The sequence below is a fragment of the Ruditapes philippinarum genome, unplaced genomic scaffold, assembly GCF_026571515.1.
Source record: "Ruditapes philippinarum isolate M1 unplaced genomic scaffold, ASM2657151v2 ctg5455_1_1_1_1, whole genome shotgun sequence".
Lineage (NCBI taxonomy): Eukaryota > Metazoa > Mollusca > Bivalvia > Venerida > Veneridae > Ruditapes > Ruditapes philippinarum.
The window spans coordinates 30127-153493 of record NW_026866065.1 but is presented as its reverse complement, the minus strand read 5'-3'; the positions used below and the strand labels follow the sequence as shown (position 1 = coordinate 153493).

At 33.5% G+C, this 123367-nt stretch overlaps 4 protein-coding genes and 1 long non-coding RNA gene across 8 annotated transcripts; 3 read left to right on the top strand and 2 right to left on the bottom strand.

The window, feature by feature from the left end:
- Window positions 1–1704: 1704 nt before the first annotated feature.
- Window positions 1705–4487, top strand: LOC132731150 (uncharacterized; the record flags this gene model as incomplete). Its single annotated transcript, XM_060717277.1, is given in 1 exon segment — window positions 1705–4487. A coding segment is annotated over 1 exon segment (792 nt), but the record flags the coding sequence as incomplete, so codon positions are not given.
- Window positions 4488–11387: 6900 nt separating this feature from the next.
- Window positions 11388–21245, top strand: LOC132731144 (uncharacterized). Its single transcript, XR_009625840.1, has 3 exons — window positions 11388–11597; window positions 15179–15330; window positions 21169–21245. It is a non-coding gene; the product is annotated as an uncharacterized LOC132731144 (long non-coding RNA).
- A 1778-nt stretch (window positions 21246–23023) lies between these two features.
- Window positions 23024–67379, top strand: LOC132731149 (fibrocystin-L-like). 3 transcript variants are annotated; one of them, XM_060717275.1, is made up of 55 exons: window positions 23024–23126; window positions 24334–24391; window positions 25207–25300; window positions 28045–28092; window positions 28853–28926; window positions 29106–29148; window positions 29756–29826; window positions 30226–30342; window positions 30683–31029; window positions 31239–31306; window positions 31851–32010; window positions 32481–32589; window positions 33061–33204; window positions 33508–33656; window positions 34059–34283; window positions 34453–34586; window positions 34961–35133; window positions 35816–35970; window positions 36557–36707; window positions 37225–37379; window positions 38007–38235; window positions 38561–38836; window positions 39434–39558; window positions 40011–40140; window positions 40696–40876; window positions 41049–41296; window positions 41478–41663; window positions 42097–42270; window positions 43110–44576; window positions 44781–44921; window positions 45184–45346; window positions 45834–45990; window positions 46403–46568; window positions 47077–47286; window positions 47452–47820; window positions 48104–49602; window positions 49851–50019; window positions 50363–50644; window positions 51035–51295; window positions 51876–52124; window positions 52561–52731; window positions 52943–53176; window positions 53810–54692; window positions 55226–55458; window positions 55825–56073; window positions 56622–56828; window positions 57057–57383; window positions 57718–57995; window positions 58304–58681; window positions 58944–59204; window positions 59370–59502; window positions 59913–60094; window positions 60429–60561; window positions 61145–61189; window positions 66914–67379. In XM_060717275.1, the coding sequence occupies exons 2-55, from the start codon at window positions 24367–24369 to the stop codon at window positions 67345–67347; spliced, it is 13272 nt and encodes a 4423-aa protein (XP_060573258.1). In that variant the 5' UTR covers window positions 23024–23126; window positions 24334–24366; the 3' UTR covers window positions 67348–67379. The 3 variants fall into 3 exon arrangements, with proteins under 3 accessions (XP_060573258.1, XP_060573256.1, XP_060573259.1); XM_060717273.1 differs by lacking the exon at window positions 66914–67379 and adding an exon at window positions 62046–62710; XM_060717276.1 differs by lacking the exon at window positions 61145–61189.
- A 1640-nt stretch (window positions 67380–69019) lies between these two features.
- LOC132731148 (uncharacterized) lies at window positions 69020–74495 on the bottom strand. 2 transcript variants are annotated; one of them, XM_060717272.1, is made up of 7 exons: window positions 74382–74495; window positions 72972–73124; window positions 71985–72064; window positions 71607–71681; window positions 70895–71041; window positions 70813–70864; window positions 69020–69590 (listed from the first exon to the last, which is right to left on the bottom strand). In XM_060717272.1, exons 1-7 carry the CDS (start codon window positions 74401–74403, stop codon window positions 69052–69054), a joined length of 1068 nt encoding a protein of 355 aa, XP_060573255.1. In that variant the 5' UTR covers window positions 74404–74495; the 3' UTR covers window positions 69020–69051. The 2 variants fall into 2 exon arrangements, with proteins under 2 accessions (XP_060573255.1, XP_060573254.1); XM_060717271.1 differs by having other exon boundaries at window positions 70813–71041.
- Window positions 74496–78585: 4090 nt separating this feature from the next.
- LOC132731145 (sodium- and chloride-dependent taurine transporter-like) lies at window positions 78586–117738 on the bottom strand. Its single transcript, XM_060717270.1, has 15 exons — window positions 117511–117738; window positions 112527–112718; window positions 96415–96549; window positions 96073–96217; window positions 95329–95448; window positions 94647–94779; window positions 93385–93519; window positions 92794–92897; window positions 92479–92603; window positions 91459–91571; window positions 87037–87177; window positions 82318–82420; window positions 81514–81614; window positions 80692–80862; window positions 78586–79085 (listed from the first exon to the last, which is right to left on the bottom strand). The coding sequence occupies exons 1-15, from the start codon at window positions 117524–117526 to the stop codon at window positions 78999–79001; spliced, it is 1821 nt and encodes a 606-aa protein (XP_060573253.1). The 5' UTR covers window positions 117527–117738; the 3' UTR covers window positions 78586–78998.
- Between the last annotated feature and the right edge of the window lie 5629 nt (window positions 117739–123367).

Here is a 123367-nt window from a genome sequence, read left to right as displayed (position 1 = left end):
TTTAATACTGGTAGTTTTTTTTAAAGGGAAAATACACAAAACGTACATCTGAAAATATATTTTCACACATTTAAAATGGGGCTCAATGGCTCAATATGGCACCAAAAGTTATCAAGCAAATTAGTGACAGAACAGGATATTTTTCGCAGCATCTTTTAATATAAGGAATACATTAACAATTTATGTACTAGAGTACTTTGTTTAATTGCACAATTTTCAAATATTTCAAGTGTTTAAATTAATGAAACTTTTATCACTTAAGCATCAAACAAAGTATCAACCGTCATCTTGAACTCCACCTCAAATATTTCATTGTCGCAGATAAGTCAGTATTCGGTATTCAAACAGAACTTAGTTGACACCTTCAGAACTCTGGTACCCAAAGTGCGTTGATATGTAGCTAGCATATTAACGTACTTTGGGGACAATTTCTCGATGTTGACACAAAAATGTGCTGGACACGAAAGTGCGATGCGAAGTGCAACGCACTTTGGGATAGGACCTCAAAGTGCGCTGTATCAGTGCTAAAATGTTCTGACGGCGAATACTTAATAAATCAATTAAGCTTTTTTACAAAATATTTCAGTCATTAATTATTCTGCCAGGGGAACACATACGTATGATAACATCTTTTTAAACATAGGATATAACCATAAGTTATTCTGTTCCGCCGGCGATACATTTACTTTTTACAATATATCACAATTCTTAACACCCTTGCAAAATTTTGTCAAATGCATTTCAATAACATCAGTATCATCAAATAATAATACTCATTTTAATTGTTCCGCCAGCGGTACAGAAGTATGATTCCATCTAATGATTAAAATAAGATAAAAACATAAATAATCCTGTTCCGCCGGCGGATCATTTACTTATTACAAGATATCACAATTCTTGCAAGGTTTAATAATAAATAATTCTGAAAGTAACATCATTAATAATAAAATTCATTTAAGATTGTTGCGCCAGCGCTACAGAAAAATGAGTTTATTTAATTTAGATATTATCATAAATGATTCTGTTCCGCTGGGGGAACACTTACTTTTTGCAAAATATAACAAATCTTAACAACCTTTTAAGAGTCTATCCAAAAATAAAATATCTGAAAGTAACATAATAGAATTCACTTGATATTGTCTGTCAGTGGTACAAAAATAACGGTATGATTCCAACAAATGAAAAACAGATAAAATCATGAATGATACTGTTCCATTTTTGGATTCTTGCTTCTATTGTAAAGAACTGTTTAATGTTCCGCCGGCGGAACAAATCATGATTCATTTATAATACATGTAGTATTCGAATGTTTTATCACAAATTGAATATATTTGTGTGTTCGATATATTTTCAGTTGTACTTTTGGTGTACTAGTATTTTCCCTTAAAATACTAAAATAGCTGATAATTGCCTTTTTCATCTGTGGATATTCCTTTATTAAAATGGATGGAGTTTAGGGTTCAATATCGCACTACCATAGTTTGATCACATAAGGACGTAGTTTTAATATCCTATTTGCCCAAGTTAGATCTAAACTAGCTGCTATCAGAAGGGTTTCACCATCCACGTTTTCTACAAAATTAGTGTTTGTTTTCGTTATAATTATTATAGAAGAAATATTCCAAAAGTCTTTATGAATATTTAATAAGAATAAACATTTATTTTGTAAACATTTACATATTATTGGGCACTTTTTCAGGGTTTGTGTCCGGCACCTTCCAAGAAAATGGCAAATCGTTGGAAAACTTTTTATTCCGTGAAGACACTGACCAACGTTTTAGTACGGGGAAGACTCCAGTACTCACTACTCAAGACGACAGGTCCAAGAGCAGTTTGTCTGGGTTTTCATTAAGGTTAGATTCTCCAGAGCCAACCATTATGCCGAGAGACGAGCCTGTTATATTTTCAAGGCAAGAACCTACCGTTTTTCCACGCTCTGAGCCAATGTTCAAGCCCGCACAGGTACCCGTCATCAAAACAAGTCATGAGCCAGTCCAGACGATAAATGAGCCCGTATCAGAATATGTAACAAAGCTTGAACCAGTCAGTGTTTCGAAGCTCCTGAAACAGTATCCTAAAAGTAGTGCGAGACAGTCGCAACCTGTGTACAACGAACAAAGCACGACAGTACCGAATGGGCATGGCAGGTTTCCAAGAAGTTCAAGCTCGAGTTCCTTTACTGAGAACAGGTCTGGTCAGATGGAGAATGACCGATGTCCAAGAAGTCTCAGCTCAAGCTCTTTCAGTGCGACAAGATCTGTTTCGAGTGAAAGGATCCGATCAACCAGTAACCTGAGTGCCTTCAGAGATAGGATGTCTGGTCAGGGAGAGCGTTCCCAGATGACAAGAAACTGGAGCTCGAGTTCTTTGAATAGCGTACAGAATGGTTCAAGGCCTCACTCTGCAGTCTCCGACCGTGAAAGTCCAATGCCGCCTGTAAATCAAAGTCTTCAAAACAGCGATTACCTTGAAATTCCGAAAAAGACGTTCGAATAGTCGAATAATCAGATTTGAAAAGAACATTATAATGCAAATGACTAAACAAAACTGAAATATAAAACGAGAACAACTTGATAAACATACAAAATATTATGAATTTAAAAAGTGTCAAAATGGACTATAAAAGGATAAAAAAGAAACATATACTTAATTATGGATTTAAAATAAATATGTGCAAACAAATATTTCAACAATATGTGATGAAACATGTAGATCGGAAGTAAATACATTTAAATCGGTAGTCAATAGATGTAAAAAAGATTAAAAAAATATAAATAAAGAGTTTTTTAAACGATGATGATTACAATAGAAACACCCTTATGTTACTCTGTTTTATATGTAACATGTATATAGTTATGTATGTTACGAGTGTATTATCTTACTTAATTGCACATTTTTCCTTTTATTATTTAACAAAGAAAGTTACTTATATAATCTGTGAATTATTTCTAACGCACTGGTATAAAATCGAAATATATATCTTTTGTCACGCACACATTAATTATGAACATGTAAATATATATTTGTAATATGTAATACAAATAGTATGCAACGTGTCGATTCGTTATCGATAAGATTTCTTTTTATTTTAAGCACTTGTGATAATGTAAAACTTATACGTGTGTTTTGTTCCTTTCTTTTAGACGAATTATAATGCGTGCTTCTAATAATAGTAACCATCTAGTATCTCCTCGTATTAATAAACCCATCATCAAGACTAATACATGTACGATTTATATCACTTCATTTATATTTTTTCTGCATTTAAGGCAAGCAATTGTTTCTTTTAACTTACTACTGACTCAAATATAATTCTGTTTACATTGTTATTAAAAATCAGATCATTTAGTTATGTTCTAAAACCTAAGATTTACTTACTTTTTGTTCCAAATCATCAAGAATATCTGCATCTAACTTATGACAATACTTTCTTAACATCTTCGGATGTCTCAGATTCGAACCGCCCGCCCTCCCTCTGATTTTATATCATTTATGTCATGAAATTTTGTCTGATTGCCGTTACTCAAGAACAGTAAAAGTATTTTTAATCAGTAAAAAATGTCGTCAACATATAGGTTTGAACCAGTTAACATATTGTACAGAAACTTTACACTGGAAAAGCTTAGGCTGTCGAGTCTTGGTCGCCCGAAGGTATTTTCTTAACGACTCTTTTTATTCTGAACCCGTTCAATGACATTTCAATGTTTATAACTTTTTTTCGGAGCATATTTTTCCATAATACTTTATTACAAATAAATAATAGAAAATGAGCAAAGTAAGATGTTCTGTGTTCAGCAATTGAAAAGAATGTATTTTGCTCCTGAAAAATACATCATAATTCTAAGTCTGATGGGGGCGTTTGGAACGTACAGGTGGATGTAGAGGACTTCTGTGATGTCTATATTTCTTTCATAAAAGATACAAAGCTTAGGTTGGATCATCTGTTTTCTCATTAAACGGGGACAGCATGAATTATCTTATATTGTTTAAATGGTCTATTTGATGTTATGACAAATTAAACTACGGTAACATTTGAGCCGCGCCATGACAAAACCAACATAATGGGTTTGCGACCAGCATGGATCAAGACCAGCCTGCGCATCCGGCAGTCTGATCAGGATCCATGCTGTTCGTTATCAGTTTCTCTACTTGTAATAGAGTTGGTTAGCGAACAGCATGGATTCTGATCAAACTGCGCGATGCGCAGGCTGGTCTGGATCCATGCTGGTCGCAAACGCATTACGTTGGTTTTGTCGTGACGCGGCTCATTTGTATGTTCGGAACTATGAAAATAAACATAAATTTATCGGTTTGTTGCACGTTGTTTTTGATGTTCTGCACATTTTTGTTGGTAAACATGTGATAATTTTGACATTACTTTAAGTAAGGAAGTCAGTAGTTACATCATTCAGATTCTGTTAGATGTATGTATGTATGAACAGTTTGTAACGTTGTTAACTAATATACATGTATTATCACTATTAAAAAGTTACTTACACATCTATATTGTTTTTAATTCTTTTTTGGACCCAAAGGTGATACAGAAATACAGTCAACTTTTGATCTGTCAGTGCCGTTTACATGTATATTATTAGTTAATTTAAAGATTTTTTGACACGTCATACGACCCTGTATAAAAGACTGTTTGCGTATACAACCCTAGCCGTATTATAAACATGAATTGTAAGATATAATATGACAGAGTAAAAATGATATAAATGTTATAAAACGGAAAATCACTTTTTAGCAAAGAAAATAGTTGCCGCCCATGGGCGGGTACCGGAGGGACGGATACTGATTTTAATCGCAAACACATGTCCTGGTTTATTGTACCATATTTATACCCCCACCATAGTTTGGGGGATATCATAATTGCTAGCAAATGACTGATAGGCTAACCCTTAGCTTGCTGGCGACAACTGATGTCCGCTCGTGCAAACCAAGATCAACTGGTATATAAATGAGCCACGTCACGACAAAACCAACAAAATGCGTTTGCAACCAGCATGTGTCCAGACCAGCCTGCGCATCGGCGCAGTCTGATCACGATCCATGCTGTTCGCTTACCAACTCTATAAGTAGAGAAACTGATGGCAAACAGCATGGATCCTGATCAGACTGCCTAGATTCGCAGGCTGGTCTGGATCCATACTGGTCGCAAACGCATTATGTTGGTTTTGTCATGACACGGCTCAAATACTAGTAGCGGCTGATCAAATGGTATGCAATGTTCGCTATTCTGTCAGTATATATTTTTGCAATTTCCTCTACAAATGATGAATGGTTTTGTCAAAATTGAAAGATGAACATGTCCAATTAATAAATTCAATGTTGAAAGGGTAAAACAAATTGTAACGAATATTTGTCAAACTGCAATGAAGTAAAAATGAAGACGACAGTCTGATTTTAGTTCTCATCCAATGTACCACTACTTGGAGGGAAGTAAAATATAGGACACAGACCGAATTCTATGCTACTTTAATTCCACAAATAAGTTTACTTTGTTCGTAGTTTCATAATAATTTATTTGCAAAAAAAAATTTAAGGTCAATGCGAGGCCGATGAGGTGAAACGGTGTGATCAAATATTAATAAAACTTTAACATCAAATCGCTATATATTCGTTTTAAAAGAATAACAGTGTTTTGACAAGATCATATTTTAATGTGAATGGGCATAACAAAGAAGGATTTAAATTTTTTAATTTAACTGTATAGCATATTGAGAATTATGTTATTCGCACCAGTTCACCTTATTTAATTGGCGTTGGTACTGTTAAAAGTATTTTTGTACTAAGTAAATGCTTCTTCGGTGAGTGGTTTTAACAAGTAATTATAAAGTCTCAGTATTAAATGTAAGACGTACTCCTTAAAATAAACACGGCCAGGAAAATTTAAAAAATCTTCTTTAGCTTGCTCGTTGATTGTGCTGACCCGGTTTTGATAGGGTGTATTTAGGTACTTATGGCGGCTCGAAGCTTGGGGAAAAGCTGACTTTGAAACCAATTCAGAGACAGTCTCCGGATGGAAATGTTTCACCTTCAGTTGCTTATAGCATGTGGTACATCGGCAAACAACTTACAACATTTATATAGAAAGGTTCAGTTGTTACAAATCAAATGAGAAACTGAGAAATTATCATGGTTACAGCTGAGAGTGAGATAGTATCGAAACACAAAACATCTTAATGATCTAAATGACCTATGGCTTTAAGATGATTCATTGAAAGTTCCTTCGTGCAGATCCGAGAAGTTATCACTCAAGCATTTCTAGACAGACAAGTTGAATGGCGCTGCAGTGAAACCGGAACAATGTCGGAAAGGAATTGTCATTTTTTGTCATTTATGAATATCTTAATAAATTAGTACATCACTTTACTAACTTACCGCCATCACTCACAATCCCTATTTGTCTTCCATTAATGTCAAACCCCCCGCGGGGAACGTAATATGATCTGACTTAGGAAGCTATAAAATACAAAAAACCCCCAAAATTTTTTAAAATTTACCCCCTGGTTTTGCCCTGTACGAATGATATGAAGGCCCCCAAGGTAAAAGGAAAACGAAGGTCCCCGAAAAAACCCCAAAGGGTGTTCCCATGCAGGATCGGGCCCCCGGACCTCAGGGGTGCCGTCGTGGTCTCTACTGAGCTCCCCACTTTTGGTGCCCCTTTTTGCCCTGTTGTTCCAAACAAATTGAAATCTTGTTTTTTAAGCAAAAAATAAAAATTTAAAATTACTCTAGCGGTTTTAAAAAAGTTTAATAAAAAGCTTATTTTTTTTAAATTTTATATTGAATGAGAGATGGCAAATTTTTTTAATTTTTTGTTATATAACCTATGAAAATCGGTCAACTAGCACATTAGTTTGATATCTGATTGATATGTCTTGAAATTCGTCTAGCCTGATTCATAACTTATTCGAAATACGTGGAGATTTACTACAGTTAAAGATTCTGTAACTCAAATTTTTCTTTGGTTTTAATTCATAAATATGATGCTCAAATGAATATTTATCAATAGTGTAAGTTCCAAAAAGCATTATTGGTAAAGGGATGTAATTTGAAACAAATTTTCAATAAAAAAAAATGAATGCATATATTTAAATGATTACTTACTCGCCGACTAAGTTGAACTAATTTAATATTGTATCAGTTATCTGTATGATTGTCAACGACAAACCGATTGGACAAGGCATGTTTTTCAAATCCCTTTTTTTCATTAATATTTATTTTCATATTTATTTATTTATCTATTTTATTTATTTGTTTATTTATTTTATCTTTGCATGGCTTAACACGTGACTGAAATTACCTTATATCTACATGGGTATCGTCCTTTACAACTGTTTCAACGCAAAATTGTACTCATTTATAAGTTTGTTTTCCACGCTACACACAACTTTCCTAAATAAATTAACCATGAGTGACACAAACATGCATAAATTTGAACATCATTGTATCTCATACAACAATAGGTGAACATGTTGTGCAAGTTACATTTATGACGCTTTATGCAAATTGAAATAAACTCTTGAAAATTTAAAATACAACGAAACTATTAAAATGAAAATTATAACCCCAAGATCATTTGTAGATGTCAAGCATTTGCTTTGGTAGTCGATTTTTATCACAAAACCATGGAAGCTGATTTACTCGCCTTGTGTCGATTTTCGCTGTTTCGCCACAAAAAAAGGGCAAAACAAAGATATATCTCTGTTCTAAAGATGTTTCTTGTTATGAAGAAATTATGCTCAAGAGATTATCAGAAATGATTGGTTAAAGACTAAAGTATTTGTATAATTTCATTTTACGGTCTAAAAGAAGCTATTACCATTGAAATTGCAGTAGGGTGAAACATTATTTTTAAAGATCAACAATATATTAAACTTTTGAAGAATTTCTGAGGTCTTTGTTATCATTTTTCGTGTTCTTTGCAGTATGTGTATTGGCCTTTATCGGTCCTGTGGCAGTATTAATTGGTTCTTATGTCATCTTCTGCAGTTATTAATTGGGGTCCTTTGTCGGTCTTTGTATAGTATTAATTGATCTTGTCGATCTTTGTATTTGAACAGACCTGTGTTTGATGCGCTTGGTCATTTTCAACTACATATTTACTGTCTTGGGAAATGGCCTTGTTAACAAATGCTTTCGTTGACGCATTAAAATATAGTATGTTTAAACAGTTTTAATTTGCCTCAGCACACTGAATTTTTAAAGATTGTAAAATACACGGCTGGAATTATGACGTCAATTATGCACACGATGACCTTTATGTTTAATTTTTCATCAGATTATTATTAAAGTAGACGAAACATTTAATCTAAATGTTCCCTAAAACCATAATTTAAACATTATACATTTCATATTTGCCCCTTTTAAAGAAGTAAAAAATGTTTATGAGGCATAATGTGCCTTTAAACAAATAAAAATTCATTTTTTTAACTGCGAAATAGAATGGTTAAAAAACTGCAAACGGTAATTTGATAAATCGTATCTTCTCAGCCCTTTCCATATTATTATTATTATTATTATTATTATTATTATTATTATTATTATTATTGCATGTTTTATTATTATTGTTAATAGCCGCGATGTTCCGTTCAACCAGTCTTGATCCAGTCCATCAAGATAAAGGTAATAAAGTGCGACTTTTGTTCTGTAAAATGACTAATATGTGTACTTTTTATGGTTTAAAGTTTTAATTTTTTAATATTTTATTATAATTTAAGAGAATTGGGGTAAATTGGGGGGACACAGGGTGAAAAAGTAAAACAAATTTTTAAAATTTTTAACAACAGACCGATTTTTTTATTTGAAATAAAAATAAACCGTTTTTTAAAAGAAAACGTTTGCTGTTGACTTATGAAAAAGAAGGGGCTTAAATACTAAATAAATTTATTTAGAATGGTATATATTCAATATAAAATGTACCCAATTCACCTAGTTTGTTTAACATTGTTGTTGTATACCAGGAATGACAGTAAGTATTAAATGCTTTCCCTCGGTAAGAGAAAAGACTGGTGTAATTTGCTGAAACACGAATCTTAAAATAAATCGCGGGGGTCAGAGAGTATCTCACACCCATTCCGCAAAAGTCTTCAGTTGTAAATTGCCATAAGACATTCAGGCGCGATCATATTTTTACAGGGGGAGTTCAATATTTAACAAGGGGTAATACATTGACATTCTAGTTCCAAGATTTTGCGTGGTTTAACCCTACGGGCATTCCCGTCTGCGGTGACATTCTTCCCCCCAGCTGTTTCCACCCCAAAGATAAAAAAAATTTAGCCCCCCCCCCTCCCGCCTTCCCACACGCACACGCTCACACAACCCCCTTGGAATCAGTGTACGAATGCATGAAACAATCATTCTTGTTAATTGTTCTATATGGGATATTTATCGACTCAATATATTTCCTTCGCAATTTACAACACAATGGTGACAATTTTAATTACCTTAAAAGAGCTCCAGTTAGGTTAAAATCCTAAAAACATAAAGTTTGAATTCTTACATAGATCAAGTAGAAAAAAAAAAACTGCAAAAGATAATTAAAGAAAAATGTAATCAGAATTATAAATCCAAATATCGAATCCTAGCCCGATAACATTTACTAACAATAGTGGGAAAAAACGTAACAAACGTTTTTCATTTTTGGCGGCATTTTGCATAAAAAAATGTTATTTTGGGGCAAGTAGAGATTTAAAAATTGTATTTTAAAAAAAATAAATACTTTTTATGCTTAACTATTTTATCCGTTAAATAAAAATCCCACTAAACAGCTTATATTCTTCAAGGTAAAAAATTTAAAATTCAGATAAAGGTTAAATATTTTGTACAGTAGTTCATATACCGGTTAAAAAAGGTTTAACCAGTAAATTTATTTGATTAAAATTTCCAGAAAATGTTTCACTTGAAATACAGTAAATTTAAAAAAACTTTTAAAACATTTTCATTTAACTTTAGACGAAAGCAGGGGTGTACTTTAAACCTACCCTGTACGCTCCCCCCTTTAAACTCGCCAGTACTTGATCGGAGGGTTATAAAAATGCTATTTTCAAAACTAGACCTCAGATATTTATTGGTCATAAATCTGGCGTAGAATGCGTACCGAGTTCAATGTAAATACCTAAATCCAAACGGATCTAAGAATGAAAAAAATATTCATAATTTTAAGTCCTGTCCTAAAGGTTGTAAAAAAGAAATTCTGATTTTTCTTCCAATTTTTTGGGGAAGATTTTGGCAGACACAATTCCAGAGATTCGAGTTTGAAGACAAGAAGGAAAACTTATTATAATTATAGATCCAAGAGTTAAATCTGACAATAAAGATATCCGTTCAATACAGTTTAATACTGCATATCTGTAACGTCTCATTTCATGGGATTATCGTGACATTTATACAGATATAAAGGTATATATACGCGGCTGATTTCCCCCCTTTTTCTCAAAAAAGCCTACTGTATTATAAATCCGTTATAAAGATTCTTACATCCTAGCGGTTCGGATGATATATGCAAATGACCGTTTTAAATACGGTCATATAACCTGTCAAAAACTGTATAACTTATAATTTAAGTTCATATAAGAGCAAGAACATGTCACTTTTTATTCACATATAACCATCTTTATTCACATAATTTGATTTAAATCTATTAAATTTACTTCATACTAGACAGTCTCTGCACGTGACTGCAATTATTAAGACATATTTGTTCATTACATCTGTTTCCCCACATACTTTACTGAATATATTTTCTTTTTTTCTCGTAAAATATAAAAAGGCACAGCTCTGACAATATTTCCTAATAAATTCATATAGAGTGACACATAAATTCGAACTCCATTTGTATCTTTTACAATAATAGGTAATTAATTGCTGCGCGATAGCTCTATACATTTGTAAATTTGCAAGAGAGAAGATAAACACTGACAACTACGAGTATTTGCTTGAAAATTTAGCATAAAACGAAACTAACAGATAACTTTATATATTATACGGGAACGTTAATGTGGTATTTTTTATATTTTTTTTTATCATGCAACTGCCATGGCAACGGCCCGATAGCACTTGCCTGATATTTATTTTTGATATCGGCCCATTTCATTGGACTTTTTTCTATAGCTTATATATTCTCAGTTGTATCAGTCTTAGAGTAATAAATACTTAGGCCCCCTTACTATTGTTTCATTTTCAAGTACGACGAAATTAGATAGCTTATAGTTAAGCAGAACGTCCTTGGCTATTAATCTATTATTCATATCTTATCCGAAGACTGACGGAAAGGGCCGAACAGTTGAGACTGTACCATATTAATAAGTGACGTCATAATTTGTTTCGCAAATGACATCATCGATGCCCACGTCATTTCATAAACATAATAAACAGGCTAGACGATTTCTTTCTTTTTTCTTTTTATTTTTTTTATTTAGTCTATTTTATTATATTTATTTAGTTTGAGAATGTGTAGGCCTTAATGTTTACATTGTTTGCTGATTTGACTATTCTATGTTTGAAACTGAAATTATGCCTTTATGGTGAACTTTTGAGTGAAAAGAAAGAGTAGACTATCTTCAGAGTTATTCATATCGATGTTAAGGAAGGTAAGAATCTTATTTTATTATATTCTGTGGTATCTAATGAAATAATCCAGTAGGGAGAAAAAATTGCCACCATTTACAAGAAGTGATTCGAACTTTCAAGGGCGGGGAAATTATTTCTTTAAAGAATGCCTCTGTATATAGAGTCACAGTACCTGTGCTCGACCAGCCCAGTGCTCGACCAATACTTCTATTTGTGTATAGTGGAGCCCCATTGTATCGTGCTATTCATTGTATCGATCTATTTACAAATCTTTCGATTTTTTTGCAAAATGCAGTAGCTACTGATTGCTAACAGTTACAAAAGTGTCACGAAAATCTTTCGCATTTGTTTTGTGCCATAAAAACGGTCAAAAACAGGTTTCCAGTACCGTCAGACTTTGTGCATAATAAATGGACTTATAAATAGTGTGTTCTTATTAAAAAACACATTTACTGTCTGTTGAAAGTTCCTAACTTTATGCTGACATTTTAAAACAGACATCTTTGATTCTAATTGACTGAAAAATATAGCATAAAGATGCGTCAGCCTTCCAAAACTTAGATTAACTGAGCGATTCTCACAATGCATCGATATAATGGCGTGACCTAATTCTTCAACCTGTTTGACATGTCTGTAAATAACTGTTTATTTCAAAGCTAAAAACTATATATCAGTGGTGTTTGCCATGTAATATTTTTGACAAAAGAATCAAAATAAATGATACAAAATAAAGATTCAGGGAAATTTAATGTTTTTTAACTGCAGTTGTGATTTATAGGTTAATAGATCGATACAACGGGGTTCCAGGCAACGATTTATGCATAAAAGTGAAAAAACCCTGGGAATTTGATTGTGCTTTTTGTACCTGACCTGTAACCTTTACACCATGTACAAGTACTCCAACTTTGGTAGAAGATTGGCCATTTTGCAGACAATATTTAACAGTACAAAAATACATTTCTATAATAAAAGTAGCAGTAAAACTATTTAAAACACTGAAATAATGGTAATTTAGGGCAAATGTGGAAAATACTTTGTTTAATTGCCTTTACTCTTATGATTCCAATTGATTTCCATAGGAAAGGTGTTCAAAAATTATCAAAACCCTGCTTTCCATAAAAGGCAGTGGCTATGAACATGTAAACAAATATGGCAGCTGTACGGAAACAAATCGGGAACACACCACTAAAAGCATAGACCATTGTATTTTACAACACTTATTACACTTAACTATGTTTGCAGAGTGATTTTAGTAAAAGAAATATGAGAATTAGTAATTTCAAACACCCCAGTTTATGTAAATTCCAAAACTCTTATAAACACTTTATTTCCTTTGTATCATATTTGCTCTCATATTTTCATCTATAGACACTAAAACATAAATGTTTCAAAATATTTTTGAAATAGAATTGTTGAACATAAAAAGTCATATCTGTTTTTAAAAAATAAAAGTTCTGATAGAGATAAAACCACCTGGTCGAGCACTGGTTTGGTTGTCTTAAAAAATATAGTGGTTTTTTACCCTATATACAACTCCGTGGTAAATTGTATCCTAATCTGTGTTATTAAAACGATTTAGCTTATTGTGAGTTTGAAAGGTCCAGCTTTGTAACAAAAATAAGTTTCCCAGCAAACGTTTTGTTCTGAAAGAGTTTTAATGTGATTTTGTGAAAAACTGGTTGACCACTGTATCGGACTAATGTTCAAAATTAAGCAAAACGATACTTGCTTTGTAACAAATAATTTTGTTTGATTTTTATATCTTTAGTGATTATGCAGAGTTTAAATTAATTTTGTTCAACAAAAATTTCGCTATGCATTAACAGTAAACCTGGTCCAATATTTTTATGAAAGGGGATTAGTTTGAAGAAAAGTTCTATCATTTCAAATAAATGAGCCGTGCCATGACAAAACCAACATAATGGGTTTGCGACCAGCATACATCCCTGCTCATCCGCGCAGTCTGATCAGGCTTACAAACCATATAACAAGTAGAGAAACTGATAGCGAACAGCTGCGCGGATGCGCAGGCTGGTCTGGATCCATGCTGGTCGCAAACCCATTATGTTGGTTTTGTCATGGCACGGCTAAAATAGTTTTGGAATTAAATCTGTAATACGAGTTTCAGCAAAAGTGGAAATATGAGAGGAAATACAGTATCAAAAACGGATTTAAAAATCATCCACACTTTTGAGTTATGAGCTCTTGGAAAGGACCTATAAGAGTAGATAATTTACTTTCATGGATAATTTAGTTAATACATTATAAGAAGGAATGAGATCCCTATTTTTATTGTGCAATTATAATTTTCTTTACTCATACAATGGTAAAGAAAATTATGTAAATTGTGTTTACTAGTTTCTTTTCCCTTCTTTGCCTAATTATTAAAATGAAATGTCTTTAAGGAGTGCAAATTACCTTTAATTTCTTTCTCGTATACTTAATTAGGATATCGAATAAATAGATATGGTTTGAATGGTCCAATATGGTTATATAAGTATTCTAGCTGTTTCATTCCCGAAATGTACAGTTCATGTTAAATATTATATGTATATAGATTATAGATATTATAAACAATACCGTGGACATGTAGGCACATCATTTCAGACTTCAAGAGTTTCTTGATGCTTGTTAAGTATACAATAACAACATCATATAACATCTTTCAAATTATAAACAATACAGTAAAACGTTAAAAAAAATAAATTAAGACATAAGAAATATGATTATAAAAATTGTTTCCCTATATTTGTAAATGTCTTATGATTGTAAAAATTAAATGTTGCATTTAATTTTGTCTATATAGGTGCGTATCAGAATAATTATTATAGAATTATAAAAAATTACAACAATGAAGGGTTGTAAACGTGAAGATAAACAAGAAAATTTAATTGCACACTGAAAACTTAATATTTAATTAATTAAATGTCACTAAACATTATTCATCTGTGTGGTAGTGAAATAATGTGGTAAGGTCGTTGCGTGCGCATCTTTTTAAGCGTTTCAACTTCCGAAATTCAACCTGTTTAGGACAAGTGCTTTTATTTGTTTCCATATATCGTCAGCAATGTTCATGGAATTGTTTTAATCTGCCATATTGCATAATTCATTATACAGGAATCGCCTGAACTTTGTGCTAGTTGTGTTATAATAAGATAATTAGTGCCACGTGAGCTTACAACTTATAAAGCTTATAAGTTATAAACATAATTCTATTTTTTAATAAGAATGAGTTGAACCATATAGTTGCTCATAAAATGTAAAAAAAAACACCATATTCTAAATCAAATGAATTAATTAATTTGCGGCCGTTAAACAGATTTTAATATGTCTATCATCCTTGTTTTAATGAAGGTTTTATTAGGCCAGAGTCAATAAACCAAAGTGCATTTGCATTTAAAGTGAATTAAAAAAAAACGACTTTACATTGTAATATCTACATGCGTCATAATATTATAATCCCATTATTAACCGTGAAAATATTGTTAAAAATGGATACATATAAACTTCTGTTGACATCGATTACAAGAAATTGATTTAAAATTGATCACTGTTTTTCTCTGGTCACATGTTATGAAACGTTATTGGTCTTACCAAACAGTGGACAATTGAATGAACTTATAAAATGCTAGTCAACCTGGGACAATGCTTCATTTATTGACTGGACAGCAATGAAATTTCGGACGAAGGAACTATACAGACGATTTTCGGAATATGTCGTCTGCTTCTTTGTTATCACACATGGCATTGGAGGTAAGAATTTATATTAATATCATATTTGTAAAGATCACCATTGTTGTTGTTGTTTAAGTTGTTGTTTTATTTTGTCATTTAAGTTATTTGTCTTCACATTTTTCTTCTTGTACTTCTTTTTCTTTCACTTCTTTTTCTTCTTCTTCTTCTTCTTAATATTATTATTTTTTTTTTATTATTATTATTATTATTATTATTATTATTATTATTATTATTATTATTATAGTATTATTGTTACCATCATAATCATCATCATCATTGTTATTTTTATTAATATTATTATATATAATATTACTATTATTTTCATCATCTTTATTTATTACTATCTTAATTCATGTAACATTTTGTCTACAAATTTTTGTTGCATATGCTTGTATTTCATTATTAACTTCTTTAGTTTTCTCTAAAATCAGTTGTTAAGTTTTCATCATTTCCTATATTTTGCAGATATGACAAAAATACGTGCAGTTGAGACTGTACATGTTAAATATAAATATATGAAAAAATAATCATTTAACATGAAGTCCTAAAATAAGAATGACAGATGTATGCACTTAAAGTTACGACTAAAAATTCAAAGTCTCAAAAGGCAAAATTATAAAATATCTCAATTCAACAGATAACGTTGTTCATTGACATTCAAAATAATGCAAATTTTACACAAATAAAAACAAACAAAAAACAACTGTACACCTAAATAACAGACAAAACAAAACACATTGTTGTGTATACATACTTTTTACGTATAAAATCAGATTGTTTTCAATTTTAAGCCGCTACAAAAAATATAAGTAATCTTCTTAAAATTTGAACAAAGGTTTTAGTTTGTCTATGCATTAAGAAAAGAAATTGAGCCGCGTCACGACAAAACCAACATAATGCGTTTGCGATCAGCATGGATCCAGACCAGCCTGCGCATCCGCGCAGTCTGATCAGGATCCATGCTGTTCGCTTACAAACCCTAGAACAAGAAGAGAAACTGATAGCGAACAGCATGGATCCTGATCAGACTGCGCGGATTCGCAAGCTGGTCTGGATCCATGCTGGTCGCAAACCCATTATGTTCGTTTTGTCGTGACGCGGCTCAAATGTTTCATATAACCATATAAACACCATATTGCTTTTTAATTTAAGCGTTTTTGTGCATCGAAAATAAATTGATATTGAATAAATTTTGATAACGTTGTCATACATAAATTTGTCAACAACAAATACTTGTCAAATTTTACAAGCTATCACGTAATATAACAAAACGGTCGTTGTGTCAAACGGACTTACATTATTTTAATCGTTATCAGACATAAACAAATGTACACCTTTATTGCCTACGAAATTAAGCATTAAAGAAAGCAATACGTCATATTTTGTACAAAAGAAAAGAAAAGAAGAAAAAAAACAAGATATGGCTCAAAATAACATATTGAGCAACAAACAGACGAGACACTTGCAAAATTACGGGTTGTTCATTTAACGCCATCACATATAACGTTTGAATTACACAATGAAGTAAAAAAAACTTACTGGCATGTATGAAATGCAAACCTTAAATGTTAAGGTATTCATACGAAAGCATACGATAGTTCTTCGAGCATTTGAATGACATTTTCAATACTGTTATAAATTGTTAAATGCGAAATCGAAATCTTTACAAATAACAAATGTGAATATTTGTTGAAATAACAGTATTTTTTTAGTTTCTAAAAAAAAATCTAAGGGAGGTATCTTATATAATCAAGATGCCGACGCATATACTACATGTATATTAAAATGCAAAAATAATGTTATCACTACAATTTTGTTCCATTATATTACGTAAAATCGAATTTGGAAAGCAAAAAGCACAGTCGAAAAGGAGAATGTAATAAAACTGTCTAGCATACAATGTATATACGAAATTTTAATTCAAAATTAAAACCTTTTTTTATAGAATAATGACTGTATTTTTAGGTTTGTATGAATCATTTGCGATACTTGCATGTTTACGCTTCTAGTTGGTGAGAAGGAAACTATATCTTATTATCATTCTATACACGTAAGTTTAGATTTAATTTTTTTGTCACAACTTCTCTGTAACGGTCATAGGACGATTTCCTTGAATCATTTCGAGAACGAAAGGGCACCTGAGGAATCACCACCAAACTTATGTTAGCTATAGCCAGCCTAAAGTAAATAAACGGCAACTCCAAGTGCTCACAGCGCTGAGGGGCCAGTGGCTTGCAATCAGATACATTCACTACTCCGCCATGGAGGCCCCTCCCCTACGTTATAATTATAAAGTATATATGTAATATATAATTCGTTTATCCGGTGATGGCTCTAATCAAAATGTTTTATAGAATTCTGTTGTGTTTTTGTTGTTGCTTTTTTTTTGGGGGGGGGGGGGGTCTGAGAAATACCCAGATCTATTAGTACATGTATAAACTGAATATTTAATATTCATCTAAAATTAGATTAGCTTTATATAAATGTGCGATATTCTGACATTTTACTTACTTACACGAAAGAAAGAAAAACTAAAGAAAGGATGATTCTTACCAAAAATATAAGAAGTCAAATTTCACAATGTGTGAATTTGTTTTAATGAGTTTTAATTTGTCAAAGAAAACTGTTCAGACAGATTGCCCTTCTGACTTGTCTACTGTATAGTACTTGTATTGGACGACATCAAGGCCGGTTTAAACAAGAAAAGAAAAAATTAGAAAATATATGAAAAATAAAATTTCGATTTAAATATAGTCAGAATATAATGATACACATTTTATCAAAACAAACATTTTTTTTTCCAATTTCATCATATTTCTGTCAAATTATAGCATCACAAAGTATTCTCTGTCCTTACTGAAATTTACTGAAAATTAAGCAATTTCTCAATAAAAGATAAAGAAACCTATGAACAAACTTTCAAATCTAAAGATGCATATTTATGAATTTAAAAAAATCGCAATTAATAAACACACGCACGTAACATTGGATAATTTAACTAGTGTTTTCAGTTGCAAAAAATAACGTTCTTTTCACATATGTTTCTATGCACATTTGTACTTAACAACTGAACAACTTGAACAACTTGAAAATGTCAACCAGAAATATATTTTCTGGAACACGTAATAACCGTTTTATCTATAAACTAATTGCAGAGAAAACCGTTTTAAGTAAAAAATTGCGAGATATAGGTTGCACATATTTTATTTTTGACTCAACTATCTTTTATCAAATTTAAAGAGTTATGTTCAGTGCATATATCTGGTATTTTATGATTTTAAAAACAAAATATACAATTTATTTGCTGAAACTTCATCCCTCTGTTTATTTACCTGTACTTGCAGTACGTATTTTATGCAAATGTTATTGTTTATAAGAAGTTGTTTAAAATCCAGGAGACCAAATTCCCATGTGAACTTATCATATATAGACCTTTTTTCAATACGATATTTCCATAGAAACGGAAGTAGTATTTTGCACATGCGCAAGGAAAAATGCAATTTTTCAGTATTCAACAACTTCATTAACAATTTAATGGCATCTAAATCATTAACCAATATTTAAGAATAGTTTGTTTTGATAATAATTGGTGCAATGGTGAATTTTAGTAATTCAAATTACGCTTACAGGGTCTTTCAGATATGTACATCCACACTAACATCAAGTCACATGGCACGATAAAAAATTGTATTTGTATTGAATATAAAGCTTAAATCTGAACGTGGGATTTTTTATTGAAATTTCTACCTTTAAAATTACGTAGGCATGTAAAATCAAGTCAAATAATTCTAAAAACTCGACTTTTGTTCAGTATCAATGAGCTTTTATTTAGTAATTTACAAAGATCGTCGTAAGATTTCAAGATAACCAGAGATTTTTTGCAGATAAAGAGATCTATTTCAATTTGTTTGTAATAGAGATTTATTAAATCCTTTAATTTAAACGTTTAAAACTTAAATATTGCCTTAGCAGTTTCATTGTACAGAATGACTCTATCTGAATTAGTTTAAACTTGATAGTTTGCAAGAAAAGAGTAATAAGTAAATGATCAAAGATTTAAATTTGATTTGATATAGGAAATGAATTTTTAAGAATAAAAAAACATTCTAAAACGCCTAAAATTCGCTTTGTTCCTGTTATTTTACTGTTGCTTTCCGTGATTATTTGAAGTTTTTAATTCCAAAAGTTAAAATCATCTTTCCTGTTTGTTCTAAAGCACTTTCTGTTCTGCGAGCAGAAAATTGTATCAATCTTTGTTATGCTAACATTGTTTCTTTCTAACCATTGTAATTCATACTATTAAAAATCATTTGGCGCTGGAAACAAAATACAATGTTTTACAAACGAATGCTACTGTCATGGATGCATATTTTAACCCCGAATGCTGGTAAAAATGGGACCACTGCGCTAATTGCCTCAAATCCATGCCATACGAACCTATTGTAGTGTTAATTATTCGCTCTTTTCAGTACACTTATATATATACTTATTCAAACAACATTCAAGCTAAAAACTATATTTGATTAAACTCACTCACAATGAAACTTTTTATACCATTGTAAAAATGGTATTTTAAATGTATTCTTTAACCGTTTTAATTTTTTTTCAAAAGGTTGACATGTATCTTAAACAAATGACAAATTACAAAACTGATCTTTAATCTTTTTCAAACAGCTGCTTAAATGTTAAAAATATCTTTCTTGACCCCAGCATAAGTTTGAAACTCTTATCTAATCAAACTATTTTGTTTACCATTACTTTCAAATTATTTACTTAAGATATAATTCTTTAAGTTCAACAGAAGAATAATGTTTGTTTATGTATTTTCAAAACAAAAATCATTTTAAGGCGATTATACCTTACATGTTATAAAAACGTTTCTGTGTATCAGCGTTTTGTCTTTGATCTTGACGTAAGCATTCGGTAAATATTGGGGTTCTTTTAAAGTGTACATTTTAATTCTTTTATGAAAATATTTATACTTGTAATTCATGCTTAAGAAAGTTTACTAATATTATTATCAGAAAGCTGCCAAAAGCATATACAATATATCTAAAATTACAGAATATAAATGATAAAGATTTTTTAAATTTTGTACTTGAATATCACATATTTGGCGCCATTTTTATTCTCTGTATAGTCATTACGCATGCGTTGAAAGTTTGAAAGGAATTGCACACCTGAAGTGCATGGGCTACTTGAAAGGTTTAACAAAAGTAATATCAGTGACGGTAGTTTTATCAGATTAGAACACAATCTCACTTAAGACTTGCCAATCGTAAGAGGATTATTAAAGGTTACAAATGCATAAGATGATAATGCATGCATTGTATTTATTATACCTAAATTATGAATGAAATGATTCGGATTTATTTTTTTTAATATATATATAATAAAGATAATAAAATATATTATATAGCCCCATTGGTCGGTTACTTTTTAAATACATTAAAGGCCATTCACCATTCGGGCCCTGAAAAGATGATATTAATATAAATTAGTACAGCATGTATATACAAATTTTCCTTTATACAAAAATTATTATAATATTTAAAGAAATGCATGAATTCTCAATGATACTAAATAAAGTAATACTCAAGATAGGTAAAAGTCCTCCTTCATACCAAATTAACTATAACTAAATACAAGCATAGACATCTGTTTTACCAAATACACTGTGAATGATTGTTTATTTGTTTTTCTGATTTTACGCCGATTTTAATATATTGTTTTGGTCACATCCATCTTGCAGGCTTCCCTGCATTCCCGAAAAATCAGTTGCAGTTTACAAAAAGAAAAGCCAGGGGAATACGAGAATATTACAATAAAATCACTATCATATACTTTTATTTGCAGGTGCACGCGTGACTGATTTAGAGCCCAAATATGGCAGTTTGGCGGGTGAAACGAGGCTGACAATTTTGGGTTCTGGTGAGTAAATAATGCATTAAATGACTATTTTAGCGTACATGTGCGATGATTAATTGACCCTTTCTTTAAAGTTTATTTCAAACAGTGTCTCTCAAATAATTGAAAGAGTCTTGTTTAAATTAAACTATCCATTTGTATTCAGAATGTCAAAACTATTTAAATTAGTTTCAGTCCAATTATATACAAAATAGCAGCGGACATATTGATTTCATTAAAAGTCATTTAAAGGACAGTTGGAAATTTGAATGGTCATATTGGCTTATTTTATTGGACTTATTTGTATTAATTAATCATAGAATGAACCGGTTTTTATTTGAAAAAAAAAACAACAAGCAACTTCAAAGTTAATATAGTACGAGTGAATTGCAACGCATAGGCTTTCATACCCGACGGCGTAGTAGAAATGATTTTATATCCGGTCTGTCCGCGCACTGCAAATATCGTAGATTCGGGGATATGTTCAATTGAAGAGTCCATGTACATTTAGCGAAAATTGTAGTATTGCCACTTGGCTGTCTAGTAGGGTTTGGATTCCGGTATAACAGGGGATTGAAAAACCCGAAGGTCAAATGTCGTAGGTGGGTTAGTCTTACAACTGGTACATAAGTCATTTGCATACTTAATATATCTGACAGATACATGTGACGTTAACAAAATAGAATAGAGTATAAATATCACAATGTATAACAAAAGTGCAATTTTGTATAGATAATTCAAATAAAAAAATTGTAAGATATGTAATTCTATGTTGTTTTTTTTTTTAGGGTTCTTGCGGCCATTTAGTCAATGACGATCCCCAAAGTCGGGAACAAAGTTTCTTGTTTTGTGAATCTTTTGCGGATACTCGTGGGAGTTTAAGGATTTTTCACAGAAACCAAATCAGTTTACACCCCAAAATGTTTTGTTTTATATAATATGCCTGTTGTCGCTCATACAAATTCTTATTATTTATATATATAAGGCATAACGCCATAAAACCGACCCTTTCGAAAAGCATTTCTCTCCATATCCGTTCCGATTGAATGTTCAAATAAAAAAACACCAGGATTCAAGGTTATAAAAAATTGACTCAGTGAAAAGTCAGATCTGAGGTATTTCATTGGTTAGAAATTAATGCATATTGTATACTGACTACTGAAAATCAAATCCTGAACATAAACTCAATAAAAGAAGTATTTAATCAGAAATGCAAGTTTCCATCCAATGATTTCTTTTAGAGATTGATTGCTTATAAAATATTTTTAAAAAAGAAACGTTCGCATAATAGTTATGTTGCCGTTGCGCAACAAGCAATTGTTTAATGCATCACATGTTCACGATTGATGCAGATTAAATGCAATTATGTTGCTTTGGTCCTGAAATTCCCGACTCTAGTTAGTTCTTGACATGGATAAAATAATCCACGGCTTTAATTTTAAATAAAACAGTGAAAAGCCAACAATATTGAAGTCAGGTTTCCTTTTTTAAATCTAACTTTCGAAGAAATGTTCCAGATACCACTAATCTTACGACTTGTTCAAGAGTATAAATGATTTGCATAAGCATTTAAAAAGCATTGTGTTGTTTCTGTTTCGAAGTCTACAATGAGATTGATTGTCTGGTATTTTAATTTCTTAGTAACTTAAAACAAGCATGGTAGCTTTCTAGTCCAGATAATACAGGGTGAATTGAAGAAACAACGGTCTTCCTGATACAAAGAATCATGTTTATAACTGAAATAGAAATGTTCTTTTTACGTATATTTACTCATTGTTTTTATATTTTAAATTAACAGAGGTATGTTGGAAGAGGATCACTATGTGAAAGTTAAAGTTGATGGTATAGTGGTTGAAGATGCCGATCTCTGTAACGGTAACCCAAAAGGATCTAAATGCACATACAAGGTATAGTACCATATGTATGTTTTGGTGTAAAAATATCTAATTTTATAATAGCAGCTTTTCCATATAAAACATGAAAAATATAGGATAAAAATAAGTATTTAGATTCATTTGTTAAAAGTCAATTGAACCCATTTTTTATCACATGCTTTTGATTTCTTGGTGTCTTGTTATAGGTTCTTAAAAATTACTTTTTATTTAGAACAGCTACAAAGATCTTTCTGCAACGTGGTCGTTTGTCTTGCAAAATCGGTCGAATGAAGTATTCTATCGCGCATGCCCAAACTGCATAGAGCAAAAGATCATTGTCTTACATAGATATGTAATAGTGTTCTTAGACAATTCCTTGTAGTGTGACCGTGCAAGAGATTAATTATAATATTTAAATACCGTCCATATATAAAAATGTGAGGGACGCCATTTTTGTGTTGTGGCCAAGGCCCTTTTTGTATCATCTAAAAATGGCAACGAGAAATTTGAATTAAATAATAATTAGTTAATTGTGACAAAAATATAGGTCTGAGAGAAGGCTTACGACTCATTTGGACTCATTTTGTTTGAAATCTTCTATCGGCGTTGTTTAATTCTCATTTCAATATTGAGTTAAAATTTAAATGATGTAAAACAAGGTAACACTTCGGCCGTCCTTTTATTTTCCCATTTCATATAATATCGGTGATCGTTTGTACCTTTTATTATACAGAATTCTAGGTTATATAAATGTGTTACGATCAGCACCTATATTGGACAGATTCCAGGTCCTATAACTTTATATAAATACAGTACGGACAGAACAAAAGAATAGAAAGATAGTTGAAACTTCAGAATCCATATTGCTTTTACTTTTAATTAGAAAACAAATAAATCAAGAGTAATGATTACAGACACAGCACTTAAAGGTAGCGAGAAAAGGGGGCTAAATCAATTTTGAACTATGGAAATATTATTAATAAGGTTATATTTTTGTCAACGAGTGCAGTAAATCAGTTTAACTGATGGTTCAATGTTGATGATATCATTAACCCTATTCTGAAGCAAAATTTACTGATTAGCAACTATTCTCAAGAAAAAATATTAATCATATTTAAATGGTATTAAGCTATATCTTATGAAATATTTTAAGACCCGTAAACTCATACAAAGTATATTATCTGCATTTTGTACGATTTAAGTCATTATAATGTATTGCTATTTTATTTTGTATTTTTAGCCAAGGGCCAGAAACACGCCTACCATTGAAGAAATGTCGACACAATCTGGAAAACCTGGTATGAACTATCTTATTTTTCCTAAAATGATTGTAAAAAAAAACAAACAAAAAACAAGAGAAAAAAAACCTGCAAATGAGAGCATACACTTTGATAAGTAAGATGAACATTTCGTTTGGAACGATATTGTGAGAGTCTCAACTTAATGAAATTTTGAGGGACAATATTACCTTGTTTGATGCCTGAAACACATGTAAACTTGTAAAGTATTAATCTTTGGTTGGCTTCTCATGACATGACGTTAAACTACATTTGAGCCGCGTCACGACAAAACCAACATAATGGGTTTGCGACCAGCATGGATCCAGACCAGCCTGCGCATCCGCGCAGTCTGATCAGGATCCATGCTGTTCGCTATCAGTTTTTCTACTTGTTATAGAGTATGTAAGCGAACAGCATGGTTCCTGATCAGACTGCGCGGATGCGCAGGCTGGTCTGGATCCATGCTGGTCGCAAACCCATTATGTTGGTTTTGTCGTGACACTGCTCATATGGCATACATAAGAATTAAATTGTCTTGACCTTCGTTTTAGTGAATACTCATCCACATAGATAAAGACGCGAAAGAAGCCTCATGGCATGATCCCACGACAAAAACAAACACATTTGAAATCGACTTACTGCAATTCGTAATTAAGCTAATGAAGAGTTTTTAGAGAACAAGAATAATTAAAACCTGAAATGATAAAGAAATCAAAACAGAACAATTTTGAACATTTAAAATTTCATTTACCAAAATTTCTTTTGAAACGTGAAAGTGAGTTCTTTTTTGGCTTTGGTTAAACCTCTTTCATTGTTTTTTTTATCTCGTCAAGGTACATTTGTGACGCTGACTGGAAATATTATCAGTGACAGATATGGCAGTAACATGGTCGCTGCAACGAACGGGAAAACAGAGAAACTACTGAGGTATGCTAAAGATGTTCTGTACCTTTATGGTCAGAAACTAAGTACATTTTACATATACAAACAGCTATAGAATATGACCTGGTGCCCCGTGAAGTAATTAAACACTAAATCTGGTTTTGTAACCAAATTATCCCGGACAGATTAAAACCTATTTTTAAATGTATTAAGAGCATTAACTTTACTGTCTACTTATGTCTCAAATCTAGTTAGTGTTTTTGCCAAAATTTATAAAAGGAGTGACGCAAAAGAGTCTAATCCAAAGATTTTTCGCCAATTTGATTTTCCTATATATACTAATCATAAATGACAAAGCTTTTCTTGGCGTATTTGATAGTGGTCAGTACCATTCCTTGAATTGAACATAGATAAGTTAACTTCCAACTTTACGAATATTGCATAAACCAAGTTTCGCTGATTTTGTTTAATCAAGTAATACTGACGGAATGTTAGGCTGTTCCATTAAATTATCTAAGATATTTTTGCCTGTGTCTTCCGTTATGGTTTATCTTGTATCTTATACAATTTTTCATGTAATATTGTTGTTTTACTGCGAATGCTTCCTAGTAATTACAATGTATCCCTTTTTCATATTTTAGTTGATCTTAATATACATGAGTTTGACCTTTACTTTCCTGCAACTGATAGTGTTTAATCTTGACCAACAGTAGAGCCAGGCCATCCTGCACTATCAGTGCTATTTGACCAGGCTATGAACCACTGGTAACCCATTTTGACTACAACGATAACTGTTAGTTGACTGTTCCAAATCAACAACTGGGCAACATACCAAATATGCAACTAGTTGACACAAACAATATACAAAAATGTATAATTTGTTCAGCAGTTATATCTGACACTTTGTTGGTTCTTCTAAACACGCCACTGTCATCATAAGAATGTTTTTCATTTGCCGCATGCATCAATGTATGTTTGGTTAAAGATTTGCTTATATTAGATCTAGTAGATTGTAAAATTAGTGAAATTGTCTTGTGGTTCAGTGTTGGAACTGTCTTTTTTAACAGGATAATTATGATTTCTTCATTATAAGAGTTATTAGTTTATGGGCATGTGTTTGGTACTAGATACTTGTATACATTCAATATATGTTGATAGTTTTAAGATAATCATTTCACGAATACCATAACCTTCATAAAGTAACAGTTAACAAAATATTGTATTGCAAAATTATTGTTAGATACATTGAAACCGTGGTTTTTAAAGATCCTGTAACACAATTTTTTTTTGGTTTTGCATCATAAATATGATGCTCAAATTAATTTTTTTTCAATTTTGTAAGTTCCAAAAAGCATTAATTATAAAGATATTACCGAATTCAACATTTCATGTAAATAAAGGGAGGTAATAAAATTTTATTTTCAATAAAGTCCAAGTCAAATTTTTCAATAAGAAATGAATGCATATATCTTAATGATTACATACAATATGTACAAATATTTGCAGTACATATTTTACATATTCTCCGATGTTTGAAAATTGCTTTATAAGCATAATTATATACATATACATAATTTCACTAAAGTGTGGTATACAACCTCAATTACAACATACAGGATCTTTAAACGAGATATATCATTGCATCTGACCGTATATATATTTAATAATCGGATAGAAGCCTTAAATGCGCATTATCAATACATATGGACTTGAAATATGAGCAAACTATGAAAATAACTTTGATATATCGATATAAAACCAGTAAAATTAAAATGATGACAAAATTTGTTAAAAAAAATCATTTCAATGGTATAAAATTCGACTGAAAATATTTTTTCTATTCACGAAACGATAAATCACGCAAGTGTTACTAACAATTTCACAAATTATAAAATAACAAAATAATACATGAACCATTTCCAATTCGGTCATTGACAGTGTGTCCAATTGCGTTTGTTATTCATGTTTTAGTAACTTCGTTTATGCCTCCAAAAACTGATAACTTAGTCTCTTCAAAGATATCTACTGTAATTTGCAAATGAGCCGCGTCATGACAAAACCAACATAATGGGTTTTCGACCAGCATGGATCTAGACCAGCCTGCACCTCCGCGCAGTCTGATCAGGATCCATGATGTTCGCTTAAAAAAAACCCTATAACAAGTAGAGAAACTGATAGCGAACAGCATGGATCCTGATCAGACTGCGCGGAGGCGCAGACTGGTCTGGATCCATACTGGTCGCAAACGCACTATGTTGGTTTTGTCGTGAAGCGGCTCAATTATTCTTTTTGATGGGTCCGAGCTGAAGTAAAAAGATTATGCTGCGACACTCCAGCTTTACGAGTGGATAAATATTCTATGTCCCAATTTTTGTATTAATTCAAAATCGAACCCAAAGCAGCGAAGGGCTGGTGATTAGTATTAAAATGTCCATAGCCACTTAGCAATACAAGTCATAAACGTAATAACTTGAAAGACGTTTGGTATGGAAAAAGAAAGGATGAAATCATTTTTAATCCAACCATATTCATGAAAAGGAAAGCCTGGAACTTTGATATTTTAATGTTGTCGAATTTCATAATAACTTCACAATTGTAACTTATTAATTTCATAATAACTTCACAATTGTAACTTATTACTAGATTTTTATGTCCTGTCCGCGTTTATTGGGCACTGAAAATTAATATTGTTTAGCGTTGGTTCATCGTGTATTCTGTACCTGATTTACTGCTTTGAAGATATGATTATATTTTTATTCATTTAGAAGAACAAAATCTCTTTCTTTCAGATTGTATGCTGGACCTCAAGACTGTGGCTTGAAAGAAAACGACAAGTTGTAAGTTTATGATAATATTTCTCACATGTACTGTGTACCTGTGTTAAGTTTCATTACATATTTGTTTAGTCTTTTGTGTGAATGTATATGTGTTGGTGTGGGGGTCGTATGGTGATATTTCCTGGAGTGCTGATTTGATCGGGCGTAGTCGTTAGAGGATGATACTATTTCCCGAGGCGTGTGCTTCATTGGAACACTGTTTTTTCTGGTCCTCCGGGATCATTGAATCCAGCATTTTTAAGTGTTAAGAATTGAGTACCGCTCAAGCCGGTGCTAGGGTGCGTAAGGGATGTTGTAATTTATCATTAGTCCTCATGAACATACTAAAGAACTGTTACCTATGTAACAGTTACTGTACAAAATTGTTAGTCACATGGTACATTTGAATTAACAGTAAGAATAGCTCCCATTGACCTATGGGAAATAAACATTTGAAAATAGTGAGTTGTAATATAAGAAAATAAATATCTGATTGTTCCTGTTGACAGTTGGTCTCTGTATAATGTGAATTAAATTATATTTTGATTTCTCATTTGATCTTTAATGATAGATTGTTGTTACACAGCTCATGACCATATTGAAATGGATCGGATGCTATATACAATCTTTTCTCAAAGATGTTATTTAAATATCTATATCCTTTTCTATCCGGTGTTAATATACTGTACACTTTATATATATACGAAAGGTTTGTCTCATATATAATCTGCCAGTCCCGTGAATAAAACTATTTTTAAAGTTCCTAATATATATTTTTCAGTTTCGGCCTCGCACTTGATAATGAAGAAACTGATCACGGTTCGATGACGTGCAAAACGAAGGGAACATCTGTTGGTAAGTTATTACCGTATTAATATCCACGTGAATGTCGTGCATATCTTAATAGTTTCCTTTGCCAAATATTGTTGTTTATTTGCACATAAGATTTTTTTTTAATGACGTGCTGTAAAGAATTATTAAAATAAAGTATGTTATATATTTCCCTAAGTGACAATTTCATTTCTTTGTTTCAGGATTCTTCAATGCAAGTTTCATCCTTGAATCTCCATACGGACGGTGAGCATATTTCTTAAGTCTCAAACTTTTGTATGTATTTGCTTTAATCATCTAGACTTAAATACTATGCAATATATATGGTGGCTGATTTGATTTGGTGGCGTTGCGTTGTCGACAGCGACCTATATGATAATGCGCAAGTATCTATAATAAAGCAAAGCTTTTTTGTCCGGTACAAAAATATTTGTTTCCTTTATTAAGAAAATGAATGGTAATTGTACTGGTACAAGTTAAGTTTTATTTTCATATGGTACGTATAGCGATGTGGCCGAAAGGTTAACGTATCGGACTAGTAATCTAAGGATTGCTGGCCCCGTGGGTTTAATCCCCGTCAGGGGCAAGCCGTTGTTTACGTGAGCAAAATCTTTACACTTATTGCTTACTACTAGTTTGTTCCAAGAACGTATTCGAGTGTATCAATAAGCTAAATTAGTATTATTTAAACTATTTCCATATGATTTCACAATTATTAACGAACTTACTTAATAAATCAACAAATCTTAATTACATTATATAAAGTAATATTATATACTTATGACCGTGTATTATGTTTCTATGATTTATTACTTGTTGATATGAAGTACATATATTTCATATTATTTTACAGATCAAATCCAGATCCTGAACTCTACCGTGTGTCATACAATGATAATATACACATGTTTCAAACATACACAGGTACATGCATAACAATTTATCTTTATTTTTAACTAATAGAAGATAATATTTATTCAAAAGCGCTCCAGATCATATTTAATCAGGTCACTTGATTCCGAATATTAAACGCCTTTGAAAGTAATACTGTACAATAAATATGTATAGTTAATTTCACCTAAATAATACCGCTAACTTTTTAATTATGTAGAATTAGGGCATACTCCGTACCATTTCATCAACGGACCTTTCTTTCGCCTCTTAGCAAGCCATTTCTATATGCTTTATTTACACGTCGAGCCCTTTGGTACTGACGATCATTCCCACCTTTGATATAATTAAAGAAAAATGGCTACCGAGTCAAAAGATACATAATGTTCAAAAAGAACAAACGACTTTAAATCTCCAAATAAATTATTTCAGATATTACCAGAATCAGTCAAGCTGAGGGCAGCTTGGAGGGAGGTTTGATCCTCACAATCTACGGCAATTACTTTGATGACAGAAAACCTTATACACCACCTAAGGCTTTCATTGGAGGTAACTACCGGATGTTTATTGTTGTTGTTGTTTTTGTTGTTGTTGTTGTTGTTTTGTTTTTGTTTTGGGGTGGTTGGAGTGTTATTGTCATTGTCGTACTTGTTTTCCCTATTGAGACCATTTGCACAAGAATAAGATAATTTTGTGTCTATTGAAACTTATACACATTGAAAAATAGTACTTAATTAAATGATGAATAATGCACGGTCATTTTAAGCAACATGCAATAAGTTCTTTTCGTATTGTATACGGATATTGCAGTTATCTTGTTTGGGGTTTTTTCTGGCTGGTTTTGAAACAATTTAAGTGTTTTATGTAACTTCACTTTACTATGTTATAGATGAGGAATGTAAGGTAAAAGAGGTTATGGTAGACGAGTATGTGTCTTGTGAGGTGGCTGCAGACCCTGGCACAAGCGGTTCGAGTTTCCCTGGTAACCGAGGAGTCAGCTATGAGTACTGGACATCAACCAGCAAGGACATGAGTAGTCTGGACAGCATCCTTTCACTGACCAGTTCATCAGCTGGCTATAACGCCGATGTCCTGGACGAGACATATTTCTATGACGTCAACAATACAATGGACGGCTACGTCAGTAAAATGACGACATATTTTACTCCTCCTCATACCGGAGTGTACGAGTTTCATTTGTTAGCAGACGATGGCGCCAAATTGTTTGTTGACGGAGTAAGTATGTCAAAGTATTTATTTGAAGTCCTTTGAAATTGTGAACAAAGATGTCTCTGAAGAGAGTAATATTGATTCAACGTACATTTGGTCATTACTTATTTAAATTCCTGAAAAGAAAAGATTAAATTATTGAAAGAAGTAAATTTTAGATATATTCTTCGTAGCTATTTTACATAATTTCAAATTTCTAACTGCTTAATTTGCAGACAGGGGTAGTATCATCAGAGAGAGCTTGGGCGACATCGGACAGAATGAACCTTGACAGTAACAAAAGGTAAACATATCGTTATTATAATGAAGTCATTGTGAACTGGGTTATTTCAGTTTTCATTGCAAGCACACAAAACAACATTGTATCAGTTACAATATGTATAATACATATTTTCATATCTAGTGCTTAGATGGGTTTTTGAAAGTAATGTATGATTATTCAACAGTTGTTTGTGTCATCTTATATTAAATTTGCTTAAACCCCATTAGTATGTATCGACACAGAGAAAGAATTAAAGCACTAGTTGTCCCTTTGTAATAAAATTAGATGGTATTTCAAATACAATAAGTGAATCAATCAATGGAGTTTGCACTTTGTCAGATATAACACAATATATGTAATGGTATTGCATTCAGTAATTGCTTTTTTAATTTCGGTAACTTCGTATCTATCCATTCTTAAAAGCCGAAACATAACAATCAGTCGCTTACTTAAAGTCATGGCAACGATTATCAAATATAAAAAAACGCCAAGGACACTGACGAAATTTACCGATCTTTCACGAGGTTATGACAAATGCAATAACCATACCATTACAATGTTTCAGGTACCTTATCCAGGTAGTGCATTATGAAAACTACGGGGACTCATTCGCCCACCTGAAGGCGAAATTTTTCAACACCACTTTCACCAGTGCCTATACTGGTAACGCTAAACAGGAACAGCAGATTATCACCATTTCATCTGACGTGAAATTTGATATACAGGTTGGTAGTTCGTGCTTAGTTACGTCTTTTACCCCCTGTCTGGTGCTTGCAGTTATATGTGATTGCTCTAAAGTCTAAAATGTATAGGCTCATATCATATAGAATTTGATACATTTACTATTCTTTCTGCAACTGTAGGTGCTTCTTTATTTCTTTATTTCAATTTGGAATACAACAAATGTATTGGTTAGTTTACCTTTATACTGTCCCCATCAAAGATGTGAACTGAACAAACTTTTAAAGTTAGGTTTTCTTTTTAAAATAGAAATCTTATGTTACTTGTGTGTTGTAATTTAAAAACCTTGAGATCATTCTTAATTACATATTATATCAGTTATCAAAATAAGGTTAATATCGCCGAAAAGTACGGAATCATGTTGTCGATATGAATTGAATATCTTCAAAATCGATATTGCTAGGCAAATGAAAAATCATAAACCCTTACCCTAGAGTTCTTGTTTCCATTGTAGCAAATCGAGTTTGAAGATTTTTCGCTTAAAGCTGCCGGTTTTGAGAGTCAAACTCTGGTAGTCAGCACAGGCGGAGAGTTCAGGCTCGGGTTATACGGAGTTTATACAGGTGAAAATATACCGTTTATTTTATTTAATTAATTGATATGATTAAACAAAAAAAATAGTAATATCTTCTTAAAATGAATTGTTCTTATCGTTTTGTGGCAGAGAATGGATATTAGCATCTTTTTGGTGATTAACGTATTTCTTATGTATTAACTGCAACAGTTATGCTTATTGCATGTGACACCAGTACTTGCAGGAATCGAAAGTTGTTCAAAAGCGTTTTAAGCTCTCCTTTCAGTCTGGGATAAAAAGATTCATTGAAATCTATTGCTATTCGTCGTTTTGTTTATTCATTCTATACAGTCATGTTCATTATTGTTTCATAAACCATAACTTGTATATATGTAAATAGGAAACAAATTGCTTGTCAAAAGTGCTAAAGGCAATGATCAATTTACATGTTACATGATATCCTAAATTCAACATATTTATAACAATGATTTTAAAGATAATTTTATTTCTTTACAAACAGAACCTCTGACCACCAACATGGCCGAGACTGATATAAAGGATGCTATTAACAGTCTGCCAATATTTGGAAGTGAAGAATCAGTCACCGTTGTCCGACAAGCAGTTGCCACGCCAACTTATAAGATTACATTTGATTCAAAACGAGGTTATTATTTTGTATTATTTTTTTAGCATATGTGTCTTACGGTGTTATTATTTTGATATTTACACATCACATTTCTAAATAGTTTCAATCGCTTTATTTACCTTTTAAACAGCAGACAAACATGTTCGATTGCATTTATCAAAAGAATCAAATTGTTTGTTAATTTGTAATTTTCATTTTTTGCAATATTTACACAGTTTAATTTTTGGGTACTTATTTATACCATTTAAACAGGAAATGTACACTGATATATTATTTTTAAAGCAATATTGACAGATATTTTTGAATTTAATTCGTTTTCAGGTGACTTTCCACGTTTTACTGTTGAACCAGAGTCCGCAGGAAAAGTGTCCGAAGATACCGCCGGCGCGCCTGATCATGACACAGTGTCACTGTCACTAGCTGGCTTAGTCTCAGAACCATTCTCTTTATCAACTCTAACAGCCGCTAGTGTAAGTCTTCTTCTATCTCGTTTTAATTTAATCGTTACCAAGCAGTTAACTAATGCATTTATGCTATTTTGTGCTACATTTTTATTTGTTAAGCTGTTTATGATTTACTGGTTTGATTTGTTAGTAGTGTAAAGTAATAATTAGATTGTTACGACTAGACTGGTATTTATACTTGTGATCATGTCATGTTTGGCAGCAAACAATGACTGTAGTTAATACATTTCTTAATAATTAATCAGTTTTAAAGTAGAACTTTAAATAATGGAAACCAAACAGGTTTTAACTTAATAAAACTGACAGAGGACATGATATGAGGGAGGTACTAAGTCAAACAATACACTTGATATTTTAAATCATATCTAAACAAATCTGTTATAGAAAGGTCTTTATGAAATATTGCAGCTTGAGAAAGCTATAGACGGCATGTTTGAAGCAAAATGTCCGGAGGTATTTTCACCAAGGACTGCCAAGTACTACCAAAGTTTTGAAGTCGGATCAGATGAGTTTACAGGCACGATGGTTAAAGACACAGAACCTTTCTGTGGAAGATACGCTTTGAAGGATCCATTCCGTATTTTCAAGAAAAAGGAAAAAGACCTCGGGATAATGCTATCCCAGTTCAGCATGGTAATTCTTTTAAAGTTATTGCATTCATCTGGTTAATTACTGTTCAGAATTTGTTCTTATACTTATAAAAACATTTTTAGTGAAGTACTCTGTAACATACGCTGTTAATTCCCATTATCAGATTTTTTTGTGTTTGTCACCTGACAGTTAAATCTTTTTTATGTTTCAGTTGTGTTTCGCTTACAAAGGATTTATTCGTGAATATATTGGCCTTAGCTTCTCATTCAAATCAGCAACAACTGGCGCCAGAGAATCTAAGTGGCATTTCTTCCGACACGATTTCAAAACAGATTCCGACACCGAGTAAGTTATCAACAATATAATCGCCCAATATGAACGCAGTGACCTGCCCTTTGATTTTTTGATTTCTGAAAACCCATTTTTATCTGACGGCCTTTCATAATTTCCAACATTTACCCATTGGCCATATAGCGCTGAACCTTCTTTTGCTATTTTGTATTTTTACATTAAGAAGATATATTTATAGTACATTTACAGTTTTCTACTTTTATCACACTCAGCGATACTTTCTGCAGGTAATATTTATCTAACATGCTATAAGTCCATTGATAAATTAAAACGTTAGAACATATTAAAACATAAGTTTTCACTTTCTAAAGAATCATTTTTATCATTTTCTGACTTTAACTTACTCATCATTTTATCAATATCTTCAGGTCTGAAACATGGTTCTATACGTGTATTAACATCTATGACGAGGTCAAGAAGATTACGTCTACTGATACAGAGCATAGAATAGATGAAATTAGAGTGTTCAGTCTTAATGGAGACCAGTCGGGATATGTTGACTCTGTAGTGATTGGCCAGAAAATAACTACCGAAGATAATGGTAAGTTCTACGTTGAAAATATTAAATTTTGTTAAAACTCTATAAAAGGAAAAATTCCAAAAGCGCGACGAAGACAAGAAAAGAATCAAGGTTTAAAATTAATTGAAGCTGTTCATGAGAGAAAATGAAAGTGTTACATCTGATCTCACGTACTCTAGCACCGGTTTAAGTCGTATTTAATTCTCAACAAAGTTTTACAGTCCCACTTTGATATTTGTGTAGTGCTACTGATATGGCAAAAGTGGTTAATCATATCGTTTGAGTATAATAAAATTGTCTTTAAATGTTACATCTTAGAGTATCAAACAAAAGAATAAAAGGATATTAACTGAAATTGACAATGTATTATGAATTTTATAGCAAGATATTGTTTTTGCTTGATTAATTTGTTGAACCATCATGTGATGGAAATGTCCTGAAGTCTGCTTTAGTGTGCGATGACTCAAATGCCCTAAGTACGACCAATTTTAACTGGGCATTCAAATTAGTATAATGATTTGTTGCTGATAGAGTCCCTTAACTACAACGGCTTTGTCGTTTAAGACAAATTTTGTTTTAACAACGTTCTGTTCTCGCAATTTTATAAACTTAGTCTCTGTTTATTTGAATGCTGATCATATTGTCTGTTTATAACTGCAGGATTGAAATATAAAGTTATGCAATTATGTGTTTTCTTCCGCAGAGGTTAACCTAAGGCGTAGACGCCCCACTCTTCCTAACGATGCCTTGATCAATGAAGTGTCAGTCAGAAGTATTTCTGGTGCAGTGTATGAAGTAACGTTGAAACCGTTTGACTGTGGGAATAAATTCCCGCTTTTTGAATTAGCAAACGGAAGGGTAAATTTGTTTTTGTTACACTTAAAATTTAAGTTTTCACGTTGTCGCCGTATATAAAATTTCCTGCGGACGAGAACATGAAGTAAAATATAAAGATATAATTGGTAATTGTTTAAACTATTATAGGTTTAGTAAACACTGAAGCACAAACTTAAACATTAAATAATATATGTTTTATTTTTGCCGTTTATTTTGTTGTTGTTTGAGGAAATATTGTTTTTCTGTTATTTGGAAAGCTTCCTCACGGGAAAAAATCAGAAATCTCTGTCGGGATCCGAACGCACAGCCGCGAAAAAACGGTAGTTCCAAATATCAGAGAAATCTTTCACATACGTGTGGATTATTGCATTAGAGAAATCAACTTGTTATTCGAACCTGTAACAGATTGTTGGAACTCTGTTTGGTTTCCTCTGTGTTATTACAACCGAACATTTTCAATCTTAACATTCGAAATGCTAAGGAAAGTTGGGATAACATGTTTCGACCTTGAATAAATGTATTTAAATTACTACGGTGTTTGTAATACTTTTATCAAAATTGTAAGTTCTTCCATACTATCTTTTAATCTTTGAAAAATAAATTGTAGGTGACATCGGGACAGGCCTCTTCCCCAAGTCGCTCATTAACCTCCACACTGTATAATGGGAAAGGAAACATTGAAGTCACGAGATCGGAAGAAGCGTCACCGCCTGTTACTGGAATGCTGGACGTAAAGTTCAACGGCAAAACTAAAACTGGTAATTTAACATTTCATTCTTCTTTTAATTTTGTACACATTTTTGTACATTTATATTTTTTTCTTTATTTGCATCTCAATAAAAATATCACAATCATTGTGTTTTTTTATGCCATTTACATTGTATTTTCATCTTTTTTATCGTAAATTCCTTAGATCATTGGATATAAGTTTTAAACACGAATTCAATTATTTATGTGAAAATTGCTTACGTTTGTTTAAAGTTTCGCATTTACTTATGTTGGTATCGAACTCGAATTAGGCATAATTTTCTTGTGATTGTAACAATGAGCATTTATTTAAAATTGTTATGGAAGCGAATACGTTAAGCGTCTGTTATATGTTCTTGTTGTTGTTGTTTTTTTTTCTTGTTTTTTGCGGGTCTTTTTTTGGTAGAGCTAATTTATATACATATAGCATTCTCTCTTATATCTGTTAATGAAAGTATATATTTCATGTTAACATAACAATTATTCGGAGCTGAATTAGATTAAGACTTTGTAAATTTACATTTTAAGGACTTAACGTGTCCCTGGAGGCCAAAGACTTCAACAAGGTACTTTCAACCTTGAACAGTATAGGATCCTTGTCTGTTGAAAAGGAAGGGAACTGTGCTAATTTTGACATGAAAGTTACTTTCCTCACACTCCCTGGAGATCAACCAGAAATGGAAGTGAGTATTGTTCTTTTCTTATTGTTATTAGAGGATAAAGTGTAACATAAATATTTGGTTAGTTGTTATGATATTCTAATACATTTAAAACGTGCAAAGGAACGCAATATTGAAAATAACCTAACAAAACAGAAGGATTATTTCTTCTATTTCAATCAGTCACAGTGCTAAATTCCTTGTCATCGCGAAACCGTCTTGTCAATCAAATACCGTCAAAAACGCGTCTTTGGTTGACATTGGGTTGTCATCGATACACCGTCTACCATTGTTTTTGAGACTTCGTCTACGCTTATCATTATCACCATGTACAAATGGCTAAGGTTTTTGAACGAGATATCATACACGGTTGACATTGAGATACCGACTAGGATTGTCATCGAGACATCGTACCGTCTACTGTGATGATTGCGATACCAAGATTGTCATTGCTACACCGTGTACAATTGTAATCGAGACACTGTTTACCAATTGATGTCAGTGATCTGTCTCTGGGTCTAAATAGACAGCGATAAAATCTTTGAATACCATGCCATACCATACTTATTTCTTGTAAATCTTAGAATATTAATTATGATTTTTTAATAGTAATCTTTAAAACAATCCTCATTGCACTTATTTTCATTCTAGGTAACTGGCTCACAATTGGATGGCATTAACCCTTCAGCCAGTATTTCAACCTCTGTAGATGGCGGTTTATTCTATTCACCTTTGACTGGTGATATGACTACCACTGTACACAACAAACCTCAAACTCGATTGTACATCAATGATGTGCCAACAGCTTGTTCTGGAGACTGCTCCTTTGAATGGAAGTCCTCTGTTACACCTACTGTCACTGCAGTGTCGCCATCTACAGGTACTTGCGTAATGCTATAGATAATTTTATTTTCGTATTAATAAAGCACACTCTCTTTAGGCTTTGGTTTAAAGTTATACTTGGTTGTACCTTTCGTTACAAGGTAACTATTTGAGATAAATAACGATGTCCATGAAAAATGCATTATCGTGAGGTATTGTAAGGTTAAGCAAGTCGATCCGGGTCAAGACGTTTTTTTTTTGCTACAGTCACTAAATTGTTAATTATTCATATGACATATAAGGAAAGACCCTTATAAAATATAACAGGAATTGTATAGAAATGAATTTCAAATGTTGACAACTGAATTTTCTCTTTTCAACAGGAACATCTGCGTTGAGTACATCCATCGATATAACTGGAACTGGCTTTAGCACAGACAAAACCATGAATAATGTAACCATCGGAGGCGTCGCTTGTACAGTTACCGACTCAACAGCAACAAGTATCACATGTGACGTTGGGAATGGTCCAGTAGGTCAAGCTAAAGTTATTGTCACTGTTAATGGGAAAGGTAATGCCAAACACACCAATGGAGATGTAATGTTTGAATACACCGCTGATATTTCTGGTATTTCACCATCAACAGGCAGTCTTGGAGGTATGTATGTTTAAAGGGTTATCATGTGATATCTTATGAAATATTTCTATAAAATTTATAAACAATAAAATTTTATTGACTCCATAATCTCATGGTCGATTCTCGGAATAGTTTTTATTTACACACTTGAATATTGTACAGAAGCATGCATACAGAATAAAATGTTAACGGAAGAAAATATCATACTGATATTTTAAATAAATAAGGTTTTATCCGTTTAGCAATGATTCTGTCCTTCGCTTGCAAGGCAATTAGTTACCTAATTTATTTCATACAAGCATTTTGGAAATATTCTTTTTTCATAATATAATTCAAACAATGTTTTTTGTTGAAAACATATGACTTTTTACACTTTAATTCAGACAATGTTTTATACAGATAAGTTTTTCTTACTGTGTTATGTTTTTATGTAGGGATTAGGTAAGGAGTGGCCTTCCGGAACTTGATATTGTTATACCAGATACCGTTATGCCTTTTTATTCTTTCTTATTCCTTGTTCTTATTCAATTTCCTATAAGATGTCCATCTGGTATATTCATTTTTACCGGGGCTTTTTGCTGCTTATTAGATATCAATAATTGACCATCACTTTTCCAGGAGGAGTTACCTTGACAATATCCGGCTATGGTTTTAAAACTGGTGCTTTAGTTACTATCAACTCAGCACCATGTAAAGTAATAAAAATACAACCAGATCAGATTCAGTGTACTGTTCCTCCGATGGTAAGAATTCTTATTCTCTATTTAATAAAATGTAAGTAAGTCTTTACCGTCATGGTATATGTGCGACATTGTTGATTTAAGTATAAAGATTTAACTTTTTGCAGTCATTGAATAGTCATTATGGTAACTGGGTTTTTAAGAATATTGTACACTGTAGTATGTGTCCGATTTTTGACAATTTATTAGTATAAACCTATGGAAGCCTTCCTGTCTAGTTCTGATATCGATAAGTGCAAACTGAAACACAAATGGCAAGAATATACTGTATTGCCTTAATGTCATGTTCCTTTTAATAAACAATGTGAATTTTATAATTAAAAGTGTATTTTATACAATATGTATTTGTCATACAATAAAGATAAAAAAAATTGCCATGTAACATCTTTCTGGCTTGTTTTGCATGATTTAGGAATTCGGCACCGTCTAGTTTTACAATTCAAATTCTTATTCAGAAAACTGATGGGACACATAATGTTGTTGTTGAACAAGGGACTACAACATTGACATTTTCCTCTTATACGTACGATTCCTCCCTGACTGCAACTGTTACTAGCGTTACTCCATCTACTCTAGGAGTGCTTGGTAAGACTTCATTATTTGTGACTGCTGTTTTGAATGTTACCATCCATACAAACCTTGTTCTATCATCTGTTAAAAAAGTATTTAAAATTCAACATTATTTGGAAAAGCTTTTGTTAAACCTGAAAAAGGAAGGCAATACATTTACTATTCAAAAGAAAAGTTTAAAAATGAACAGATGAAATTTTATCATGACTTCTGTATGGAAGTAACAATTAATTGGTTAGTTTACAGCATAATGCTTCTAGGGTGGCATGTGTTATTCAATTGCATATTGAATACTTATTTAAACTTATAGGAATTAAAGGACAGTGATTGATTATTTATAACTTTTATTTATTTATAAGTTTTTCTACTCCTTACTGCCACATGTTGTCTTTTCAAACTAGTCGTAGTGGTTTTCTAAGTAATTTGTCCAATTTCTGATGTGTAACCCGTTGCTGATAATCCTATGAAACTTGATATAGAAATGCAGTGTCATTTATTACAATACTGATCTTCCTTTATAATTCTGTATCTCACATTTCAAGGCTAATCCTTCTCCCTATTTCATGTTAGGAGGGCGACTCACCATCGCAGGTTCATCGTTCACTTCAACACAAGGCAACGTGTATTTAGGCAAAGTAGTAGGAACTGTAGCTTCATGGACAGATTCCCAGATTGAAGTTGACGTAACAGATGTTCCTGCTGGTACACATGAACTTAAAGTAGAGACCAGTAACGGAGTCGCAACCGATGGGTTTGTGTTGTTTTTTAGAATCAAATATAGCTATTGGTTGAACATAAATGCGTCTATAATAACAAACATTTCTCCTTTTTTCGTTCAAATTAGTGATTCTGTATTATGTCAGTAAGACTAATATTCATAATATTCAAGTCTACATATCTTAATAAATATGATTGTTTTCTAGGTCTGGAGATATACCAACGGTCACTGTCGACCTCAGTATTACAAACGTGTTTCCTCTGCAAGGCTCTTTATTGGGTGGAACGAAATTGACTATTACTGGAACAGGATTTGGTAACAACGAAACTCTAATTGATGTAAAAATAGGTGAAGTTAATTGCTTGACTGAGACTGTTACAGATACACAGATAGTGTGTGAAATTACTGATGCGGCTAAGACACATCATGTTACCAACAAGGGAACATCTCAAGGTAATTTGAAATAAAATGCTTTAATCATATGTGAGCTTAGATTACATGTATTTGGATATTTTATATTTGTGTCTAACATCGTCATAGTTATATATATATATATATATATATAAAACCATTTCCATTGATTTAAATTGTTTGACGTCAAGACAGATCATACTTAGCAATTATTGTTTTGCAGAATTTGGTCTGTATTATGCTTTCGATAAGCCTTACATCAAAATCAACGCTGGTGATTCATTGACATGGACATGGGAAACTCCTGATTTTGTAAAAGAAGTTGCTCATGCTATTATCGAGATTGATAGCCCAAGTGCAACTTCAGCTAAGATAGGAGGGTTCAACAGTGGAACACCTACTAAAAATGGTATGCTTTTTTGTTGGAATATCAAACGAACAGCTTGTAAATTTATTAAAAATATGAAATGTATTAAACAATTCGAGTTCAGTCGTCTGAAGAAAGGATACTCTATAACTTAATATATAATATTCAACACAAGAGAACTTACTCGATAAGATTGACAAAGAATTAATAAACACTACAAAATAACTCTGGACAACAATTTTCCTTGTTGTAAAAAGATATGACAATAGTTTACAAGGTCAAACTCTAATTACCTAGGTTTCAAGCCATTTACAGACCTCAGGCATGGCATGGACAGATATGTGTTACGAATATATATCCTAATTTGATTGAAACATTTAGTTTGCTAGCTTCTTTAAATATTGAACATTCCTTCTTCTTTTTGTCATATCAAAGCAGAAACCTATACTCTTATATTCATTTTTATCTACATCAGGTCAATATACTAAGCGGTTTACAGACACTGGCGTGTACTATATATGGAGTGGCTTCGTAGATCCTTTCAATATCAAACAGTATGCTGGTACTGTCGAAGTAGGAAATGCAGAATCAAGACTGGAAGAAATTATGGTTAAAGTTGGTGATATTGAAGCCCTACATAGTGTTGGAGGTACGAATATCTGTTTAAAGTCAAATGTTCATTTCAATGCTTAAACTCTCGGTAAAATATTATTTAATCGATTCCCTTGCTTCTTCAAATGGACTCATAACTTCAATATGAGCAAAACTGTACAAAGGTAGTAAGTATTTTAACAAACCGGTGCAATATACTCAATTTAATTAAAAGTTTTCACACATCTTCCCTGCCGTGTGGCGGCTGTAAAAAGTCTCCCCGTACATTTAATCAATGGTGTTATATTTTCGATCCTTGAAGATCGTTCAGCACGAAATTATTGTTGTGCTTGTGTTATTTCTAGTTTCAACTTTTCGGCATTTTCTAGTTGGGTGGTTCCTATATTCCTACTTGAATAATGTTGAATCACCCTTAGGATATGTTGCCTGCTTTTTAAATTTGTCTTTTGACGTCTTATCTGTGATACGCAGGCTTCATAACCTCTGATCCCCTTTCAAAATTCCATTTTATTTAGTTCCGCCCATTGTTTTCTCGTTTAGGGCACACGCTTTTTATTACTTGGGGACCATACGCCGCTTTTCATGGAATGGCACGGAAGTGCCACATTGAAGGTTCCATGATAACCGCCGTATGAACACATCTGCGGGTGTTTCTAAATTCAAAATTTTACTCTTTCACGTTTAAATGTTGAATTCTGCTTAAGCCGGTGCTAGGGGGCGTGGACGGTAACTTGCACTTTCCAATATCGTCCATGAACAGGCTCAATCAAACCGAGCCTGCAACATTTTCAATTTTGCCGTGTTGGGCTTTCTTTAGGGATTCTGTATTTATCTACTTCATGTTATTTTCAACCCTTATTATCATTTCTTTCTTAGGTGCGAATAATCCTGTTGATGCATCTAACTGTAAATCGGTAATAACAGCGAAAGATCTTTGTTCTGACAGTCAACCAAGTGGTGGTGATCAAAATAAATTTAACTTTGCCTTCTGGACATGCAGCACGCCTATAGTCACATCCATTGACGTCAATAATGGTACAGTTCAAACGACGGTAACAATATCTGGCGAAGGATTGTCAGGGAAAGATTGTCAAAATGAAGTAAAATTTGGTGACTATGACTGTGAGGTAACATCATCAAGTGATACAGAAGTTCAATGTAAATTTGCAAAATCTGATGAGCCAGAGCTTGGAGTTTTGTATCCGTTGAATATGAGAGTTGGTAATCGTGGTCACGCACTTATTTCTATAGCATCTGAAGAAGACACAGGATTTGGTCTAATTCCAAATATCGAATCAATAACACCAACATCTGGTTCTCTAGCTGGTGGTGCACGTGTAACAATAACTGGTTTTGGTTTTGGCGATTCTCCACTTGTATACATTGGTACATCAACATGTGACATTGTTGAGAGCTCATACTCTGAAATCATCTGTGAGAGTCCAGCATCCTCACAGGGCGAGAATGACATTGAAGTGCATGCATACATAAATGGAAATCCCTTACCTGCAGAATGCCAGACGTCAACCATGACATGCCGATTTTCTTATGCTTCCCTGTGGACACCATCAGTGACTGCAATAAATCCGGACAGTATGTCAAGCTCTACTACAGTAACTATAACAGGAACATCGCTTGGAACTGATAAAACAGAATTAGAGGTCATAATTGGTGGATCCTCAGCAACAGTTCTAACAGCCAATGATACCACTCTCACAGCTCGTATTGATAACATACCAGCAGGTGATAATGACGTGATTGTGAAAGTAAAAGACTATGGTAAAGCATCAGGTAGTCTAAAGATTTACGGAACTCCTACCATCTCTGCAATTGTACCTTCATCGGGAAGTATTCATGGTGAAACAGTTGTAACAGTTCAAGGAAATGGTTTTGTTGATAATGATACTACAGTTTCTATCGATGGTGCAACGTGTGAGATCAGTTCAACTACACTTGCAGAGGTGACTTGTAAGACACAGCCCCATGCAGCTGGTTCAGTAACAGTTGCAGTTTCTTCTAACGGAGTTTCCTACACTTCTTCGTCGTACAGTTATAGTGCTGGATCAACACCAACCGTTACATCCATTAATCCAGTATCAGGATTGTCAGGTCAAACATTAACTATCTCCGGATCAAACCTAGATGGTGGTGCTGTAAACGTTACCTTAGATGATGTTGAATGTTCGGTCATCTCAAGTTCAAGCAATCAAATTCAGTGTACCCTTGGAAATCATGCTACCGGCTCTGTTCCGGTGTCTGTTCTTGTGGAAGGGAAAGGGCGTTCAAATACTGACCAGCAGTTTGAATATCAGTTATCGATCAGTAGTGTTTCTCCAGTTGAAGGTTAGTGTATTGTTTATAGTTAAGTGTGTAAAAACGTTCTGATTGATTTAGTATATATTGTCACCGTACCCATTGATCAAATTAACTGAGGAAACAAAACTGATTTATTAAAATGTTAATATCATTATTGAATGGTGCATTTTCAGTTCTAAATTTTCCTTTTGAAATATAGATAGTAATGTTATTTCGATTCAATATCAACAGGCGGTACTGCCGGAGGACAAACAGTTGTGGTGTCTGGAACAGGGTTTGATGACACGGCAACTGTAACAGTATGTGGCCAACCATGTGTCCAGGTCGGATCTACATCAACTGCGTATACATGTAAAACTCCCGCAAATGCTGGTTAGTAAATGCAATAATACTACCTTAACTTAATATTTTTTAATTTTTCTTGTTGATATTTGTTTCTCCATTTGATACTTCACAGAAATATGAAAACAGGTAAATAGTTTGGTTTGATAAAATTTATACATTGAACTTGTTTCGAGTTAACATATATTTATATAATGATTTCATAGCTTATTTACCATTCTTTAACCTATATCGATACTCCAAAATCAATTTATTTTAATTCAAATTATCTCTAGTATGGTCTTTTTTACAGCCGGCACATGCGATGTTGCTGTAATCCTTAATGGCCTTACAAAAACATTGCCTGGCTCTTACACGTACAATGCTGCTTTAACACCAACTGTTTCTAATGTTACACCCACACGAGGCGGCACCGGTGGAGGAACGTCCATTACTGTAACCGGAACAGGCTTTGGGTAAGTCCTTATTTCTGGTAAATATTATGTAAATTCTAAAAGTCATTATTAATTCCGCTGTGTATATACATATTGTGAATCAGACTTTAATGTCAGGTAAATAAAATTGGCATTGAATTTCGTGTTTTGTAAACGTTTATGAACTTCAAAATGTAAGGATATTTTAGTAAATAATCGGTTAAAAAATAATTGTATGGGAAATTGTTACAATTTCTTTATAGAACAAAATCAATTTTCTATATCAGTTGTCATTTATTGTATGTACGAGTATTAGCTAATATTGTTTGTACGTTTGCCAGTTGAGTCTATAAGTGAAATAGTATGCCGATATAAAAAACAGTTATGATTTCGATTAAAATATTTTGAAAAATGAAAATGTTATAATAAATGAAGTCGTTGATAACAAATTAGCTTCAACACATTTGCATGGTATACAATAATAAATTTTAAATGAATCACAAAAAAGGTTTATGTACATTTCTACCAGGTCTGTTATTGGCAATGTTGAAGTTATGATTAATGCAGTCGAATGTGTAGCTACGTCAGTGACATCAACACAGATAGTGTGCACGACAGGGCCACATCCCGGTTCAATTGATACCAAGATAGAGGTTCAAATCTCCGGAAATGGCATTGCTGATGAGGTATAATTACTATTCTATTTGCTTTTTATGGCGGAGATTGGATTTCACGGCCTGTTTTAAACGTAATGGTGTGTGTGATTTTTCTAAGTTTGCTGTCATACAAGTGTTAACATGCTCCTGTGGGCTATTTCTCAGAGACGCGGAAGACATCACGAGTTTACCTTCCCTTAGCTTGCTAAAAGCGTCATTGTATCAATGTTTTGATATAAAAAATTGCCACTCGTTATTATCTTATATTATCATACAACTTCTATTGGTGATAGTAAAAATGTTATACATAAGAAGTGCAAAATATAAGCAATAATGTTTCTCTTATATCGCATATTTGTGAGTGTTTGCTTATCTTGACAGCATTAATTTTTGAATTTTTTTTAATTTTAACCAAGTTCCTTGTTTTTCTTTCTAATTCAAGGCAACCTCTGGTGATGCGGACTTTAGCTATATAGATGTATGGTCATCACTATATACATGGGGAGGAAGTTCACTGCCTCAAGCAGGAGAATTTATCATAATTCCTGCTGGTATGACACTGTTGTTAGACACAGACACTCCGGTTCTTAGTTTCCTGCTAATCCAAGGTAAATAATTCATAGATTTTAAAGGTTATGTTTTTTTGTCAAAGTAGGAGGAAAAACATTTACTTGTGTTTAAGTTCAATTTCTGATAGGAATTCTAAGGATCATAGATATTTGTAAACTTTGCTGTTTTTTCTTTGTGGGTTTCGACTAATTCATAAAATAATTAATCCTTGCGCGACAAAATAAATGTTGAATTGAGCTAAAAATGCTACATATCATTTTGATAACACTCAATTATTTTAATGTTACATTAATAATACATTCTTTTTAAATATTAGCCCGATCTTGCTCCAAGCGTAAATCAAATACTGCAAGCCAGATTTCAAATGTCGGGGATTTAATTTTATTTTTGCCCTTAAGCTTGGTATTAAATGAAATAAATGGTATATTCAAGTTTGAATTTGGAAAGCTACATTGTACAAGGTCTGGAAATTGCACCTTTTTGTTAAGTGTGTAAACCTATATTTTTCTGAATTGCTTGAATTATCTTAAAATCTTTATGTTTAAGGCGGAAAATTGATATTTGACGAAAAGGATGTGGAACTGAAGTCTAAAATCATAATGATTACTGATGGAGGTCTTTTACAAGTTGGCACGGAATCTGAACCTTTTCAGCATAAGGGTATCATCACCTTATACGGTCATCATAGAGATAAGGAATTACCTATTTATGGAACTAAAGTACTCGCAGTCAGGAACGGAACGCTAGATCTTCATGGTTTGTATTCAACAATTATATATTTTTAACGTAGTTTTATAGAAAATTAATGAAGCTGTTTTAAAAAGAATCTCGGGGTCCTTATCTTGTTTTCTTTTAATTCTTGTCGTTGTAAAATTACTTCATGGTATTTCCTGATCGTCTTTTAACCTTATATTTGAACAGGAATAGAAATACCTCTAACATGGACAAGGTTAGAATCAACAGCCACATCAGGGTCAAGCACACTTGAATTACAGAACCCAGTGGAATGGAATGTTGGAGACGAAATAGTTATTGCTTCAACAAGTCATAAACATTCGCAGAGTGAAAATGAGAAGAAAAAAATCACCAACATATCATTAGACAAACGTACACTAACGCTTGACTCTGCACTTGAAGCCACTCACTGGGGCACGCAGGAAACATTCGATGGTACAACTGTAGAATTCAGAGCTGAAGTTGGATTGCTGACACACAATGTTGTTGTCAGGGGTAACACTGATGCCCAATGGGAACAAGAAATAAAGGCATGTGAGGCTGGATTTGATACAGGTATTAAATATTACTACATGTAATACGTTTTATATGCAACGAGAAGATATGGAATATGTTAAATACAATAATATCTGCCTGCTGCAGATTAATAATTAATTATTATTAGTTTTTGTCATAATTATTTAAGAAACTTGACGTTGTTTAATGAACATGTAGCGGATGAAAGAATTTGAACAGCTCTTTGTCACCTCATTTATTCAGTAATGCTACATTCTCGTTTATAAATATTTTCATCATTGATTATTATCAGTTAATGGAAGTTTTTCTTTTCGATTGACAGGTGAGTTTGTAACTCAAACATGCTTCCTGGGGAGATTTGGAGATGAAATTGGCAGCAGTCAATTTGGAGGAATGATTTTGGTTCATGCTCCTGTATATAATACTCACGAAGCCCAGGCTAAAATCTCATATACTGAGGTTACTTTTGCTGGTCAAGCATTCAGATTAGGCAGATATCCTGTACATTTCCATTTGAATGGTGATATGTCAACTAGCTATGTTAGAGGATGCGGTATACATCATACTTTCAACAGAGCTGTAAATATTCACGGTACTCACAATACCTTGATTGAAAAGACTGTCATTTATAATATCATGGGTGGAGCGTTTTTCTTGGAAGACGGTATCGAGACCGGAAATACCATACAATATAACTTGGCTGTTTTTGTAAGGGAGAGTTCAAGTCTTTTGAACGATGATATTACCCCTGCCTCCTATTGGGTTACTAATCCAAACAACACTATTCAGCATAACGCTGCAGCTGGTGGAACTCACTTTGGTTATTGGTACAGGATGCACGATCACCCCGAAGGACCATCACACACTGAATCAGTATGTCCTATCAAAACTCCTCTAGGGGTGTTTTCAAACAACTCAGCCCATAGTTTTGGTTGGTTCGGTTTGTGGATTTTCCCAGACTACTTCCCCCAAAAAGATTCATGCATTGCCTCTGACGCAGAGCCAGCAGTTTTTGACGGTCTGTATGCATGGAATTGCGATAAAGGCGCGGAAGCTGTTAACAGTGGTGCTTTACAATTTAAAAATTTCATTCTTGTTCAAAATAAACTAGCTGGTTATGAAGGAAAAATTGTATTAAATGCTCCTCTGTACACGGATGAGGCTCCAATGATTGAGGACAGTTTGATAGTTGGTCTTACAACAGTTATACCACATGTAGAGCAAGGCTGTACAAGAGGGGGTTTAATCTTTCCATATGGAGCAGGATTCAAAGCAAAAAATGTCCGATTTGTAAATTTTGCAAGCAATAACTGTGCAACGCTCCGCATGACCAGAATTGATGGAACATGTAGCGACTTATGTGGTGGATACACATACCATACTGAAGGCATTAAGTTTGTAAATGCGCCAAATAAAGCAGTATTTGCATGGGATTGGGAAGGTGTTTTTACTGATTTGGATGGAAGTCTTACAGGTAAAGCCGCTGGCTGGACTGTCTTACCAACCACAGGTACTGTACCAACTGATTGTGAACATGCAGCAGACTTCAGTATGTTCAAGCCCGCAAGTATGTGTCCACCAAAATACAAGAAATGGCACAGACTGTCATTTAACAAAGCAACGCCAGAGTCATTAAACGGCAGAAACTTTATGATAACAAACCAGTTTGGTACAAGCAGCTGTCCGTTTGCCGACAAACGAATTACTCATGGATCAGGATGGGCATTAGCTCTACTTGATGGTGCAACTTACTCGTTCGAATTTGAAGGTGCAAAACAAATTCATAATATAAGTTTCACGGGACAATTTGAACATTTTGAGGTAATTGATTTCTTGTCTTATAACGCAGAAATTATTTAAGATAAAGGTTTGACAATTGTAAATTTAAAATTAGTTTATATCACCCTTGCAAGTACATAATGTCTTCTAAAGCATATAAGATGATCTAAGAAAAGAAGCTCTGAATGTTATATTATTTGTCATAAAAGTAAAGGAGTACTTCGACTTCTCTACAAAATACAAAATCATTTTAACTGTACTTAATGCCAATAAAATGTTTTCATTCTTAGGCAAGTGATTATCTTTTGATGGAATTCGAAGCAGAGGTTCTACCTGATAGGTTTTCATTCGATGGAGGTCAATCATACATAAATGCAACTGTTGGAAGTATAGATCCAGCTACTGCGAAAAATGGTGATTGGACATGGGACAATACTAACAGCAAAGTCAAATTCATAGGTATTAAAAGTTTATTATAAGTCACTTTAGTGACCAACAGAAAATCATTTTGCTTACTTAAACATTTGTTTATATATTTCCATATATTCAGCCACTATATTTGAATTAGGGTTGATGAATTGTGCCAAAATTATCTAAATATACAACATACAACAGTTGAATGTTCACTATTTGATTGTCTTTTTATCTAATCCGCGGTCAAATATACCTGATTTGAAGTATGCAAAACATATATACTCGTGAACAAATTTATAGGTATTTTGTAAAACTAATTGAAATGGTCTTCATTAAAATGATATATTTAACTTGAACTCGTATTATTTACTGTATATTTGTTTTCAAGTCCATGGAAATAAACGCTCTAAACGTGGTAGCCCATCGCCCGGACCTTATTCGGTGGACCGGCCAGTAACTTTCACAGCATATAAATGTTTTTACGAGAATTGCATTCCTCCACCGGACCCGGATACTGTACCTCCTGCAACAGAACGCCCACTTGACTTTGATTTATGGGATGATACTACTCTCTGGAACATCTCTAATATAGACAATGAGACGTTTGTGTCTACAGAAGGAGGGACATATGGATTGCCGACTGACTTTGATAACGTCCGGATTGCAGCTGGTAAAAAAACTTTTTTGTAAACATTCTGTTAACAAACTTAAATATAAAATTTTAATATAAAATGTATAGTAATAATAATAATAATAATAATTATAATATAATGATGATAATAATAATAATAATAATGATAATGATAATAATAATAATAACAATAATAATAGTATTATTATTCAATCTGCTTACACATCACAGGGAATTTGACGAAATCATAATTATATTTTCAGCCAAAATGTGTGTATAAATATTCTTTTATATTCATTAAATAACATCACTAAAAAGAAACGACTGCGATAGATAATGATAAATCAGATAAGATAATAATGCATGTATATATTGAATTGAATTGAGTAAACTCACATAAAATGGCTTTTGGTGATTTGATATTTTTAGGATCGTGGGTGGTAGTTAACAGGACTACACCATTCCCGAAGCTTGGAACAATACTGATTGAGGGTGTTCTCGAGTTTTTTGACACACCAGGAGCTGTGTATGAAATTGAGGCTGACTTTATCATCATCAAAGCAGGTCGACTCATTATCGGTTGGCCAGAAGATCCGTTTGATGGTTTGGCTACAATTACTTTAAGAGGGAACCAATCTTCACCTTATCGTATTCCAGGAGACGGGCCTGTTCTTGGAGCCAAAGCTATAGGTTATTTTTTGAAATTGTTTCATTTTATTGATATAAATGTTCAAAGAAAAAATACATAAGCATAACTCATTATATGTTTACAATGTTAATTTCTTAACATTAATTACTTTAAAATTACATCTTAACGTTTTGAGTGTATTAACTTTAACATATTATTTATGATAAAGTTGGAATGTGAGAAAATGTATACTGTATTCATTTGATAGAAATAAAATCTGGAATAATCAAGTAAGTAGAAACAGCAAACGTAACCTTTATTTTAATAGCATCAGTTACTTATACAATAATAGGTTTGGTCCATAAGAAATTATTCCGCCTCCGTGGTCGAGGGGTTAGAGACGATGACTTCTAATCCAGTTACCTTTCTGGCGTGGGTTCGATCCCCGGGAGATGCTTTGGTAGTTTAGCGCGGAGGAAAGTAATCTAGTACTGGTGTAACTATCCAGGAACGATTGTTAGGAAACTACCCGCCTATATGACTGAAATACTGTTGGGAAAAGGCTTAAAATGAAACAAACAAACAAACCATAAGAAATTATTTTTATTTATATCATTGTTAAATTTATTATTCAAATTATAGGCGTATTTGGTGGCTTGGATCTCTTTGGAAAAGATGTCGGGAATACCTGGACAGAACTTGCAACAACAGCTACAGCTGGGTCAAATAAAATAGTTCTCTCAGACCAGGTGCAATGGTCTTCTGGTGATGAAATTGTTCTTGGACCTACAAGTTTTGATCCATGGCAGACTGAATCGTTTAAAATAGAGTCCGTAGCATCTGACAACATTACCCTTACATTGAACACTACATTGAAACACTCTCATATAGGTAACATTTATGCTGTACAATATTTCCACTCAAAGCTGTAGCACATTGAGTGCTTCAAATAAATATTCTCTTTATAAACTATTTTGGTTCATATTAAAAAAAGATTAATACGCGAACATTAACAAGGAATCAAAGGCTGATACATAAATTAATTTCAATAAACTAAACATAAATTTACACAGAAAGGTTTTAGTTAAATGTATAATGAAGAATAGGTGATACATTTTACAATATCTTTTCAATAAAAAGATGGTTCAACACGCATTTGATTAACTGATATTTCAATGCTGTGTAACCTTTTTGCTGTGTGCCTTGGGTTATTTACTGAAATATAAATGAATCAAATAGAATTAGTTTTACAATAAGGGTAAGCTGTCATAAAATTTATAATAAATATTTTGTCTCCAGTTTATAATTATGGTATATAACATTTCAGCTCACCGTGAGACGCTATCTAACGGTCAGGAAATTAAGGTCGGTGCAGCAGTTGGTCTTTTATCAAGAAATATCAAGATAGTCGGACAAGACTACGATGCTTTGTACAAGGAGTCATTTGGAACTCGCGTAATAGTTGGATTAATAACTTCCAACGGCCAAACTTATACAGGTATTTTATATTAAGAACACTTTTATTTACGAAAAATTTGTGTAACATCTTCACACTGTTAAGGTATGTACATTTAATAATCATTTAATTCTATTCTCGTACTTTTTGTTATAGTATTATTAATGTGTTCTTTTCTGTACTTGAAACATATTGTAACGATGTACAAGAACATGTATGTATAATAAAATGAATTATATCACGACTTATATAGGTTATGCAAGATTGTCAAATGTCGAGTTCTATCATACCGGACAAGAGGGATTCACCGATGAGTTTGACCCAAGATACTCACTCGCCTTTTTAGCTACAGGAACTGTTAGTGATGTTAAGCCGTCAAAAGTCAGTAAATGTTCCTTTCATAATGGTTTTAATACAGCAGTCGGAGTGTTTGGTACAGGAAGTCTTAATGTGACAGAAAACGTTGTATTTGGATCTATTGGAAACGGTGAGTAAACGTGTTTATTCATAAATGGTCAATTGACCAATGTAAAAACATTAACTTCGATCCAAAACAAATTAATTTTCATACACTGTTTTTAAACGCGAATTGTCAAACATATCTCTTTAAAACTGTACATGCCAAGTTTATATAAACCTGTGTCCATTCTAAAAAAAATTCAAAAATGGAAACCTCTAAGTCGGAAAGCATACTAAAATTTAAATGTTGCGGACCTTGATGAATCTCCATGGACGACAGTGATAGATGCAAGCAACCGTCACTTTGCATCTCCATCTGGCATATCTTGAACTCGACATTTTTATATGAACACCATGATTAAGTTAGACATTTGAAACATCCGCATGCAATTCGCACGGTGTATATGATTATTTTTACCTTTCGTGAACTTCATAAAAAATCGAAATAACAGAATATTAACAAACCAATTAAAAAGATGGGGGGTAAAATAAAAAAAAAAAGGGAAAAATTTTAAATTTTGAGCTTTTATTGGTTCCGAAAGATAAAAAATTCCCCTTTTTTGAATTCCAAAAACATATTTTTAAAATCAAAAGTTATCAATTGATTTATATCAATTAGTATAGCTTATTTGACAATAAGACTTAATTTATTTTACTTCAGCTATAAGAACCAGCTCCGGTGATACAAGACTAATCAACAACTTAGTAGCATTGGTTGTGAGTACGGCTTCTTACCAAGATAGATTTGAATTATACGATTTTGAGTCTGAAAGCGGCATAGAGGCTATGACATCTTCTGACTTGGTTCTTCAAGGAAACCTTGTCACTGGTTCAGAGAGGATAGCATTCCATGTTCCACCTCAAGATTGTGACGACACTTCCGATAGATACAAGAACAATAAAGCTTATGCGAATGTCCTAGGAGGATTTGTTGTTGAATTCAGAGATGTTCTTAAACAAACTGACTGTGCGCAAATGTCTGGTCACACAGTTTGGAAAACTCATGACTATGGTATTTACTATCAAAACGATCCAAGTTTCCTTGCCCAAAATAATATTCTTATTGAGAACACCAACGGTCTCTTCCCTATTGTGTTAAAACCGCATTCATTATCACATGTCTTTGCAAACAAAACAATGCAAGTGCGTAATACACTATTTGTAGGCGAAACAAGTAGTTTTGACTGCCAAAATGATGTCACTCCTAAAAATGACGATAACTACAAGCTCTCTGAAATGGCTCGTCCTAGTATGTTGCCTTCGAAAGGAATGGTTGGTTTGATATTTCCAAACTTCTATTCGAAAGACAACGGACTTCCTACACATCCATGGGCAGGATGTATGTCTTATCCAGCTATAGGTGGACTTATGATAATGAACAACGTCACCTTCGCGAAGTATAAGAGTAGCAGTTGCAAATCAAACTTTGGAATTTCTACAAATGCTAACAATGATGACGGAATACACCCCATTGAGTCGAAAGAAGTGACTTTGATTGATGTTGACGAGACCAACAAAATCATATATCATAGACCAAATGTTGCGTACGTATATACTTTGAGTATTTCTTAATAGTTTGCACATGATCATAAAGACATGTTATGATTTATATATTATTTGTCTGTTATTGATAGTCAAACTTAATGAAACGTGAAATATTGAACTGAGTCATAAACTTTAGACATTAATCTACATTTGCTAGACATTTTGTGACAATAATGAAAAAGGTGTTTTATAATTAAAAAATGTAAAGGTAAATCTAACATGCAATTATTTTACACTTATTTTGTATTGTGAAGGTAATTTTAAAAAAAGTATACAGCATGAATTATATACGTTTCAATCACTCCATGAAAAGGAGATTCACAATCAGGCGATAACTAAGAATTTATAATTGCAACACCATGTTGGTGGAAATCCGATGATTTTCTTAAATGTCTCCAAATGAAAAGATGAGAATAAGGACATAATATCTGGAGAGTGACATTATCATTTAAGCAGTTCACAGTAGGTCAATATTCTGTTTAAAATGGAATAAATGCTATGACTTTGAGCATGCAACATTTTATAATTTCAGACGTATTAATGGTGCAGACTGCGTCGACATGGATTGTGATGGACATAAGAAAGCTCTTTTCAAAGACATGGATGGTACGTTCCTTGGCCATATTGGTTCCGTCGTTCCGGAATCAGAATGGGAATGGGATGGCGATCCGAGACGTGGTCTAGGAGATGCCAGAATACCAAAAACAATGCTTACTGACATAGATGGCAATAAAATTGCAGTCAATACATTAGCTCCACATAAAGGTATGTCTAAGATTATAAATATTTGTTACGTTTATCATTTTCAAAGTGTATTCAGGAGATTTTTTGCTAATATAAGAAAAACAATAAGCAATAAATAGTTCATGGACTACTGTGTTTTCTTTAACATTTATATTTTTCCTATTAGTGCTATTTATTGACATGCCCTTTCACTAATAATGACACTTCTAATTTCGATCCTCAAGTCTTAATTGTTGGATGCGACTAGTAATCATTTAAAACTTCATTTTCTCATATGTCTCTTTACAAATGAGCCCTGTATCTATAATTAAAAGAAATCTCTGTTGGTGTTTTGTTTTGTATTTGTGAACTTTAATTACTTTGATAATTATTCAACCATTTGCTTAGGTGTGATCCGAAGTGACAACTGTATATATCGCTCTACATGGCACGCGTATGAATGCGACTCTGATCTGAACTATCAGTTGCTTATAATAGAAAGTATGGATGATGACACGGAGACGAGGCGTCTTTCTCCAGTTGCTATACTTGGTAATGGATATCTTGATCTTATCAATGGTCCGCAGGATCACGGATGGTGCAGTGGTTACACATGTAGATTGCGAATATCAACATTTATGGCCCTTGTTGATACAGGTGTGTGTAAATTAACATAAATTTGTATGTATATTTATCAAGATACTCAAACGAGGACACACGCTCTCAAAATTATGTAAACATAGTTTAAGTGATGGTTATTTTTTTTACTTTTAAAGTATTTGACTGAGAAAAAGATGCCTCTCAATCGGAAATGTATTGCTTAGCATCAATTTTGGCTACCAGCAATTTGTATCTAATGTTTATTTCATCAGTTCTCTTCTCATTTCAATGACAAAACTGTCAAACAAATGAGGGCTAATAAGGGCTAATAGGAATTAATTATATTGTGTCAACTAGACTATGTCTCTACTCTTGCTTTTTGGTCAATTAATAAGATGGTTTACATAAATATACTTGACGTTTTTCTTTACCTAATGACACGTTTTTCTATGTAATATAAAAGAGTTTGTAGATAATTTTGCAGAAAAGTAAATAGCCATATGACAATATTCATTGTTAAATTGCCCTGTGAACATTAAATATACAAAATGGATTTCTGAAACTGATATTCTTAAATATCGATAATTTCTAACTATACATTACAGGTGAAGATTATTTGGTACATCTGTCAAGTGTCACACCCAAGCATATGAGATACCGTTTGTTGAACGCTTCTCCTAGTGAAGCAATTAAGTTCACCCTTTGGTACTCAAAGTCAAATAGACTTGATGTGTATGTTGATAACGAGTATGTCATGCCAACCAACGGAAGAACTGACAGCAAAGGCAGATTCATTACATCGACTCCAAAAGGTAACCTTATCTTTGTTAAATTGAAAAGTACATAGTTAATACGTTTTTTTTTAAAATCTGACTTTGTTCGAGGTTTTGCAAAGAGTAAATGCCAAGTAGTGTTGATATTCTTTTTATAGAAGTTGCCAAAATATTTGCGATGATACTAGTAGTAGTACGTGCTTGTAATATTGATTGGATCGAATTAACTTGCAGTTTATATTCAATTTGTCTATATTCATGTTTTAGGAAATGAGTATGAACCTTATATAGCAAATGGAACGGGAGCCAATTACTTTGACAAAGAAACCGGGGAATTGACAATAATCATTAAAGGAACACAAGTAATTGATGTTAAAACACAGGAGTCTGTCATTGTAACATTTGGTATGCCAAGCTTAACTGTTGACCAGTTCTTCGGGGACGGCATCGTTGAAAATCTGGCTAATTTCCTGGGTATCCCAGTAAACAAAGTACGTGTAGTGAAGGTTGTGAGTGCATCAAATAGCGGACGAAAGAAGAGATCAACTGGAGGAATAACTGTTGAAATTGAAATTGGAGATGAACCAGTGTCAAGTAGGCACATTTTGTTTTATTAAAAAATAGGTTATACTGTCTTGTAGAATATTATCTGCTGCAAACCTTCAGTATAATTATGTGATATTATTCAAATTACAAATGGTACAAACGAATGACACAGGATTGAATCAGAATCCTAATGACTTACAATATGTTCATAATTTGTAATTTATCTGATTATTTTTTAAATGCATTTTCAAATACATTATAGCAGCATATGTCTTACATAACGTGAAAATATAGTGTTTATACGTACCACAGTATAATCCTTCTTATTGCATGCTGTGCCTGTTTATATGTCAAGTCTTTATTTTTCTCCAAAAAATTTCAGATATTAATGACACCGCTTCAAACTCGATCGATTATTCAAAGCTGACAGAGATTGCTTCAAGCATCGTAAATGAATGTCAAGTAGGAAATGTTAGCGAAAGTCTGAATGTGACTGGAGGATGTGAGACTGTTCAGGTACCGGCTACCGACCCAGCATCACCCACTATTGTGTACAACACGCCGTCACCAGATCACCTTTACTTTGTTGATAAACCAGAGCCAGAATATGAAGGTGTCCTTCTAAAAAAACAGCCAAGAATACGAGTTGCTGATATTTCGGTAAGATGTATAATCATTGTGTAATTTATTTATAATTATATATAAGAATGTTTGTTCTTAGTGACTAATTCTTTGTACTATTAAGTACTTTGTTTTGTTTGGTAATATGTTCAGTGAGAGATAAGTATCAATTGCTTTAATATCAGTGCAAGCGTAATTGATTTAACAACGCACTTAGCTATCGGAATTTATTTGTAGCTATTATATCTTATGAAACGTGTTTCTTTGTTACTTAAACATCGGAATAAGGTAAAGCTTAATTCAACAATTTCGGCAACTAAACACATTTTATATTTCACTATTTTCAGGATAATGTTATAACTGAGCTTGGAACAACAGAATATCCATGGCAGCTTACTGCTAGTCTGCGAGAAGGCTCTGGTCACCCAAATGCCATGTTAAACGGAACTGTCACTGTAAACTGCAGTGAAGGTTGGTTTACCTTTACCGACCTTGCTATATCGCACATGGGCACCGGCTATGTACTGGACTTCAATGTCTCCTACCCAGCGGAAGCTGAAAACTTTACATTGGCTTCAGATCCTTTTGATGTTGATGGACGACCAATAAAGGTTCACGTATATGATCAAACAAGTGGTGATATCGTGAAAGATGCTCGTTTTTCAGTTACACTAGATTTGCAAGATTCTAATACAGAAGATATCATTTCCGATATTGCATGGAGGGTATGTATATATTCCATATTTGCTTAACTGACTGTAATTATTTATTCTTAAAGATGAGTGGAGCGTTGACCAAGGAATGTTTTGCGTAGAATTCAGTAGCACAATTTTTTGTTTTTGTTTTACAATTCAACTCTTTACTTTTTTTAATGTGAATTCTGAGAAACTATTTAAAGTATCTGTTGGTCGTAAAAACAATTCAACTACTGTAATTATAATTACAAAATGAAAATTCAAACTTATCTTTATATGTGTCTTTATTCAGGATCACACATGGACTTCTGAAGTTATCCTGCTTGGAAGCTCCAATTATGCCTCTCTGAGTGGTGTCTTTACGTCTTCCTTTGACGCAACCTCGGGAAGAGCCTTGTTCCCAGACCTCACCCTTACCGGTTTTGGAATGTATTACTTGCAGTTCAGAGTGATCTCGAACCCTCCAGATTTCAACTTGACCTTAAACCACAAACTGAACATCAAAAACCCATCACACGTTGGTATGACAGTTGAGGAAGATTATGAAGTACAGGTAAATATTTGTCTCGACATATACGTGAAGTTTATTCATTTGTGTAGTTTCAAATGTATCAGTCTTTCTATTATAAATTGTATAAGATAAAAGTTAGTGTGTCAAAGTATTACTTGTAATTTGTACCCAACTTATATGGTGTTTCGACCATCTTTTTCCCTACAGGTTAAGTTTGATGTTGATTTCAACAAAGTGTTGCCATCAGTGGACAAACAGAATGAATTTGAGCAGATGGTTCTGACAGAATATGCTAATTTGTGGCCGGACGTACTGCTTTCTATTGGCTCTATCAGAGAAGGTATATTTGACAGATTTGATTTTAAAACCAATATCTTTCAAGTGCAGTGATGACATGACTTTAGTATATTGCAGTAAAATTTATATTTAACTAGAGTTAATAATTGTGTCAAACCATTTAGAAAATTTTACCAACATACCGTTTATAACCGTTTATTCATTTTATGAGCCTGAGAGTATGCCTGTGTAAAGCCTCTCTTACTGAGATTCTCTACTGGGGACATATACCCCCAAAAAGGCGCCTTTACCTCATCATCCCTTAATATCCCTATCTGGGTATATTTTGATTAGATTATTTGATTTAGAATAAGCTATAACAGTTTTATGAGCACTTTAAAGCTTCAATGATATATATGCCCTATGTTTGCATTTTATACACATTTCAATAAATGTTTTTTTTTCTTATTTCAGGGAGTATCGTAGTGACATTTGTTATATCAGGAACCTTATCGTCTGTGAATTCTACAGCATACAGTCTGTGTGACAGTATTTATAATAAGACGGCCTACTCCTATAACGGTTACAGTCTTACTCTGTCTCCCTACCTCACCATCAACAACCAAACTTACTATGGAGTGACATGTGGCGAAATAGTAAGAATCTTTTATTAAAGGGATAGCCTATCAAAATAAACATGCAGACTAAATTTTTCAGCTGTTTGAATGTTCTGAACTGTTTATGGCATTTCATTACCTAATTTTTCTATGTTTTAAGTTGTGTTTTGAGGTAAAAGTGGCACAGTATACTATGTTAGGATCTATTGCAAATTGGATGTTTTATGTGAAAAAAAAGAAATGTTGAAGATAAGATTTAATAATCAATAACGCCAACAATTTCCTTTGTATTCGGCCAGTGCATTAAAAATAAGTAGAATTGTTAACACGAAAGTTATAATGCATAACATGTTCTTGACTTTTGTCTATTTAGTCGGATGATGAAGACGAGGGACTTGCAACTTACCTTATTATTATCATAGTCCTGCTCTGTCTGCTGGCCGTCATAGCCGTTGCTGCTGTTGTTATTTGGAAGTGTTCCGTCAAGCCAAAGACACAAACACACGGTATGTCATCATTGCTAATTACGCCTTCAATGGTAATGTATGGTATTTAATACTATTTGCTTTTGTGAATAGCTGTATGCTTTTTTTAACTACTATCATGTTCATTTAACCCTTTCGCTGCCAGAGGGTTATTGTTTTATTGATCACCTATTTGCCAGAAATTACTATAATTATATTACTATATTATCAATTAATATAATTATTATTATTTGTTATTAGAATTATAATAATTATATATGTTTCCAAATCTGTTAGTATAATAATAATTATTGTCGATGGTATAATTTTCTTTATATTTATTATTATTTTTATTATTATTATTATTATTATTATTATTATAATTATTATTATTATAGAAAAGGCAAAAGCCGTCCATATGGCAAATACGCCGAAAATTACAGGGACGGCATAAGCCGTCCCTATGGCAGTGAAAGGGTTAATTAGGTAGTTTTACAGATGAGTGTCGCCCCGATTAACATGCATACTTGCGTATATTAATGTTTATCTTTTTTAATATGTAAGTTAATAACTGGACAACTTATTGCTCTATTACGCCTTTATTGAAGTAGATAATATTTTACAGTTCCTGTATTTGTTAAACCTCTTGGAAATGACAAGACAGCAATGGGTAAATAATTGCTTTCAAAACATTACGTTTGTTATTGCTGTTGTTTTATATTTGCACTGGTGTTGAGTTCACTAACTCTTAATCGTCGAAAAACGTGTAATTAGAACATTAAGTAGCACAGTTTCGATGGTAATTATATAAATATCTTGACTTTTTCTTTGGCAATGCTACGCACACTCTCTAATATATACCTATTCGATTTGTGTTGTCAACAGTTAGTTTAAGGAAATTCGTTATTTAATACTAAAAATAAACAATACTTTGTACGAGTAAATGTACGTTTAGTAATGACCTATACTCATTTAAAAATCGATTGTATTTGCCCTTCAAATTTTGGTACTGAAATGATTTTTCTCATTATCTTTGCACTTGTTTAGAATTTGAAAAAAATAACTAATACACAAATTGCCTGATATCATTATCTCACTATTCATTATTTCACGTGTGCACAATCCGTCACATATTTGTATTGCACGATGGTTACATGTTTCAATATTTCACGTGTGGAAGTGATTCCCTCAACCAGTGTGATGTGTGTTTTATCTTACACTTGGTAAGTATTTTGATATAATTTTCTAATAACATTTTCTCTATATAATTTTTATTCCTGGTAACGGCTTGTACAGAGATTAAACTTGCATACTGTTTAAAGTCAGAATTGTAATTGTTACGATTTATTATATAAATTCTTCATTGAAGTTGTCAAAATGTACTTACTACTGTGATGCTAATTTGGATAAAAAAATTGTAAGTTTTTATTCTAGAATTTGTTATTAATACAGAGTAAAAATATACCACAGTTAGCGACTTCTCATAAAATGTTATTTAAAACATCGTTTCTTTGTTATCTTTTAAGTACATGGTACTCAGTACATTGGCTTCACCGACGGGAAGCTCGAGGATTACCTGTTCAGAGACGAATCGTTTACGAGCCTACGAGGCGGTTACTTGAACACCCAAGCCCCACCAGTTGCAACAAAAATAAAGATCGCAAATATCCCAGAGAATGAATACCTGTATGGTTTGCAATCTCCAAGATCTGAAAGCGGAGAGTCTGCACTGACGGCAAGATCAATCATTAGTGTGTCAGATCTTTTAACAACTGACACCAAAAACATGCCCCTTGGAACTGATTTTACACCGAGAGCAACTGGAAAGTGTCTTCAAGTCGCAAGATTTAGAGAGGAATTCAGACAGCCAAGCCCAAGTGGCAGTGCATCCCCAATGTTACATAGAGCATGTACCCCTGTTACGGAAATAGAAAACGATCTACCACCTGTTGGAGAGGCAAGATATAGATTATAAATAATGCTGACCATGCAAAGCTAAAACACGAACGAATACTACTGAGATACATCGTTGTCGGACATACAACTATCACAGCATACCTGCAGTATACATGTATATACATACAACAAATGTGAACGTATGCTTGTAAACAGTGCAGAACTTGAAAAGGACAAAATATGATATTTGGACTTATTTCGCAATGCAAATTATACGCTGTGATTTTAAATATTCTTTTATCTTAACATACTAAGAATGTGTGTTACCAGCAAATTTATAAGAAGTAATTCTTTGTATATTCCAACATTTTTTTTTGAATTTTGCTTAGCAATTATTCAAATATATGTTTCTTATTAAAATATTAAAAATTTGGTTTTTGTTGAAACCGAGAACAATAGCAAATCTTTGAAATGTTACTTTTTGTATAAAGGGACATTTTATATGAAAGGGCTGGAAACAATTTGATGTGGGTCTAGACCAAAACATTTAAGATCATTTGCCCTCTCCGTTTTTTTCTAGAATAGTTTTTCTTATTTTTTTTATAAATGACTCAAATAGAAGGTTGCACTCAAATCGGGCTTAGATTTTTTTGCCATATTGTTCTACTTTAAGTGCCTCAGCTGATTTAAGTAAGAAATTCAAATTTTATGTTTTTAGGCTTTTGGACTTATAGCACTGGAGTTCCTATAATGACAATTTTGTGTGTTTGCTTGCGTGCGTGCTGTGTTTTATCATCGATGATAAAAAAAACAACTCGGCATGTGTGTTTTCCCATCAAATCCCGTAGTACATACAGAATTCTACAGTAACAACTTTGTAAATATATCGATAATAAGTGCATCGCATTGATAATTATATTGTGAACGTTAATGCACCGTCAAGCTATAACGCTCAAAATGTGTTTATACCCAGGGATGAGATGGGGAAAGTTAACTGTCAACGTTTGTTTATACCCAGGGATGGGATGGGGAAAAACCCACACTTGCCGAGTTTCTGAGATCTTCCCGTTATCATGTATCTAAAAGAAGATTTAATTGGTATCAATACAATATATAATAGATTTGCCATAATCCTAAATATGAAACATGTTGGGAAGTATTTGATTCATTATTGCATTTGCCTTTTCATTAGTTTGTCGTAAATGTGTTATATTTATTGTTTTAAAAAAATCCTTCATATTCTTTACAGAGTAAGTATGCTCGTTAATCGTTCGATTGAAGTGTTTGTTGTAAAAGAGTGGCTCACCCATTCAACTGAAACTTTCTTTGCTTAATTTACTTGTTTAGGAATCGTGATTTGTATATCTAGTTATTTAAATCGTCAAAAGTTTCGATTTTCGCCTGAATTTCTGTTTAATTCATGGGAAGTTTGAATATTAAACTTAATTTTTCCTGCCCTGTATACTTGCCTATTCTAATAAACACTGTGTTATTTGCATATTTACTTTCCGATTTCTTCTTTATCCCACGGTAGAAAACATATAGTTATATACATGTGTGCCAACGTCTTGGAATTAAACTGTGGTTATACTCAGGTGTCCGTTTGTGCCTGAAATAATACACAGAAGAGCAACTGAGTTGCTCTACCACCAGAGAAACTGGAACTTCGCCATATTTATATTTGATAATACTGGTAATTAAATTAACGTTAAAATACATAGGCCACATTAAAATACATTTTGTCTTAAAATGACGGAAAGGTTATTTATTAAAAGGTTTATCAATTACCCGTAGTAAAATACAGGCCTTTCAATGTTTTCATGAAATAATTTTAATGTATATGTATATTGCGTTTTGGCAATCACTTATAATTGTTCGTTGTCACGCATTTAATGATTATTTTCTATTTCAAGAGTGACATTATCAAAGTGCTTACCATTGCAAATAAATCTAGGAGACACTATGTCTTTTTATGTATATTAGATAATAACATGTGCAATCTTTCGTATGGCATTTCTCATAAACAATTCCTATAAGTCATAATATCAATACGGTATCTATCACAGTGCTATTATCAAAAGTATTTGACTTTGCAAACGAAAAGCACCATCAGTTTACAAATTGATACCTTACAAGGTAGATGAATAAACATGAGGGCAAAACTCATTGAAATAACGGTCAGAATCCAATTACCAGAAAAGCATAGGTGAGAGTGGAGACCTGTTACTGTTTTAAAAAAATACAATTTCAGAAGAAAAACGGATAAAGAAATATAATAATAGTCTATTTTGTTCGTAACATTACTGAAATACATTTTCACACAAGTGTTCACAAATCCAAAAACACAGAACAGGCGCAGTTAAGCTTATGTTTGCGGAATCATTTAACTAAATTTTTAATATGTATGTATGTCACAAAACCAAAAGAGCAATGTATGATAGTATACATCTCAGAGTATTCATATTGATTTGAAATTAAACATTCTTCAAACAAGAAACCCAGCTACTTGAATGGTGGAACAAAAAAAGTATCAAATACTGGTCCGGAGAGACTCTTCTGAACATGTAAATCTTCAATTATATGAAATTTAATGAAAAATATAGACGGCCTCTAAATGCATTAGACTCTGTCTAAGAAGGTGGTAATACTTGATACTAGTTCAGGGACAAAGGTTAGTCTAAATTGGTTGGCCAAGTTCAATGGTGGGGACAGGGTAAATAAAAAGAAGTTTCAAAAATGGAAATGAAAAATAAAATTCTTGTTTGAATGTACTAGGCTGAGATTTGTTGTATCTAATATAAGCTATATGTCCTCTACCTAAGTAGTTCAAAGTTTGCCTGTAGTGTGAAGTTTGACACCACTTAAGGAGTCATAGGTTTTCCTTATAATTTATGAATATAGTAAAAAAATCATCTCCTCTGAAATGTCAAAGGCTAAAAAGTACATATTTTGTATGAAACATTGTGTGGTGGACCTCTAACAAGATTGTTCAAATAATAGTCCTGGACTCAAAATTCGCCCTGCCCCACGGGTCATAGATGATCCATATAAATAAAATGAAAAAATATTTATAGTAAAAATAAAATAAAAAATTCTTCTGAAATGACAAGGGTGAGAGCGAAAATATTTGGCATAAAACATTGCCTGGTAGACCTCTATCAAAGTTATTCAAATTATGCTTCTAGTTTGAAAATTGGCCACGCCCGGAAGGGGGTCATAATTGAAACCTCCCTGAAAGAGCTCATATGTTTTGCTTTTGTGTATAAAATAAAGTCTTTAAAATCTTCTCCTCTGAAATGACAAGCTAAGATATTTGGCACGAAATTTTGTGTAGTGCACCTCAAACAAGTTTGTTCAAATTTTAGCTGGGGTCAAAATTGGCTCTGCCCGGGGAGTCATAGGTTTTCATATGTCTACATATTGGAAAATATTATGGGAAAAGAGCTCAGGCATGAAACATTGTAAATCTGTTTAACGATGGTCATGAATTTTCTTTATTTACATATAACAAAGACTGAAAACACATTCTCTGGAGAGCTTAGCTGCTTGGCATGAAACATTGTCTTACGACATTTATCGAAAGTCTTGTGGTCACCATTTGCAATATCCCAGTGAACTCAGTGACCAACTGTTTCGTTTTTTACAAACAGCTACACAATTTGGACCATGTGTACAGTTTCGGATGTAGAAATGAACTTTGACATCAGCTGACCTTGGTTTTGACATAGTGACCTCTTTTGTTGCTGTTGTTGTTTTTTTACTATGTGCACAGTTTCAGGTGTAGAATTGAAATCTAATGTCAGATGATTTAAGTATTGACCTAGTGACTTACTTTCTTGTCATTTGATGTACAGCTATAAATGTTGGACTATGTGCACAGTTTTAGATGTAAAATTGAAATTTCATATTCTTTAACCTAGATTTTAACCTTGTTAACTACTTTCTTGGATTTTTACGTGCAACTTTGAAACTTCTCCTTTCGCCGCCCTTATGTCAACTCCAGGTTTTTGTTTGGTGCCTCTCTGGGTGCCCTACTTGGGTGTTTCGGGGGGGGGGCTGCGTCCTGTGAACGTTGCCTTTACCTTGTTGATCTGTATTATTGTTTTGTTTTGTTTTTTGACATTTTTGTTTGTTTTTTTTTTTTTTTTTTTTTTTTTTTTTTTTTTTTTGAGCATGTGTAGTGTTTCAGTAGAATTGTACGTTCATATTAGAATCTTTATATTGACCTGATATCTTACTTTTCTGTTACTTGATTTACATCTATATAATAAAAACCATATTTATGGTAAAAATTTAAAACAATATTTTACATGAAGTATGGTCAAGTGACCTACATCGTTCAAATCCTTGTAATAAATACTAGCTTTCACTGCTTTAAAACAAATAACAAATAATAAGTTTGTCCTCGGGTGAGCGCTAAGTGATCATTGCAGGTCTACTTGTTAAGTTATAAGTGTGGATTAATTGTAATTCTTATCTGTATGTTATCTGTTTTCAGATAACTGGCGCACAGGTACCTCGTATAATGGCGACAAACCCGTTGAAGACTTTTTGTTCCGAGAAGATTCTAATGCCCCACTGAAATTTAATATTGGCCAGGCACCTGCTATGACGTTTCTGGGCTCTGAAAAGAAGCGACCAGCTTCAGGTATGTCAGACTTCTCCCTGCGTATCAACACGCCAGAACCCAACAATGTGTCCAGCCCTATACCAAGGTTTCCTCCATCGATTGGCACAACGAATGCTCAACCTGCTTATGTTAGACCAAGACCTACCAACGTGGTTCCAAATATGCAGGGATCTAACTACCAGTACGCTAAATCTATCATCAATCGTCAAGACTCTCGTCCACATTCTGCCGTATCAGACCGCCAGAGTCCACTTCCGCCTGTTGGGCAGACGACAACTCTACATGACCTGGACCTCATTTAAACCACCGAACAGAACAGTCTGATATAACGAAATAGATAACTCTTATTATCAATGTTTGATATTTCAGTTAACGAGTTTGTGTATCTTTAATTCATCTACTCTTTTGTATACTTTTATATTTCTAAGCAGACGACATAAGTACGCAGAAAATTTTAAAAAAGATAACTTTAGAAAAAATCCATACATTTTAGCATGAATGAGATTGTATTTATTTTATGTCTCTTTGAAATTGTAATGTAAAAATTTATGCATGGAACTGATATGGTTTTTTTTGTTCGATACTAATATCTATATTAAAAAATATCTTGCATAATGAGCGTTTCGTATGAATATAGACAAAAGAGCCTAGGAACAGCGTTTTCATTGGTCAAAATCAAATTTGAATTTGAAAATAACCAACCAAATTTCTTCTGAGTGGTTGTGGGCATCACTTTTTTAACAATTGATCACTATTTTATCCCAGTCATTCAATATGTTTATCTTTCTTGTTAGTTTACTTTTGTTTTTTTTTATTTACTCATTTAAAAATTCAGAATGAAGCTAACGTCATTTGAGTCGTTCAGCTGACTGACTTACTATCAGAATAAAAATTGTTTTTTTCCTGTATGAAAATAGGGTTGCCAAATGAACTGAACACACCAAATCAACAATATTCAAAAATTATTTGACTACAATGATTTCCGTTTTCTGTTTGCGATTTTGTTTTGCATATTTGTAGTGGCAAACAAATTTGATTTGTAAAAAGTGTGACAAGAAGTATAATTTTCGAACGCTTTTAAAACGTTGTCTCTTTTTCGAGAAGAAAATCATCTTTGAAAATTTCCAAACTCACGTCACATTCGTGCTTGGCTCTCTGAAAAATTTGTATAAAAAGTTATCGAATTTAAATGATTTTTTATGAAAAGGGTGAAATATAATAGAGCTGTGATATTTACGTTTCTGGTGTTTTCTTTCTTGTATATACATGTATTTACTAGATTCAGTATTATTACGTTCTTTTTTCTCTATGTGTATTATCTTAAAATAGTTGTAGTAGAAAACAAAATATAAAAGAGAGATTTTTTACCATATTAAATACCTGTAGTATGTAAATGTAAAACTACGCAATTTCTAAAATCTACCATTTGTTAATCCTTATTAGTATTTTTGTTTTGTGATTTTTGTAACCAACTAGTTTAAATATTCAGCTTCATCATGATTGTTTATTTCCATCATGAAACCAATCGTGAAATTTGTACTATTTTGTTAAACTTACAAACATTTTAATAAAAGTAATACAAGTGTGGTTGTAACCTTTTGGCAGGGATTAAAGATTTGAAAAAAGAATCATGCGTTCTTCGTCTTTTAAAATGATAAGTACAACGATAAATTTATGTATGAAGTGTGTTTGATTGTTTAAGAAGATCGTCGTAAAATAACAATACAATGTGCATTAGTGACTTCGGTAGAAGAGATTGAATACATTACAGATTTGACAAGTTGAATTCATTTCGCGTCAGAATAACTTACAACATTTTACTGATTCAGTCGGTGTTACAACCGACCTATATTGAAGTATCACCCCAAGATTGTAAATAACAGCTATACTTTTGTTTTCGTTTCTGGATTTTATGCCGTTTTTACAATTTTAACAATTTCAAAGGTCATATCTCTGCGATTGATCCACCTAAGTAAATATTCAGTGAATTCTTTATTGTTTTCATTCTATCTACATATTAATTCAGAAACTTGTCGAGAAATCTGTGACAGGCTTAACGGCGAGTTCAAGTGAAACTGGTGATGCGTATCCGATGCAAGGTGTCCAAAATGTATCAAAGGTCCGATTTCAACGGAAATTACGTCAGCTATTTTGTGAACCTCGTGTTCCAATGACGTCAGGAGAGTTCTGTTATGTGTACCATCGTCAGTAAGGATTAATACAACATTTTTAGCTGATGGTCGGTCACCGGCTCTGGATCTGAGTGCATGATGGGTCACATATTTTAATCCAACATCGATATCTCCGCTTCCGCCGTGCAAAGATAAGTGAGTTAAGGCTCTGAGAACTGAATCTTTGGAATGAAGGTCATCCAGATCGAATATATGTCTAGACGAACTTGCAAACATGCCAAGAGACACATGTACTTCAGCGTCGCTAATGGGCAATGGGGAAACTACGTCATGTAAAAATTGCTCAACCTCGCTTTGGTACCTTCTGACACTGGTCGACTCATCTATTACAATTACAAGGTCTATTACACAACCTGAAAATCAATATTTTAACATTTGAGCCGCGTCACGACAAAACCAACATAATGGGTTTGCGACCAGCATGGATCCAGACCAGCCTGCGCATCCGCGCAGTCTGATCAGGATCCATGCTGTTCGCTATCAGTTTCTTTACTTGTTATAGGGTCTGTAAGCGAACAGCATGGATCCTGATCAGACTGCGCGGATGCGCAGGCTGGTCTAGATCCATGCTGGTCGCAAACGCATTACGTTGGTTTTGTCGTGACGCGGCTCATTTATACTTTCAGTCAATTATGTGTGTCTTTCACGTTGTATTTATGTTAATATGTCGATTTGTTGATTATACAATTTATTTAATCATGTTTATAAAGTACTCTGTCGATGAACGTTTTCAGGCGTGTTGTTAAAAGTTTAAAATTTCCCAACAGGATTAATAATACCTTTCATATGTTGCAGTTTGGATGGAAATATCCGTCCCGAGGGGGCATGCCCATGGACGGGTTCCCGAGGGGCGGATATTTCGATCCGAACAGCAAACATATGTCAGATATTTTTTCTTACATACGGCTCGTATACTACCATATGTCGTTATATTTTAAACTCTTTACCTTAATAAAACAATTTTCCGTGGACATTATGTCATTACACCCGTAATTATTTTCTTACAACAATGTATGAAATTACAACTTCATTCATAACGGGTAAATAACGTCATATAGAGAGAATTGTAATACCCAATAATTTTTCTTCAGAGCAACAAAAAAATTGCTCTGTTTTATGTAAAATACAAGGATTACTTTCATGAATATAATTTTGCTTGTGTTTTGAGAAATATATTCGTGGCACAGGGCGCCAATGAAAATACCTGAGTGCAATGACCACCACGGTAGTTTTATTATCAAAACATAGCTGGCGAATTTCATCGCATTAGCATGTGAAGAGCATGACGAAATCGGTAAGTTTTATGCCCTGAGTACTCGCACTTAATATGCATCATTAATAATCTATCAAATACAATATATATCAACGGAAATGACCATTAAATCCTATTTATGTAGCATTATAATTGACAACTTGACATGAGTCCATGCTCCTTTCAAATATTGTAACCACCGTCATCATGTTAAAGGCGACGAACACGTAATTGTTCAAATGCTGAAAAAATACATCAAATCTTAGTTATTGTGATTCTTCAGAAATGAAGAAGTTTATGTCTATACATATGGTGCAAGTTACCTGTCGGCGTTTTTGTTGTTGGTCTTGTTGTCGTTGGTCTTGTTGTTGTTGGTCTTGTTGTCGTTGGTCTTGTTGTTGTTGGAATAGCCGTGGTAAATACTTCTGGTTTTGTTGTTAAGGTTTCCGGATAATTACAGAGGTCGTCCGAACAACATGTTATTGAAACGTCACGTGCATCTTTGCTACGCTTTCCGAATGCACTTAAACTACTCCATGGGTCATCACACGTCTGAGATGAATAAAAAAATATAATATATAATTTATCTATTCAAATATTTCATTGTTTTGTTGTTATTTTTTCTAATTACTAATTAAAAATCAAAGGTTAAGAAAGCTATGCATGTATGAAATATTTGTGCGCATCGCATTAGCATGTGTAGTTAACGTACTGGTTTCTGCAGTGAAATTGAAATTTTCTACATAGGAAGGAAGGGAGATAGCATCGAGAAAGGACAGTGGTCCTCTGTATTGTGTACAAATGACGTCAACATACTCGAATGAATAAAATTTTCTTCTTTAGTTAATAATGTTTAAATAATGGTTTTCGAGCATGTGAGCAGCTTATTACCTGAAAATGGGAGCGCTGAACATGTCATTATCTGTCATTAACGTAGCAAAATGTAAACAAAGTATTATTTTGATTTTCATTCAAACAAACTAAATCACTGTGACTGTACTAATATCCAGAAAGCAACAAACGCGAAACATAACACGGGTAATTGACAATGAGTACATTATGTTCAGCAAATTGTATTTCATTTTGAAAAAGAAAAGCATTTGAAATATCTTCTTACCACTTTGTCTGCGCATGTCATTTCATATTCGTGATGTCCATCCAATGCAGATTTTAATTCCTTCTTCATACAAATCTGTAGAAATACTAAATATAAATATATGTACACTTAGACTTTCCTTTAAAATGAATATAGATATTGAAGTTCTGTTTCCGTTTGATGAACGCAGGGGCAAAAAGTGACTCGACTTCAGCTCGAGACTCGGCAAGGGAGGCACTGGCGTATGTGCCGATACGCAAAAAAACACACTGAATAGAATGTAAAAAAGGATTATATTGTGGGCTAAGAAACAGTTTGGTGGCTGCTTATTGCTGCTTTATACTCAAAATGAGTTCATGTACATCATTTGAAATATTTGAACCATGTACATTTACTCACCTCTCCTTCAGCGCACTTCATTGTTGTGTTACAAAGATGGTAGTCTTTCACTGTCGCGTTACAATGATAGCAGGTCACGGCTGTAAACATTGGATGTAATTAAAAAAATAACGTTTATATACATTTGTGTTAAACATATCAACTAAAATGTGCCCTTATTTCTTTCCTTTTTTTTCTACCTATATGATTTACAAATTTCCCTGGCTGCTCTTCTTTTACTTCATTTTGGTTCGTAACTATCTTTGTATTTGACTCTGTAATTTAGTCTTTACGACATTGTGAATACATACAATCACGTTGACATTAAAGTGCCTATGATAGAATTTATCTCAATAATTAAAAAGAAAACAATAGATCTTGATTTGGCAACCAGACATAAAGTTTTACAGTAGTGGAAGCGTTAAACACAATTTTGCAAACTATTGTGCATTTCAGTTCAATAACAAAATAAGGATATGTATATTCTTTGAAAAATTGTACAATACCGTTCGGTGTATTGAGATGCCATGCATTCGTACCCGTGTCAAAAATATATAATTTTTGTCGACTATATCAACAGTTGCCTTCAACAAGAATTTTGTATCGAGTTTAACGTCGCACCAACTCAGTATAATGTCAAATTGAGACTTTCCAGCCTTACTGACTGTTGACTCTAGGTGCCATTGATTGAATTGTTAAAGATGGCAAAGGATATGATCTTAGTAAATGCTTTTATCGAAAGCGATTATCTTTCACTACCAGTATAGAGCTGCACAAGCCTGCATAGTGGTATTGTTTGACTATAGGTTCTACTCGGTTGGAAGGCCAATACTAAATCTTAAAAGTATTTTTATACTAGAAAATATCTTAAAAGTTATTAGACAGTTCTAAATTCTAAGCATGGCAAATCCATTATTAAAGTTTAGCAAGAATTATATAGTCTTACATAACGTGACATAACAACCTGTAGTAAAAGCCTGAAATTAGCAGAATTCTATTTGAACTTACGGCACTTTTTACAATAGGCCGGACATGCAGTTTTGGCTATGGTGTCGTCGGCGCAAAGGTCGGGTCTTTGTTGAGCCATCAGTTTACAGGCTATTGGGTCAATATCTTTACAATCCTGGGCTACAACCAAGGAACTAAACGCAAAGACGAAGGCTGAAAAGCAGAATTTTTAAGTTTAAACAGTACATTTTAGCAATAATTCAGTTGCAGGATTTCTTATAAAATATATTATGTTCATAATTTGTATTCAATTTATGTCTGTTGTTATACTAAGGAATGGAAGATATGGAATAAATATCAACATTCATGCACTCCTAGCAGCAGGTACATATCTTCATATATTATTTTCGTATATAAGGATGTCTTTCTCTGTGATGACATATTATCATGACTTCTTAACATCTTGCACGTGACTTAGAGCATTTTAATAGTGAACAGACGACAGAAAAGAAATAACATATTTACAGAAATCAGTGATTTAAGATTCTTTCGTAAATCATGATAAAATGTACGGGATTTTTTCCCATCTTAATACTGGAAACTAACTTTTACAGTTACAACACGGTTAAATGTCAAGTCGGTACACAAACGGTGTACTTGCTGTCCAGTCTATCCTTATTTCCGGCGTGTTAGCTGTTTAAAAGTCTATTTGTAATATAACTATTACCCAGAAACACAGTGTGTTGTTTCCCGATTTTATATTTAATTATATATAAAATACAATATAAACATTTGAATTTGGCGGTAATATTTGGTCTCCCGAAAGTGACGATTTTGATACAAGCGTTTAGTGGTGAGAGAATTATAATGTTGGGTCCAGGCTTAAAAGGCGAAACAAGAGCGCAAACATTTGCTAGGCTCAGGTCGCGAATTGGTTGGACTGCTTACATTTTGGAGTCGTATATGGTATTTTTTTCAGATATCTAAAAATTGTTTGAAAACCAGTTTTATCGTTGTAACAGAACGATGTCCAATTCGTGTTTAGATATTAAAATATTTTTGATAGAGTGTTTACAGGGGCGTATCGCGTTCGGGGGCAGGATCGGAGGGGGTCAAAAATCATAGAATGGCTGTAAAAATCGTAAAAAATGAACAGTTTTTTAATCTGAAATAATCTGTATGTTAACCAGTTGTAATATTTGATGTGTCCTCCCATGGCAAAACACCTTTGTCTTTCATTTCTCCATTCCTGAACAAGGGCTTGCCCATGTTCCAGCAAAATGCTAGGGGATACTGGTCGCTTTCTCACACGCCTGTTCAAGTCATCGATGATGTTTAGATCAGGTGACTTGGGAAAGGTTTGTTTATATCTCTTATTGAAAGCTATGTCCGTTATACAAAAACTTCGCAATAAATTTCTGCTGAAAGAATGTTTGTTTACAAGTATTATCGAAAGTTTTGATAACTTACATATGCCGAGGACAAACAACATGGTTCACGTCTGGTCCAAAAAAGTCCAATCAGTTGATTGTGAAACAAAATATACTATATTTAAGTTTACCTTATATTCTAGGTCAACTGTTATATCATGATTTCGTTTAAGGCCATGCTAACATAAATGTTACGTTAAATCATACAAACGTATCTTTACAGATATGAACTATAAGAAATAATCGTTCTGTAATAAAACTCAATATTACCAAAATGATTAAATTTTCTATGTGTTTGTGATATGTGGGAGAAATCGTTTTGACCTTTTTTTAGATATTGGGGGAAACAACAGCCTCGAAACGCTTTCTTAGGACGCTTGTTTATAAAGGGACTTTTTGACTTGACGGGAATAGAAATGGTTTTACAAGAATTTTATGCAGGTCAAAATAAAGTGTGTTTAAAATTTCAGATCACTCACAACGTTTTAATAATTTGATCATTTTATCGTACATAATGACCGAAAAACCGAAATGCGTTTAAACGCTTTTTACTCAAATCGGACGATAATATATCGATTTTGGATTCATTCTGATAATATTTCTTTATTATATTTTTCATATTTGTCAGTTTTAGCAAGTCGATCTATGTATGGTTTCAGTCTTTTATCTTAAAGGGATTTCACTGAGGTTTTTTTTGACACGACTGGTTTAAAAATAATTTTTCAATATTTATGTTCCATTTGTTTAAGGTCTAGGCCAATAACTCTTTTCATGTTTCAAGAATAATTATTTTAATAGTGAAAAAATAGCCAAAATTGAAAAGCGTTGCAATGCTTTTCACTCAAATCAAACTTAGGATAGCACAAAATTCAATTTTTAATTTATTACTTCGTATATTTCTTATTTATCTTTTGCATACCATATTGTTTTATGTGCCCCTGCTGATCTATGAAACACAATCAAATTTTATGTTTTAGGCTTTTGGACCTCAGTGAAGCTCCTTTAAGGCTTTTCGACCTCAGTGAAGCTCCTTTAAGGCTTTTGGACCTCAGTGAAGCTCCTTTAAGGCTTTTGGACCTCTCCTTTAGGCTTTTGGACCTCAGTGAAGCTCCTTTAAGGCTTTTGGACCTCAGTGAAGCTCCTTTGAGGCTTTTGGACCTCAGTGAAGCTCCTTTAAGGCATTTGGACCTCAGTGAAGCTCCTTTGAGGCTTTTGGACCTTAGTGAAGCTCCTTTGAGGCTTTTGGACCTCAGTGAAGCTCCTTTAGGCTTTTGGACCTCAGTGAAGCTCCTTAAGGCTTTTGGACCTCAGTGAAGCTCCTATAAGGCTTTTGGTCCTCAGAAAAGCTCCTTTGAGGCTTTTGGACCTCAGTGAAGCTCCTTTAAGCTTTTGGACTTTAGTGAAGCTCCTTTTAGGCTTTTGACCTCAGAAAAGCTCATTTTAGGCTTTTGGACTTCAGTGAAGCTCCTTAAGGCTTTTGGACCTCAGTGAAGCTCCTTTAAGGCTTTTGGACCTCAGAAAAGCTCCTTTGAGGCTTTTGGACCTTAGTGAAGCTCCTTAAGGCTTTTGGACCTCAGTGAAGCTCCTTTAAGGCTTTTGGACCTCAGTGAAGCTCCTTTAAGGCTTTTGGACCTCAGAAAAGCTCCTTTGAGGCTTTTGGACCTTAGTGAAGCTCCTTTAAGGCATTTGGACCTCAGTGAAGCTCCTTTTGAGGCTTTTGGACCTTAGTGAAGCTCCTTTGAGGCTTTTGGACCTCAGTGAAGCTCCTTTAGGCTTTTGGACCTCAGTGAAGCTCCTTAAGGCTTTTGGACCTCAGTGAAGCTCCTATAAGGCTTTTGGTCCTCAGAAAAGCTCCTTTGAGGCTTTTGGACCTCAGTGAAGCTCCTTAAGGCTTTTGGACTTTAGTGAAGCTCCTTTTAGGCTTTTGACCTCAGAAAAGCTCATTTTAGGCTTTTGGACTTCAGTGAAGCTCCTTAAGGCTTTTGGACCTCAGTGAAGCTCCTTTAAGGCTTTTGGACCTCAGAAAAGCTCCTTTGAGGCTTTTGGACCTTAGTGAAGCTCCTTAAGGCTTTTGGACCTCAGTGAAGCTCCTTTAAGGCTTTTGGACCTCAGTGAAGCTCCTTTAAGGCTTTTGGACCTCAGAAAAGCTCCTTTGAGGCTTTTGGACCTTAGTGAAGCTCCTTTAAGGCTTTTGGACTTTAGTGAAGCTCCTTTAAGGCTTTTCGACCTCAGTGAAGCTCCTTTACGGCTTTTGGACCTCAGTGAAGCTTCTTTAAGGCTTTTCGACCTCAGTGAAGCTCCTTTAAGGCTGTTGGACCTCAGTGAAGCTCCTTTAAGGTTTTTGGACCTCTGTGGAGCTATTTAGATATATCAAAGTCCAAGTGTTTTGGCTTGCTTTTCATGTATTTTGTTTGTATGATCATGTCAGGTTGTAAAAATACCCCAAGATCTAATAACGGAAGTAATATTTCGCGCATGCGCATGCTGTGTAGGGCAAACATCTTATTACGGGCGGCTGCTTGTTTGTGTTAGAATGTTCATCACAGACACATTGATTGCAACACTAGATATATTTGCACAAAACAAGATGTTGGTAGAAATAAAGATAATTACTTGCTCTTTTTAATATATATTTGCATGTTTTGCGTTTTTTGGATTGCTTAAAACGTTATTATTTTTTTATTATTATAATTCACATTTTATATTGACTACTTCAACTTTATTTACAAATTTTTTTTCGTTGTGCTTTACACCGCATGAACACAGTATAGGTCATATGGCGATTTTCTATAGAGCACAAACCGCATCTGAGTAGAACCACAGACGTTCCGTAAGCTAGCTGGAAAGCTTCCTCGCATGAAAGAACCAAAAGTTCCTGTCGTGATTCGAACCCACAGTAATGAGGGGCAAGTGGTTTGTAGCCAACGAGCTTCACCATTCGGCCTCGGACGCCCCTTTGCAAATTATGCATAACACAATGACTGAAAAATAAATAAAGAGTAGCATGTGTCCTTGAACTATATTTGTGAACATGTGTTACGCATCATATTGATATCAGATAGATGTATGTCTGCTTATCAAAACAGACAGATTCAGTTAAAATAGAGCAAATATATATGTGAATGAAGGGAAAATAAGTAAATTTGTAATATTCTTTTAATCACACAGAGCGGCAGATTTTGTCTCTTGTCTTCGTTTTAAAAGTGGTTAAGGTCGTTGACTTCAAACCACATGCCCCTCACCGCTTAAGGTTCGTTTTTCGACAGGGACTGAATTATTTCATGTGAGGAAGCTATCCAGCTAACTAACGGAACGTCGATGGTTTTACACAGGTGTCCGTTCCGTTCGTGCTCGAAGGGGCACCCCGAGGTTAATCTGGAAAGCCGCGATTTCACCTTTACTGTGTTGGTCCAACCAATTAAAAAACAACATTTTTTTATTACTCTTTTAGAATGAAAGAAAACATAAGATCTATGTGGTGATATGTATGAAGTATCGGTTTTATAATTGACATGTTGCGTAATAGTACGTCCTGTAGTAAAAGAATGAACTGTATATACAGTGCATGTTTTGTCAATTTAGAAACTTGCTGTCAACTGACTCTTGATTGTCAACGGACGCGTTTTAATTTGTTTCGGAACTTAAGTTGTCTCCTTCCGGACACTCTCTGAATCATGGCTGTCCACATGTCGCCAACATATCGAAACATCGCTTTAATCATTACCCTAATCATCAAAACTTAAAAACTTCATCATGATTTCACCAGGAATCTTAATTATCATTGACATCAATTACATCATCGGTGTCGTCATCGTCGTTAATAACAAAATCATCGTCACAAATGGTATTATTGTCCCCACTATTACCACCTCTATTAAAATTATCAGATGTTAGCTCTAATACTTATTTGCTTGTAAACATTTTTGCTATCATTGACATGGTCATAGTCATTTCATATGAGAAATAAATGTTTCTTTTACAAGATCATCTTTATTTTTACCAAAATGGCGTTACTATAATTTCGCGCAAAAGACGTCATAATTATGTATCGTCTACATTTTTTTCGACCCTTATTTTCGACGTAGGTTAAATATTCAGCGAGGAGTATATTCGGGTAGGGATGTAAACGGCGTAACATGGCATTATTTTGTGTGTCAAGCCTGTATCAAAGGCAATGCTGGTGTATTTTCGCAGTGAATAATGAAGAAGAATAACAAAAATCTATCTTATTTACTAGTACTTTTATATCATTAATATTTTTATCTTTCATTGTTGCAATGATTACAAGACTGACGTATTAAAGGCAACAAGGCGAATACTGCAAAAAATTAACTTACTGAGTTAACAAAAAAAAACAGATATAAAATGACCCTAAAATTCTTATATAATCACTATAAATCTTTCTGTATACTATAAAGTTAAAATGAGAGAAAGAATAAACCCGAGCTTTTAGAAATCATCTGAGATTTGCAAAATTCAAGCAAACAATGTTGCAACCTCCAATAAGCCGAATTGGAATATTTGTCACACCTTTATTTGACCTTAGGACTTAAAGCGTTTACCAAAGTATTTGTCTGATCAACACATGTACATTGAATCAACAAGCTATAACTAATAATTCAAATAAGCTGCCGGAACATTATGATTATTAAAATGTTCATAAGGCACTTGATGATACTTTCGCTGACCAGGACTCTGGAATCTGATGAAACTTGAGGTCAGGTGTCGTAACTTCCACCCATCTCTGAAAAAAAACACAAATTAGATTAAGGCCGCTATTCCATTTATACGTAACCCGTGATCCGCGTCCGTGAAGCGCGTCCGGCGCATGTCGGCGAGAATTATTCCATAGGTACGTATTATTCCATATACTTAAAATAATAGTTGGTAGGAGATAATTACTGTTTGTAGAACGCACAAATGAAATAATGGAATAGCCTTATACAGACTGTGTAACGGAAATAAACGAATGCAACGGAAATTACCGAGCAGTATCGGGAACCCAGAACAAGTCCCTGGAAGCGGTACGTAGAATTTTTTTGTTCCTTTAGTTTGTGAAAAAGTGAGATGCCAAAGGACAAGCGCATTTTAATGTTTCAAACCATCCGTCTTTTGTTGCCCGTTCAAGTAAACGAGGAGAGTATTATTGTTTTAAAGTACTAACGTAACATGTGCAAACATTTAACTTAAATTATTTGAAAAAAAGGTCAATGACGTTTAATAATCAAAGGGCTGCAAGCTCTGTGGTATTTTCTGATCTTTGCAATCTAAATCATACTGACTATCTGTATGTATTTTCCTATATAAGTTTATTTTTATATACTATAATACATCTTACGCAGCGACTGCGTTAAGATTTTTTTCTATAACAGTTTGAGATTGATACATATGGAACATGTGCAAACATTTAACTTAAATTATTTGAAAAAAGGTCAATGACGTTTAATAATCAAAGGGCTGCAAGCTCTGTGGTATTTTCTGATCTTTGCAATCTAAATCATACTGACTATCTGTATGTATTTTCCTATATAAGTTTATTTTTATATACTATAATACATCTTACGCAGCGACTGCGTTAAGATTTTTTTCTATAACAGTTTGAGATTGATACATATGGAATTTTGCATGACTAGAGTTGCATCAAAAATCATTTTTTATGACAGCCACACTTTATCCTTGCATATCGTGGCTACTTCCTTAAAAAAAGACACTTCAAAAAAAAAAGTTGCCTCGACTAGGATTTGAACCTTAGGCCTCTCACACCCTAAACGAGCGCGATACCAGCGCGATACCCCTGTACCACGGTGAAGTAATACGTAATATGTAGCCTGAATAAAAACAAATACATTGTAATTTTAAATTGAGAATTTCCATTTTGTGTTTGTAATCCTTATCAATTTCGAGGTATTTTGTTCACGATAAACCTGTTTAACACTGATAAAAATAATTAAGCGAAAATGTTCTCGCCAAAACAGTCCGACATGTATATATTCCACTACTCGGCAGTCAGATTTATTTGTGTACTACGCCCTGGAGTATTCAGTAATCGACATAGCTAAAAATAACATTTTCATTGATTAAAATGATATTCATCCGCGAAATTTGTGATTGTAACTTCATATTTCTATTGACTAATCTGAACTTTCAATGCACTGAATTCGTTAAATGCCTACATTAAAAATTATTCTGTCTTTTAAATTGCTGGTTTTTAAGCAGTTTTGAGTGAGAACTACTTTGCGTTGTTAGGTCTGTTAGGAAATTTTGTGTTAGACCGTGGATGTTAGCTATGTATTTTCTGATCTTGCGATCAGAAAATACAAAATTAAACAAACAAATATCAGAATATGTACCTCTCTTAGCGTTCCTTTTGCCTTAAACATCTTGAAAAGGAAAACAATGGGGATGCACAGCATAGAAACAAGTGCTACACATATACCAAGCGCATGCGCTTCATCCGGGTACTCATACACGTTGTTGTATTTCAGGGGAGTAAAATCTACCAGCATGAAGAGAAAAACTCCCTGAAATGAATAAAAATCATAAATAATACAAAACACTACTACATGTACTAATTAATGTAGCCTTTGCTAGGTTTGATTATCTTACTCACGAGGTTCTCTGTAAATAAATAGTTTCAAAAACGAAATAGACATGTATAATTGAAATATAAAGGGAGATAAACGTTTTTAAATTTTGATAATAATGCAGTCTCAGGCAAAACAAATGTAAAAACCTAAGATAGCTTCTTAAGGACGAGTGGACTACAACAGTGTGCTTAAAGCCAGATATAAACTAAGATAGGTCACAGCCTATTAGCAGAATAGTACATATATTGACATCGTAAATCTAATCGTGAGAAAAAATTCTTATCTTATATAAAAACTGGTTGTGATTTAACCTTTTCAGTATATCGTTTAACGGACATGATTTCATATATTTATCAGCTGAAAAATGGTCATGAAATAAAGATAATGAAATTAAATTAAACGTTTCTCAGTTGCATGAAATATAGCTATATTACTAATGACTTATTAATGAAAAGATTCATTAATTGAAAAAAACTTATTCCTCAAGATATCATAATTATGAGCTATTTTTCAAAAGAAGAAAAAATTAGGACCTCTTTATTACTTATTCATTCATATTTGTCCTATTTATTTGCTCAAACTTACGAGAGATAAGCCTGGTAGGAGATATTTCCAACATATAACAAACCAGATAGAAACTCTTTGTCCCGTCATAAGTTCTATAACATCTGCAAACTTTTCTGCCCCTAAAATAAAAACAAGAGTAAGTCACGGTGTTACAGCTCGTCTGTAAAGGGCAACAACAAATTATGACAAAAGTTTTAAAGTCGCTGTCAGAATTATGCCCCTTGTCCAACAGTTGCACTCTGTTATGATAAGCAAATATTCCAAGTTTTATGTCGATAATTTTTATATGTTCATACAAATGGCTTCATTTAAGCGTTTGCACGACAACGACGGCACAGCGATCATAATTGTTCGACTTATTCTTAGAAAAATCTAATCAAGTTATCATTGTAAATTAAAGTAGTCATTGTTTATATTCTTACCAGTTACTAAGTTTCGTTTTCTTTATCAAAATAATTTGTCTTAACATTTTTATATTTAGTTATAAATATGATTTAGTCTAGTTTAAACATATTTATTCCCAGAAGTAAACATATATATTAACATTCACGCAATCAACAAATTTGTTACATAATGGAAAAGGATGAGAATAAAACATATGAATTCATTGCCCGTTACTACTTGGGTTCGGATCCCGCCAGGAAATTCTGGTTCTTTCATGTTAATGAGCTAATTTACGGAAGGACGGTGATTCTACTCCATGTAGACTTTATGTGTAAGATTGCAGATTTTGCCCCTCATTCCTACTATAAAAGTTTACTAGACACGGAAAGTGTCGAAATATTCCGAATTTTCAAGACCGTGAGTTTGATTATATCATACCGAACACCCATCCGATGACAACAGCTTCAAACATACACACCCAGAGTAAAACAAGACCGCTTGCACTATAGTAGTCGAACAACTGAAATATGTACATTCCACCCTGAAATAGTAAAATTAAAAAGTTCAAACCACTCGAAATATCACTCGAACAAATGAAAAACAAACATTCCATTCTGAAACAGTAAGCCTATAAAGGTTTACATTTTCAGATCACTCGAAGAACTAAAACAGAAATGAGTATATTATTATTCTCAAGCAACTAAAAATGCATACCACCTGTAAAAGCAAGATACAATCGACCCGAACAACATACATACGTACATTTCAGCCCTAAAATAGTAAGGCGTAATCTGATGTTCAAGTCACGTGAAAACCTGAAATATGTAGAGGCGGTCCTGAAAGATCATTTGATTATTGATGGATAACGTAGTGTACCGGCCTGAAATAGAATGTGTAATAGAAAGTTAAGATCACTCGAACAAATAAAGTCTGATTTTGTACAATTTTCTGCATAGAATATCATGAAATATAAAACAAACATTTTATGTATCGTGGTATGTTAACTAACATTGGTTTTATTTAGGAGTGCGAACAAAATGTTAAGTTGGATTCTTGTTATGTTACATGGCGATTCATATTTTTATGGAAAAAAAACACTCTGTTTAATGTAAAATGTATTAAACTGTAGGATATGAATATTATTTTGTTAAACTATTAAAAAGATTTAATTTCACTTTATTCAAATATCTTTCATTCCATTAGCTAAGAAAAATGTTCAAAATGTTTTATGTTAAAGGCCCATTATGCCTAAGAAATGCTATCATCTTTATTCCCCAAAATCTTTTTGGTATAATGTTACAATGTCCAAAGCAAATACTCAATTGCCGCATAGATGAACCCCATCTTTTACTTCTTTTGCTCTGTGTGAAATAGATATAATCATAGTGAAAAGGTATTTTGTATGGTAGTCAAAATACTATTTTTTTTTACAATTTGCTACCGTTACCACATATTACTGCACATTCAGCGCTATTTTCTTCAGTTGTTAAACATTTAATATGCTCTAAATCAATTATTAAGATATAAATAAACACATGTTTGACATTTCAAAAAATAACAAATGCGGATTTCTGAGACATATTGTGCCCTTATATCTAAAACATAAACATCTCTTTCTTTCGGGTAATGGACAAAAAGTATCAAACTAAAATAAAATTCCCATATTAAGTCTACCCATTGGCTGAAGAAATTATTACAAAATAGACCTCACTATTAGAAATGACATAAAATATGTAAATAATATTTTCTTTTCCTTAGCAGTCAATTTAAACATATCACTTAAAAGCAAAACTGTTTTCATCTTGAATGCAATATTTCCGGATTACCAGAAATCTTGCTTTATCCTTGCTCAAGCCAGTTTGAGATTCTTTTTCCATGCATATTTTATCCAATAAAAAATCATTCAATAACCACCGTGTATATCCAGTATCGCAGGAATGTGCAAATAACGCAGGAATTGTGCAAAAGTAACGCAGAATTGTGCAGTTTAGTGACTAAAACGAGCACCGCGATAAGTAAATGGTCCAATATTTGTTATTGTACGCCGAATTGGAATAAATGAGTTTGTGAATACGGTTGCTGAGACATTATACTTTAAACCACATCAAAAATATTTCCATGAAAATGTTTATTGTTCTTGATCATTCGTAAAAGGCCGGCCTGACTAGCGTATTGATGACGATTTTTAGTTTCGTTGATATCTTTAAATACAATAATGTACGTATTGCTTTATGGTTTTTCATATTACTAATATAACACGAGTAGATTGGAAAATGTCTCAGGTACACCGAATATGAACAAGGTTAGTGGGGTGTACTGAAAGGTCTTGTCCCAAGGGTTGTTGTGGCCAAGTATAAAGACAATACACCAAGAAATAAAAAAGTTATGATCCAGGTACAAGTTTGCGGACGGCAACGCCGCCGCGACTATAACAATACCTCTACTTTTGTTTCCAAAAAAAAAAGTCGAGCTAAAAATCATAAAGTAATGCGTACGTTATTGTATTTAATGATATCAACGAAAGGACTTCCGTTAATGGAAGTTTAGGCGTCATTTACCCCTTGGTTTTGGATTGTGACTTCCAAAATCTAGTACTTTTTCTTCTTTACCTATATAATGTGACTTCCAAAATAAGAGATTGTGCAGTCTCTGACTTCCACATTTTGGAACTTAATGGAAGCCCTCCCCAGATAAAACGTAATTGAGACCATTTTTACGAGGTAACGCCTAATTCGTGAATGAAGCAACGGCGGTTATCTCATTAAAAGTAGCTAAATCCTATTTTACCAGCTTCCTTCATATTGTTATACGACACTTATATGTTGATAAATGTCTTAGGTATACATAATATGAAAATTCATAGTTTTAAATGTGTTAAATGTACATATCTATTTGACGAAACAAGAAAGACACCTTCAAAACGGTAATCCTGTTGTCTTTCTCACGAATTATTTAAAAAAGTAAACATATTCCAAATAAAAAATGTAATGCTGGTTAAAGTATAATGTTGCAGCTGCCGTATGCGCTAATTTACTTCTTAAACTTTGATTTAGAATAAAATATTGTGGTTCGTTTACTTAATGTATTATTCGTTTAGTCAATAGCGTTGCACAGGTTCGGGGTTACTTTTCCGTTAATTGCACATTCCTGTGTTACTAGATATGGGTGATAACGATAAATAATTCTTTCGATCAGCATTTTTCCCAATAGTGCTGTTTGACTTTACAGTAACATTCATAACGGCGTCAGCATGATGTTATTCACCGCATGCATCAAATCTTACACCAACCCCACCCAGAAGTTTAAGATGACATTTTTAAGCACCAGTGTAAAATGCAGTTTAGTATGAACGAAAATTTTGATTACATCATCAAATCCACATTTCTAGATTAAATGCAATATTGTTAACAAACTTATTGCCATCAGTACAGATAAGAGAATAATTTACCACTTTTCCGAGCTAAAGACAATATTACTTCAATTTGCATTTTATTACAATCTCTTCTGGCTAGAGACAATATTGTGTACAACTTTAATGCCATCTTTACAGATAAAAGAATAATATTCACATCTTAATTACTATCTTTCCTGACTAAAGTCAATATTATTTATATCCTATTTACCATCATTCCGGGCTAGAGACAACACTACTTACATCCCCTAATTGTATCATAGTTTGGGGACCTTTCTGTTGAAAAAGTGTCAGAGTTAAATCGTATACATATACATGCACAGTGCGGTAACTAGAGTGCAGGTATCAGTTACCCGCACTCCAGATAATGCCCGTTGATTGGTTCATTTTTGCTGGGGTTTACATATTGTGACGGCAGAGAAAGGGAAAGGGGCAGAAATATCATATTCAAATGCTCGTTCATTGGTTATTTTTTTCTGGGGTTTCATATTATGACAACAGGGAACTTGCTGTCATGTTTGACTATGATACAAAAGAGAAAGAACACCAAAACACTCGGCAATCTGATTAATACTCGAGGGCTACGCCCCCTCGTACAAATCAGATAGCCTCGTGTTTCGGTGCTCTTTCTATTACTTGTATCATAGTTTGGGGACCTTTCTGTTGAAAAAGTGTCAGAGTTAAATCGTATACATATACATGCACAGTGCGGTAACTGGAGTGCAGGTATCAGTTACCCGCACTCCAGATAAAGCCCGTTGATTGGTTCATTATTGCTGGGGTTTACTTATTGTGACGGCAGAGAAAGGGAAAGGGGCAGAAATATCATATTCAAATGCTTGTTCATTGGTTCATTTTTTCTGGGGTTTCGTATTATGACAACAGGGAACGTGCTGCCATGTTTGACTATGATACAAAAGAAAAAGAACACCAAAACACTCGGCAATCTGATTTATACTCGGGGGCTACGCCCCCTCGTACAAATCAGATAGCCTCGTGTTTCGGTGCTCTTTCTATTACTTACCATCTTTCCAGGTTAGACGAAATATTATTTACATCCTAATTACCATCTTTCCAGGCTAGACGAAATATTATTTACATTCTTATTGTATCATAGTTTGGAGACCTTTCTGTTGAAAATGTGTCAGGGTTAAATCGTATACATATACATGCACAGTGCGTTAACTGGAGTGCGGGTATTAGTTACCCGCACTCCAGAACATGCCCATTGATTGGCTCATTTTTGCTGGGGTTTACATATTGTGACGGCAGAGAAAGGGAAAGCGACAGAAATGTCATATTCAGATGTTCGTTCATTGGTTCATTTTTGCCGGGGTTTCATATTGTGACAACAGGGAACGTGCTTTTATGTTTGACTATGATACAAAAGAGAAAGAACACCAAAACACTCGGTAATCTGATTAATACTCGGGGGCTAGGCCCCCTCGTACAAATCAGATAGCCTCGTGTTTCGGTGCTCTTTCTATTACTTAACATATATCCAGGCTAAAGACAATATGATACATTCTATTTACCATCTTTCCAGGCTAAGACAATATTTTTACATCATTTTTACCATCTTTCTGTTCTGGGCTACAGAAAATATCATTAGACCATTATTGCTATCTTTCTATCCATAAGGCAATATTATAACCATTTTTCAGGATAACCGACAATATAGTTATCATTTATGTTGCTATATTTCGAAATAAATTACAAGAAAAAAGAGAATTAATACGACATACCTCTGTTACCATACAAAGACCAATCAAAAATGATACGAAACAGTATACGGCAGACACAAACATCCTCTTGTAATTGGAACCGTACAACAGGTGTGGAAACATGTCATATACCGGGGTAAGAAATCCTTCGGCACCCACAAACTGAAAAGAAAAGATACTCAATCTTAATATAACTTGAAATACATGAAACAAGTGAGTGCAAAAAGTGCATGCTATGTTCCTGCATAATGAGCGAAATAGTTTTTTCTGTACTAAATGTGAAAAAACTCTTGTGTTGTAAGTGACAAGTATTCAGAATTTGGCAAAAAAGACAGAAATGTAAGTCATAGCATGAATCAGACATTGCAGAAGTTTGTTGGCATCAGGGATTATATTCAAGCTTAAAGCTATGGAGGGCGTTCGTTGCCAAAATTCCAGACATGTAAAGTGTTCCTTTTTAAAATGACTTTTGAAAATGCAAACTTGTATGCCTACCATTTTTTATTGTACCCGTGCATAGCACATGATATGTCTCTTAATTCAATCTTTTAATTGAAGGTTCCCGCCTTTATATAACAAGTTTACATATAGATCGTAACAACTGACCTAACATCTAAAACGACAACAAATTTACAAGTTCGTATCTTCCATTGCATGCAATACATATGCATGTTTGCACACTTATAGATATGAAATATACAAATGAAATGTAAATCTTAAATACAGAAAATAGAGTTTAAGAAAACGTGTTACCAGTTGTAGAACTACAAGAGTACTTTAACACAGTAACATGTTTAAAATGACAAAAGTAGATTCACAAAGTTAAACGATTTTAAGTCAAGCATAACGCCCCGCCCCTCTCGGAGTATTTACGAACTTTATTGCGGACAGGTATAAAACGGCGCCTCTCCCATATTTCTAAATAAAACCGAAGGACAACATACCGCATTTTTCATAACATATATTTGTTTCATTTGTTACAAAAGTTTTGTCACTAGCAACATCACTTGAAAATTGCTGGTTTTACCATTTATGATGAAGATAACTTATGCATAAACTTATTATTTAACATCGTGTTTTCCTGAGAAACATCGGCGATTTGGAAATTTTTAGGGCAAACAATGACCAACTTCAAGGGAGTAAATATATTGATAATCTAAAGACCATCCAATATTTTTATTGGTATCATTGAAAAATGTATTGGCACAAATTTCATTTTCAACAAAAACTATTTGCAAAAATAGGATTTTAAGGCGGCCACCGAGATTTCCTTTCCGAAATCATGAAAATACTTATCCGTAGCACATATGTACAATCTTTAATATGGTATTTTCAGTATAAATAAAAACATTTTGCACTTGTTCATTATCCCTCATGTACAGACTCAATCAAACCGAGTCTGCATTTCTTATGTAATTTTGTTGTGATTTATGCTTCCGAGGGATCACTTTGTTTCAAGATTTTTATACTTCACAACAGCAGGTGTCAAGTGCCGTGTAGCAGCTGTAAAAAGTTGCCCCGTACTCCACTTCAGTGGTGTTATATTTTTCAGGTCCTTCGGGATCATTGATGCCAGCGCTATTAAGTGTTGAGAATTGAGTACCGCTCAAGTCGGTGCTAGGGGGCGTGAGGGAAGTTGCACTTGTTCATTTTCCCTCATGTACAGACTCAATAAAACCGAGTCTGCAATTCCTTTGAATTCCTAATCAGTTACAAGTTATTTATCATTTAGTGAATAACCTGTCCGTGCTCTGTCTTTGCCCTGTCCTGTTTTTGTTTGGAGTCCGCCTGGGCTCCTTGCCACTGGTTCTTGTTGCTGGGTCATATGGGGGTTGCGTTCATTGAACGCCGCCTTTCCTTGTTAATCTTGTTTATCATATTTTATGTAATTTTGTTGTGATTAATGCTTCCGAGGGATCACTTTGTTTCAAGATTTTTAATATACTTGTCCAAAGCTTATGGTCTTAACTTTCATTCAATATTCATTTTCTTTTTTGAATAAAGTATCTAAAGGAAGCGACGTCTTGCCAAATATATGTGTGTGGTTTTAAGAGAGAAAAAATAAACAACGATAAGTTCGAAACAAAATTTTAAATACGTAATTAGTTTTCATTTTTAAGGCATCACTAGAAAGTCCATGAAGGATTCTTTTACTTGAGTCTAAATTTATCAAAATTGACCAAGAAAAAAAAGTAAGTAGGGGGCGCCATGTTTCTCTTACTGAATTTCAGAGTGTGTTTTGTTTTCTTACTTGGGGACCATATGCCGTTTTTCATGGAATGGCACTTACGTGTCACATTGAAGGTTCCATGATAATCACCATATTGACACATATGCGGAAGTTTCAAAATTGTACCAGTTCATATTAAATGTTGAATTTTGCTTGAGACGGTGCTAAGGGGCGTGGACGGTAACTTGCACTTTCCATTACCGTCCATGAACAGGCTCAATCAAACCGAGCCTGCAACATTCTCAATTTTGTCGTTTTGAGTGTTCTTTAGGGATTCTTATTTTCTCTATTTTACAGAAAGTAACATGATAAACTTTAAAACGAAAAAATTAATTCATTTTGATTTAATTCAGTTTTATTTTTAGGCATTATATAATTATATATTATAAATCGTATGAAGCACACTTTAATTTCAATCCAAAATTATCAAAATTGATTACAAAATAAAAAAGTTTGGAGGGAACGCCGTGTTTTTCTTACTAATTCGAGAGTGTTATTTTCAGAGGAAAAAATGATCAATTTTGAAACAAAAATTTCAATACATCTATTTAATTTATTTTTATTTTTGAGGCACTCATACAAAACTTATGGAGTAATCTTTCATTTGATACAAAAAAATATTTGACTTTTTATAGAAATAAAAAAAAAGTTAGAATGGACGCCGTGTTTTCCTTCACATTATTGAGAAATAGGAGAGAGGCGACGGGTATTATACCTGTCCGTACATTTCGTAATAGAAGATCGTAAGTACTCAGAGAGGGGCGGGGCGTCATGCATGACTTAAAATCGTTTAACTTTGTAAATCTACTTTTGTCATTTTAAACGTGTTACTGTGTAAACGTACTACTGTTGTAGTTCTACGACTGGAAACACGTTTTATTAAATTCTATTTTCTGTATTCGAGTGTTACATTTCATTTGTATTTTTCAGGTACAGATAGATGCAAACATGCTTATGTATTATATGCAATGGAATATACGAACTGGTAAATTTGTTGTTGTTCTCCATGTTATGTCAGTTGTTGAGATTAACATGTAAACTTGTTATTTAAAAGCGGGTGCCTTCAATTAAAAGATTGGATTAAGAGGCATATCATTTGTTGTGCAGGAATACATTAAAAAATGCTAGACATACACGTTCGCATTTTCAAAAGTAGTTTTCAAAAGGAACACATTACATGACTGGAATTTTGGCATCGATCGCCCTCCATATAAAGCAGCATGCCTCCAGATATATGAGTATTTTCATGAACATTTTTAAAATGTATTACAAAACGTAAAAGAGTGTCAAGTGAACAAAGAAAGTAATTTACACAATGCATCTATGGAAAATATCAAATAAAGGCCAGAATATACAAAAATAACCCTTAATGCGTTAGTCACACAGTAGAAATCTGGCCCCGTGTTCACAAAGATTTAAGGATCAGGATCAAGATCAGGATCAAATTGAAAAACTCTAATATTCTTCATTTTTTATCCTCATAGATTAAATATCTAATATTAATTTGATAAAACTGGACTTGAAAAAGCAAATCAATGAAATTTAAGAATAAATTTATTGTAATTTTTACAAGTATATACGGTCATTTTACAGTTGATCCAAATATTGATCCTGATCTTAAAATTGATCCTTATTTTGTTCCAAACATTTTTGTATTTGTTTTGTTATTTGTTAATTTTATCCCAAAATGGTTTGATCTCTTTTCAAATCAGCAAAGTTTTACATTTTGAATATTTACTAACTAATTCTAGCAAAACACAATGAATTTTAGTAACATAAAACAATGAAAATAAAATCAGGCTCACTTGATCCTGATTGTGAACACGGGGCATGGTGTTAATACTGCTAAATCATGTAAAATCAGTCATTAAATGCATATAACATGTAAATTATTTCTAGAGTTGCGAATATTTCCACTAATCTTAAAATCGTAGTACATTTTTCTCAAGGTTAATTTTTTGAAATATTTTGGCGCACATGGAGGCATGCAGCTTTAGATAGTTACTGTCAAATCACTTACACATTTCAAACGAAACAAAAAAACATTGAATATTTCTGGTATTTAGGTAACGTTTTTTCAAGACAGAACATTTAATTGACTTTGCTACTTATTGTCAGACAAGCCTATGATTGACGTGAACGTATTTTCAAGATTTCACAAGTAAGGGAAATAACTCGACTATTTCAGTAGGCGAAGAGTTTAGTCCTCTTACCTGACTGTCAATGCCTACAAATAGAATCATCAGAAAGAACATGACTGCCCACACCGGTGACGCTGGCATCTGGGTTACAGCTTTCGGATAAGTTATAAACACCAAACCGGGACCTGAAATTAAAAAAAATGTAAAAATGAGTAAAACAAATAAATCATGTATTTATTATTTTATATAAGAAATATCTATTAAGGCCTGTGAGTCTTAATAAAAGTTGTAATATTTCGTTTGCGTATGATAAATTAATCATGGTAATAATCATGGTCTTTGTTATCCTCCTAAACAAAAAACACGTATCAGATAAACTGTGTGATTTGTAATCTTTTCACCATACTTCCTAAACCAAAGCAAAGTGTGTAAAATATCTTATTTTTTTATTTATTTTTTTTTTACTTTACAATAGTTTCATCTTTTGTTGGCAAACTTTCATTGCGCTCGAGCATTTGTGTCTATCTGTATAAATAGTTCAAACTGGGTAAAGATAAGATATAGCGTGCACAGTTTACTGCGTGTCAAATATATGAGGATTTACATTCCTGTCCATTTTCAAGCAAATGATTTTGGAGTTTGAAAATTATTGTTTGTTTATTGTTGTTTATGAAGTGGATTGAGGGTGATGTTGTTTCTTCACAGTTAGAGGTGTGGTGATGTTTTATTCACTGATGAAGATGTGGTAATGTTTATCTTCACTGATGAAGATGTGGTGATGTTTATCTTCACTGATGAAGATGTGGTGATGTTTATCGTCACTGATGAGGATGTGGTGATGTCATGCTTCATTGATGAGGATGTGGTGATGTGTTTCTTTACTGATAGGAATGTGGTGATTTATTATTCTTTGACGGGGTGTGGTAATGTTTTTATTCTTTGACGGGGTGTTGTAATGTTTTATTCTTTGACAGGGTGTGGTAATGTTTTTATTCTTTGACGGGGTGTGGTAATGTTTTTATTCTTTGGCGGGGTGTGGTAATGTTTTTCTTCACTAATTAGTCTGAGGGAGGAATCAACAGTCAACAATACCTGATTGAGCAACTTCCGCCACTGTAACATTCTGTTCATTGGCCATGAAGCCGAGGACCGAGAACACAGCCACGCCCCCGTACAGGCTAGTCATACTGTTGATACTGCATATAATGAAGCATTGCCTGAAAGTTGGGAAAAGGTATAACTTTGCAATGATATAAAGCGTTCAGATGAAATTCTTGAGAATATGATAATGTCAAGGTCAAGATACACTGTCCGTTATCTGCGGAATTACCATTAATGTGGTTGGAACTTCGAGAAGAAAAAAACAGCTTTTATTTACGTTATTTGAAAATAAATAAGTGCACCTACTTGTAGATATTGTTGTTAAACTTGTTATAACTTCCGAGTGTAATCATAGCACCAATAGCAACAGCATACGAGAAAAATATCTGCGTTCCACCATCCACCCACACCTGTCAAATTATTGTATGTTATATGTTTCAGTTATTTACAATTGATTGGTTATAAAATAAGTACAGACGTAAGCAAAATGTACAGTGTACGTGTTCTATATTTAAACAGATTTAATATATAGCATTTTAACACTGTGAAAGAAAAGTTTACACATTTAAAGTAATGACGTGTTTGACTGGGAATAATGATTTATACACTGGTACAAGTTGCCTCCCTTTCTTTGGCTATCGGCAGTAGGAGTTGGTTGGGAACAATTTCCTACTTTTGGCATCAAAATTCACTGAATGGGTCAATACTTGAGATCTTTAAAAGATAAAGTCTCACAACTCTGGCTTCTAATTCTAAATTTCCTCTAAGGACATGACTGTTGACATTCCAGAGGGCAACACGCCACACTCGTTGTGATGGAATCGGATATACTTTTAAGAACCAAATTAGGCGTCATTTATAAAGATATTATTAGATACTTTTAGACTTTGTACATACCTGCGGATCGCCGAGTCTGGAAAAGTCCGGTTTTAGGTAGAACTTTAGTCCCTCCCCTGCACCCTCCAAAGTCACGCCCCTCAAGAGTAGAATTGTGAGAATGACATAAGGAAATATCGCAGTGAAGTAAACAATCTATAATCATATACATGAGAATGTCGCATTGATGTTGAAGATAATTATACTATGCTTAAATTTGATGTTAGAAAATATTGAAAACTGCTACACAGTATCTTTGTTAATATAAAATAAACATCACACAAAGTAGACATGTTATGTTAAAAATTCTACACACTATAGGTGGTCACAATATGAATATATAGTGTCATTAAAAACTGGCATTTTTTTAAAGAAAGAACTGACTTTGCTTGTCCGATAATGGTGAAGGCAGCTTCCTAAACATAGTTTGTTCATTCGACAATTTCAGTATGAATTTCATGGATTTCAGTAAATTTCTGCGATTAGGATATTTAACTCAAGAATGAGCATAGTATATATTTAACTAATGATAAATGGGGGTTATAGCAATGTATTGAACAAATCATTATTGAGAATATGTCACTTATAAGTTCACTGACATTAAAGTTTACGAAGGAATATAACATTGAAGTTAACTATCGATAACAATTCACGAGGAATATCGCAACGAGATGAATGAAGTTAATTATCGATAACGACTCATAGGGAATATCACATTGAAGTTAACTATCGATAACGATTAATGGAGATTATCGCAGTGAATTTAATTATCGATAAAGATTCACGGAGAATATTGCATTGACGTTAGATATCGATAGCGATTCATAGGGAATGTCGCATTGCTATTAACAATCGATAACGATTTATGGGAAACATCGCATATAAGTTACTTTTCGATAACGATTTATGGGAAATATCGCAGTGAAGTTAATTATCAATAACGATTCATAGGGAATATTGCAGTGAAGTTAAGTATTGATAACGATTCATAGGGAATATTGCAGTGAAATTAATTATCGATAACGATTCGTATTGAGAGCGATTCATGGGGACTATTGCAGTGAAGTTAATTATCGATAACGATTCATAGGGAATACCGCAATGAAGTTAACTATCGTTATCGTTCCATGGGATATGTAACAATGTGTTGAACTATCAAAAATGATAATGATGATTCGAAATATTTCAGTGAATATCGTAGTCAAGTTGAACGTATCAATCTTTTAAAACATCGAAGCCGATTTAGATTTTATTTATTTTGAATTAGCATGGACATTTTGTACCTTTCCACTCCATCGAACACCCCTCCATACACAGAAATAAATGAGTATCCAAACGAAGAGCAGGGAAACAGCAAGTTCCCAAACAATAGTTCCCGGCTTATCTATGCCCTCTGAGATGTGTAACACTTTTCTTCTGTAAATGCATATTAAAACATTTAAAATTTCATTAAAAATTGATGATGTAAATGTGAAAAGTTCCTGCAAATAAAGATTGTTGACTATGAAAAGTAACTTAAAATGCAGAGTGACTGTTTTAATGAAATAAAAACAAATTTTCCTGGTACGAAGTTTTGAGACTTTGAGAAACCTTGACATTGGACTTAGCAGCCTTTGGGGTCAAACGCACTTTGGGGTTAGACCCCAAAGTGCGTTACAATTCGCATCGCACTTTGGGGTCCAACGCACTTTGGGGTCAAAATCGAGAAATTGACCCCAAAGTGGGTAAATATGCTACATATTAACGCACTTTGGGTTCCAGAGTTCTGGAGGTGTCAACTGAGTTCCGCTTAAATATTGCGTACTGACTTATTTTTGATCTGCGGACCCCAAAGTACGTAACGCACTTTGGGGTTGGACCCTAAAGTGCGTTTGACACCAAAGTGCGGTGTTACAAAGCCGCACTTTACAATTATTTTTACTGAAGGAAAATCCACTTTAGCTCAAGGTTTAGATTAGTACTTACTCCCAAAACTCTATAACAGAGTCCACTGTTTTCCCAGATGAATTCAATGCTAAAGGTATATTTGATGTTAATGATTGATTTTTCCATATTCTGCTTCGATTAGAGCTGCCATCAAAACATCTGGAATCAAAAGAGGTGGAATATGTCCTTCAAAATTTACAGAGAAAACGATTTATCAATAATAATGATAAAACTGATATTATTGATGATGATGTTGTAGTTAATGATGATGATGATAATGATGATGATGATGATAATGATGCTGATGATGATGATGATGATGATGATGATGATGATGATAATAATGATGATGATAATGATGATGATACGACGACAACAATTGTTATGATGATGATGATGATCATCATCATCATGTTGTTGTTGTTGTTGTTGCTGTTGTTGCTGCTGTTGTTGTTGTTGTTGTTGTTGTTGATAATGATGATGATAGTAATGGTGATAATGATGATTACGACTGTTGTTGTTGTTGTTATTGTTGTTGTTGATGATGATGATGATGATGATATTGATGAAGTTGATGCTGAGGAGGTGGAGAAGGAGGAGGATGGTGGTAGTGGTGGTGATGCGAAGGGTGCAAAATTGTATTTCTGTAAATTTCATAACCAAATAATTTTTACGAAAGATAAGAACATTTTTTATTTTTATATAGATCTAAAAGCACATTTGATGACACATTTATAATTGAAGAATTAGCAAATTATCAAGAACATAAGTATAACACTTTACCTTTCGGAATTCCATTCATTGTCACAAGTCGCCCACGGAAGTGACGTAGTAAATGACATATACAGGTAATAAACGCTCCAAGATAAGATGATGATGTAATATAGATTCAAACAAAATACAATGATGATGGAACCAATTGCAATTCCTGTGGAAAAAAGAATTAAAGATTAAACAAATTATATAGATAACATTATGAGACCGGGGTAAAATACATACATGCATATATTTATATAGAAAATCAAATAAAACTTTTTGTTGTTGTTGGTGTATAGAATCTAAATCTAATTTAAAAAATCTGCCGTTCCTTTAAAATTTAAATTGAGTCCAAATTCATAATCTCACCTTGAAATCCTGGTACGATCTTTCCCCAAGCTTTTATGCTACCAAGACTCATGTACTGGCCAAGGGAAAGTTCCAGTAGAAAAACCGGGACACCACACGTAACCAACAATACAAAATACGGGATAAGGAATGCCCCTGAAATAAAAGGCAAACTCAAACTGTCAAATATTAGATGAAATAGTGTAAAAGCGTTTTATTTTTATATCCTTTAAAGCTTAATAAATATCTCACAACAAGAAACATGGCAATGCCATGAAACCAGGTTTTCAATTATCACCATTGTAGATAAATATGTTGTATTTGAAATACAAATACAAGCAACAAACAATGTAACTATGTACAATGTAAAACATGAATAATGTAGGAGAAATTGCCACTGAAGAAGTGTTCACTATATATTCTGTATAAGGAAAAAAAACAAAGGGCCATAATTAGGTCAAAAATTATCCAATCACAAAACCCCGACAATATGTGCCAGGGCACTTGATGACAAAGCTTCTGTGAAAGTTTAAAAAAAAATCCGTTGAGAAATGTAGGACGAGTTCAGCACAGAAGAATTTGTTCACTACATATTGATAATTCTGTATAAGGAAAAAAAACAAAGCGCCATAATTAGGTCAAATATTATCCAATCACAAAACCCCGACAATATGCGCCAGGGCACTTGATGGCAAAGCTTCTGTGAAAGTTTGGTCAAAATCCGTTGAGAAATGTAGGAGAAGTTGCGCACGATAGAAATTGTTCACTATATATTCTGTATAAGGAAAAAAAACAAAAGGCCATAATTAGGTCAAATATTATCCAATCACAAAACCCTGACAATATGCGCCAGGGCACTTGATGACAAAGCTTCTGTGATAGTTTGGTCAAAATCCGGTGAGAAATGTAGGAGGAGTTCAGCACAGAAGAAATTGTTCACTATATATTCTATATAAGGAAAAAAAAACAAAGGGCCATAATTAGGTCAAATATTATCCAATCCCAAAACCCCGACAATATGCCCCAGGGCACTTGATGACAAAGCTTCTGTGAAAGTTTGGTCAAAATCCGTTGAGAAATGTAGGAGGAGTTGCGCACAGAAGAAATTGTTAACTATATATTCTATATAAGGGAAAAAAACAAAGGGTCATAATTAGGTCAAATATTATCCAATCGCAAAACCCCGACAATATGCGCCAGGGCACTTGATGACAAAGCTTCTGTGAAAGTTTGGTCAAAATCCGTTGAGAAATGTAGGAGTTGCGCACAGAAGAAATTGTTAACGGCCGCCCGCCCGTCCGCCCGCCCGCTGACATACCTCAATCTAATAACCAGTTTTTTCCTTCGAAAAACCTGGTTAAAAATGTTTCGAAGAGTGATAACTAGTACTTATATTGAAAAGGAGCTGGTTATCGCCCATACACTCTTGCTAAATAAAACTTGGTAAAACTGTGCTCGGTCTACATACAAATATCATTTTCAATTCTCGTGAACAATGATATTTCCAAATAAAATCAGTTTACATTTAATCTGCATTAAATTATTCACTTTCGTCATTTTCAAATATAAAAGATAATGTAGATTCAAATCATTAAAGAGTTTCGAGTCCAAAACATCCATATCAAATCCATATTGTACTGTATCTACCTTTGTTTACAATTTTTAAGTAAGAAAAAATACATATCATATCCATATTACACACGATGTAAACATCATTATTAATGTACTACAAAAACGCTTTTTTTATTTTGAGCGTTATATTTTATTTATTGTGTTTTCCCCCCTAAAAAATTGTGGTGTAAAATAAAAAGTTCATTATAAATAGCTAAGTACAATACTGCTATATTTAACTCGTTTAGTATTATACTTAAATGTATAATAACCTCAAAATATTTCATTATTCAACACACTTCATGCTGTGCAACAATATTGTGACGAACATCTTTTTGAACCCAATCGCGAAACTTCGGAAATTTCCGTAATAAAGTAAGATTGTTTTGGCAGTAATTTATCTAACTGTGGCAGATTTTGATTATTTCTAAAACAATTTTATTTATCTTTTATTCATTAAAGTAATTTCTCTCTAAATTTCTTCTGTTACGGTAAAGCATTTCAAATTCACTTAAATTCATGACTTTTTATAGTGTAAAATTGGTCCTCCTAAATTTTTGGTCATTTCAAGATTAATGATTTAATGTTACGCTTTTATGGTTTTTCTTATTTATTGATAATGTTTTCTTAAGTAATTGTTTAATTTGAAACTACCCCTATTTCCTTTATTTTCTAGCATGAGATTTTTAGTGAGTTCACTTTTTGTTAGACTATATAAGAAAGATTTTGACCTTCTCAATTGCTTTTGCCTCAAGGACGCCAAGGTAGCTTATACCTAGTCAACGAGATAAGCCACAATTTTTACCAATGTAGGGTTATTTTGTTTGTTTCATTTTTGAATAAGAAATCTATTTTATTATATTTTCTCAGGAGTGTTTTCCATTTACTTAAATTAGAAACTTAAATAACTTAAATTAACTTTGCTTTCATATTAAACTGTAAATTATGACCAACGTATAGATTGTAGTAGATTTTTGTAATGTTATAAACGATATTTGAGAAATGTAAATTTAATAAAAGTCATCTAAATTGTGAATGATCTTTGTTTGATTGAAACCTTAGAGTTTATAGTTAACCCGGGTTTGCAAGGTTAGTAAACCTGCTACATTTTGGGGGCTCGTCCGTTTAAAAAACTAAATTCAAAATTGTCTTGGAAAATGACAACGCCACCACATTCTTGGTGGATACCTTTAGAAGATAAAAACAAAAAGGTTTCATTCAAGGAAAGTCATGTTACTTCGCCACTACACACAAGTTGTTTTGATAACAAAACAGTTATGTTCAATAAACCGAAACAAACTCTCATAAATGTTTCAACTCAAAGTGAACCTATTTCTTCCCTTCATGAACCTTCTTTCATATCTAAACATATAAAATTTGAAACTAGGAGCACAAATACACCGAGTAAAAGTGAATTTTCATTTTACAATGAAAATAATTCACATTTTCAAAGTACATCAAGACAATATGAAATACAAAATAAACGTAGGGGATCTTCTCAAAATTTTGACATACACAATAAAAGTAGAGGATCTTCTCAAAATTTTGATATACACAATAAAAGTCGGGAATCTTCTCAAAATTTTGATATACACAATAAAAGTAGGGGATCTTCTCAATATTTTGATGATCTTGCACCCCATGGAAAGAAACCTACTGAAAGGTATTTTCCACAAAGTTTAGAACATGATGATAATGAAAACATGCACAATCCAATACAGGGATCGTCTCAAACTGAGTATAACACACAGGGACATTCTCAAAGTGATCAGCATTTAATTTTCTCAAAACAAGCATCAAACAATGACAGTTTTCTTTATTCTCACGACACGGGGCCATCTCAAAATTATCAAATTAACTCTCATGCCAATGAGTTTTGTCAGAACCTAACAGGGTTATCTCAAAAGGTTCAAGATCAAAACTCTAGGCAAACACGTGGTACACATAGGCAGTCTTTTGATAAACGTTATAGTAATGAAGACTTTAATGACAGAGACAATTTCATAAATTTTCATCAGGGACCATCTCAAAATCATTATCCCAATCATGAAATAAATAATAGTCAGTGCTATGACTCACAAAATGATGTACTGCCACACAATGTAGATCAATATGTACATACATTAGCAGACAGAAGGCATTTGTCAATACCTGAACACAGTTCTGCTTCTACTTTAATGGCAAATAGTCATTTTGTTGATCATAGAAGGCATCCATTAATGACACCTACTATCAATAGTTCAACTCATTCACAGAATGGCATACATTCTTTTCATAGGCCAGAAAAGCAAGCCTTTAAGCCACAAATGCAAAACTTCAACAGTACATATAAACCTAGCTCTTTAGGATTAAAAACTGCATCTCAGTTGCCTCTAAGGCACAAAGCCAAAGAGCCTGATAAATTTGATGGGGAATCAATAGAATGGAGAGATTATATTGTTCACTTTGAAAAAGTAGCAATTTGGAATCAATGGGATGAAGTTGAAAAAGCCCAACAATTACTTATGAGCCTAAGGGGACCTGCTCAAAAGCTTCTTAGTGATCTTAACCCAAACTTATTGGATAATTATGAGTACATTTTGTCAGTTCTTAACCGTAGATTTAACCCCCCTGAACGTGAAACAGCATATCGCTGTGAATTCAGAAATCGTTAACACCTTAAGTCTGAAACAGCTTCTCAATATGGCTACGCTTTACAAAGATTAGCTGTGAAAGCTTTTCCAACAGTACAGCCTGAAACCAGAGAGATATACATCATTGATCAATTTATAAATGGTCTTTTAAGCTTGAAGTCAGAAGCCATGTACAATATAGACACCCAACAACAATTGACTCTGCAATATCATTCGCAATAGAATTTGAGGCCTTTGAAAGTTCTCAGGGAATCCTTAGAAAACCAAGATTTGAGCAAGAGCAGTCTACATTTTGCAATAACATTTCAAGTAAAAGTAAAGAAAATGTTACCTTAGAAGACATAGCATCCCTTCTCAAAGCTTTGAATGAAAATCTTTCTAAAGGCAATAGAAGCAGATCAAATAGCAGAGACAGATCAAACATTGAATGCTTTAAATGTCACGCAAAAGGTCACATTGCATCAAATTGTCCCACAGCTAGTAAGGAAAACTAATTGAGGCTGATCTTGAGCCCAAAAGTTCAGCCTGTGATAAAACAAAAGAAAAGGGGCAAGATAACATTATCTTAAACAGTGCAACAAGTAGAACGTGTTTATATTCTAAAATTATTATTAAAGATTATTGTTCAAAAGCATTGATAGATTCAGGTTCGGCTGTAAGCATAATTTCAAATAAGTTCGCAAAGAAAATAGGAATCTTAGATGAACACCTTCAAGCGGTTTCATGTACTTTAACTGCAGCAAATGGAAGTAATATCAAGGTGTCCGGTAAAATAAATTTGAATTTTGACATAGATAATGAATTGTTCTCCTATGACTTTCTTGTGGCTGACCTTGAAGATGACCTGCCCGCTTTGTTAGGACAAGATTTCCTTGAAGATTTTGATGAAAATTTGAAATTTGGTAAAGCTTGCATGATTATCGGCAAACACAAGATAAATCTTTAAAGACAAGAAAGCAACAAACTATCACGCATTAGGCTCAATCATTCTACCAAGATTCCAGCAGAATCTGAAATTACTGTTCATGCCAAAATAGATGGCACATTCTTTGATTCACAAGGCATTGTTGAACCCAGTAAAGTGATGCTAAGGAAGGGTGTTCTTATGGCCAAGACTCTTGTTTCATCTGACCAAATGGACATACCAGTGTCACTTATAAATTTAACAAATCAAATAGTCAAAATTGACAAGAATCTAACTATAGGCAACATTCAGTCTGTCTCTTCAGTAAGTGAACTTGACAATAAGGAAACAACAAGCGTCATGCCTTGTGAGCTTCCTAGTCATTTACAACCTTTACTTGATGAAGCTTCTGATAACCTAACTAAAGAACAATTAGAACAGTTAAGCTGTGTTCTCTATGAATTTAAGGACATTTTTACATATGATTCAGGGAATATTACACAAACTGATATAGTAGAACATCATATTGATGTAGGTGACCACCAAGGCGTGTACCTTTGTCACAAAAAACAAGTAATTGAAGATGAAGTACAGAAAATGTTAGACAAGAATATAATTGAACCAAGTTCAAGTGCATGGGCAGCACCTGTAGTACTTATAAAGAAACCTGATAATTCAATCCGGTTCTGTCTAGATTACAGAAAACTTAACTCTGTTACAAAGAAAGATGCTTATCCTCTCCCAAAAATCAATGATGCTCTTGATACCCTCTCGGGTTCCAAATACTTTTGCACACTAGATTTAGCTTCAGGCTATTGGCAAATAAAAATGGACTCTGCCAGCAAACCTCTCACAGCATTTAGTACACATGTTGGTCACTTTCAATTCAAGGTCATGCCTTTTGGCTTATCAAATGCCCCGGCGACCTTTGAACGTTTGATCGAACTGGTACTTAGAGGTATGCAATGGAAACAATGTTTATGTTATCTAGACGACATAATTTGTTTTGGTCCTGATTTCGATACAACACTTCAAAATTTAAAGCAAGTTTTCCTGCGTTTTCGCGCTGCAAATTTGAAGCTAAAACCAAAGAAATGTCACCTTTTCAAAAAACAAATACAATATTTGGGCCACCTTGTGTCAGACGAAGGCATTTCTTGTATTCCTGACAAGATCGATGATATTAAGAATTGGCCATCACCAAATAATAAAAGTGAATTAAAGAGCTTTTTAGGCCTTTCTTCATATCATAGGAAGTTTATTCCTGCTTATTCTCAGCTTACTTTCCCACTCAATGAACTGACTCAAAAGAAAAGAAAATGTGTATGGACACAAAAGTGTCAAGAAAGTTTTGACAAATTAAAAGATAAATTAACAAAACCTACAATTCTAAGTTTTCCCACAGAAGATGGATTGTTTATTTTAGATACTGATGGTTGTAATACAGGCATTGTCTGTGTCTTGTCACAAATACAAAATGGGGAGGAGAAAGTGATCTCTTATGCTAGCAAATCTCTTAGCAAATCGCAACAAAAATACTGTACCACCTTTATAGAACTTTTAGCAGTAGTTACTTTTGTGAAACATTTTAGACACTATCTTTGGGGCAGAAAGTTCTTAGTAAGAACTGATCATGCTTCCCTGTTATGGCTTAAAAACTTCAAAGAACCGGAAGGTATGTTAGCTCGCTGGTTAGCTGTACTTGACACCTATGATTTTTCTGTGCAATATCGTAAAGGTGTCCTACATGCTAATGCAGATGCATTATCAAGAATACCAGTCCGTAAAAAATCATGCAAAAGAGAAAGTTGTCCTGACTGTGGGAATAATTATTTAAACAAACATCAAGAGGATGAAAATCATAAGATGTCTTGCTCTACAGGGAAAACGTCCACAAATCAGAAAGGAAGTAGTACTAAAGACAATGGAAAATTTCCATCTACTTCTCAAACAGTTATACCTATTTACAAAAACGCAGACTTGCACCCTGAAAACAATCATACATTAACATGTACAATAAATACTGAATTAAATGATATTGTTTCAAACCAACGTCAAACTGAAAACCAACCTCCTGTTTTAAACTCAAACTGGTTTGGTAAATGGTCCAATGTGGAGCTCTTAGAATTTCAAAAACAAAGATTCAGATATCAGTGTCATACTAAATCTTAAGAAAAAATTGCTGGAAAAGCCATCAAAAGTTGAAATTGCTAAATATACTACAAATGTTAGGACATTATGGAGTCTTTGGGAGTATTTAATCTTAAAAGACAACTTGCTTTGGCGAAAACATGACAACAAATCTTTACGTTTTATTCTTGTCATCTCGGTCGTGACAGAACTATTGCTTCCATTAAAAAAAAAAATTTATTGGCCTAACTTTACAAGTGATATTAAGCGCTGGGTAAATTCATGTGAAATGTGCTCCAGAAGAAAGCCAGGCCCTGGTTGCGGCAAGTCTCAGTTACAACAAGACATATCTTACCAGCCTTTAGACCGTATAGCCCTTGATATTCTAGGACCTTTACCTCCCACTTCTGATGGCAATCTTTATGTAGTAGTAATAAGTGACTACTTCACTAAATTCACTGAAGCTTATGCCATAAAGGATCATACTGCACTCACAGTAGCAGACAAATTAGTGACTGAGTTCATTTGCAGATATGGTATTCCTTCAATTGTCCACACCGATCAAGGTCCAGAGTTTGAGTCAATTCTTTTTAGTGAAATGTGTCGCTTACTAGGTATACAAAAAACAAGGACAGATCCGTATAATCCTAGGTCTGATGGCTTATCAGAAAGAAACATACGAACCATCCAAATGATGTTAGCCATGTTCGTAAATGAAAACAGGAACGATTGGGATGACCATCTTCCTTTTATTATGATGGCTTACAGATCAAGTGTACACGATAGTACAAAATGTACGCCTAATTTACTTATGTTTGGCAGGGAAAACACAATGCCTATTGACGTTATGTATGGAGACCCTCCTAACACCCTAGAACGTCTTTGTCCATCTCAGTATGTACAATGGTTAAGGCATTCTATGTCCAAAACATACCAAAAAGTTGCTGAGCAACTTAACACTTCTGCTACACGTCAGAAACGAACATATAGCAAAGGTCTTAAACCAAGGTCTTTTGACCCAGGTGATTTAGTATGGAGATGGTATCCTCCAACAGCTAATGCCAAGTTAGGTTTAGGTTGGGTAGGCCCATATAAAGTATTGGAAAAAAATTCCATAACAACATATCAAATAGAGCACCAAGTCTCCCATAAAAAACTTGTAGTACATGTTGATCATCTCAAAAGATGCTTTACTGAACAAACCTCTCAAAATGAGATAAACTATCATCAAGAAGATATATGTACTTCATTATCAAACATTCCCGTTTCTATTGATGAAGAATGGGAAGGGATTTGTGAATATGATAATGTAAATAGTGAGATACCCACTTCTCCATATCGCACTAGGGTGGGACGCAAAGTAAAACCAAAGGTGATTTTCTCACCTTGTTAAGAGGTTGTTTATAAATTAATCATTGACTTGTGTCTGCTAAAACATACGCTTTAATGCACTTAGTTTTCTCATTATAATGTATCAATGTTTTTACCATTTAAAATATCATACTTAAATTAACATTATTGTTAAGCGGATAAATGTAAGGAAAACATAAAACATCATATATGTGTTAAAATAATGCATTATGATTTTGTTTCCACTATAGATCATATTTAAAGTATTAAAATTAAAACCCCAAAACTTATTTGTTGCTTGAGAAATCCAAAATGGAAATAAATTTTCCAAAAATGGTATACAAGCTTCTTAATATTAACTTATACATGTAAAATATGAAATATTATACAAAGACTTATTTGTAGACTTGTACCTATTTTAAAAGATACAATTACAAATAAATTAAATTAATTGTATAATTAACTTAACTTTATATTTATGTTGTAAATAATTAATTTATGCGCAATGAATAATTATGGATATACTTGTACATATACATGTCAGTGTGTGTTTATTAAAAAAAAACAAATAAAATGTTTATGATTAATGCTAAATTGTTAATTAAAAATCTACATAAATGATAAAAATATATATATATTAAAACTATAAGTAATGATTTGGAAATTATAGTTATAGTTTTTTCCTATCTGTATATAAAAAAAAAATTCAAATATCCGAAGCATTGGTAATATTGTGGCTTAGCTTGTGTTATGAACAACTCTTTGAATCACCAACAGTCTTTTGTATTGCTATTTATTTGATAAAGTTACTATCTTAATGATTCTGTTCCATATTACTTTGAAATAGATTTAACCTATTTAATTATGTATGGACAATAACATGTAAACTTTGGTCTTCAGCATTCAAGGTGCAAGTTGCCCTAAATGCTATTATCCATGTTTACAAGACCTAGAAATTATTTTCTGTGATGGAATTTATCCTGGAAAATCTTATTGTCCGGGCCAGGATATATGATTTAATTGGTTGAATGTTTTCTTAATATGAGAAGAGTTTAGTTAAAGATAAATATTTACATTTTCCATTGTCGAATAAGGACATCTTTTGAAATCTTGACTGAAAGTAATGAATCGAATTTATACAATTCTTTTCTTATTTCATGCCAATATGTTTTTCTTGTCTATTGATAGCGCAGGGGTTATCCTGGAAACTAAAGTTGTCCAGCCCAGGATATTTGGCAATTGAAGTTATAATGGAATTCTGCAATAAAATAAAATAATTAACAATCAATCAATCAATCAATTAATCAATCAATTAATCAATCAATCTTTACCTTGGTATAAGCTACTGAAAGTAACAATTACTTTCACCTGTTTTTTTTTGTTGTTATCATTTCAGCATGGAATTTCTTGATCTTTGCGTTCCTCAAGAAGAAATGGAGAATTTTCTCCAAGCTGATGTTAAGTCGCCTGAATCAGTGCAAAGGCCATTTTGGCCTGGAGTACCAACTGAGTGTCCAGTCACCGTATGTAAAACCGTCTATGCTAAATTTATGGGGTTTGAAAGACACTGGAATTCGGTACATACTCCAGAAAAATTATCCTTCCAGTGTTCATGTTGCAAGTCAAAGTACTGGAGAAAGGATATAGCAACGAAACATCTGAGGCAGAAACATAATTTGAAAGATGTATCAATCTATGAACAGATGGAACCAAACAAAATGTACATCGACCCAGGGAATATATTACCATTTCGGCCTAACCATCGAGATCGATTAGCAGAAAAACGGAAACAACAACTGTTACAGCAGAATACATCACTAGTAACAGAAAAGGCCGATTGTAGAGATGAGGAAATTCTTTTTGACAAACACGGAAATACCATAGGGAAAACTTTCAGAAAGAAGCAGAAAACTATGTGATAATTGACATTATGCCTATTTTCATTGGATTGAATATTTTGTACAATTATATCCGCAACTTCAATTATCATAATCTTTTGTGTTGTATAATTTATTTTATAATGTAAAATGTCACAATAAAAATATATTTTCTTTTTAATTCTGCCAAATGTTAATTGAAATCAAATTGCGCTATGCATTTAAAAGATTATACAGTACAGTGAATGTTATCTTATTAAGTTCTCAGATTGAATATTTAAATAAAATTATTTTAAAATTTACTACATTGCTTGGTTTTAAAAGTTTCAAATAATATGATATTTGTAAACTTTGTTTTAAGGAAGGTGGAATGTGGCAGATTTTGATTATTTCTAAAACAATTTTATTTATCTTTTATTCATTAAAGTAATTTCTCTCTAAATTTCTTCTGTTACGGTAAAGCATTTCAAATTCACTTAAATTCATGACTTTTCTAGTGTAAAATTGGTCCTCTTAAATTTTTGGTCATTTCAAGATTAATGATTTAATGTTACGCTTTTATGGTTTTTCTTATTTATTGATAATGTTTTCTTAAGTAATTGTTTAATTTGAAACTACCCCTATTTCTTTTATTTTCTAGCATGAGATTTTTAGTGAGTTCACTTTTTGTTAGACTATATAAGAAAGATTTTGACCTTCTCAATTGCTTTTGCCTCAAGGACGCCAATGTAGCTTATACCTAGTCATCGAGATAAGCCACAATTTTTACCAATGTAGGGATATTTTGTTTGTTTCATTTTTGAATAAGAAATCTATTTTATTATATTTTCTCAGGAGTGTTTTCCATTTACTTAAATAAGAAACTTAAATAACTTAAATTAACTTTGCTTTCATATTAAACTGTAAATTATGACCAACGTATAGATTGTAGTAGATTTTGTAATGTTATAAACGATATTTGAGAAATGTAAATTTAATAAAAGTCATCTAAATTGTGAATGATCTTTGTTTGATTGAAACCTTAGAGTTTATAGTTAACCCGGGTTTGCAAGGTTAGAAAACCTGCTACATGACTTCCGGTGTCGCGTAATAATCACACGGGCGTAATTTTACCACGGTTTACACATGTTTTTTAAAACTTGCCTGTAACTTTATTTACAAACAAAGCGCTAAGAAAATTGGTATAAATCTTCAGCATAGAACACTTATTTCGGTTTATGTATTTGATTACAATGTATTATGACAATATTTTTTCATGCAGAATGTATTCGTGAAATTGAGCAAAATCGCCAAATTCTGCATCTTTCGTAGGGCATTTTTAAAAAAACCTGAAAAGTTCTAAAAGTATTAAATTCATGAAAATAAATGCTTTTAAAACTTGTCGGGGGTGTTAAACTTTGTTTCTTGTCCATTGTTTTATTTCTAAATTGGCTAGAACTAATTTCTTAAGCTGTAGTTGAAAATGGCCAATTTCTCCGAAAACTAGGTCAAATTACCCGAAAATTTTGCCCGAAAGGGTACTATAAATTTAAAACTTGTCATTCATTACCATACAATTTATTCTTAAGAATAAAGGTCTAATAACTTGCCAGATATTTTAATATTCACAATTCAATGATTGTTTTAATCAACAAACGCCATAAATATAAATAACACGATTTAAAGCGGCTTGTATCCTTCGGCCGTTTTTCAAAATGGCGGACAAATTCTGTTAAAATGTGATCTATATACTTTCTTTTAACTGATTAAGTACATATGCGTCATTATATTGCATTAACTTTGATATCAAAATGTTAAAAAACGTTTTCCCAACTCAATAAATCATTTAGACAAAAATGACAATTCAAATTAACAAAGGAACTCCACAGCTTTACTGCATTTAAGTCAGCTGCCATTTTTGCCAATTGAGGATCACTTAACTATGGTGTCTGATTTGTGCCACACCTTTTTACCTTTTTCAGTATTTTGTGAATATATGCCCTTCAACCGCAACAACACAAAAAAGATAAAATGATAGAGGGGACACATTTTTTTCCATGTGTCATAGGGTGAGAGAAATGTGCAGCCTGACTGGAACTCGAACCCGGGACCCTAAATAGTGAACACTTCTGAACTGTGACATACTCCCCTGCTATATTGAAATTCTTCCTCGAATTTCACAGAGTTACAGAGAAAATTAAATTATTAAATTTTTAATAAATTCTGAGCTAATTATTATTCAGTCACGGTCCCCATTGGGCGCAAAGTGTCAATAGGTGAGAAAAATGTGCAGCCCAAGCAGAAATCAAACCTGGGGCCCTCGGAATACCATATCGCTGCTCTACCGACTTAGCTATCTGGCCGCTTACACATCATCTCCCCAAATTAAATAGTGAATAATTCTGACCCCTACTATATTTAAATTCATCCTTGAATTTCACAGAGTTACAGAAAAATAGATATAAACTCTGAGGTATATTCAGTCACGGTCCCCCGTTTGGTGCCAAGTGTCACAGGGTGAGAAAAATCTGCAGCCTGAATGGAACTCAAACCCGGGACCCTCAGAATACTGTACCATGGCTCTATCGACTTAGCTATCCGGCCGCTTACACATCATCTCCGTTAAATAGTGAACAGTTCTGAACCATGACATACTCCCCTGCTATATTGAAATTCATCCTCCAATTTCACAGAGTTACAGAGAATTGAGCCGCGTCACGACAAAACCAACATAATGGTTTTGCGACCAGCATGGATCCAGACCAGCCTGCGCATCCGCGCAGTCTGATCAGGATCCATGCTGTTCGCTTGCAAACCCTATAACAAGTACAGAAACTGATAGCGAACAGCATGGATACTGATCAGACTGCGCAGATGCTCAGGCTGGTCTGGATTCATGCTGGTCGCAAACCCATTATGTTGGTTTTGTCGTGACGTGGCTCAAGTGTAAATTAAACTCTGAGCAATATTCAGTCATGGTCCCCTGTTGGGACCGCCAAGTGTCACAGGGTGAGAAAAATGTGCAGCCTGACTGGAACTTGAACACGGGACCCTTGGAATACTGTACTACGGCTCTTAGTCATATTAGCTTATTGATCCGGCCGCTTACAAATCATCTCTCCTAAATAGTGAACAGTTCTGAACCGTGACATACTCCTCTGCTATATTTAAGTTCATCCTCGAATTTACTGAGTAACAGAGAAATTTTAATTAAACTCTGAGCTATATTCAGTCACGGTCCCCTGTTGGGCGCCAAGTGTCACAGGGTGAGAAAATGTGCAGCCTGACCGGAACTCAAACCTAGGACCCCCGGAATACTGTACAGCATCTCTACCACCTGAGTTATCAAGCCGCTTACACATCATCTCCCCTAAATAGTGAACAGTTCTGAACCGTGACAATAAAAAATCATTTTGTTGCCCCATATTTAGCGTAGAATCGCCTTAAATTTGCCGGTTCCAGATAACCAGTGTAGCATGGCAGCAGGAAATAGACAAAATAATACGCAATCTTATCTCGTGGAAACATGTTTCTACTGTTTGTTTGTTTATTATTTGATAAGATAAATGAAAAAAAAAATAAACTACTGTAGAGGTGTGCTGAAAAGATGGCATTCTGTGTAAATAACAAAAATTTAAACAATGATGTTTGAAATTATCTCGAGAGCAATTTATCATGGTAAATCTTTTTTCTTTTTTTTCTTTTTTTTTTTTTTTGAATTTTGCAAAATGACAAGAAATGTCTTAAGAACCGTTTTAATTATTTTATAGAATTTCAACAACTTTAAAGTTAAAACAGCCAGGCCGCTAGGCCGCGAAAATAAATCAAAATCTTCTCTCAAAGAAATTTTTCGGCTTATATTTCTTTTAATTAACAAGAAATGTCTTTAGAACTTCATTAAGAGATGTTTCAATTGGTTTGTATTTTAATATAAAATTTCAACATCTTAAAGTAAGTTCGTACTTGGATTTATTATAATATTTTTATGTAAAATTTTCCATAAGAAACGTCACTTGTTCTTCAAAGCTTTAACAACATTGGTTTGGATGCATGTATTTTCGACAATGGGAGTACATACATCCGAAATAATTTCATTTTTATTTACAAACAAAAGTTTTATGAAGATTGATATAAATAAAAGTAATTAAAATGATACCAACAAATCGACTGAAACTTAGCTTTCATAATCAACCCTTCAACTAGTATAGAAAAAATATAGCAATTTAGATTACTTAAGTATAGCTGCGTAAATAATTATATCATCCATTGATAAAAAAGATGAAAAAGATTTGATTTTTCCAACAAATTCATAATGACTTTTTTATGTATTCCTCATAAAAACCAGCACTACTTTTTCCTTCCGATAAGCTACGCTAGCGAAAAATAGCGATGCACCAGCTAGGATAATATGATTTTAATGAGATTTGCCTCTCTCTCTCTCTCTCTCTCTCTCTCTCTCTCTCTCTCTCTCTCTCTCTCTCTCTCTCCTTTCTTTCTTTTTTTTTTTTTTTTTTTTTTTTTGTCCTAGCAAAAAATATAGTACATTTCTTAGATTAAGAGAAAACATTAGCAAAACAAAAAACAATATATAGGATTACAGAGTCGCTAAGTCACTCACAAAACCGAGCTACTTAATGATATTTAGTAAACTTATTGTTTGGCCAAATGAAAATATTTAAGTGTCTTAAACCCGTGTAATTCAATGTATATATACAACTTGTCCGAACAGTCATTAGTTACGAAAATTACCGAAGTATGCCGACTTTGTACAAACTATTATTACCTTAATATTGTACAATAATGAAGCATTTTTCATCGTACAAAATGCATTAATATAGTATTTAGGTTAAGTGCTTAAAAAAGAACTAATGGCTTTGCACTGGTTACATGTAATATTTTGACATTTAAGACATATGTGATGCACAAACAGCATTATTTAAACAGATAACTCGTCATATGAAAAAAGGTCTGTATATTTTATATGAAAAAAAGGTCTGTATCTTTTATATGAAAAAAGGTCTGTATCTTTTTTATTTATAAGTGTATCCTGCTCCTCTTGAAGTTTATTATGACGGAGAAAAACGAGTAGAGATTAAGCGTATTTATTTCCACAGAAAAACAAGTTTGTTATTACAAATGAAAACAAATATACGCGGGTGCAATTTTTTAAGAAACTAAATTACATTTGCATGGTAAACCGGTACATCCCTGAAAATAGCGGACACTATCAAATATCTGGTCAACCCCCACCATTCGAAGACAGTTGGAATAAAAACTAATAGAATCATTAGGTTAGATAGAGGATAGGGAAATCCAAACCCGAGGGTAATCGGTTCCATCGGGAACGAGCCTTGGCTCGTTCCCGATGGAACCGATTGCCAGGAAAAAAAACTGCGAAATGGATATGTGCGCCGCAAAAACTAAACCGCCCCATTAAAATGGCAAGGCAGTGACAGACGAACGGTAAAAGTTGGATAGTTTTCCCTGCTAGTGCATGGACCTCCATCTGTTCCTTCCCACCCCCATCCCTCCCTTCCATGAAAAGTCTGAGCTTTCTAAAACGTTGTCATATAACTTGAGCACGCCAGTTTGACTTACAGTCAAACATAACCAAAAAAAAGTAATCTAACACGTTACATTTATACTTACCGCCACCATTCTTATAACAGAGGTATGGGAATCTCCAAATGTTTCCAAGCCCAACAGCAAAGCCAATGCATGACAAGATGAAGTCAAACTTCGAGGACCATTTGTCTCTTTCTGGAACTTTTTCAATAGAGCATGGAACACTATCATCACTGCTGTTCTCCCGCAAGTCGAACACTTCATTAGCTTCATCACCTAAAACAAAATAATATTTATTGTTATACATACGGTCTATTCTATTCTGTTCTGTACTGATAGATAATTTGAGCCGCGTCACGTCAAAACCAACATATTGCGTTTGCGACCAGCATGGATCCAGAACAGTCTGCGCATCCGCGCAGTCTGATCAGGATCCATGCTGTTCGCTATCAGTGTCTCTACTTGTAATAGGGTTGGTAAGCGAACAGCATAGATCCTGATCAGACTGCGCGGATGCGCAGGCTGTTCTGGATCCACGCTGGTCGAAACGCACTATGTTGGTTTTGTCGTGACGCGGCTCATTGAATGTATGCAGTTATTAAGGTTGCAAAGTGGCAATGTGATACATATGGTGCATTTATTTCCGGAGATGGTACAAAGTAGTCCTTGAGATAGTCCAAAATGTTTCTGAATGTGGTAGAGATAGACTAAAATTGTTCCGGCAAGGTTGAAGATAGTCCAAAATCGTATCAACTTCCGGAGGTGATGGAGATAGTCCAAAATCGTTCCGGGGAGATAGAGATGGTCCGATATCTTTCCGGAGAGGTTGGAGATAGTCCGAAATCGGAAAGATTTGAGGTAGTGGAGATTGTCTAAAATCTTTCCAAAGGTGATAGAGTAGTCTGATATCGTTCCGGAGAGGTTGTTGGTAGTCCAATATTTCCGTAGGTGATGGAAATAGTATAAAATCTTTCGTATGTTGACAAGTCTAAATTATAGTATATGATACAAAATCTTTCTTCCTTTCTGAAGAAAGTACAGAATCTTTCCTAACATATGCTAATGAAGAAATTCGATTATTTATTTATTTATTTATTTATTTATTTATTTATTTTTATAAATTAATTATTTCATTCATTTATTCATTTATTCTTTCATTCATTCATTATTTTATTTATTTATTTGTTTGTTTGTTTATTTATTTTGCAGATAATGATTATCAGTATCGTCTTAAGCCCATATTGCTTGTTCTGCATGGTATTTATTACAAATATATTTAATGCAATTAGAACTCTTTTATTAACGTTATTTTTCATGCAGCTGATTTTGTGTTGGTGTTGTTGATGTGGCTGTTGTTGTTGTTGTAATCGCTGTTGCATAAGATTGCGATAATCAGGTCAAGCATCTGACACAATGTCGACATTAAATATGATGTTGTAAATCAAACTGACATATAAAAGTGGTTCATTATAATGTTAGTTCATGTAAACGCGAATAATTAAAATACTTCTGCTAACATAATAATTTCTTCTTCAGGTAGTCACGATGATTAATTTTGTTAGTTTATGGATATTGCAATGTTTTTTATTGTTTTTTTTTTGTTTTTGTTTTTTTTTGGGGGGGGGAGAGAGAAAAATCATATAAACTTATTATTTCAATGATACATTGATATATGTATATAATACTTATTTAAGAGAATATTTTCCATTAGAGTGAAATATGGAATATATTTTCACGAAATATGATAAATTTCATGTAGTGAATTTTATCGTGATAAGTGAAAATATATTCCATTTTTCACGAAAAAACGAAAAATATAACATGATGTAGCACCATATTTTATGAATGTATATACTCTAGATAACGTTGTGATAGTGTATTTTCATCACTTATAACTAACTCCATGTTGGAGTGGCATTTTACTTTTATGCTGTAAACTTTTGTCTTAAACGTCAGTACAATGATGAGATGTAAATACTACATATAATCGTGACATGATTATATGTTTTTTTTTACACTGAATATGGAGTTACTTCCCTTAATACTTTCCCCCCATTATTGTCTCGGCTGTATTTTTTTTTTTTGCGCTGCACATGTACCGCAATACTTATTTACAAATTAGTCCAGACATTGTTATTTTACATCAAACATCAACTGACCTTGGCTCGGAGTAAACAAAACAAATAATATAAATAAATTAAAAGATATAGTTTGCAACATCACGACCATGCAGGAACAAAGCAGCAACAATATGAATTGACCAGAAAAATCCAGTCAAAACTAGTGATTAATAATAAAATTAATTAAAGTATGGAACATCAGACGGACCATGGATATATTTATATTTTCAGTATGAAAAAGAATGGCGAAAGTTTTCAACAATGCCGAAATATCTAACGGCTCCCAACTAAATGCGTAACATTCCGACAACAAAAAATTAGTTCTTTATTCTTTCCATTTCAAAAGCATAATACAATGTATTGGGTTTTATTATATGATCTAAAAAAATAGCTGCAATCTCATTGGTTCAAACAGTAGTCAACAGAACAAATCATAAAATCATATTCACTGGGTGTAGTATCATATTTCCTGGTTGAATTGGATTTGCCCGATCTAAAAAAAGAATTAGACTAATATTCAATAACCATACCGCGAAGACAATAAACTGTGCGTGCGTAAATCATATTCACTGGGTGAAAATGATTTACGCATGCGCAGTTAAGACTACACTGGCCTAAAATGGCATCATACTCATTATTCAATGAGAATACAGCATAGACTATTTAAAATTGTTGCATTTTGTTCTTCGTGGCATATTTCTCAATTCAAATATATATTTACTCAAAAAATAATTGGTAAAAGTTACACCGCAATCATAATAAGTACATTGATAACTTGTTTTTAATATTACGCTTAACTCTTTGTTTATGTCTTTTAATCTTAGGTTGATCACATAATAAAACAGACATTCACCGGCAAAATGTCATATTGACCTAGGCTATCGCATCATATAGAATGGCTCACAAGTCAATAGTTTTATAATATTAAATGAGTTATGAATAATGATAAATCAAAATTATAGAGCACTACAAAACAACTGAAAAGGCTTAATCTTTTTTTCATTAAAAAATACGTGTGTCATTCATATGTGGTAGATGTAATCCTATACATCGGAAATACATCATTATTCCATATTTTTTAACAATACTTACAATAAATGATACAATATTACATAATGAGGTTTTAATCTGAATATATATATTTTATCTGGGGGGGGGGATCATGCTTTTACGCCATGTTAACGCTCGTGAAATTATATTTTCGTAACCATTTCTCATATCTGATTATTTGCATTTCGTAGTTGGAGATAAAAAGGTTAGGAAATCATATGATATGTTAGCGATAGACCTGAATGAGATTTAGTGTTTCTTGGTTTTTTTCAAGTATGATGTCAAGAAACTGCAGATACTATCATTAACAAAGATAATGATTCCTCAAGGGGGCGTTCTAAATGGATAACACGAAGTCAAGAGGAGAAAATCAATTTCCACCGTGTCGACTGTTAAAACTATCAATATTGTACCGTTTAAAATCTTAGTATATCATATAAAAGTAAAATTACATGAATGAAACAGTAACATTTTTTTTTTGTATTTGTTTTTTGTTTTTGGTTTTTTTTTTGTGCGAAATCACTTATATGTAATGCATTTGTGCATAAATTATCAAAATTAAATGAGAAAATTGGCCTTGCGTAACTTTTTTGTATGATATACGATTACATGTATATTTGTACATTAGATATTTTCGTGATAAAACGTAATATTATTCACTTCAAAATAAGTTTCGCATATTCCAGACTTCGGCTTTAAATTAAAACCGTGATCAGATATGATGTTATTGAAGCAGACCAGAACCCACGACCGAAAGAATATCTCGATGAAACTGCATAGAAATCCTAAACATAAATGGGTAATATAGATGAGAGTCCGGAGGGTAGAATCACATTTCGATTTTCTTAAAAAAGGATTGAATCTTAAATAAATTTTTAAGTAATAGATATACTATTACTTATACTTCACATCTGGTGCAGCGGAAATTCACATATAATTTTTAACTTTCGTACCTGCGATATAACTTATCTTCATATAAAGAAAGTTACTGATAGTTTGGTTTTGTAAAATGAACTTACTGACTCCATCAGTCAATATGTCAGGATATTTTGTAACTTAGATATACCGTTTTAAATAGCTTTAAAAAATTGACAAAAAAATCAAAATAATTTCAATACAAATACTGCTGCACCATTGTCTTGTCTAAGGAAAATGGCGGTTTTCTCAGAAATCTTAGCGTGAAACTGAATAGATCGCCGATTGGCTTAATTATCTGAAAGCCCCCTGCCAGCTTGATTGACAGGCGGCGTAATGTCAATTTCTCGCGCCAGTGCTCATTTCATTCTCATCGACACGCAAAGGGTTCTTCTGCCAAACAGCTGTTTACACCATTACTTGCTTCCAAAAAGATAAGGAATTTTACCGAGAAGGTACTGTTTAATTTAAATCGAGGTGGAAAATTCAATAAGAATTTCTATCCCAAATACATTCACTGTTGATGTTAATTATGACAACAAACTCAAAATATATATCATAATTGTTATTAATTAGTTTCAGCAAATGATTCATGTATGTCAACAAACACAAACACTAAGTCACGCAATTTTACAAAACGCATCATTTCCGCCATTCTATTGTTAACGTTAGCTTCTGAATAGGATTTATATTCATTCAGGATAAATAGCAAAGGAAATATAAAGAAAAATGGCGAGACACGCGTTTATTTAAATTCTACATAAGAACAGCGTTCATAAAAATATCATCATTTCACATGATACCTTCACTAAATTCGCAAATTGCTTGGCAAATAAAAAGAAATAGAAAAATAATCTAGAAAAAAAAACACTAGAGAAAAAAGATGCTAACTCTTTTCCATGCACCTGTAAATTCCACATGCAACGCCTCATGTTAAAGCATTCACCAAGAAAAATGAATATTTACAAACTTGCAGCACTCACCTTTTTCACAGTCCATCTTTATTTTCACTTCTGGATTTAAGCCAATGTAAAATTTTCCATAGAATGGAATTTCCCGCGCATTAACCTTTCAACCTTCCGCGTTGTTAAATAATGATAAAATGAGAAAAGGTTAGTGTAAATTAGAATAGCGTTTCAGGCGAGTGGGTAATGAGAAACTATCCGCCCCGTGAGAAACTATCCGCCGCGTGAGAGACGTACGTACATCTATCATTTAAGCCTTTTAAATTCAGTTTACCATAGTAAGCACGTAATATATTGTTATCACTAGGTTTAAATTACCTGCAAGAAGTTTTTGTTGTTTTTTTTTTTGTTTTTTTTCTCAAAAAATCCGATCTTCGCAGCTTGACATGATGTGAGATAGTTATATATATTGTTAGAAGAGAGATAATTGGAGATGGAAATGTTCATTCTATTTCATTTGTTTCTTGTTCTGCGTTCGTCAGTACCTGTCTATTACGTCATTTGATGAAAAAAAAATGTGTTCCTGCTTTATTTATGTAAGCATCAGCGGGCCTTAAAATAGTATAACATTCGCGATGATGTCAGCGGTCCGACATAAACGTATAGTGACCGCCTGAGCGGATACTACTACATTATATCATACCTTACATGAGTATGTTCTTTCTTGATTTATATGTCAGCGAGCCTATAAAAGTTTAAAAAGTACGATAATATTTTTGTCGGATCACTAAAGGTTAACGACGTATATAAAAGCGATGACAATTTTACACACAAAAAAACGCGCTTAATATAAGTTGTCTGCCAACAATTTTTAGTACATTTTAAAAAATCTTTTGTGGGTAAAATAAATTTAGATCCAACTTTTACAAATATGTGCTATAAAAGTGCGGTATCATAGCATTTTAGTGACCTCCGAGTCAGACGGGCCTCAGCCTTCGGCTCCGGTTCGTTAAATGTCCGTTAATAGGCCACTATAATGCTATGAGGCACTACTTCTGAACTCCGTTTCTAACACCAACATCTACGCAGTCGGTAAGGCAATTATTTTGATAAATACTGGATTAATATGCAAAAATATATATAAATTATAAACATTTTCCTGTCTTCGCATTTCGCCTTTTGAGACAAAGACGAAACGACAAATAAAGAGCACCGATACAAAGATTTCTACCCGCAAAGATTTCTACCCGCAAAGATTTCTACCCGACCACATGATATTTTTACAGAAGAGGACATCGTGTCCTGTTATTCGTTATTTCGCCTAAAAGGTATGGTGTCTCCGGGTCGGCGCTCTCAAAAATCGAAAAGCATATAATCGTGCCTTCGCCATCGACTTTTACGTGCACAAAATGAAACAATGACGCCACATTAATTAGCTAGCTGTAAAAGTGAAAGTAGGTTTCACGCACGAATCGCTTGATTTTATTATGAGAACGTACAAATACAGTATATTAGTGCAATTTGAAGAATAAAAATATGATATATTATATTCCGAGAAAATAAAACGTGCTTCTTCATTCACATTTAATAAGGCAGCGCTCTGTAGAAGTTACTGTTCAGTAGAAATCTACAGAAACAGGAATTTCAACGATAGAAATATCAAAGTAGTTAATGCTTCTTTTAGATATATCAAATGTATTAAAGAGTTTGATATATGTCATAGACGGGCCGGATAGTGATAATCAGTCCTGAAATAAATACCCTCGGGCTGAAGCCCTCGGGCCATTATTCATTTTGCGGGCCGATTTTCACATTCCGGTCTAGTCTCAATAATTCGACTGCAAGATCGACCGATTTTATAATCTGATATTTCATACGATGTCTCGTCTATATAATAAAAAGCCCTAAAGCACACAATTTGTTGTGCTACTTCCGGCCCTACTCTGCCGTGTATTAATCTCTTAATATTTAATATATTTAAAACGTTTTATAAAAGTTCATGTGTCGCAAAAATAAAATGATTCTATTATATACATAGAATGGAAAGTAGAAAAAATTTAAACTCAAAATTTTCCAAGAAATTATATATTATGATCTTTTTAAAATTTCGAAGCTAACTTTAAAGAACGAAAACTGACCCCACTTGGTTTGCGTTACTATTGTTGTATATAAGCCAATTCACATTAGCCTCCTTAACAATAACAATAAGGAAATGGCATATTTTAGTATGTCCTTTAATAAAAGGGCGGACAGCTCTTTGTCCCTTTCTCGTAAAGGTCGTATAGTCAAACATGTTCTCGATGCATGTATGTGGTCGCATGGTCGAAAATCTCTAATGAAATAAAAACGTTACAAAAGAATTTTAGTGGAATATAACTATGTAACTTGTAATAAGGAAATTGAAAAGCCTAATTAGGACCTTGATACTTCTGATAAGGAGTTTTTAACAAAACGATACTCGGCCGAAGTAAAAACTTTTTTACATGCAAAATTATGTAATTTTTAAGTTTTCAATACAAAAACAAATGTTAGCAATGCTTGCATAACACTCAAATGATAATTATTTCTTGTATCTATTAAGAAAATAACTATTTTGTAAACATGGAAATTAAATTATAGCATATTGATATTGATGATTTTTCAAAGAATAACAACTTCTATTTAAGGTGTCCCTTTTACTTGTTTTACGTTTGACTTTATAAATTTTGTTATCCTAAAAGTTAAAAAACTATCCTCATTACTGTACATTTTATTTTAGAACTATCCTTTACACTTTATCTTATAGTGGCAAAACTGTCCCTTCCCATTTAATTTTAGAATGGTTTGAACTGTCTTTTACACTTTATTTTGGAATTACCATTGAGATTCACCTATTAATGATATTGCTTTAGCTACTACAAATAGTAATATAGATCTTTATGCTGACGAATCTACAATACATGTATATGTATCTGATCATGATTTGAATGTAGTAGAAAGTAAACTTCGACAAAATTTGTGGATGCCATAGATCGATGGTGTAATTTAAACAATATGTTAATCAGAAATCAATCCAAATAAAACAAACTGCATGGTATTATGTACAAAACAAAAAAGTAATTATTGTAATGCTCTTACTTTATGTATGGCAAAACAATAAATAGAAAATGTAAAAATACAAAAATTATTAGGTATATTAATAATAACTTGTCATGGAATTTCCAAATTGAAGCACTTTGTTCAATACTTAACTCAAAAATAGCATTATTGAGGCGTTTATCTTATTACTTGACAGATGAAATGAAACAGTTATTTTATAATGCATATATAATGTCGAATTTTCATTATTGCTGTACTGTTTAAAGCAAAGGAAATTTAAGGATAGGTAAAATACAAATACGAGGAATTATCCGACGTTTAAGTGTTATGAACAGATACATTAATAAATACATTGACTGATAACTATATTTCAATCGGATAAAATGGATTTTTATTCATTAACAAACAATGTTAAAATGGATGCCTTCAAAACAGAGGCATATTTACTGAAGTGATTATGTCGATCAACATGTATTGCGGCAATCTCAAATGGATAAATGATGTGGACCGTTTTCTTATTAACATTCACAATTGCCTTTGATTTTTTTTTATCTATTTTTCAGTCGTGGGGCGGGGGGGGGGGGCGACAGTAAATGGCATACCTGATAGTATGGTGGCTGATTTGTGCCATTCGTGTCTTCGCCCCGCGACCCCGCCAAAAACGGCGGGGTCGCGGGACGAAAACACGCTCATTAGCGAGGGCGCGGGACGAGATTTAAGAAATAAAACGGCGGGGTCGCGGAGCGAAAACACGCTAATTAGCGCGGGCGCGGAGCGAAGTAAAATAAATAAAACTTCGCCGTGTTTTCATCCCGCGACCCCGCCAAGCGAAAAGTCGAAAATTAACAGTTTAAAATGGCGGGGGCGCGGAGCGAAAACACGCTTATTAGCGATGGCGCGGGGCGAAGTTTAATAAATAAAACTTCGTCCCGCGGGGGCGCGGAGCGTGATTTAAGAAATAAAACGCCAGGGTCGCTGAACGAAAACACACTAATTAGCGCGGGCGCGGGGCAAAGTTTAAAAAATAAAACTTCGCCGCGCGCCCCCGCTAATTAGCGTGTTTTCGTCCCGCGACCCCGCCAAGCGAAAAGTCGAGAATTAACAAGTTAAAATGGCGGGGGCGCGAAGCGAAAACACGCTTATAATGCGATGGCGCGGGGCGAAGTTTAAAAAATAAAACTTCGTCCCGCGGGGGCGCGGAGCGAGATTCAAGAAATAAAACGGCGGGGTCGCTGGACGAAAACACGCTTATTAGCGCGGGCGCGGGGCGAAGTTTAAGAAAATAAAACTTCGCCGCGCGCCCCCGCTAATTAGCGTGTTTTCGTCCCGCGACCCCGCCAAGCGAAAAGTCGAGAATTAACAAGTAAAAATGGCGGGGCGCGGAGCGAAAACACGCTTTTTAGCGGGGCGCCAATTAGCGTGTTTTCGCTCCGCGCCCCCGCCGTTTTATTTGTTAAATCTCGTTCCGCGCCCCCGCGGGGCGAAGTTTTATTTATTTAACATCGCCCCGCGCCCTCGCTTATTAGCGTGTTTCCGTCTCGCGACCCCGCCGTTTAAACTTGTCGATTCTCGACTTTTTGCTTGGCGGGGTCGAGGGGCAAAAACACAAATGGCACAAATCAGCCACCATAGATAGAATGTAGCGTATTTAATACACCTGTTAAAATCGATTATTTCATGTGAGTGATAAAGATTTTATATGAATCAAGTTGACCTTTGGTTCAGCTTATCTCGTTGGTCAACAGATATATTTATCATAGGTTAAAGTAAATCATCTAGTTTTAGTGAGTATCACCCTTTACGGTTGTAGTATTTATGGTATTCAGTTTTGCACGGACTTTGATAATCGTTGTTAAGATTTTTTCCTCATTCGAAGTCTTTGCATTGTGCAGTAAACACATACAGTACGATTTCATAAATGGCTGAATCAGAAGATAGAATTAGAGATAGTTCGTCATTCAGTGTTAGAAATGGAAATACAGATGGCTCTGTAGATGAATCTTCCATTGAGCAATTTGGTTTGATGCGCTCTTATTTCGACCAGCATTTCAAGACATTGAAAAGAGAATTGAGAGAAGAAGTACACTCTTCTTCGACTTCCACACTAAAGCGTTTCAAGGACGTTTCGTCATCCAAGGATTTCAAGTATCGAAGTAACAAGAAACAGTTTGCTTTCAATCTTGACGTTATTGAGGGTTTGGACGACATTAAAGAGGCTACTAGAAGGGGCGAGCAGAATAAAGTCCTGGAATTATCTGAAGCCCTGAGAAAGAAGGTATTTCATAGAAATAAGCTTATCAGAATTGCTGATAAATCTGCAGGAGGCTGGGACACAGTCAAAGAGTACGAGTCAGACGACCTAGCCAGTGACAGTGACTATGATAAACGTCTTAAAAGGGCAGTTAGCAGGACTATTGCCAAACTTAAATCTAAGCAGCCGCGGAAGCCTGTCAGCGCTACACCTAGCCAAGGGTTTGCTGATCTTAATGAGTCTTCTACTTCCCCTGGTGTTCCTCCTTCTAATAAGCAGAATAAAGTCCTGGAATTATCTGAAGCCCTGAGAAAGAAAGTATTTCATAGAAATAAGCTTATCAGAATTGCTGATAAATCTGCAGGCGGCTGGGACACAGTCAAGGAGTACGAGTCAGACGACCTAGCCAGTGACAGTGACTATGATAAACGTCTTAAAAGGGCAGTTAGCAGGACTATTGCCAAACTTAAATCTAAGCAGCCGCGGAAGCCTGTCAGCGCTACACCTAGCCAAGGGTTTGCTGATCTTAATGAGTCTTCTACTTCCCCTGGTGTTCCTCCTTCTTATACCAACTTCATGCCTAATTTTCGTGGCCCAATACGCATC

Bases quoted from the DNA above. Each gene is read 5' to 3' on its own strand.
- LOC132731149 (XM_060717273.1), top strand. From the start codon at position 24,367: ATGTCGACACAATCTGGAAAACCTG. The intron at 57,996-58,303 runs GTAAGATGTATA...CACTATTTTCAG, and splicing joins TACGAGTTGCTGATATTTCG to GATAATGTTATAACTGAGCT. The intron at 59,205-59,369 runs GTAAATATTTGT...TTTTCCCTACAG, and splicing joins AGGAAGATTATGAAGTACAG to GTTAAGTTTGATGTTGATTT.
- LOC132731148 (XM_060717271.1), bottom strand. From the start codon at position 74,403: ATGTTGTTTGTCCTCGGCATAT. The intron at 73,125-74,381 runs GTAAGTTATCAA...TCTGCTTTTCAG, and splicing joins GTTGTTTGTCCTCGGCATAT to CCTTCGTCTTTGCGTTTAGT. The intron at 71,682-71,984 runs GTGAGTAAATGT...GTATTTCTACAG, and splicing joins TGAAGTGCGCTGAAGGAGAG to ATTTGTATGAAGAAGGAATT.
- LOC132731145 (XM_060717270.1), bottom strand. The intron at 94,780-95,328 runs GTAAGTACTAAT...ATGCATTTACAG, and splicing joins TCTGTTATAGAGTTTTGGGA to AAGAAAAGTGTTACACATCT. The intron at 79,086-80,691 runs GTACATATTCTG...GTTTTTTTTCAG, and splicing joins CAAAAGGAACGCTAAGAGAG to AGATGGGTGGAAGTTACGAC.